General features: G+C 33.0%; 8 protein-coding genes across 17 annotated transcripts in view; 6 read left to right on the top strand and 2 right to left on the bottom strand.

Moving 5' to 3' along the window:
• The window catches only part of LOC109620632 (chitin synthase chs-2), a 5249-nt gene extending 3084 nt beyond the window's left edge, over positions 1-2165 (top strand). Inside the window, exons 4-9 of the mRNA XM_066071903.1 lie at positions 209-353; positions 555-744; positions 824-1024; positions 1140-1537; positions 1629-1793; positions 1914-2165. Of these exons, the coding sequence (XP_065927975.1) occupies positions 209-353; positions 555-744; positions 824-1024; positions 1140-1537; positions 1629-1793; positions 1914-2165 (1351 nt within the window). The remainder of the gene's footprint in view (positions 1-208; positions 354-554; positions 745-823; positions 1025-1139; positions 1538-1628; positions 1794-1913) is intronic.
• Positions 2166-2420: 255 nt separating this feature from the next.
• Positions 2421-5764, top strand: LOC136271589 (chitin synthase chs-1-like). The gene is made up of 3 exons (XM_066071907.1): positions 2421-2559; positions 2644-2831; positions 4472-5764. The coding sequence occupies exons 1-3, from the start codon at positions 2421-2423 to the stop codon at positions 5510-5512; spliced, it is 1368 nt and encodes a 455-aa protein (XP_065927979.1). The 3' UTR covers positions 5513-5764.
• A 3657-nt stretch (positions 5765-9421) lies between these two features.
• LOC105343573 (chitin synthase chs-2) lies at positions 9422-17765 on the top strand. The gene is made up of 17 exons (XM_034445405.2): positions 9422-9534; positions 9847-10060; positions 10159-10540; positions 10648-11681; positions 11762-11858; positions 11942-12105; positions 12195-12274; positions 12398-12506; positions 12984-13137; positions 13568-13781; positions 13867-14067; positions 14159-14556; positions 14642-14806; positions 14933-15183; positions 15331-15509; positions 15592-15773; positions 16412-17765. The coding sequence occupies exons 1-17, from the start codon at positions 9471-9473 to the stop codon at positions 17624-17626; spliced, it is 5103 nt and encodes a 1700-aa protein (XP_034301296.2). The 5' UTR covers positions 9422-9470; the 3' UTR covers positions 17627-17765.
• Positions 17766-22920: 5155 nt separating this feature from the next.
• On the bottom strand, positions 22921-33485 carry LOC105343574 (dnaJ homolog subfamily C member 10). 3 transcript variants are annotated; one of them, XM_011450984.4, is made up of 21 exons: positions 33355-33485; positions 30631-30812; positions 30283-30451; positions 30011-30061; positions 29731-29816; positions 29033-29158; positions 28586-28745; positions 28226-28269; positions 27989-28111; positions 27739-27828; positions 26561-26680; positions 26230-26341; positions 25945-26087; positions 25671-25787; positions 25442-25543; positions 24947-25102; positions 24576-24715; positions 23910-24117; positions 23664-23795; positions 23393-23479; positions 22921-23151 (listed from the first exon to the last, which is right to left on the bottom strand). In XM_011450984.4, exons 2-21 carry the CDS (start codon positions 30793-30795, stop codon positions 23110-23112), a joined length of 2373 nt encoding a protein of 790 aa, XP_011449286.3. In that variant the 5' UTR covers positions 30796-30812; positions 33355-33485; the 3' UTR covers positions 22921-23109. The 3 variants fall into 3 exon arrangements, with proteins under 3 accessions (XP_011449286.3, XP_011449285.3, XP_065928616.1); XM_011450983.4 differs by having other exon boundaries at positions 22921-23154; positions 33355-33484; XM_066072544.1 differs by having other exon boundaries at positions 22921-23154; positions 33368-33464.
• Positions 33477-36821, top strand: LOC105343578 (dynactin subunit 5). The gene is made up of 7 exons (XM_034445415.2): positions 33477-33672; positions 33817-33885; positions 34347-34465; positions 34874-34985; positions 35468-35570; positions 36350-36468; positions 36601-36821. Exons 1-6 carry the CDS (start codon positions 33625-33627, stop codon positions 36466-36468), a joined length of 570 nt encoding a protein of 189 aa, XP_034301306.1. The 5' UTR covers positions 33477-33624; the 3' UTR covers positions 36601-36821.
• A 2520-nt stretch (positions 36822-39341) lies between these two features.
• On the bottom strand, positions 39342-54061 carry LOC105337420 (putative neutral sphingomyelinase). The gene is made up of 9 exons (XM_034445417.2): positions 53919-54061; positions 50496-50683; positions 48877-48979; positions 48406-48482; positions 46636-46819; positions 46074-46277; positions 43007-43130; positions 40524-40640; positions 39342-40057 (listed from the first exon to the last, which is right to left on the bottom strand). Exons 2-9 carry the CDS (start codon positions 50546-50548, stop codon positions 39696-39698), a joined length of 1224 nt encoding a protein of 407 aa, XP_034301308.2. The 5' UTR covers positions 50549-50683; positions 53919-54061; the 3' UTR covers positions 39342-39695.
• A 121-nt stretch (positions 54062-54182) lies between these two features.
• Positions 54183-95346, top strand: LOC105343990 (potassium voltage-gated channel subfamily H member 8). 3 transcript variants are annotated; one of them, XM_011451532.4, is made up of 16 exons: positions 54184-54584; positions 66500-66986; positions 82257-82487; positions 85287-85421; positions 86286-86366; positions 87340-87512; positions 87675-87912; positions 88765-88934; positions 89125-89332; positions 90048-90236; positions 90581-90780; positions 91160-91409; positions 92422-92639; positions 92814-93046; positions 93300-93394; positions 94144-95346. In XM_011451532.4, the coding sequence occupies exons 2-16, from the start codon at positions 66911-66913 to the stop codon at positions 94848-94850; spliced, it is 3204 nt and encodes a 1067-aa protein (XP_011449834.3). In that variant the 5' UTR covers positions 54184-54584; positions 66500-66910; the 3' UTR covers positions 94851-95346. The 3 variants fall into 3 exon arrangements, with proteins under 3 accessions (XP_011449835.3, XP_011449834.3, XP_065928548.1); XM_066072476.1 differs by lacking the exon at positions 54184-54584 and adding an exon at positions 62426-62546; XM_011451533.4 differs by lacking the exon at positions 86286-86366 and having other exon boundaries at positions 54183-54584.
• A 1220-nt stretch (positions 95347-96566) lies between these two features.
• Positions 96567-118253, top strand: LOC105343992 (chitin synthase chs-2). Of its 6 annotated transcripts, none has more exons than XM_066072408.1 (17): positions 96567-96694; positions 105194-105474; positions 106122-106194; positions 110347-110460; positions 110722-110978; positions 111129-111579; positions 111676-112625; positions 112712-112817; positions 112906-113078; positions 113224-113412; positions 113594-113747; positions 113859-114069; positions 114163-114363; positions 114485-114879; positions 114989-115480; positions 115585-115726; positions 115816-118252. In XM_066072408.1, the coding sequence occupies exons 2-17, from the start codon at positions 105413-105415 to the stop codon at positions 117258-117260; spliced, it is 5415 nt and encodes a 1804-aa protein (XP_065928480.1). In that variant the 5' UTR covers positions 96567-96694; positions 105194-105412; the 3' UTR covers positions 117261-118252. The 6 variants fall into 6 exon arrangements, with proteins under 6 accessions (XP_065928480.1, XP_034301309.2, XP_065928479.1 ...); XM_034445418.2 differs by having other exon boundaries at positions 96581-96849; XM_066072407.1 differs by lacking the exon at positions 96567-96694 and adding an exon at positions 101381-101534.
• The last annotated feature ends 3369 nt before the right edge of the window (positions 118254-121622 follow it).

The raw sequence follows: 121622 nt of genomic DNA on the forward strand, positions 1-121622 counted from the left end.
TATATATATATATATATATATATATATATATATATATTTGCAAACATTTTTAAACAAACCAAATAAGGATCCTGCCATGCAGAAAAAACATCTTTCAGCAATGCTAATTTATATTACAATACTTTCATAATTTTGTATTGAACTTTATTTTCATCACAGACACGTCAAGTACACAATAAAAACAATTTTTTTGTTGGATTTGATCTAGATCTGTAGCAGGAATATCAAAAGCAATTGTTCGAACAAACACGCCTTATGGAGGTAGATTAGAATGGCGACTTCCGGGTGAAAACAAACTGATTGCCCATCTCAAAGACAAAACTAAAATCAGACATCGTAAAAGATGGAGTCAGGTAATAGCTTTACATAATATGCACGTTCAAATAATTTCCAAAAGTAGAGGTTACATTTATAAACAAGTAACTTACATTTCAACAAAATATTATGCTCCAGCTTTAAAATTTTTAAAAGTGAAGTATTTATTCACTAGTATGGAGCATAAAAATATAATAAGTAAATAAAATGGCATACATTGTGTTCCAAATTGATTGTAGGTTATGTATATGTATTATTTCTTGGCACACAAGCTGGCTAAAAAGAGAAAAGTTGCTGAAAACACATTTTTGCTTGCTTTGGACGGCGACGTCGATTTTCAGCCCAAAGCTGTCCAACTGTTGGTGGACAGGATGCGAAAGAACCCAAATCTCGGTGCCGCGTGTGGTCGAATCCATCCAATCGGAACGGGTAAATTTGGCATTTTACTGTTTTCAAGACGGTTCAAGATTTTTATATATGTCATATTATGTTTTTTTTATTTTACAAGGTCCAATGGTTTGGTACCAACAGTTTGAATATGCTGTGAGTCACTGGCTGCAGAAAGCAGCGGAAAACATAATGGGATGTGTGCTTTGTAGTCCGGGATGTTTTAGTTTGTTCAGAGGTTCTGCGCTTATGGATGACAACGTCATGGCCAAGTATACTACACTTCCAACTGAACCCCGTCATTATGTCCAGTACGACCAAGGTCTATACTTAAAAACATCAGCCGTTCGTTTTTATTATAACATTATTTTTGAAATTCCCATTTCTTATTTTGTGAAATATTTAAAGAAGCAATGGATATTTGTCGAATTTTGCAGGTGAAGATCGATGGCTTTGCACGTTACTGCTACAACAAGGCTACAAAGTCGAGTATGTGGCTGCCAGCGATGCCCTGACCTATGCTCCTGAAGGTTTCTATGAATTCTACAATCAGCGAAGGAGGTGGTCTCCATCAACCATGGCTAATATCATAGATCTCTTAATGGACTGGAGGAATGTTACCCAAAAAAACGAAGACATAACTAAGATTTACATCCTGTATCAAATGTTTTTGATGATTTGCTCCATTCTGACTCCGGGCACAATTTTTCTAATGATTCTTGGTGCAATAAGTATGGCTTTTCCGACTATTCCTCCATTCGCAGGGATGTTAGTCAATCTTATACCTGTGAGTGGAATGATTATATTGTGTTTCGTTGCCAAACCAAATATACAGGTAAAACTGCTGTAGTGCTATATTTTAGGATATATAATTTAAATTTCTATATGTTTATTTATTTGGATTCAATTTTACTCCAAATTTACAGTTAGCGTATGCTGCTGTTGTCTCCATTTTCTACTCTCTGCTTATGATGGTTGTTCTCGTGGGTATACTACTGGAAGCGGTTACAGCCGGATTGTGTTCAGTCACAACACTGTTTCTTTTGTTTGTCGTCGGAGTTTTCTTCATTTCGGCAGTACTCCATCCTCAGGTTACGAATGATCTATCTATCTATCTATCTATCTATCTATCTATCTATCTATCTATCTATCTATCTATCTATCTATCTATCTATCTATCTATCTATCTATCTATCTTTTTTATTCATCAGGAATTTTATTGTGTTTTGCATGGGTTTCTGTATTTCCTTTCCATTCCATCGATGTCCATGCTGTTAATGATTTATTCCCTTGGAAACCTACACGTAATATCCTGGGGAACACGAGACACAAAAAAGACTGCGCCACAACTAGAAACCAATGATAGAATGCCTTCCAGATCTCCGAGTTTCTTAAAATCATTTGGTTTTAATGGTGATGAGGAATCTGAATATTTGTTTACGTGTGGAAAGTTTATAAGGTAATGTTCATTTATACTTAAGTTGTATTTTACGTTTCCAAATAAAAACATTGACATAATAAATTGAAAGGATAAATACGCATATAAATAGTAAATAAGCTAACTGCATAACTGGTCACTAACTTCTGTTTAGTTTTTAAGAACAATTATTTTTTTATGAACGTATAACTGATATATTGTGGGACATAATCTTTAATGCTAATATTGACTGTTTGCTTCTGTTAATTTTTTTAGATGTTGTCCTATAAGACCGATAAGAATGATTCTAGAAAGACTCGATAACCTAGGAGCGCAGAGAATAAAAACAACAGTAGAATCTGAACCCAGTGAGATAAAACTGGACGAAAATGCTTATATCTCAACTCTAAATGTCCAAATTGATGACACCGCAGAGAAAAGTATGTTTAATAGTCAATGATATTGCAACTAGTCGTCAAAATCAGGTTTTTGTTTGTCAAATAAGATTATTAAATGTGCTACAGGTAATCCTTTATTCAAAGAAGACAACGAATTCGAACACGAACAAATGAGTTCTCAGTCATGGATGGACGACAGCGATCTAAAACAGGGATCTGTTGCTGTACTGGACAATGATGAAACACTATTTTGGGAAGAATTTATTTCGAAGTACTTGAAGCCACTTTACACCGATAAAGAACACGAAGAACAGGTACTTGGTTTGTTGACGATTTTGTTAGCTCACCTGAAAAAATATCTTTAAGAACTTTAACCGAAATGTCCGTCCATCTTGTACATATGTGAACCAAAAATGTTAACATTTTTAAATTGGCTTGTTAAAGAGGCTGAGTGGTGAACAAATTAACTATCAAATCTATTTAACTTTGAAATATGATGTTTAGGACCATAACCTATCATTTAATAAAGAAAAAATCCAAATAGTTTAGCTTTAAGATTTTAACATTTTCCTATATCTTTCTACAGAGCTCTTTGTATAATGGGGGAAACATAGCCTAAAAATGGCCACGACCAGCCAGCTCTCTTAATGCCAAAAACTTAACAAAACTCTTTTTATATATATAAAAAGCAACAGATATAAGGTTTTACATTATGTTGTGTTGTACAGTACGGCGCATCTTATCCAAAAAACCGACTTTAAAAAAATTTCCGATCGGAATCGGTATTTTTGTACTACTCATGAATGTATAAACTTTCAGAAAATTACTAATTTCTCAATAAAATAAATCTAATTATTTCATTAAAATGATTAATTACCTATAACCCATAGATATTTACATCACAACGTGTTACGGTGTTCAGCCTTCTATACTATTATGCATGCGTATTTACTGTAAACAAAATACATGCAGGGCTCGCGAAGATTTTCCTGGACATGTTTGTTGATAGAAATATGTACTTCTCCCAGGTAATAAATGTTTAAAGTTTTTAAATAACCACAATTATTATTTTGTAAGCATGTATTTTGCGTGATAATCACAAGGTTTGCTAAAACCTAAATTCATTTTTGTAAGTGAGGCCCCCTGAGGGGTTGTTTGACATATTTATGACATATGTAGGTTCATTTTAAAATGAACCGAAATGAGTAAACCATTAATAAATTATCGAGAAAGTGATGATGTGTTCCGTTTAGAGAGTCCCTTTTACCTCGTATACCATGATTACTGTAGTCAAACGAAGATCTTAAAGTTTTCAGTACGTGTCAATTCACGTGGTACAAAAAAACGATATAAGATTATTCCGTTTTGTACGACCTTTAAATTTCCGGAAACTCATAATTACGTTACTTAGGTGTGTGAAAGGGATTTTTATGTATTTCAACAATTATAATCAACGTTATTTCTAATTTCCTAATGATACAATAGGTAAATCTGAATTTATTCACACATGTGTTTTCAGCTGTATTGTCTCTTAAAAGAATATGACACCCTATTTTGAGACAAAGCTAGAACCAAAATGTGCAATTTTTCCCTCAACATGGTTGTAGAGTGGACACCAAAGAATATCTTTTATATTTTTCAAGATTTTTAGATATAATGTTTAAGTCTGTCACTGTGCAGTTCTTAGTGATTAAAAAGGCATTATCTTGTACTTGTGTGCACGACAAGACATAGTTAACATCATGTAAAACCTCCTAGTTTGTTTCTTTATCTTTTAGAAACAATTTTGGTTAGTGTTTGGCTTTAACAAGCCAGTTTAAGAAATTTTTACAATTATGGTCCTAATATGTACAAGATAAACCGAAATCTCACTTAAACACTAATTTGTATTTTGTTAAAGTCTTGTTCTTTTTTCTGATTTGTTTTCAATATTAATATTATTCTTCATTTACAGATGCGCCAAGGTCTAAAAGAACTTAGAAACAAAGTGTGCCTCGCTTTTCTGTTAATGAATGCACTCTTCGTTACCATTGTTTACGTCTTAACAGAGGTTAACGCAAGTTTTAACCATGCACTTTCCATAAAACTTCCGTGTACTGTCTCAGAAGGACCACCTGGTCGAGGATATATAGAACCAATATCAATCGCCTTTACAGCAATATTTGGAATCATGTTATTTTTGCAATTTATATGTATGCTTATGCATCGAATGTCGACATTAGTCCACATTGTTGCTTCAGTTAAGTTGGATTGGAAAAGGAAATTAGTTGCTGTTAATAATAAAGACCAGCCAGACAATGTCGAAGTCGAAGTCGAAGATGGCTTGGAACTTGTTAAGGGACTTCAAGCCGTAAAGGAAGATGATACAATATCTATTGCCTCAACGGATACAACGTACAGTGTTGAGTCTTATGTGCGCCCTAAACAGAAGAGCAAAATTATGTGGAAAAAATACCAAAAGCGATTGAAAAAACAAACACAACAACAACATGACTACTGTTTACAATTTACAAACAACTTAAACAAATTCACCGAAGCATTAGAAAAAAATGATAACAAAAGCGTTAAAAAATTGTTAGAAAATAAAGTGAAGGGAAAAACGATAGCAGCAGTTAGTTCAATGCTAAAAAATGAAACAAAAATGAACGAAATCAAAATACGAGCAACGGCTCTTAATAAAAAGGAAGTTGTTAAAAGACGTTGGCAAGATTTTGGAGCAAAACTTGGGCTAAATAAAGAAGATGAAAATGATAAAAATCCCGGTAAGTTTTTCAAGGATGTCACCAAAGCTGCTTTAGCCCAAGACAGAAGGAAACGTTTAGAAGAGGGCGAGATTTCCTTAGGCGAAACAAATGTGAATAAGATAAAAAGAGAAACATCTGAGAGTAGGAGGGACATTCCGCTTGATATTATGAAGAGGGGGACTGACGAAAAAAACTCGATTCCAAATGTTCAAAAGGAGCAAATTACATCTGTTAAAACAACCGAGTTTTAATTTTCACATATATTTAGCTTGAATAAAAAGTTTTGGCATTATTAAAGAAATCAATCAATCACTCAAACGTTACTTATGAAAGTTTTGAAAACATTTTGAAAAATGTATAAACATTTCATATTGGTATATTAATCACTTATTATTATGTGACATTATAAATTATCAATGTTAAATGATAAAACATGATTTTGTACGGAAAGATACATTTGTATACATATTTATGCGATGGTATTTAATCAGCTGTTACGCTTAAAAATCCTTTGGAAAATAATCTCTTCACCCCTCCAAAATCCTCTGGTATCTAACAAGTTTTCTTTTTCGTTCATGGTTGTTGTTTTGTTTTTTGTTTTTTTTACAGAATAATGAAAATCAACATTTTACTGCAACATGTTTGCCATATATCTCCATTACGAGTTTTCTGTAAGCACAACCAGCTCATCGTCACAAAATTAAAACTAAACAAAATTTTATTATGAAAATTTTGTGAAAATAAAACATTGAATGTATTCATACAGTCAACAGATGTTCTAGATTTGATCTTGGTTACATTAGCGTTAATTATTTAAATAAAGGTCCAATACATATTTATCTTAATCTCATCAATCGTCTTTTGTGCATCTGTAGAAGTTTTAATAAATGTCATTGATTTAATTATTTTTCCTTAATTTGAAGAAAAATTGCATAGTATAAAATGTATTGGTCATCTTCTTATGTTACTTAGTTTATTTGAAACTTGTCTATCTCTTAAATCTATCGCATTACTAAGATTGGAATGTAATAAAGCTTTAAAATCTCAAAAAAAATATTTTATCTTTACTCTGATGGCAATGGATTTTTTCAAATAGATTTAAATAAACTTCTATGACGTCACCCATTGTATTTAGTCAACGTTTATTTTCACTATTCAACCAGCAGGTGTTGGATATATAATTAAAAAACTTCTATGACGTCACCCATTGTATTTCGTCAACGTTTATTTTTACTATTCAACCAACAGTCGTTGGATATATAAATATCCTACTGATGGGCAGTTGGATATTTTTAATATCCAACCGTTCAAAATATTCAAAATATCCAACAGTGCATAAAACAAATAAAAATGACAAAATGTTGAAACGTGTATTTCCAATATAAATCCAACATACACAGAATTCTGTCATCCATAAATGTAAATCCGATAAGCCAGGAATGAAATTTCAGCAGAAATATATCCTTTTCTTAATTTTGATAGATTTGGGATCACATATAAATCACTTCTATAAACACTTGTAGACTTCCTTTTTGAACCTTGAACCATATCACTCCTTTTCCCTAGTTTGAACAATTTAAGGAATATTGTCGCACTACGACTTCATAAGACTCCTATCAAAATTTTTAACGAATAATCGTCTGTTGATTTTCGTCAAATTTCTGATTCATGTGATTTGTCCTTTCTCCTTGCAAGTCTAAAATATAATTCAAATGGTAGTGTAGACCTCTATATACATTGAATGTACGTTAAAAAAAATCATCATCTAAATTTAAGTCTGCTCAGTACAGCGGAATGGTTTATTTTAACATGCGCACCTGTTCACTCGTCCATGAATAAAGGGTGTGTTTGGTTAGGCTATTGTGTATGGTACTATTTGAATCATAAATGAGCTAGATCCTTTTGTATTACAGCACAGTTGGATATATGAATGGGTCAATGCTTCTTTGAGGCTCAATGGGAGAATTTTTTTAAGTAAGATAAATAACTCGATAGTGTTGAATAGTTTAGAGAAAACATCCCCTCCTCGGGCCTTCGGCCCTCGGAGGGAATGTTTTCTCTAAACTATTCAACACTACCTCGTTATTTATCCATTACATAATTCCTGCAATTCTATCAGATGTATTTAATTTGTTTACTTGACTTTTATACTTTATTATATAATTTAACAAAGGCTTAAACAATGGCTGACTAATAATACATGTTTGAGTGATGAACTTCTGTTTGTTTGGTTGTTTGTTATTTTCTTGTCCTCAAAATTGCTCTTAAAGCGAAATACCGTCATAAACCCTTCGACTTCGTTACATCCGATTGCAAACATGTATCCAACGTGTAGAATTCTTTTCGTGGTCTTTTAGATTTTATACATTTATTTAATATTGATTTTAATTTGTATGTGCATATTCTGTTTGTAAATAATGCATTGATCTGTTTATTTGATGATAGTATTATTCTGGTTTTAAAACAGTACGTAAAATTTGATAATTTTATCGCGACCGAGAAACACAGTGAGGCAAGATGTACGTCGACACAGGTGGAAATACTTTTTATTAACTCTTTAAAATAAAATGTTAGTGTAGTGAAATTGCCTTTTACTTTTTTAATATATGCATATACTCACTTTAAATCTTCTGTTCATTTCGTCATTGATATTGTTTAACTTAGTAAATCATTTGCAATTCGTACAAAAGGTTAATTTAAATTTTTTAAAATACTGTTAGGATATCGTCACTTCCTTTGACAACCAGCAACAATCCGAAACCTCTTGATCGAAACAAAACCAAACTGAAAGTGTTTAAAATATATCAAGCAAAGGTCTAATTCTCGGGTCGCAACCAGATGTCAGGATCGCCCTATTATTCTTAACATCTTGAGATTAAGGTGGAAATTAGCCACCCCGAGGGCAAAACAAGTGAATGTGCTTATTATATAAAATAGATACATTGTAGAACTTTGGTTCAGTGTATTGTAACGGCGTAACTCATTTGATGAAAATATCAGCTGGTCATGACATATGTATACAAGTCATGAGTTGGCTAAGCTCAATTGGGGCTTTTAAATCTTTTAAATATTTTGGAATTCTTTGAGTATAATTTTGGTCCAACAATTTTCTTAACAAGTTTATAATAGCTCTGCGGATACACACGGCTACTACATATCTTAAAACCGACCGCCTTTGACGGCCAGTAATTAATATTTTTTAATCATAAGATACAAAGCTATGCAAAGAATAACTCGAATAAATGTAAATTGATAATTTTAACCATATATATCTTGATTTTCCCTTTTTTTAATTTGGAAGTATTTTTACGTCCAAAAATATCCAAAAAAAACTTTCCATTTTTTACCCGTGGTCGGAAACTATTAGAAAAACTGTTTGTCATTGATCTGGTCTGAAAAGTTTACTGGTAACAGTGACCCGAGTCTTGTTTACTCGAAACAAAAACTATATGACACTGATATCATTAAATAAGCAGTCTCAAGTATCCTTATATTTTAATTGACCAAACAGATAGCAGAGATATATAGTTGATCTATTTATCTTTGATTTGACTTATCAAAAATTTACAAATTGAATAAATATACACGTATATCACGCTGATTTTAAAATCACTGTGCACATAAACCAATAGAGGAAAGATCACCTTGCATGTATATATACTTAAGTGTTATCTGAAAAATTTGTAAACAGGAGTGGGTACAGTGTACACGGAAGAGGGCACTCTGTATCAACCTGTTTTGATTTATCAGTATCAAAAGCATTTATCGTAAAAACTCAACCTAGTTACTTGGACTTCATGCATTGTAGAGCAGGCTTTCTGTGACTCAAGGTAAGGGTGATTTTTGAAAATAAAACTAACGACATGACACTTATTTTTCAACAAGCAAATATACATTTATATATTAAGTGTAAGTTTTCACTTTATCTAGTTAAATTTTCACTAGCGTCATGACTTACTTTATGTTAAAGTTTATATAAAGATATTTATCGAATCATAAGACATAATTGATGATTATATCAATCGAAGAATAAAAATTATTATGTTTACAAACATCACATATAGTTTACATAATTGGAAAACATCTTGTATAATGAATTTTATAATGTATCAAAATAAGAAATTCTCGAAAAATACGTAAACAAAAAACAGTATATTAGTTAGAAATTTACTTATATATGCAAATGTCTAATTTTTGGTATTCAGTAAGATGGAAATGGCATCATACCCTGGAGGATCAGTGCTTAGAACGAAAGAAACAGAAATGATGCAAGGTTAGCTCATTTTTCTCATTTAAAAAACCTTTTTATGTGAACGGTTACAATTTGATACTGTCTCATATACAGATTACTTCTGATCCGTATATATCCAAATGTTAAATTACGTTTATAATCGTATATAACATGTTAAAAAATGAAACGTTTAACATGCAATTGACATTTATTGATACATTTATTTGTAAAAATGTCCATACATGTGCTTAGAAACGAAAAGGGTATCAATGAAGGTTACAAAATGATACTAGTCACCTTAAAATTAATCGTAAAAAAACAAATGTTTAACATGCAATTGCCATTTATTGATAGGGGTGAAAATGTCCATAAATTCAATTAGCAACGAAATGGACATTGGCGGACAGAGGAACCAAGCTTATGAGGAAGATTCCTGCGACTCGATTGATTCTGCAAGTGACGATACAGACACAGAATCATCCGCTGCAGATGGTTATAGTATAGAGGAAACAAAAGAAGTCCAGTACCGCCAAACAGAACCTTCATTTAAATCACCAAATCAAGAAAGGTCTGCACTAAAGCTTATATTAGTTTCTTTAAAAATTATATTTTTAAATATGTTTACACACATAACACATATTGTACTTCATTAAATTTATGTTTCAGGTCTGAAGCCAAGTCCTGGGATGTTTTCCGAGTAACTTCAGAAGATAATGTGTCGAGCTCTTCTATTGCATGTTGGAACGCTTGTTTTCTAATCAGCAGAATAATGTTCTCTTCTCTTCTCTTTATGTTGGTGTTTTCAACGTCAATTATATCGAAAATGACATTTCTGTTTATGACGGCCAATATATTTCCTTCTACAACCGAAAAAAATCTGAAGACTTTAAACGGAACTTTGTCGTATACTTTAAACGCTACTGATGTGAGATGGATTTGGGGAATTCTTATTACCATTACAGCTCCCTATATGTTTACCATACTCAAATATTTGTGGGTGCTGATGTTACAGAGAACCTGGCCTATGCAGTGGAATACCTTTATAGTGGTATATTTTTTTTACAACTGAAAACGGACTGAGTTTTAAAATATAATTTCTATTTTTCAACACAGTTTCATATTTGGAATACAATTTAAGTTTTCTCTTTTTTTCAGGCACTTATCCTTGAATCACTTCATTCTGTAGGATTGTGCGTTTTTGTTCTAGTAGTGCTACCAAGTTTTGATCCGTTGACAGCGTGTGCCGTTTCTTTCTGTATATGCCCAATACCTGGGATACTAAAGATTGTATTTCCTTTAAGAGAACACGACGACAAAAGCAAGTTGCCAACACGTATCCATGTTGCTCGCGTTTTGAATATACTGGCTTTTGCTGGTCAGATAGCATCAATTTGTCTCTGGGCCTACTATATTTATTGCTCCAAAACCAGCAACTCTCTCGTTCTCATATCACTAGTGATTTTATCTCCATTTTTAATATCAATTTCATGGTGGGAAAACTTCATTCCGCAGTCTAGTACAGAGAGGCTTAAAACTTCTTTAAGATACACTAAAACTGAAAGTAATGTTCCATGGGTTTTTCGCTTCAAAAAGAAAATGAGGAGGGAGAAAGTGAGAATTGGTATCATAACCAACTTATGGAAGATAATATTGACACTTCTTGTCATGCCTGCTCTCTTATTTGGTGCAAGTTGCAAGGACGGGGATGCTTGCATTAAAACCATTTTCTTCGAGTCAACCGAGAAAGCTGAATTGAACATTGTTTATACAAATCTCACATTTGAAACTCCTCAAAAAGATAGCTGCTATTCTTACCTTCCATTTGTTGTAGCAATCATTAACGTAATGTCCAGCGTGATTTGCTATAAATGTGCCAAATCAGCCAGCAAAATCCTTGCACAAAAATTGTCGTATGCGGTTCCGGTTGTGTTATCTACGCCGGTTGTTATTGGTTTATTTTGGGGAATATATTCAGAGTTTATAACTCTGAAAATCGCAACAGATGCTCAAACTTGTGCCATTCCTTTGCCAGTTTGGGCAAGTAAAAACTATGATCCATCTTCAATGTTCAAGAATATCCAGTTCTCTTGGTCTGCTGTTTTAGCTGGGCTCTTTGGATTCTTCTCCTTTTTGATGATTTCTAATCATATATGGTCACCAGACAAGGAACGATTAATTGCTACTGACCGGTAAGTCTGACATATTGAGATAAACTATTACAGTAAGTATTCTATAATTGTGAGAATAATGTAAATGTTTTTTCTTACAGTCTTTTTGTCCGCTCATTGTATGATGGAGTGTTCCCGGATCAGTCTCTGTTTTTGAATAGAAGGAGGATTGTTAAGGAAACAAAAACAGAAAAACATGTGAGTTAAACACCGCATAAGAACATTTCAAGCTTCAAAAATTTTTCACTTTTTAAATGCATATATGTGCATTGCTTTTACAGAAAGAAATCAAAGAGCTTCCAATACCTAATGATACTGACGAAAATTCACAAAATAAAGAGTGGTCCGAACTTAGGGAGGATGATACACCGATGATATATATGTGTGCAACAATGTGGCATGAATCAGAGGTTGAAATGGTGCAGATACTCAAGTCTATATTCAGGTAAAACATCCATTGAAATGATTGATATTTTAGTTATATGTGATTTACAAAACAGAATACTCATAGCAACTATTTTCAATGTTTTACAGACAAGATTATGACCAATGCGCTAGGAGAAATTTGCAATTAGGTCTTGGGGTTAAAGATCCTGATTACTATGAATTCGAAGGTATTGTTGATATAACAACTTTGTTAAATAGGCTTTCAGTTAAGAAAAAACGAGTAGTAGGTTCCGACACCTTCTTAAATTAATACGAAAAAAAGATTTCAAAGATTTAAATGTCCTTTTTAGCACATATTTTCTTTGATGACGCCTTTGAATCCCGACAAGACAGCAATGGAATATACAAAGTCAACAGCTATGTTAAACAACTTATCACATCAGTAGAAACTGCAGCAAGGTATTTGTTTTATATTTATTTCTTATCACAATGGCATTAGACTCATCATTATTTGTTGACAACCAATTTTAGACGGTTAAACCATGAAATACGAAAAGTATTGTCAAAATAAGAACAAAACATATAAATCCTCAAAACTTTTCTGTTAAAGTTTAAAAATTAATGCCCAAATATATTGTCAACTGATATTATTAAAACCACAGTTTAATGCAACATTTGTAGATAGATTGTTTTAAAATAAAGTTTTTAGGTTAATCCCTTTCTAGTGTAGCACACATCAACTGAATATTCAGAATCGTTACGTAATTAGGGGACATGGTAATAATTGGCGTTGACCAAAAAACGCTATATTTTACTTTTTTAAGCTACGGTAACACCTTACATATTTTACTGATGACAAATCCAAAAAGATAATTTAGGAATAGAACATTGCTTTACATGTATATATTACATTTAATCTCCTTTGTTCTTGTGTAGATCTGTACCAGGAATATCAAAGACAATTGATTCACCTGTTCGAACAAACACGCCTTATGGAGGTAGATTAGAATGGCGACTTCCGGGTGAAAACAAACTGATTGCCCATCTCAAAGACAAAACTAAAATCAGACATCGTAAAAGATGGAGTCAGGTAAAACATAGCAATATACTAGTACTAGCACAAGTTCTGCTGTAACAACTTTAACATGCAATTGGATTAAAATTGATAATTAGTGAAAATATTTTGAAGAGTTTTGTCGCTTCATTTATAGTGATTTAAAAATTTTAGTATTCATAGAGTGACAGTGAGAAACAAAGAAAAGTCAAACAAAAAGAGAGCAGCTGGATGGTCGGGGTTAATTTAAGACCGAATTGATCTTCTTTAGGAGAAGATTTCTGTTTAAAGATAAAGGAAAATTCTTCAATTCAAACGCTTGAATTTATGGGATTTTTCTTCACTAAATAATAAGTTATAGGCTCCCATCATATCTTAAACTTTAGGATTTATCTAATGGGCAATTTGTTTACCAACCAGCCTCCTTAAATCTTATTTAGATAATTTCGCGTTTACAATTTTGTAGGTGATGTACATGTATTATTTTTTGGCGCATAAACTGGCAAAACTTCCTGGAAAGTCGCGGCGTCAAAAGCGAACAATTGCTGAAAACACATTCTTACTGGCACTGGACGGCGACGTCGATTTTCAACCTAATGCTGTTCAACTGTTGGTCGACAGGATGCGAAAGAACCCTAACGTCGGTGCCGCGTGTGGCCGAATCCATCCTATCGGATCGGGTAATATTCCTTTTCTATCACTTAACAATATACCACATAGAAGTGTGAATCGTTAGTAATATTCTGTTGTTATAAATTTAAAAAGGTCCAATGGTTTGGTACCAACAATTCGAATATGCTGTTAGTCACTGGCTGCAGAAAGCAGCGGAGAACATAATGGGATGTGTGCTTTGTAGTCCGGGGTGTTTTAGTTTGTTCAGAGGTTCTGCGCTTATGGATGACAACGTCATGGCCAAGTATACAAAAGTTCCAACTGAGCCGCATCATTATGTCCAGTACGATCAAGGTATAAATTAAAAACTTGTATTTTAAGGAATTGTTGTACCAATAATTGACTTAGTTTAGGACATTTTTGCTCATATATTTTACTTTCTCAGGAGAAGACCGATGGCTTTGCACATTGATGTTACAACAAGGTTACAAAGTCGAGTATGTGGCTGCCAGTGATGCACTGACCTATGCTCCGGAAACTTTCAATGAATTCTACAATCAGCGAAGGAGGTGGTCTCCGTCAACCATGGCTAATATCATAGATCTCTTAATGGACTGGAGGAATGTTACCCGAAAAAACGAAGACATAACTAAGATTTACATCTTGTATCAAATGTTTTTGATGATTTGTTCGATTCTGACTCCGGGTACAATTTTCCTAATGGTTCTTGGTGCAATAAGCATGGCTTTTCCGGCTATTCCTCCATTCGCAGGGATGATAGTAAATCTTATACCGGTGATTGGAATGATTATATTGTGTTTTGTTGCCAAATCAAGCACACAGGTAAAAATACATTGTAATACTATGGTGCTGATTTTTAATAACAGATGTACATTTGTTCACTAATGGTTGTTTTATTTCCTTAAAGTTGGCTTATGCCGCTGTTGTGTCCACCTTCTACTCTCTTCTGATGATGGTTGTTCTTGTTGGTATACTACTGGAGGCTGTTACAGCCGGAGTATGTTCCGTCACAACACTGTTTCTTTTGTTTGTCGTTGGAGTTTTCTTCGTTTCGGCAGTTATCCATCCACAGGTAACAATTATCTATTTATCCATCTACTACCTACCTATCTATCTATCTATCTATCTATCTATCTATCTATCTATCTATCTATCTATCTATCTATCTATCATTTCATATTTGTCTTCTTTTGTACAGGAGTTTTATTGTGTTTTGCATGGGTTTTTGTATTTCCTTTCCATTCCGTCCATGTCCATGCTGTTAATGATTTATTCCCTTGGAAATTTGCATGTGGTATCCTGGGGAACACGGGAAACTAAAGAAACACCGACACAACAAACAAACCAAGCTACAACTACAAAATCAGCCAGATCATCGACGTTATTAGACTCGTTTGGTCTTGGTGAAGAGAAATCTGAATATTTGTTATCATGTGGAAAATTTATTAGGTATGGTTGAATTGGATTAATTTATAATCATAATACAGCTTACTGATACAGTGTGTTTGTTCTTTATTTTTTTTTAGAAAGCGGCTTTGATTTCATATTGATTATCACATATTTGATAAATTGTAAGTGTTATTTGAAACCTTAAAGATGTTGTCCAGTAAAGAGAACAGACGACAGACCATTCAGAATTATACTGGAGAGACTTGACGGCATAGAAGCTCAAATAATGAAAGATACAGAGGAGTATAAACCAGAGGAACAGAAAGAGGAAGAAAATGTTCATTTTTCAAGTCTAAGCGACATGATTGATGGACATATAGAACGAAGTATGCATCATTTATAGACATAATTATTGAGAATAGTTTCTATAGCAACTGAACTTGTTTAACACATTTTAATGTGTTTCAGGCAATCCATTATTTAACGACGAAGAGCACAAGCACATGATGAATTCTCAGACATGGATGGACGACAACGATCTAAAAAGGGGATCTGTTGCTGTACTGGACAATGAAGAAAAACTCTTTTGGGAAGAATTCATACCAAAGTATTTGAAGCCACTAGATACCGATAAAGAACATGAAAAACAGGTATTTGTTTTTGTTGACGCTTTTGTTAGCTTACCTGAGTATGACATTCTCGGGTGAATTTCGGCGTTCATCAGCATAGGTTAGGAAAAGAGGAAAATAAAGAAAATACCTCTAAAGATGTTATTTCTAAAATTGGATTGGAAGAACAGAGGTAGGGATGGGGATCGGTGAAAAAGAAAAATTAATTTGAGGAAAAAATATGAAGAGAAAGTAGTATGAAACATTTTTTCTTTAAAAAAGATGTAATCCTGAGAGTCATAAAGAGGTCATACGTGGGGAAGTCCCATTTCACATTAGAAAAACCTAGAAAAAAATCATAGAGGCAGATATCTGTTAAATTTAACGGATTGCATTCTACTTCTGGAAATGAATTCAAATATAAACAAATGGAATCAGAAAGAACTACTTTTGATCGGAAGGGACATCTTCAACGTAGAATCACATATTAAAAAAGTCACAAAAAGTTAATAAATGCTCTAATCAAAGAATCTATATTAAAAATTGCTAAAAAAAAAAAACCAGGCTTCAATTTTCTTCATACTAAAATCTTTTAAGGTCAGAGATAGGCAACTATTTACAAGAATATAATCGTACTAATTTGATTTTCAGTGTTCTTCACATTTTTTGTCTATTTTCAGATGCACCAAGGTTTGATTGAACTTAGGAACAAAGTTTGTCTCGCTTTCCTGTTGATGAACGCACTCTTTGTTACAATTGTTTACGTCTTAACAGAAGTGAATGCAAATACTAAACATGCACTTTCCGTTAAACTGCCCTGCACTGTCTCAGAGGGGCCACCTGGTCGAGGATATATAGAACCAATATCATTCGCTTTTACGGCAATATTTGGAATCATGTTATTCTTGCAATTCATTTGCATGCTTATGCATCGAATGTCGACATTTGTTCACATTGTTGCTTCAAACAAGTTGGACTGGAAAAGGAAACTAATTGCTGGGATAACTGCTCAGACTGAAGTTCCAACTGACATTGGAGTCGAAGATGGGTTGGAAATTGTTAAAGGACTTCAAGCCGTGAAGGAAGACGATACAATATCTATTGCTTCAGTGGATACCACCTTCAGTGAAGATTCCTATAAACGTACGGAAAACAAGAGCAGAGACATGTGGAAAAGATACACTAAGCGACTGAGGGAACAAACACAACAACAAACACAACCACAAGAATTACGTGTACAATTTGCAAAGAATTTGTCTAAATTTACCAAAGCTTTAGAAGAAGGGGATGACGCGAGCACACGGGGAATGCAAGAGGAAAATAATGCTGTTCTTTATGAACAGAAAATATCTGGGGTTAAACGGCTTCTAAAAGATAGATTTAATAGAAAAACACTTGCCGCGGTCAGAACGATTGCTGAAAATCAACAAAGAACTAGTGAGATAAAAAGAAGAGCAACAGCTCTGAATAGAAAGAGAATTGTTCAAAGTCGTTGGCAAGCCATTGAAGAGAAAATAAGACTAACCCAAGAAATTGATAAAGGTGTTACTAGTTATCCCGATAGGCCTACTAAAGTTGGTTTCGCGGCAGTGACCAAAGCTGCTTTGGCCCAGGAGAAAAGGAGACGCCTTGAGGAGGGAGAAGAAGTCCAAGAAACAAGCATCAGTGAAACCACATTCAAGAAACCGTACAAAAAATTAGACCATGATGAGAAAGATAATAATGAACAAAGTGAGGACAACACGCAACGTCAACCTGATCCTGAAAATCAAAGAGAAATTTTGTTAGACATTGAAGAGAAGGGGACTGATGAAGAAGACTCAATTTCAAATTCCCAGAAGAAAGAAGAAAGTAAGGATGAGCAAGATGCATCCGTCGAAGTAACTAATTTTTAACGTTCATCGGGTTTAAATATCATTATGAAATATTGACAACACATCAGCATCATTAAAATTTTTAGAACATCAAAAAACTTGTAACTGGTAATAGTTATTTTTATTATGTAAATATTTTGTTATAAAATAAAGATTAAAGATGTAAGATGTATTAAGTTTGAGAATTTGAAAACAAAAAATAACATGTTACTCATAACTTGAAAAATAGCTAATATGAAATAAAAATCATCAAGATATGCATTAAAACTTTTTTTTAAAATTCGGTATTGAATTATATTGACATGAATAACGAAAAAAAATGTATTCAAACAATTTTCGACTTTGTACTTGGAACAAACAAAAAATCCAGATATGATTTGCAAATACATATATAGATTAACAAGAAAATGTTCCAGTCATGTTGACATATCATATGTATATAAATATCACGTGTCTGTAACGTCAACAGAAATGACAGATAAGATTATATAAAATGATATGGCTTGATATAATAATTTGGGGAAATACCACAAGCTGCAACGAAGGAAAGAAAATATCATAAAACAAAGGTTAGGTGATGACATATATTTTCTCGATTATCAGTATTTTATAAAACGAGATAAACCAAAATAAATCAAGATAAAGTCGTAAAAAATGATAACCTTTCAGTGTATGATATATTTGTATGATTAAATTACAGGCATGAAGCACATATATACATTGATCTATATTGGGATTTTTAGAACAGCTTATTGAAGCCCTGAGGACCGGGGTATTTTTAAATAAGAATTTAATGTGTTTTAGTGATATTGAGATTTTAAAATCCTATTAAAAGTGCTCCGTTTTCGTCTTTTATCATCTTTATAAGAAGAATAGTTCTATATCAAGATTATGAGAAAAAAATTAAATTTTAAAACACACACACATATTTTATATATATATATATATATATATATATATATATATATATATATATATATATATATATATATATATATATATATATATATAATTTTCTTTACAAAATGAAAGTTCATAGCTTAAAACATCTGATGGTCAATTTATTGACCTCCAACCTTGTTGAACTAAATCATTATCGCTTGATAAATGTCAAGAAAGCGATTGTCGACTCAATAAAAAAAAATAAAAGTGATAAAAAATGTTAAATCAAAGAAGTCAATATTTTGAATGATTTACTGAATGCAATTACAAAACACAATAAGATTAATATGATACATGTATATTATGCTTCTGATTATGGACATGTAGATTTTACCGCTTATTTGAAAGAGTTTACACTGAACATGAAACAAGCATATTGGCGAATTCAATGCTTTCTGTTTGCCAAGCTTGAAACCAGACTTTATATGCATGTGAAGTCAAAATAAAAGTGACATTAGATCAAACTCCCAGTAAACAAAGTAAGATGGTTTGAACATAATTTGTACATCTGTTGGTGTGTTTACTTGCTTGAATGGATTGTCAAGGACTTGAAAAGAGCAAATTTAAAACATATTTTAGGCTATTATTGATCATATATGGGTAAAGAAAGATTAAAAATTTACGTCATGAGGATTTTTTTTGTTTATTATCTCTTATTTTAAGCAAATATGATTAAAACTTATTGCATTGGTAATATATATATATATATATATATATATATATATATATATATATATATATATATATATATATATATATACCGCCTTAAATAACATTTTCTGAATCAAAACTATAAGAATTCTTTTGTAATCAATTACCCGAAGGCCTTGAACTTTTCTTTTAAAAATATGATAATATTATTAGTTTAAAGTGAAATGATGTTTCAGACAAGATTAAACTAACGTTGCTACATGTACAATACAAGTAAGGGAAATCTACGCGAACAATACCTCTCCTTGATTATCAGAAAATTATTAAAATGAATGAATTTTTTTTAAAATGCTATATATTGCTATATTTAAGTAGATGTACCTGTAATAATGTACCCCCCCCCTTTTTCGGGGGGGGGGGGGCTATCTTTTTTTATTTCCAGAAAACGTCAAATGAAAATATCAGGAGCGGGCTACATGTAAATACGTTACTGCAGCTATTATATATGGTTTTACAATAATTCAATATCAAAACTTATAAACGAACATATCCATTCAGCTTTGTCATAATTTAAAGAAGATAATGAGCCTAGTATAATAAGACATGTTACCTGATAATAAACCAAAAGTATTCCCATAAACTGCAGACTTGTGCTAGCTACTGTTTTGTCTTTGGTTCGTCCTTTTAAAAAGTCCTGCTCATCGGAACTCGACATTAAAAAAAAATTGTTTTCACATACCTCTGCAAGCTGGCTTCGTTCGGATGTGATGTCGAAATGAGATTTAAAACTGAATTCTACAATCTCTGTTAAAAAATAAAATAACTGTCAAAAACTTCAATCATTCATAATTTTATTTTCATTGACCTTTCTATTTACAGGTATAAGAAAATAAATATGGTGTTGAAGACAACAGTGTGCATTCATCAATCGTACAATATCTTTTCACACGTGGTTTAAAAAATATTACTGTAATAACAATAAATTGAAGTTAAAAATATGCTTAAGATCCTTTAAACAAACATATATAGTATTTCTTTATTCGGAAGCATTAACACTTGTTTGGCACATATCAGTTACAATCTTTCACATCAATTTGTTTTACTGTGTCAAAGCAGAACAGAAACAATATTGCTATCACCATGGATAAAACAGTTGTATAAATGTCTAGGAAATCAAACATTGTAGGCATTAGCTGTCTATTGAAAAACTGTCTATATTCTGAAGTATACCTATGATGTTTTAACTAAGTTACAAATAATAGCTGAACATCATCAAATAATGAATTGAAATGAAGCTAAAGGATTTTTATTTTTCTTATAAAAATCTTCATTTATTTAGAAAGCTGGACAAAACATATGTAAGACACATGAGCCACGTACCATTTAATTGTAACATTTGAATTGTCAAATCAATTCAAAGAGAATCTAATATCAATCAAATTGTAGAAAATTTATATGACCGAAAGGGTTTTTTCACAAATATAATTAATGTAAGGTACAATTCATTGGGATATGCAGAATACAGGTTTTGAAATTTTTCTGATATATGGCATAAATATTTCAGCTTCATATTCCTATGAATACGCATTTACATGTAGTTACTGTTTTCCCTAATTACCGGTAGATGATATATTAGTACATCTATAAGTATTGACTGTTTTGTTATCAGTATTACTAATACATAGGTTAATATGACGAAATGAATTTTCCACATGTACAGATTATATTTTGTTAAGAATCCAACATACATTTCAAATTTGCAAAGCCAATGAAAAGGTGTGTACGTTGCCAATTCTAATACTCGTGAAAAATATTTCATAGTTTCACATGAATATTACACAAAATGATTAAAACAAAAAACATAAACGAGATTGAGACAAACGGTGCACCATGATATGATGTATATACTATATAGATCTATTACATGTATATACACACATGAGATTTTGAACACAATATTCTTCACAAAAAGATACTTTTATCACAATTTATATGTCACTTGTTTCCAATTGAAGGCACTTAATCAAAGGACAAGGAATGTTTGTTGAATTTTTTTTTTTTCACAATGTGATGTAATAATGGAGACTGTATTCAATGTAAATTAAATTCAATTGAAGGCATGTGAATACAAGTTGTAAATTCATCAAGATACATTTTATAAATTATGTCACATTTTTTGAAAATAAAAATGTATAGCAGGTTATGTCAGAAGCATATATATTTTGAGATTTTATACCAAATCAACAAAATTTCGCTTGTGAATATTTGAATAGCGAGAAAAAATTTTAAATTCGCAAAACTTCAAGTGACAAAATAAATTATACACTCTAATTACATCATTACTTCAAAAATATGTTTGAGAAAAAGCTTTTAACTTCTGGTATTTTTTGCCTAAAAATAAAATGTATATTTTATTTCTACTAATACATGTATCTGATTTATGATTCTGTAAAATTTTACAGGATTCTTTTCCATTTAATAACCTCCATTGTCACATTTATAGATTGAGACTTTTAAAAAGAGGCAAAAGTGTATTTCATTGATAAACAAATGCATCATTTGATATAACATTAGAGTTTGAAAAAAGTCAATATTATAAATATCGGTCTTTTTAGAAAATAAAATACAACCATATATTGCAGTAAAAGACAACAAATATTAATAAATTACGTTAAAATATTTAGCAAGAAATAGGTACACACAAAAAAAACCATGGATGATTATCATGAGCATCGATACCACCATTCACAGGCAAGACTAAATAGCCAACAGCACATAAAACACGAGTACCTCCATACCAGTACAATGGAAACAAAGGATCTTTCTAGGATTTTAAACAAGATTAAATCTTAGGTTTACATATAAGTTTAAATTCATCACACAAGGTTTTTTCATCACCAGATCTTGAAACTAAGGTGGAAAAGACCCCTCATTTTTTTGGATCAAGAATTATTCATCCCTACATGTATGTACATGAAATGGGATATTCTTTATATTCTATCACATGCTATTAACCTTAACTTATCCTCAGAATTTTCACAATACATGTAACTATTTAGAAAATCAAGATTTTTATCCTTGTGTCAGAATAGCTATAGGAACCTCCATATATTCTTAATTTTTTTTATATTTTCATCTTGTTGGAGTAGAGACTCACATGCAGTTTGATGTACAAAACTTTGTACTGGCCTTATTTAACTGGATATTAAAATTAACAGTCATTTGATAAAAAGTATTTTCAAACTTGAATTAATTAAAATATACTGTATAACATTCGACTGACTAGATAGGTAGATTCTATATGTTCAGTGACTAAGTCCTACTTCAATTATTGCTACAAATAATATTGTTATACTTTCATGTTAAATACTGAAATCTGATTGGTTAAGACGCAGTTAATAATATTTACTATTACCCTCAGCGTTAGCAACGCCTTTGGCAACGGGTAACATTAAAAAATGTTACATGCGCGAAAATTATGCGCGTACGGTTCGCTGTAGAATTCACGTTATTCCTATATAAAAGCAGTAAAATTTTCTTAAAAATTTTAAAAAAGACATTCAGTACAACAAAATAAATAGTGCCTGTTTGGGAGGATAACAGTTGAAATTGACACCCCTCGAAAACCATTGTCAACCTCCGCTTCGCGTCGGTTGACAATGGTTTTCTCGGGGTGTCAATTTCAACTGTTACCCTCCCAAACAGGCACTATTTATATACTGTGCATTGTTTGATATATACATGTACATAATAATATTACATGACATTGTTTAAAAATAAGCATCATCAGATCATCAACACATAGAAAGTACCCAAATCTAAAAAAATATATCAATGTTAAAATTTGTCACATCACCCTTGTAGAACATAAAAAAAATGAACTCTTTGTTAAAACCTAATCTTGGGTTTCATCAGAGTTCGTCATGGTCTAATGGATTTCTATCAGCTTCAGGCTGCTGAAACATAAGAATACAACACATTTCAGGAATTGCCAAAATCTGATACATTTTACTAGCACTTTGTCTACACTGGGTAAAAATTTAGTCACATTTGAAAAAATCAGAAATTTGATTAAATATTGCATGCTACATTTACTATGAAGTTGTAGTTTTGATATTTCCCCTACATGTACTGAGTGGAAAGGGAAAGGGATATATATGTTTAAATTACAAGCACGTTCAGATGTTTTTGTACCTGCTCTGAAACTTCTGGAAGGATTTCATGAAGATAATCTAAAAGTTCCTGTGCTTCATATATCTCTATGTCTTCACCAAAAGGATGCTACAATCAAACAGTTCACAAAATCATCTAACAAATTTTTATTTGAATGACAAAAAAGTTTTAGACATTTCTCTAACTCTATACCTGTGTATCTTGGGACATCAAATCAAACATTTAAAAAATCATCAACGAAGTAAAATTTTATTTGAAGGACCAAAAATTTCAGACAATTTTATAACTATACCTGAGCATCCTGGCCAGGATAGATTCCCCTATAAAGTCTGATGGAGGGAAAGCCAGATAGACCAACTTGCTGGCAAAGTCCCTGGTCCCTATCACAGTTCACTTTCCCAATATTTACACGTCCTTTTAATTTCTGCAATGATCAAAACAAAAATAGAAAATACAACGTACAAGTAAATGTGGTCAATATTTTTGCAGTAACAGCGAAAAAGGTCAAATAATCACAGGAAAAAAAAAAGAGACTTACTTTGGCTACTACCTCAATCTTAGGCCTGAACATATGACAATGGTTGCACCATGGAGCATAAAAGTCAATCAGCCATGGTTTTGAACTTCTTAACACATTCCAGTAAAAGTTATTGTTATTAATGTCTTGGAGGTTAGAAGGCACTAAATTTGATTCAAACATCCAGGCCATAATAGCTGTGGCATCTCTAGCCCAATTGTTGTAAGGACTGCAAAATACAGTTTAAATAGCTATGATCATTTCAATTCATTTCAAACACAACCAACTAAGGTTAAGAGATAAGCAGGGAACAACATATTGTTAAAATAAACTTGTATTAATGTAATAACTACATGACAAAAATACGCAATAAAAAGTCAATATACATATAGTTGTAAACTATACAATACTTTGTACTTCAACTACTGTAGATTCCTTATTTTATGCGAGTATTAATTCCGCGATTCAACGGTTTTCCATCAAATTGCAAGAACATAAAATCGCGAATACCGAAATTTTATCATAGTTTCATGTAGTTGACATATGTTAGAAAATTAAAAGCGAGATTTAAAAATTTGCGAGACAGGCTTCTTGTGATTTTACACGGATATTAATTCCTCGCATTTAATTAGGAATTTACAGTAACTAACTTTATGTGACAATTAATTAAATACATGGGTTACATACTGGAACTGAGAAAAGCCCTGTTCACTTTTGCTGTACAATCTTATGGTGGGGTAAGAGTTGACATTCTCAGAGCCACACAGGTCTCCATGGGCCTGACAATCCACCTGGCCAACTTTAACTCCATCAAAGTCTCGTAACATCTAAAAGTTAAAAAATATCAAATGTACATGTTCATGTTTTTATTACCCTTAAGTTAGTTTTTCTTGAATATTTGTTAAATTAATATCATGCAGTAGATCATAATCATAATAGAAGCAGTCTTATCTACTGGAAATATAATTATGTACATGTATTATCACGTGAATGTATAATTTTTTTGGTTTTGAATCAAGTGCAACATAAAATATCAGTGGTTTGCTTGACAATTGTACCTTGGCCAGTTTCCTCCACTGTGGGGCTAGCTGCTGGCAGGGACCACACCACGGAGCAAAGAAGTCCACAAACCAGCGAGTGTCCTTGTCTGCTCCATGTACAAGCTGTGTGAACTTCTCTCTGTCCAGAACTACCACTGGAGGACTCAGTGTGTCCTACAATGTACAAGAGCCCATTCAGTCATCAAAAGGCCTTGTATCACTTCTTTCTTAGCATGAATATATGCATGAACTTTACTCTTACAAATTCTATTTTTTAAGATAACATATAACAGTATTTTTTCAGTGTTGTATTATGTTTTGCTTATAGCTTTGTGGTATTAACTCAAAGGAAAAACATAAATCACAAAAAATGTATTTAAAATTATTCATATATTTCCTCTAATTTACAACATAAAAAATATAAAATTACAAATTTACCTATTTTTAAATCAAAATGCAATAAATTGCACCACAGAAAGACAACCCAGTCCTGTATGTGGTATATATATTTACCTGTATGAATTCCAGAATATGGTAGGAGTCATGGTGGCCATGGTATTGATGAGGAATAGACTGGTTGTAGAAAATGGTGGTGGGGTACGACCGAATATTATACTGAAAAATTTGTAAAAATGTAGAATAGTGAAAGCAACAATAAACATGATTATTTGGATCAAAATTAATCATTTATAGTACATGTAAATGAAATGAAGATAATTGTGGGATTTTTTTTTTCACTCACCACTTGACATAGATCTCCATGAATGGTACAGTCCACTGTTCCAAAGTTGACTCCACCATTGTAATCCCGTGCAGCCTTTCTGAACTCTGGTAACAGTCTCATGCAGGGGGGACACCACTGCAAAAGTAGTATTTCAATAATTGGAATGTAATGCATGCACATGCATACACATTGTTCATAAAAGCTACTATGTTTTGAAATTCAAAACAAATCTTCCTCTCTTTTGTAACCATCCTTCCTTTAAAATTGACCTGTACCTAGAGAAAGAACTTACAGGTGCAAAGAAATCCACAAACCAGGGTTCCCTGCTATCAGGCCCGACTTTGCTGGGGTTGAAATCATCAGGACCCAGGGAGACCAGCTTAGTTCCAGCACTGTCTCTGGCAAAAGCAGACACATCATGTGCTGTTGCTCTTCCTTAAATAAAAAAACAGAATCATCAATTTGATTTTGCTTTCTTCACTATCATACAGTGAAACATGCTTACAGCAAGATCAAAGAATACAAGTCATTTAATTAAATACAGGTCAATTAACAAGCATTAAGAAGCAAATGGTACCATAATAAATCTCATATCCTCCACTTCTTTTGAAGACATAAAATGCTGGGAATTTGTTGACATGAAGCTTTCTGCAGATTTCCCAAAGTTTCCTGCAATTGACTCTTCCTACCTAGTGCATAAATTAAATAATTAATGACTTGATGAATTTAAATCTGGGCAAATTCTAATGTCTCAAATTATCTTTCTTCATGCACAATTGTGTCTGTGCATATTTAATACGGGGCGAAACTGTTTGACAATGTTTTAGGGCAAAAATTATATGAGGTGAAAATAGCACTGTTTACAGTAGTTATTATGCTATAAATTATCACTGAATGAATGAACTGACCCTGAACTCTGGCAGCATGGCGGGTAGTTTCCTGAACTCGATATCCTGATGTTCCTCATCATCCACAAAATGGATCAACCAGTTCTTCTCCTGTCCCTTTGACATCCTCCTTATTATGTTCTTAATTAAAATAACAAATGATATTATTTTAATACTTACATGGTAAATATTGATATCTGAATGGTTTAGATGCAGTTTATAATCTGTTCTATTACCCTTAGCATTAGCAACACACTTGGCAACGGGTAACACTATATAAATAGTGCCTGTTTGGGAGGGTAACAGTTGAAATTGACAACCCGAGAAAACCATTGTCAACCGACGCTTCGCGTCCGGTTCGGTTGACAATGCATGGTTTTCTCGGGTTGTCAATTTCAACTGTTACCCAAACAGGCACTATTTATATATTATTATACATGTACTTTCATGTTAAATACTGAAATCTGATTGGATTAGACGCAGTTGGTAATCCTTTCTATTACCCTCAGCGTTAGCAACCCACTTGGCAACGGGTAACACAACGAATTGTTACATGCGTGTAAATTATGTGTGCACGGTTCACCGTAGAATTCACTTCATTTCTATATAAAAGCAGTAAAATTTCTTTAAAATTAAGACATTCAGTATAATAAATAGTGCCTGTTTGGGAGGGTAACTGTTGAAATTGACACCCCTCGAAAACCATTGTCAACATCCGCTTCGCGTCGGTTGACAATGGTTTTCTCGGGGTGTCAATTTCAACAGTTACCCTCTCAAACAGGCACTATTTATATAATGTTACCCGTTGCCAAATGTGTTGCTAACGCTGAGAGTAATAGAACGGATTACCAACTGCATCTAAACCGATCAGATTTCAGCCCTCCCAAACCGGCACTATTTATATATTGCTAACTTCACCAAAGTTTCATAATAATATGATTTGATTCATGAAATTTTGATATTTCAAAAATTTAGATTCATTTACAGAGTGAACTACATGCAGGTCAGATGTAGGAGTAAAAGTGCAAAATATGTGGTCATGCAAGCATTGAATTGTGGGCAAAGAGAAAAGAAAGTCAGTCGAAACAGACATGACAAAAAAATTCATATTTTTATATCACAAACATGCAACTATGCTATTCAATAATAACAAAATTCAAGTATTAACCTGTATTCATTGGACATAAAACATTTCTCACCTCAAATATATCCTTGTTGAGATTTTGAACATCAGGGAGCTGAGACATCACCTGGAAAGCTATTTCTTGAGGATCTGCTCCAGAGATTTCCTTTTCGAACAGAAATATACACATCTTATTTATTTCAATGATAGATATTTATCAATTTTCTTGATTGTCCAATGTGTGTTTGATTTTAAAAGAAAAGGGAGACAACAAGTGAAACAAAGATACAGACAGAAACTAAAACAGAATACTGTGGCTAACTTACAATGCCTTTATCTTTCTCCACACCCTCTGTTCCATAGTAGATAATCCCATGCTCCCTGCCTAGTTTGTCACACAGGTTTTCATTGTGTTTACATCTCAGTGTTCCAAAGTTCACCACATCTGACTAAAGAATTAAGAAGTACACATTATTTAAACGTTGTGACATTTCAAAACTTTCTCACAATATCATCAATATCCATATTTTACAGTTCCTGGGCAATGACAGTGTTATACTTACCAGAATGGCCGCCAGCTTTAGTCTGTTAGTTTTTGATAAACATGCTTTAAAAAAAAACAACAACAAAAATTATGATTACCTGTATAAGTACTTAACAATGCATATAAAAACAATATTTGAATATCTAGTGAATGATTTTTTAGCATTAGAGGATAATTTTTTCCTAACTTTCTAGCTATATCTTTAAATCTATTTGCTTTGATAAAATTGCATACAACCAATTACTGCTAAAGCACAATTTTTCCTTGAGGCACTTGTTGGTTAATTAGCATGAAATCAAATAAATAAATTTTTCTTCCATCACAACACAATGTTTTTTAATCTGATATTGAAATAAAATACTTAAAGAACTTTACCTACCTTCTTCTCCACAGAATGCAATCATCCATGGTTTCTCTAATCGCTCATCCAAAGACTTCTGAAAATTTCCATCCCACAATTCAACCACCTCTGCCTTGACAAACTTCAAGGCATGCTTGACAAGATCACGGTTTTCTCTGCTGCCATGGTATTTCTCTCTCTATTAAATTGAAACAGAAAAAGTTTCAGAAATAAGATGATTCATTTGTTACATGTATATGTACTTCAAGACAGAATTTTTAAAAAATTGGAGAGTTGCACCTAAACTGATCTTGATCTATTTAGATTCAATGTGGCAGAGGGTGAATTTTATGTTGCAAATAATATCTCTGTTACCACAACTTTTTCTGGGTGAATTCAAGACAGGGCGAAACTGTTTGCAAATGTAATAGGGCGAAAATTACACGGAGCGAAAATAACCCTGTATACAGTAACATGAATACTTACAGCTGGGAACATGACGAGTGACGGGAAGGAGTGGATGCCGTTTTGTCGACAGAGCATGAAATCGTCCTCACAGTTGACAGCTCCGATACGTATAACCCCCTCCAATTCCTTAGCAACCTCTCTCCACTATCAAAAAGAACATTTTTAAAAATTAAGCACCATTTTGCCTCTCTTTCACCTCATTAAACAAAAGTTTATATATTGAGATTTTATTTCAAATTCATAGTTTGCTGCAGCTTACAGACACAGGAAGTTTTCTCTATGTGTCTTGTGTGAGATAAGTGTCAAATAAGCATACCCATTAGTTTCTATGGGCAGATTAAAAATTCAATCTTGGACATTTTGAAATCAAATTCCATAATCTTAAGATGATCATAACAGTTCATGCTGCTTTAAGATGAAAGCTTTGTCTTATTGTTATGAATTATAGAATTGATAATATAAACCCTCGTTAACACCAAGCACCATTTTAATTAAAGTAAAAAATATAAACCTGCTTGCTAAAAAATCTACAAATACATGTATACAGCATGTCATGTGTTTAATAATTTTCTCAATTTCAATTTGAATTTCGCAATGTACAAATTTATCAAAGGCTTTCTAAGAATTGCTTGTGATTAGCAAACTTTCTAGGTATTTCAGAATATGTACAAAATACATTAGTTATATATTGTTACAAGGGTGAACAGATTACTTACAGTTGGAGCCAGTTCGTGACAGTGTGAACAGTGAGGCGAGTAGAAGTTGATAAACCAAATGTCCTCTGTACCATCCACTGACTGCTCTGCATAACAATGATATACATGCATGTTGAATATATAATACAGATCTAAAAAATTAATAATGTACACTTACAGTATATGTTTCTTAATTTTAATTCACCTTTTCATCTTCAATTTGTAGCATGAATAGCTTTGTATCTAAATATTTAAACTCTTCTGTCATAAACTGATCTTGTTCATCAAGATATCAACATACCAAAATCTGAACGACTTAGAGTGATTATTTCTTGGTCATCATCATATATTCCTGAAATGAGAGGAAAAATTTGTTTTCAGTAGAATAAAATATGAAAACAACTGATCATACAATGTTTTGAAAAATCTCATTCTTATGAATTATAGGAATAAGTCATCTCTGACATAAATACAAATGCTCCTTAATTTCTTTTAGAATGAACAATGTTTAACAATTTGCTAATTCGATGACAGAGTTTGAAATTGAAAGCATAAAAAGATAAGATTTTCTACCAAATTCCTCATTGTAAAAGTGCCAGCTCTCATATTGCCCTCCTCCGTGGAAGTCCTCCTTAAGCCCCTCCTCTCCATGCATGTCATATTTCTTCCGTAAATCCTCATCCTTCAGGACCTCATAGGCACGTGTTATTTTTAGGAAGTTGTCATGGGCTTTGGAATCTTCCTACAAACAGAGGAGATAAAACAAAATTCTATCAAATATTACAAATTAAGGTTTAAAGTACTCTAACTAACTTTTAATCACAATGACTTTATTTGGTTGCTAAATAGTAATACATGTACATCTATTGAATAATTTTACATGCACCTATAAAAGACAAAAATTTTTAATTGAGTCCTCACCGGGTTCTTATCTGGGTGTTTGGTTATAGCAAGCTTCTTAAAGGCTTTCCGGATTTCTTTGGTTGTTGCAGATCTCTCTACCCCCAACAGCAGATAGAAATCCTCCCCGGCCAGTACCCCCAACAAAGCCACCAGACACCAGACCAAGATCCTCATACAGTGCATTGTTCTGATCTCTGTGTCTACAATGAGAAAATTAAGATATAGATACATTTCAGTTTTATATTAAGTGAATAAATTAACTGTCAGTTTTATATTAAGTAAATAAACTGCCTGTACCAGACAATGTCATGCAATGACTGTGAAGGTAACTTTTATAACTAAAATACATTTGCATATTTTGTGAAATAAAAGTAGATTAAATCACAATCAAATGTAAGCAGTAGTTATTCAAGTATAAGAGCAGATATTCAAGTATGCTGAGTATAATCAAATTTACAATATCAAAATAAACTACATGTACATACATGGATTGATCATGATAAATTTGAATTATGATATATTTGTAATTTAAAAAAATTAAATAAATCTTATATTAACTAACTATTTGGCGGTTATTAAGGTCGTTTTTTTTTTAAACAAAATTATAACCCACAAAATCAATTAAACCTTGACTATAAGTTGAGAAATATAATGCTTACCCATGGGTATGTTGATGTTGAAGAAAAAATATTATAACTTTACAAACATGTAAGCATAAAAAACTTTCAGGGTATCTTTGCTTCTACAGAAATATCAAGGGTACCAATCAAATTTATTCAGACTCAATCTTAGAATTGAACTATTGGCAGTGTGTTTTCAGTGTCAGATTATGAAATCATTTGTAAAATCATTAGATGATATATAGTTATGGATCTTGGAGGGGGGGGGGGGTCAATAAAACATCAATTTTTCACACAATAAGCACTCGATCTCCTTTCAAAAAATACATATTCGCTTTATATACATACAAAAAAATATTTAAGGAAGTTTTTGCTGAGATTGGGATCATTTCCATTATGCAATGCCTGTAAATATTTGATCCATCCTAATTAAGGTTAATTATAAAATGTTTTGATCCATGCTTAATCCTATATTCCCTGTCTCAAAATAATCCTCAAATACATGTACATGTATTACGAAGCGGCATTCCTAAAGTTGATTAAAAAAAATAAATACTAATTTATAGGGCACATTACATTAGTTTTAAAACATTCCACGGATTTATTACCTCTGGGCCAGTATATGTTAATGGATAACAGGTCTGTTAAATGTTAATCCAGGAAGTGGATATAACGTATTTTTTTTTAGCAATTTCATGAGTTGCTGCATGCGTGTTTTATTCTTTCAACAATGTGTCTGAAGCCAGTCACCTTAGTCATACATTTAGTACCAGTAGTTTCTTCTGAAAAAATATCGACCGAGCCCTCATATGTTTCAGATAGTCATATGTTCCCCAGAGTCAATTTTCATCACGTTAGTTTAATTTATACCCAAAAATGACATCATTTTTATTCTTTACAACACTGGATATACAGAATCTCCCTGTGTCCTTATATACATCTTCACCGCACAAGTTATTGTATTGTATTGCAAAGGTTTAAATCACACAATTGCTCAAGAGACTGATAAAAAAAGTATTTTTCAATATTATTTAAAGTCATTTAAATTGCCTAAAATCCTAACTATATATATTAAGTAAACACATTATCTAAACTGTAGTTTTTTGTCTGGTAATATATGTACTTCTGATTGCGTTTGTTCATGCTAAAATTATCAAATAACTATGCAAATATTTTTTTAGTATCAAAGCCATGAAACACTATTAATTAAGCGCTTTCTGAAATATAAATGTACTGTAACTAATATAATCATACAAATTATGGAATTGTATTGTGATTAAGTGATGATATGTATACATATATAATGTAATAGTTGAATGGTATAAGTTGAATGAAAGCTTTAAAAACCATTGAAAATATTGTAATTTATATTCATATGGTTATGTCACTTTTATTTTAACTACCGGTATTTTGAATAAATTTGATGATGAATTATACTACATGTATTGAAAACATGTGACTCGATCTCATCTTCATTGGTCAAATATGTGGCATCAAGTCAATTTAGTATACAGTATTTACACCTAGAAACTGCATATGATGATGACTTTTCTTAGTATCGTCGATTTTCTATGCTATGTCTGAGGTTAAAAATATTGTGATCTATAAACATGCTAAATATATTTAAGTGACAAACAATAGGGGTATTATAGTGTTTAGTGCATGAATGTGATTGTTAGACTATCCATGCAAAACCCATGACACCAGGAATGAGGATGCAACTGTTCATTTTGATCTCTCACTTGTACATGCATCCTAGGCAGATTTTTAACACCAAGCTTCAAAGTTTTATAAAAGGAAAAAAGGCAAGATAATATCAAAGAGTTTGAAAGTGAAATTAGAATATAACTACGTATACAGTGTATGATTGCTTCTTACTGAAAAGCCATTAGTCCAATCTCAAGACATTATTAGTGTTGCACTTTATATCATTTTTGAAACATTATCCAATATCCTGAGTTAACATTTACCCGTTTAACTTAAGAAGTTTATGCAGATTGCGTTTTTAGTGAAAGTTTAATCAGATACCTCTGGTTTAATGAAATTCGTTTCATTCTCACGTAGGGAAGTACATCTGCAGTTGTATAAGATGCGCTATAAAACATTCAATTCCTTTACCTACCCTTTTCATTCACCTTTCACTCCGTGACGTTTCTCCAACTTGCCATTGATTAGATAAAGTTACATGTGGGTGACAGCTGTAGTAAATGTCAACACGTGTAACTACGCATGCGCAAATGGTAATCGTACTCCAAGCATTTTACGTTCAAGTTGTCTTTTTATAAATCGCGAATCGTTTTTGGATCAAATTGATTTCATAACATTAGGTAGATTTTTATAATTTTGTCATTTATGGTGATATTTAGAAGCGAAGTATTTGGTTAAACAAGTAATGGAGCTGCAGGACGAGTTTTATAGCAATGCTGAGTATATTGAAACGGTATGTGTGGTTAAATATTATGTGAAAAACACAGTTCAAATTATCTCGTCTTTACAGATTTACTGGGGGGAAAAAACCAAAAAAGAAACTGACAGTTAATGTCAGACAACTTCCATTTTTTCACTGGCTGAATTTTTATTACAGGCATCTGGAAATAAAGTGAGCAGACAGTCCGTCCTCTGTGGAAGTCAGAATATAGTAATAAATGGAAAAGTAAGATACAGCTGGGTTGTTGAATTCACAAGCCTACTGCAGTATACATGCTGAATCACAGAGACTTCTTATCCCACACTACTAAATTTCAAATGTTAATTAAAGTACATGTTGAAATAGAATAGTACTACGGAATTAACGCATATTGTATAAATTGAAGAGAGATGTGTCGGATAAGATGCCCCCTTGTCATGGTTGTTGAAATGTGTTTTTACAGCACATATCAATATTATATCATCATTTATAATCTCTGACACCTGAGAAACTGAATTTGCTATGCTTACTGTACATGAAAATTCCAGGGAATAAGAAGTATTTAGCTTCCTTTATATCTTTACATATACATGATATAATATTAGGTATTTACTTAAATTATCTGTCAGATGACATGATGATTGACATTAATGATAATCTAGTTGTTGTTTTTTTTATTCCAAATCTTTCTATAATTTTCATTACAGACCATTATTATGACAGATTGTGTAATTCGGGGAGATTTAGCCAATGTTAGAATTGGAAGACACTGTGTTGTCAGTAAAAGGGCTGTGATAAGGCCACCATTTAAGAAGTTTAGTAAAGGGTAAGTTCAATGATAAATCAAACAAAAAATGTTGAATTGTATCTTTTTTTGTATAATTATACTATTATACCTTCAGTATCATACTCGTTTTTTTTTACAGTATACATACTGTATGTTTACTGTAAAAAAAAACTTTCAATTGTATATCAGAGAATTTTGAAATGGAAGTTTGCAAGAATGTCCTAAGTAGCAAATATTTCTCATTTCAAATGTGTACTAGCTAGTCGTTAAATGGAGTGCATGTACTTATATGTATTTAAGTTTATGGGCAGTTAATGGGCTTTTTTATGATGGTCATTTGTCGTGAACTATATGATTAAAATGCTGGTTAATCAAGAATTAAAGTCGATCACCATGTTGTAGTCTTAATTACCAAGAACAAAGATACATTATATTATTGTTCTACAGTGTTGCTTTCTTTCCCCTTCATATTGGAGATCATGTTTTCATTGGAGAGGACTCCATTGTAAATGCAGCACAAGTTGGAAATTATGTTCACATTGGGAAAAATTGTGTTATAGTGAGTAATTTACAGAATATTTATATTAAAGACTCTTAAAATCTCATTTGTATCTCCACTATTTTTGAATACTTCTAATGGAAATTGTGCTAGATTGCCCTCAGTATAATGAAATTTATTATATTTAAAAATGTTCAACCATTAAATATATAAGTATTCTGACATAGTATATTGTAACACTTCATTTATCAATTTTGAACATTGATATCGTCAATCTTCTCTAACATTAATCTGAACAAACTCTTCAGTATAAAATCAGTCTCAACTACGGTACCAACTAAAGAAGTGATCAGCAACAAAATACTAACCACAATTTTTTTTAAAAATCTGTAAGAACAAGTACATTCTGTTTGTACACGTACATACAAAAAAGACTATTTCTTTGCTAGTGGAAAAACATGTATGTATAGCATAGTACATGTACAATGTTGGATAACTGCAGATAATTATAACCCCTCTGCACAACATGCTTTATATTTCAGGGTAGGCGATGTGTGCTGAAGGATTGCTGTGCTATCGCTGATGACACTGTGCTTCCACCTGAGACGGTGGTGCCACCCTTCACAGTGTTCTCAGGCTCTCCAGGTTTGTCAATTCTGATTAGAGATAAAACTTTCACCATATTAAGAGGGCTGGATGGTGATGGGAATTTTTAGGATATATTTACCTCTTTTAGACAAAGAGTTTTGTAAAAAGATATAGAAAAATGTTCAACTTTTAAAGCTAAAATATATACATTACTAAAATGTTTTCTTTATTAAATGAAGATTTATATATAATTATGGCCCAATTTTAATATCATGTTTTAAAGCTTACAGCAGATCTGATGGTTAATTGTTGACCACCCAGCCTCCTTAAAGTATAATTACTGCTGAATCCATTGAATTCAAGCACGGTGACTTCATTTTCATGGATTTTTTGGGCACCTCAAGCCCTCCAGGTCAATCTCTTTTAAGTCTCTCTGTGGTATGGTAGATAATTCCTTCTGCATGAAATTATTATGTCAGAATGCAGAATCATTAGAATATATGGTGGCATAATTGCCTTGAATTTTGTTGGTATATATCCTAATCACCCAATTGACCCAAATCATAAATGAATATGAAACATTATATTCATTTATAAATGATGTATGATAGTCCATGAAATTACACCTTCATAAACTGTGAAATAACAGACATTCCACAAAAATTTGCACTTTAATTTTTTTAATGATTCCACAGTAAGTTCTTAAAATTACATTGTACATGTATTTGTTTTCATAAAAGCAAAACACTCTATTTTGTTTAGGGAGATGTTGCATCTGAAATGCAAGACATTATGCATTTATCCTAATTTCTTATCTTTAATGTTTGTTTTTATAGGGCAGTTTACTGAAGAGCTGCCAGAATGTACCCAAGATCTGATGGTTGATGTTACCATGAGCTATTACCAGCATTTTAAAGCCACACCTTCCAGTAAGACAAAAGAGAGGAATAAATAGGTAAGCTCTGAAAAATTACCAGTACTCTTACATGGATAATGTAATGCATTAGATGGATGTACTTTTAATTTAATTTGTATTAAGCTGTATATTTTGCTCAGTTGTTTGAAAAAAAAAATCATTTTATTTCAGATTTGGAGACTATGAACAAGGGGCCATGATCTAGTGCAATATAATTATGTGGATTAATTTATGAAGTGGAGGAAAAGCCGTCAAATATATCACGTATATCTTATGAACTCTATAAGTGCATCATTATCGTGGACACACAAGTGCTTATATATTATGTTTTGTTTTTTGTCTGCCATTATGTATGACTTACATGTATCCTATAAAACGAAAAACAACAGCAACTCAAAGTGTTTCTTTTCAATTTGAAATGAAAAAAAAACCATTTTATTAAATACTAGTATGAAAAGTGTAAAATTGTCATCGTTATTTGAGTTTTGCTCAAATTACTGCAAGGTACATGTATGTAAGCACCTTTGCTTGAAGAGGGTAATTTCATAAGATACATGTACATGTACTATCAGAAATCTTGAGCAACTCAAAATGTGAAACAGTACCTGAAAAAAGTGCTATTGAAAAAGATGGATTATTTGTAATACTGAAAATTCACAAAATTCAAGAGTAATGTCTCTTTCCTAAGTAGATCTCTTCAGTGTTTTCCCCAGACCGCCATGCATTAAAGATTCCCCGCCATGCATCACAAAGTGCCGCCATGCTTCCCACTATGCATGTTTATTTCAAAGCAAAATTCGAAGATCATCTGACACAATTTTGCAAAACTTAAATGCAACCAATATTCTGTCACCTATTAGATCAGTTCAATGTATGCGAGAAAAGTCTATAGGTCTTAATTATTTTCTTGAGGACCGATATATTAAAACCCAGCTTTAAAAAGGTCAATTTTTGCACCTGCAAGTCCTCAAATCCATACACTTGAGACATGTTCAGTGACTTTAACACAGCAATGATATGAACATTTGTAAATCAATGAGTACATGACCACCTATTTAATTTTCACAGTTTTTACAGTCACACTTTCGTACATTGCAAAAAATATGGGTAATAATATTCAATGAATAAGTCTTTCTTACTTATATTTACATAATATTCAGTAATTGTACAATTAAATATTGAAATAGTCATTGATTATATTTATGAAACTATGCTCATAGTTTTATCTCGACGACACTGGAAAATGTAAATATAAGGGGTTATCCCCCTTTTTGTCATTCAAACTCCACTCTAAATATTTGGATGTACATGTAATTAGTGGGTCATTTGAAGAAAAAAAATATACGTGTAATTTTTATGTATAATAATGTGACTTAATAAATATGTGTTTGGTCTTCAATGGTGCAGGGATAAATGGTAGGAAGAGGGTTTCTTGGATCGAGAGAATGGGTGGATGTGTATTGTGAGACATAACAATTTTTTAGTCATTTTTTAGAGATGAGTTGGTGGGGTTGGTTAATGGGTATGGCCTCGCAGACATTTGAATAAAAATTTTGTTATAGGTAAGATGTAAACATTGTAAATTGTTACAATAAATTTTGCATTTTGCATTTTACATGCCAGAAGAGGGTAATGTTTAGATCCTTTATATGGTTGTATTATACATTATTACAATAACGTTATCAAGGCTCTTAATTTGCCTTACTTATATGTTATCCTATCCTACTCATGTGTACCCTGTATCTTAGCCATGAAAGGCTTGAGGATGTAAAACCTCCAAATGTTATATCAAATTATTTTCCATCACAAATCACATAAAATTTATTTTATGAATACACGAACATGGCCAAAAAGCATTTTAAGGTTCACTTAGTTTAACTTGGCACCAGATGAAAACTTGATGAATTTCTCTGGGGAAACCCATTCCATCATAAATCATATATCTTTTTTTTATTATTTAAATCCATTTTATATACATGCATTTCATTTCCTGTGAAATTTGCTTCAGGCAAAGAAGATAATTATGAAAAAATGAATTTGCAATAAACCTCATGGATTTAATCTTGCTGTTGTTGCTGAATATTGCATATTTTTTCAATATAGCTTATTCAATAAAATGTTGAGATTGATATCTGTACTGTAGCAATACATTTACCACAACAGAACTAATCTCGGCTCATGTAGCAAATAATTGTTTTTCGTCAATTCAAAATATTCCCTCCCAATCTCAAGTCTTATATATCTGATAAAAACCTTCAATAATATCTCTATAAGAGTGCAAAGATTTAAAATAACAATTAAATTTGCACTGATATATGTCAATACCTGTTGAAATATATACCTGTTATACAACTCCTCCAACACTGATCAACAATTAATATTATGTACGTTTCCTGTTGACTGGGTTCACTTTATCATTACTATAGTCTCGAAAGTTTAAGGAAAGAAATGGAACATTGCAGAGCATTCCTCTCTACCACAGGCAATTGATTCATAACATATAGACTTATTTACTATAAACAATAGCACAATAAGCATACTTTATGAAATAAGTGCCTGCATGAGGATAGATCTGCATATGAGCAAGATTTTAACTTATTAAAAAGTAAGCACTTTTTTTATAAACAATTGCTTCCTTAAACCGAAAAACTTTCATTTCAAGTTCTTTATAATTTCATGATTTACTATCTGACAATAAACTAACATATTTTATGGCAACTATAATTTTAGCTATAACATGATTTGCGACAAGAAATACACACATAGATGATGATATTGCAAACCTAGCTTATTTTTTCTTGCACAGAAACTTAAGTTCAAAACCTAGGTAACATTGACATTTAAATGAATTTATAACTTTATGCAAGTCAATCTTAATAATTTAGAAATTGACTATTGAATAAAGCACTGAATAAATTATACATGTAATCATTTATTGAACATCATTGGTCATTGAGAATCTGCAAAAGCAACACTTGACTATGCAAAATATATGTTACTGTTATCAAAGGATTTCAAAGACTTTATTCTCAGCCATCAAATGGTGAATAGAAGAAAGTTATGATAAAATTATCACAGGAGGAATGTAGAAAGTTCCTTCAAAACAATTAGGAATAAATATGATAAGAAATAGAAGTAACTTGGACCCAGATTTACAACACATACATGTATGACTTTAGTTGTGAAACAAGTCATTTCACTACCTTAGTTTAAAAAATACAGTTGTTTTATGCCTTTGTAAAGATTGGAATGTTCGACATCAGAGGTTAATTGTGTTTGATTCTTTTTTTGACACTCGAACATAAATTACTTATATCCTCCTCAGCACCTGTCAGTCCCTTGAATTCGATCTTATTGATAATCAACTTGTAAAACAGGAAGAACGCCACTAACAAGGTCAAGGTCACAAAAATGACGGCCCTCCCAACGACCACCAGATGACTGGTCTCTCGCTCCATCTCGGTGCACCAGAACCCGTAGAGAGCGATGGTGCAGACAATGCACAGAATCGTGTAAAACAGGTTGTCAGACCTCGCCTTGGTCAGGCCCTTCTGTACGATCGTCTTGGACTCCAGTAGTAGATCGTATAGCTTATTCTCGTCAGTGGAATCTGGAGATTTTTCCAAATCTGGAATGCACCAAAATAAATTTGATTTCCAGAAATTTTAATGACAGCTCTAAAATCTGATTCTGAAATCCATTTACTTAGTGTGAATATGTTCCATGCAAAAGTTAACTACATATAAACAATTTAACTTTTGATTTTATTTTGGACAGGGTTGAGGGGGTTTGCAGTTGTAGTGCATTTATATTATAATCTAAAAATGCACTACAGCTGCATGCCCCCTCCCCCCTATCATTTTTTATTTCATCACAATTGCCATTTTTGTTAGTGTGCAAATTTAGCATGAGACAATTAAACCTACATGTTATACAGTATGATTGGTGAAAAAGCATAGAGAAAAAAGCACCATATATACTAAGTGTTTTTCATGTTTTGTTCATTTGGTCTTCAATTATTTTGATACATTTAAGTCAATACTATCATCAAAACTCCTAGTTTTTGATCAGGAAGATCATTTGTGGCTGGGCACCTTTTTTCCTTTGTACAAGCAGGCGAGCAGCCACTCCTTCATGATCCGAGTAGTTGTAGGGCTTGTCCGGGATTTTACCAAAGTCCAGCTTACAACTGCCCACCTCTACATCCACACCTGAGAAAATAAAACCCAGAATACTGATGGAATAAAACAAGTCTAATTAATTACCTGGAGGTGATAAATCAGCCAATATCAGGTTACCGTATAAGATATAATGAAAACAAGCTGGGTTTGTTGGGTCATTGACCAAAGAATGAGCAACCAAATGAAATATTTGACACATTATATCTCCAATAGCTAACATTAATTATTATAATAAGATGAATGACAATTAATCAAACAGGGCACATTAAATAATAAGGTGAATATACATGTATAATGATGCTTGAATGTATATATATATATTAAGCTTATTAACGAAAATTATTAATTTAAATGTAAAATACCGTCTGAAATAATTAAATGCACTCAAACTTTGGAAAGGATATATATCATTTGTTGGATATACCAATTATTATGCATTTCATTCATGTTAAAATCAATCAAAGGTTTCAATGTACGTGCATGTAGATATCAGTATTTGAACACTGCTAGCTGACGTGATATAAATGTTATTCATAAATTCATATAAATGTTGTACACAGTCTGAAAAAACTTCCTTTGGTAGTCATTATACTTCAGTTTGCTTAATTAGCTTAAGTATATAGTCTGATAATACAGATAATATAAATGTTATTCCCTTGTACACAGTCTGAAAAACCTAACTTTGGTAGTCATTATATATACTCCAGTCTGCTTAATTAGCTTATTTAAGTATATAGTCTGATATATTACAGTTAAAACAAGATGGTTGCAGCTTAACTGAAATACATGTACATGTACTTCAGTCCTGAACTGTCTCTAGGCTAGTAAATTAACAAAACAAATAAAGATATCTTAAGGAATTTTTTAAATTATCATATATGCCGGATATATTTTTGTATGTAAAAATAGGCCCCAAACTCTTTGATACATTTTTTCATACACATCTAGAGCTTTATTTGGCATATATCCAACACAAAGCATACGTCACAGTCTATTTATTTGTATCTGGTATATGTATACATGTATCTATGGCAACACCAACTGACCTATATGTACCAGTACATTACTGGACAGGTATATTCATTTATCAATACTCCGAAAATTAAGGAGCTAGGCTGGATGGTCAACAAATTGGTCATCATCCTACCTCAAATTTTAAGGTATGATTTGTTTAGCTATATATATAACTATATAGTAAAGAAAAATCCTATGTTGAACCTTTTAAAATTGGGTATATTTTTTTTTTATATTTCTATATAGATTCTTCTTCTGCAGAACGATAGTCTAAAAATGGCCAAGGCCATATCGTACCCTCCTTTACAAACAATTTCATGGAACCCAAATTCTGCCATTATACACACGATACAAATGACTAATCATAGTTTTGATTTTTATCTTAATTAATATGCAGCTGTGTACCTGGGTAGAATTGTCTTTTTAATGTTACCGAATATCAGTGGCCAAGCAAACCCGATATGGAATGTAATTAGTGTTACGCAGTTTTCCTAGGAAAAATTGTTGACATGCATTTTTTGTATACCATAATCCATTTTCTTGATAACTGACCTATTACATAATCATATCAATGATGTTAAAGGCAAGGTGAACGATATATCACCACAAAGTATTATAAAAGAAGAAATTTTTATTGTCTTAAAGTGGAAAACCTCCATATTGTGACATACTTGCTATCAAAATAAACAATAAAATCAAGTATAACATTAAACAACTGTTTACCCTCAAATTCATAACCTAACAGCTTAGCGCAATAGGTTTTAGCATTAGCTACGTATCTGTAAGTCAAAAGTTTGAACCCTGCTGAGCCTTTATTATTTTTCCCATTTCAAAATTTTTTAAAAACATTTTTTGGGGTCAAATATTGTAAATTTTGAAAATTCAAAAAAGATGAAAGTAGTTTGATTACAATGTACTTTTATCCACATCAATATCAATATCAACAGGTGTCCCATACCACCTTAATGCATACACTGTGCACACATGCATAGACGGACAGACAACCAAACGAAATCAATGCCTTTTTATTATGCTCTCCGAAGAAAGCCAACTTCAAATTTGTTTATGTAAGCTATTTTCAAGTGTATTAATTACAGCTTAAAGCTAAAAGATAATGTTCTACTCAATTTCATTGAAAATTCTGCTGAAATTACCCCATGAAACCTTCAAACCAAACACAATGAAATAGCATTGATCTAAAGCGATATTCTCTTTTACATGGTAGCTAGTACATGATGTAGGAAATCAAGTGATGTGAAAATTTTTATTGTCTGAGAGCAATTTTCGTTACCCAACGTAAAATGACACAGAGTAATGTGTGTTACAGCAGTAGTAAATCGTACTTCACCTTGGTCTTTCCTGCGTTTAATTGCTTCACTCACCTTCATTGGCCTTGTATAGGAGGTAATCCAGCCTTCGCCCCACGGGTTCTAACCGCTGGACATTGTGCGTGCTGAAACTGTTGTCTTTCCTCTCATTAGTGTGTCCTGATTCATTCTCCTCATTCTGTGGACAAAGTAATGGAAATAAAGAAGTGAATTGATTCACATTGTCAATTTAGATATTACCAGTATCTGTATTCCCTAGTCTTTTCATTAAATTCAAGGCATATTCTAAATGCTGGCCTGGACTGATTGGCCTGGTCTTGCCTCATATTTGGTCCTACCTCACTTTCGGTCTCAATTTTATAGCTTACTCGCAAAATTTGACCTGACGTAAAAAAAAAAATTGGCATCATCTCAAATTTGTCCTCTTCAGACATTAATGGCATCATTTCTTTATCATCAATTTAATTGTCTTACTTTTTCCTCCTTTTTATTAATTTTTTATTGATTTCTGTCTAGGAAACATGAAACAGCACACTTCCTGGTTTTCCCTATCTTTATATTTATGTTTATTGTTAAGAACAAAAATATAACAAAATATGTTTGAATTGTATATATACCAGGGTTGTTAGATTATTTCACAGACATGGTGATTTGCGGAAAAATTACTGTGTACTTTGTTGGATGACGTATATCTTATTAAATGAGTGACTGCGCTCGTGTCGATTGAAAATAGGCAGTTACGTAGCATCGGGGGGGGGGGGGGGGGGGGGGGGGGGGGGGGGCAGGGGGGCCCACTTTTTCTTGCAGCAACTAATTTTTTAGTATATACATACAAAAAATTAAATTATCATGGAGTTGGCCCCCCACCTATTTGGTAGCATGTAAAAAATTGATATGAAGATAAGGAAATTAGGATTGAAATTGAAGTTATATACTACGCGTACAAAATATAAAAATATCAAAAGCTGACATGCTCTATGAAGCATATCTTATCAATAAGCTGTACATTTTTTATGATGCATTTTAAAATAAAAAATCTTTACATATTTATCAGAATTTAAATTACTAGTACGTCAAGTTTAAAATGAAAAGTTTCGCTGGTATCGTGCAAATAGTCTGCTCACAATTAAAACTTCTAAGTTTTAAGTCCAAGATAAGAAAGAATATTAAATATAAGGATCATTGGGAAGAGTTGAGGTCAGAAAATCATGAAAAACATGCGAATGTGTATTTAAATTGCTCTCCCAAATTACTGATCTTCTAAGTACATGTGTATGATCGAGGGTTAACTTTATGAAAATACAGTTGAAGTTTGGAATCTCGCACACTGATATCTCGAATACAATGGATATGTCAAAGTGATTTGTAAGTCTAAACTACTTATTTTTTAAGTATTTTACTCTCGATATCACGTATATCTCGAAGTTTTTAAACAGTTCCATCTAGATAACAAAGTTTGACTGTAATTTAAATTTTATAAAATTATCACAAAGATATTAAAGAGTTTAACTATTTTTAATGATGAAAACATTATAATTTAAAAAGATCTGCTAATTAAACCATCCTTGGTATATACAAATACAGTAGTAATTCAACTTCAAGATTATCCACTTACACAATTCAAAACCTAAAGTTACTTAATTCTAGTTTGGATGACATTTTATATGGAAAATATAATTACATTGTATTTATATTTATTTCAATATGTCAAGGTAATCTGCAGCAAATTATTTCTGGTACACGCTCTAGTTTAAGGAGAACAATGCAAGGTTATAACATAGTTTCAATAATTATCAAGGATACATGTACTAGCTGACTTGGTACACCCATTAAAATTGAACTCTCCCTTGCAGCCAAATGGTGTAAAATTATCTCCATTTATTGAAATTTCTTTGCAAGATATGGTAGTAGCATACAATTTTTTTCTTCATTTTTTTAACAAACAAATGAATTATATAGATTTGTAGGTTCTGCCTTTAATCTTATGATACCTAAAGGGATTAGCAACACAAGGCCTGTTTATCATCAAAAGAAAAGAGATTAACTTATCTTTGATGACTTATGCATGCTATCAAATTACTTCCTGTATCATATTAATCCATTCTGGTACTTTTGTCATGTAGATTCTCTGATTTTGAACATATTGATCAATGCAACTATTGTGGAAAAAACTTACAGAAAATGTAAAGGCACTAAGTATTGAATTAAAACATTTCATTTTATTGAAAGACAGTTCTTCATACTTTTAGCTTTCAATTTTATAAAAATAAATTGGTTTTCATATTATCAAATGTGAATGATAAATGGTACACATATGCATGTACTTGCTTCCAACTTAACTCTGTGGGAGAAATTTTAGACAAATGAGATTGTTTTTATCTGCCAACAATCCATAAAGCACCTCTCTTCAATGCTAGCATACACAAATCTCTAGCTATTGTTTTTGTCGATAAGAACATTGCATAATAAACCCCTCAGCCTATGAGTCCAAGGGTCACTATTTTAACAATTAAGAATCTATGTTAAAAGAGGATGCTTGCAAAGTAATATCACAAATTGTAGCTTTGTAGTTCTTGAGAAATTTTTTTAGACTTTTACCCTATATATTTTTATGATAAATCTGAACCCCTCTTGGGTCCCCAGTATAAGTCCAGGGGTCACAATTTTAACAGTTTATAATCTTAACTATATGTTCAAGCTTTGGTGTAAGTATTGGCATTTCTAGTAAAGTGGTTCTTGATCTTTAAAGACATGCACCCTATTTTCACTGTTTCGCAATTATCTCCCCTTTAAAAAGGGTTGTGCCCTTTATTTTTACAATTTAAAATCCTCTTCCCACAAGGATGCTTTGTCCCAAGTTTAGTTACATTTGACCCATTGGTTTTAGAGAAGAAGTAAGCAGAAAAGTTTATAGATGGACAGACGGAAAGACAACAGATGTTCAGAAAAGCTAACTTGAACCTTGGTGTCAAATTAATTAAAAAACTATTCAATGAATCTGCTCTATCTGCAGTCTTGATATCGTCAAAGTAATTCATTTCTTAACCACATCTAGTGATGCAGGTCAAGAAAACAGGGCCAATTTCAACTTCTTTTATTTTCAGTCAAATGTTCAACTTACTTTTGCGAGCCAACAGTCATGTAAGTTTCCATTGGTGACAATCATCTTGTATCCTAGGTCAGTGGGTCGAAGGTTAAAGTCACCCCCAACAATGGCCAAGTCACATGACCCTGATGTATACTTGATGAACTGGCTCATGTCAAATGCCTGCGCCACACGATGGGCAATGTATTCATCCGATTCCATATCATATTCAGCATGCAGCTGAAAGCCAACAAATTAATATGTATGATAAATGAGTGATGAAAATATGAAAAATAATGGGTTTTTTCTGAATTTCTTTTCCTCTGGTTTGTTCTACACAGTCTTATCGACTAGCTACATTACATGCATTAAGATTCAATGCCATCAATTATTTTAAGTACAATTCTGAAAGGTCTCATGCTATCTCTGTTATCTGTTATCCTTACAGGGCAACATCTGTAAGGTAATAAAGGGTAGCATACAGGTTATCAAGCACTTGTACAAAATTCGACAATAAGTCCATTTGTAAAAATAGAACAGCTTCCCTAAAAACAAGGACATATTATTGAATCAAATTTATCAGCATACCCACACTTACATGGGTACAGTATATGTTGATGCTGATTCCCTGGATGGAGACTCTACACATACCCAGGCCCTTCCCACCAAACCAGTCCCCATGCTGAACCTTGTGGAAGTAGCCGTTCAGTGGAAACAGGTGGTAGAACGAGTCCTCTATAGCAAGCTTGGAGAAAACACAGACACCGCTCCCTATGGTCCCACTGCAACGGGATCAAACATCACGAATAACATTTAAATATTAGAATCAAGCAATAACTTTCTATAAACCATTTATTATTGAAATATATGAAGGAATTTGAATTCCACTTATGTGCTTGACAGAACTTCTAGCTTTCTGAGGAGATTTAGCATAACAACCACCTAAAGAGCATTCAGTTAACCATTTTTCCATTTTCATTCATATTACATTATTACATTACATCCTAGAATGGCATGCAAAAACGAAGTATTAACAGAAGGTGGAAATTTTACTAAACATTTCTTCAAAAGGTGAGATATGTTTTAATATCAAGAAGCCAATGGGCCTCATCAGTCACCTGAGTAACTGAATTGTGGTTTTTGCAATGAATATTTGTGTGCAATATAATAACAGGGCCAATCATTTTTAGTATTCCAGAATTTTTTAATCCAATAAACTTTCTAAATCCTAAAAAAAAAAAAATTAAAAGATTGTAGCATAACATACAGTGGAATAATTGAAAACATCAATTGAAATTACACTACCCTGCCCTATATAATAATTAGAGCCCTGCCCTAACAACCAGAACCCCTGACCAAGGGCCATGAAATTCACAATTTTGGAAGAGACACTCTTTCACATCATAACTATATATTTATAGTTTATCTGCTTATCAATATACAGGATCAAAGGAGAAAATTTCCAAAGAATCAACACATTTTCACTATATAATCATTAGAGCCCTGTCCTTATACCAGAACCCCGGACCCAAGGGTCCATGAACTTTACAATTTTGGAAGAGGCATTTTTCCTCATCATTATTATGTACTTAGTTTATCTGCTCAATACACAGGAGCAGAGGCGGAGATTTTTGAAGAATTCATACATTTTCACTATATAATCATTTGAGCTCCACCCTAACACAACAACCCCTGACCCAGGGGCCTTGAATTTCACAATTTTGGAAGAAGCATTCTTCCTTATCAGTACTACCAGTATGTACTTAGATACTCTGCTGAATATTCAGGAGCAGAGAAGATTTTTGAAGAATTAATGCATTTTCCCTGTAAAATCATTAGAGCCCTGCCCTAACACCAGAATCCCTGACACAGAAGCCATGAGATACCAATCAATTTTGGAAAGGCAAGCTTCCTCATCATAACTATGTACTTAGTAGCTTTATACCCAGGAGCAGAGAAGAAGATGTTCAAAGAATTAATGTGTTTTCACTATATAATCATAGAGACCCATCCTAACACCAAGACCCCTGACCCAGGGGCCCGGATGATGAACTTAACATTTATTGGAAGAGACACTCTTCTAGTTACTCTTTGAGTTACTCAGGTGACCTAATAAATGCAGAACAATCTTCCTGGCTCAAACCTTTGATTATCTGAGTTGAAGAACCTTAATTTTTTATTATTTATGAATGATTTCCTTATACAGGTACATGTAAATATTTAAGAGTTTTGGCCCATTGCATCGTGGGGTCACTATTTTTCCCAAATTTAAAAGATCAATGAACTCTAAATCAGAACAAGCTTGGTCAAAGAACTATGTTGATTAAGATTTACTGCAAGACAAAACAGAGTGAAATGCTTCCGTTACCTTTGAAAGTAATGACAATATGGCATCGTCTTCAGTATGTGTTGCTGCAGAAGTTTATAGTCACTTTCAGCCCATACCTGTTTCAGAGAATCCACAAAAAAAGATAAGAGGTTAAAAACAATAACAATAAAAGTTACCACTTCATATCAAATGATTTTAAGGCAATCATATCTGATACAAAATACTCGTCTTGTAAAAATGCAGCTTAAATTGTACATTTCAAAATTAACTTTTTAATAGTTACATGAATATAATATTTTGTGCTTCAGTATTTGCAATGAACATATCATCTTTACATTTCAGTGCGAGTGCATGGCTACATCAAATGGGCTCTAGCTAATTAAAGCATTGTCTGAACTTGCAGGGTTTTTTGTAAGCAAAGATTTTCTTCCACAAAAATTATTACCTACTCTATAGCTGTATTAGCTTTGTTTTTACATAAGAACCAGAGAAAAAAACTATTATTTTAACCTCTTGCAAGATAACAATGTCAAAATTCCTCTTGGAAATCTCTTCAGCAATAGATAGGAATCGCTCTTTCCTATATTTGCATGCAAATGGCACAGGAACACCCCTGAAAATTTAAAAATAAAATTAATTTAGAAGTTTCATTTCTGCATGTCTGAAGAAGCATGAATTTGTAGCAAAGAAAAATACATGAACATTATAACCTCATCATCAAGTAGATATTGTGACTGAGTAAGTAACATTACCGTATTTAGAGTAAATACATAAATTTTAATATTAGCCCAAAGTCATTTAACCAAATTTACCCTTACTTTCAAACAACTCCCTTAGATTAAGTTTTCTCCCATTTTGATGTGTTGTTTTCTTTGTTGCTTAACTGGTGCATAAAAAACATGATATCAGATCATATATTCATACTACCATTTTTACTAATGTGTCTGACCAGTTAGTTCATTTGGGCCAGAAACATGTAGCTCAATTGGTGGTGCACTAGAGAGAAAAATTTTACCGTGACCAGGCTGCGCTCAGGTCACAGTAAGAATTCATCCCATATACTTGCAATGTAGCAGCCGCATCAATATTAAGTCTGTTAAAAATAATCTGCAGGGAAAAAACGCATTTTTATGCAGTACAAACCTTTTTGAACATGCATAAGTAGCTAGTTAAGTCCACATAAAATACCAATTTAATGGGCCGTACCAAGGCATTTTTGTTAATTTTCACATTTGAATTTGCCTGCCTTTGTTGGAAATCGCACTCGGAATTTCTCGGATTTTATCATGAACATGGTGACTGTAAACAGCGAATTTTCAAACATGATGTTAAATGTGACAGTGATTTTGTTGCAAAAAAGTTAATGTGGTAAAATGGGATTATAAAAGAGCAACATTGTAGGTATTTGAGACCAATCATATGAATATTTAGGCGACATACAATGCAATATTTTTTTTTCATTTGCTACGAAGCAAGTATAGGGGACGAATTCTATTGTTAAACCAGGTCCGTAGGACATCAAAGAGTCTAATGGTGCACCAGACTAGAGATTCAGGAGGCCCACATTTGGATTTGACATTATTACTCCCATCCTGTTATATTTGGTGCCCCAACCATTGGCGACCCATCCTTGGAACAGATAGGTTACCTCCTGCCAGGGTAATGAACTTTGGATGCATATATACAAAGGTCATTTAAAGCTCAACACTACTCGTAAAAGGCATAGTACGCCTATTTTCCTATCATTGCAGCTATTTCTACAACCCTTATTATGTTATATAAGCTGCACACCTTATAACAGTCCAAAGTATTTCGCTGTAGGGTTCTAACCTGTAACCTACATCTTCCGATCTTACATCGCTGTGTTACTCGGTCGCTACGAAATTATTATTCTATGCACTTCCTCTAGGCCAGGAGTATACTGCCATTATATATACAGGTGCACCGTCAACAAACAGAAAAAATGTCCATAAAACAAAGCAGCTGGTAAAGATTTGAGTGTAAAGATTTTTTTAAATCAATTCTTAAATATCAAGCACATGTTCAGATGGGACTTTTTATGCTATATCTAGCTTTTATTAAAACGATTCATAAAGTTTCCATTTAACAAATATATATATATACCGTACCAACAATTCAACGTTAACACTTCCAAAGAAAACTGCTTTTCCTCCGCCGACATCTTCAACACTCAGACTGATCACGAGAAGGTCGTCGACGACAAATTCGATACCGGATGTTTATTGCTTTTGTATAAAATCTGGCACTGTGGACGCTTGAAATCCGGAAAACTAATTGTGTGCTCGCGCAGATTTTCCTGGCATGTAAAATATAAAAAAAAACGTTATTAAAAATCTAGGAAAACGATAGATATTTTGGACTAAGAAACATTAGCTAGTCATATAAAAAGTTATATGCTTTCCACTTTTCAGTATTTTTGCTCTTTATGACCAAAGTACCCCCCTCTCTCTCTCTCTCTCTCTCTCTCTCTCTCTCTCTCTCTCTCTCTCTCTCTCTCTCTCTCTCTCTCTCTCTGGATTTGCAATCAAAGAATGAATAAACCATATAAATTCAAGACTGCAGGGTTTCTCTTAGACCGTGATTTACATGTTAATATGCTATTTGCGGCGTATAGGCTCTATCACAGTGGACCATTATGACTGGAACTTGGAACTAAAGCGACAAGACTTATTCCGATCATGCACAAAACCTGAACATTTATCAAAGTGTCAGCTTACCGATGGTCTTTCAAAACACGGAATTGTTATTCGTCGCATTCAAATATATGGAATCTTACATTGAGACTTCGTGGCGACAAGTTCAGAATACAAAACATTAATTTACACGATTCCTGACAACTATATATCGATCTTTGAGTTAATTTTACATCGTATCATTCAATGCAAAAGTGATTGCATTTTTTTCCATGTTGAAATATGTTTTTTTTTCATTTAACATCTCTATATTATTACAACATAAGCTGCAACTTTTGTAGCAAATGTTAAAATTTCTTACTAATATTCATATATATTTTCTTCATGCACAAAAAGACACCTATACGTACTATTGAAGCTGTGGTTAAATCAAATTATTGCCACCATGTACCAAAATTGTTTTGCATATATTTCATTGAACTACAGAAATATTTCTTCTAAAACGACTTCACTATTTGATTTATTTTTGCTCATTAAATTACCTGTAGAATTAATCACAACACCACTTTTATGCACCAGAATAAAATTTTGAAAATATACAGACAACTTATATTTCAAAGGTAACTTTCTGCGCGCTTAAAATGCCACCTTGCAATTTAGAGGAATACAGCAGTAGTGTTTTCTTTTACAATGTCAGTACATGTGAAAATTGATAAAATGATTCTTTGATCTTTGCTATTTTCATTGGTATTGATCAAAATACTTCTTTACACGAATTTTGTTTATTAGAAGAATATATTTTTGGGGGGAAATGTCATACATGCACTGCACGTGGCGATTTTTTTTCTTTCAGTTAAATGTCATCATGCAATGTAAAAAATAAATGTTTACTTGAAAGTAAAATGTCAAATTTTGAACATACATTAACCGAGAAAAAAAGATAGTGAGTACGAGTAATTTCAATATTTTTCATATCATTTGTTTCTTAACTCAAATCGTCTACCTTTGAAGTGTCACCACGCATGCAATATGAATGATATGTACCACTTATAAACATGAGCTAGTTCGTGCTAAGAATATTTTTGTCGGACTTGCAAACTTCTAAGAAAAGTATAGATCCATCTTTATATCGACAACCAGAGTTCTTGAAGCAAATTCTTTCTAGTTCTGTCGTTTACTGAAATTCAGTTACATGTTATTTCAGAACCATTTTAACAAGAGCTTGGACTTTGAGTAACAATGTGACGTATGCTTGTCTATTCCAATGTCGGCCATGGCTCGCTGAAATCAACAAGATTTTTCTGGCTTTTGAGCTAAGACTACCCAATCGGTGCACATTTCGCTTGAAACTGCGTCATTTTTAGTTTGTTTTGACTTAAGAATTAGATAGCTACGTCCTACTAAAAGTCCAAGGTCTTGTTTAAATCGTTTTAGTTTAGTCAGGAACAGTTCTAATTAGTCTGAGTTTATAAATACATGTACATCTACATGTACCTGCTATATAATTTATGTTGTACAATGGAAACCGAATCTTGACGTTGATTTAGTTTGCCTCATCAATAAAAGCATAAAAATGTGATTAAGTTGTCTATTAAAACTAGCATTCGATAACAAGAATTTAATTTGTACAGATTTTGTCGATTATTTAGTAGCTGCAATAATGTAGCCCTCTCCCGATTTTTTCCCAGTAGACATTAGATTTAAAAATCGTAGATGGCTATATTATTGCAGCTAATCATTTAGATATGCAGCCTCGAATCAGTTCATTGCAGTAAATTTCGCTCAAAAATCATGCAATGGCACAAGAGGTATACATGTGGAACTTTTGTAAAGGTACACCATGGTAATGATCATACAGAGACTGTGAGGAGAAAAGACACAATTACATGTATCACTCTTCAAATAACCACATAAGTCTCGTAAAGACGAAGATTAACTAGCCAGACATAATTTCAAATTCCCTAATTTATTTGTCGACAATGGAAATAAAATGAAAGGCGTTGAATTCAAGCTACATACAGTACTAGCGTACATGTACATCTCTATAAGTCAAGCGAAAGGAAAACCTGTATGGACGAGGGTCCTGGAATAGTCAGGTAAGTCGGAATTGTACTTCGTCACTTTCATTTCATATCATACACATGGAATTCAAAATGTCGTTGACTATATATATTTTGAGAGTAAACCTTTTTATTGAAAAAAAATCATATCCTGACTTTGCTTTTAATGGTGTCACTTGCAAGCGTTTATTAACAGTCTATTCAGAAAAAAGCACCGTTGGGCTGTTCTTCTGGACATCTTACAGGACTATGACTATAATGAGAATATCACACCTTTGTTCGTTAAGAGCTCTTGTCTTTATTCTTTATTAATCTGAATAGAGTATACAAACAAGGGGGGTGTAGAAAAGGACGAATTTCGCCCTCTTAACCTTGAGAGACTGAAGTGCCTGAAAATCAATCCGAGTGAACATGGAATGCTAATACTTTTATTCTGATTCATGATATTTTACGTTTGGTGCAGATTTCTATGGGTTCAAGCCTCGGTAAAGAGAGCGGTTATCATTAAGGAATCAATGCCGATTCTTGATACACGTGCGGACTTTCTGCAAAAGGATACAATATTGGCGACGCAATTATCAAGAAAAAAACGACGCCGACGCGTGATAGAAAACTGAATTGGCTTTTCATAAGGAGAAAGAAAATATTAAATATAATAAGCATATCTGAAGGACAGGTACATATATAGATGGACGAAATACGAAAGCGTGGGTTTAGCTGTTGTTCGTTCGATTTCTCAATTTAAATTGAACGCAAAAACAGTGCCATATATGTTTCTGAATCGTTCAAACAGGCAAAGAAAGAGAGAAAAAAAAACTAGGTTAATCAACAAGTATACCTGTTTGACGTCATCCTATTATCCAACAAATGTTATTATTAAAAAGAAACAGGTACCATAGTGCAGTACTAGAACGCAGGGTTCTGATGTAGAATTTTAGATCACCGTCGCTTTGGTGTTCTCTACACAGGGGAAGTCCAACAGTTTTGTTCTTTAAGCTACACAGGTTTTCTTGCGTATTTATTACAGAATAAATAATGATATACGTTGTTGACAGGGAACCAGTGGATTGATTTGGACTGAACGACATACGGAAATGGAGCCCGCAACACGCGGAAGGTCTGCAGAATCAATTGAGGGCATCTCCAATATCTAATCGAAAAGAAAATTGCACACTTAATCGTTTATCATTTGTTATTTTCCAGAAAAACAAATGCCAAATGGCCAAAAAACGTATCTCATAAATAAAGCCAAAAACTGTTCGTATTTTGAAAGCAAGTAGCCTCTAATTGAGAATAATTATTCCTTCGAATTGCCTGCAATATCAAAGTGTGTTATGCTGTGACTGAAATATTAAACGGTTGACAAATGAATGGAGTGCACATAAAAGAATATATCGATCCATGCAGTATCAGGATAGACACAGGGAGAGTTCCTTTCTAATCCTCACTCCTCCCCTAGCCAGTGTAGATGCAGCTTCAGCAACTCCAATAACACCGGACCCAGGTGAGTCGGGGAGGGGTGTGAAGGGGATCTTTAAAAAAAAACATTTTGCCTTTTACTTCTGATAAGCCCATTGCATACCGACTGTTATACTATGCTACACTCATATAAATTTGTCGTCAGGTCGGTTTTTATAACAGATGTCGCATTTTAATCTGTTTATCTAGTTATATTTTACTCCTACGACCTTCGTTGTTATTTTTTAATGTTGAGACAACAAACATCGTTATTACGAACTAATTTTATGATCGGTCTGCAGCAAACCCCTTTGGAAATATGTCTCCAGTATAATGGCGTCTCCGCTACCGTCGAAATTTGTTTCCTTCAATTTGCACAAGACATGTCTGTAAACTAAACGGTATTTATATAGTCTCAAAGCTGCGCCACGAGAGTATATTAAAGCCGAATATAGGAATATACCTAGACGACTTCTATTTCTTTCAAGAATCAAAGTACTGAAGAACTGACGGGAGTTGATTTTATCGATTATCATTTATTTTAAAATCAATTTATCTTGCATGGCAATTAGTTTCTAGTCTGTATTTGAATTAAGCACTTTTTCATACTATGAATTTTTAGACTTTTCCGGCAAGAATTTCAAGAAACTTCATATGGCTCATGTTGTTTAAAATATAAAGATAGATCTCAAACTATGTATTAGTAATTGAAACAATTCTAAAAATTGTATGGATCCAAACACTATTGACATCGAACTCTAGTATCGTTCAAACAGACGCTCGGCTGTCTCCGTTAATCTCCGACAAGCAAGAGAGCCTCTCTGCTTGTCGGAGATTTACGGAGACAGCCGAGCGTTTGGTTAAACGAGACTTTATTAAATTCTGGCGTAGGAATACATGAGACTACAAAAAACTCTATATTGTTCGTATTATATAAAATCTGACTATTTTCAAAGTGTTTATAGATAAGTTACCTTGAAAAACAATGCTTCAGCATACATAACATCGAATTTTTCTATCATTTTCAAAACTAAGTATTGTCAGCGGTGATGATTTGTGCTTAGGTCCAAACACTGTTTCACTTTCGGTTTGCCAGAGTAACTGCATAGGAGAGTTGATTAAAATCAACTCCCAAAAATGATGTTAGAAAAAAAATATACTGAAGTAAAAGAAAGGTTAAAGATTTGTAAATATTTGTTACATTTTCACCACGTTGAAAATTGCAGGACACTGGATACTTATGACTGTTTCCACAACCACATATGCATGATCTGTTCACTTTCAAGTGTCTCTCCAGCTTTCCTTGATGGACAGATAGTAAAACAGACAGATACATGTACTACACCTTTAAAAAAATCAATTATTGAGCCATTGTGGGATGGTTTTAAAAGCTCTTCTTGTAATCTATAGATCAAGTTGGCTCTCATTATGTGGCTGTATGCCGTAATGCTGCATATGTTACTGATAGTCTCTGCATAGTTCAAAGCTGCAAAATTGTCATGCCTTAGTTATTTTCATGATATCTAAAATGTATTTTTAAAAATGAAAGATAGTTTTCTTTTGAAAAAGTACAAGGTATTTATTTCATTTTGTGATCAAATTTGGCACTATGTTACTACATTCACATACATGTAGTATTCTAGACTTAATGAAGTATTCATTTGCTGTTGGTTTCAAATGAAAAGTACACTAATCTATAAAATCTGGAAATTAAATGCTATTCAATGAATTCAGGATACCTTCATTTGCATAAATGTCAAATTGTTACAACATACTTCAATTAGTTGGGCTCACAACGTATTTCAAGGAGTTGTATTGGAGACTTAACAATGGAACACCTTAATATACTACGAGTAATTACAATTGTTTTGTTTATTGAATTGCCTCACGAATTCCCTTTGAAACAAGCCTTGAATGTTAGTATGGAAATATTATAATAATCTTTTGATCTTTTAGTATGTTGTTTGTTAGACAAAGTTGAATGGACACAAATGCCTACAGCAGAATCATCATCATGTCTTTGGAACTGTCAATCAATATTATCATCATTATCATTAACGAAGATAATCTAAATGCGGTGAACATTCGTTGTTATAAAACATGTAATGGCAACCTTTGACGGCATTATCTATTAGTGTTAATTTTAGTCAGTTGTTTTCACCAGGAGGAAAAACTATACGTCGTGGAAGAGAAAGGGGAAACCAAAGAAAAGTGTATGGCATTACAAAACATTGGTAATTGGTTACAAAATGAAATGCTCCCTTTGTTTTAGTACTCTGTGCCATCTTTGACCTCGTTTTCGATATCCTCCCACTCCGCAACGTAAAACGGAAAGTGTACAAAAAATATATTGGCCAGTAAACTTGACAATCATCTGTGGAAGCCCCGATTGCAATGGGTTCCCTTTAGAACAATTGAAACTGCAAACAAGTGCACGAAATAAAATTAATGTGTAAATGGCTGCAATAAAAAAATATCGATTTGTAGAGGGACTGCAGCGGGGGAAATGTCAGTGGAACAGTGTCATTTAATGGCGGGAGCGCTCTGTTTCCTGCGTTTGATTTACCATTCTCTTAGATCTCGCGGCTTTAAACTGAACATTCGAGGTGTTTGTCCTGGCGCTGGAAGGCAGCTTCTCGTTCCCGCCAGAACTACTGTCGTCTGCTGAAGCTATTAACAACAGGACATATATCTTGACAAGCTGTATTAAAATGATGTACAATTGATAATGTAATCTTTGCATTCTATATGGCTAATGGATTGAGACCTCTTGACAACAATAAGGTTCCCCTCAACTACACAAAATCATTTCCTTTCCCCCTAGAAATAGTTGACAAACTCTTGGGAAAATATATATGTAAGCCATGGAATCAACATGAGCATAGGTACATTATTCCATGGGTCCTTGTCAGCGTTTCTATCATCGATTTGGAAATCCTTAAATTAAGATGACCAAACATGTCCAAATGAATAAAAAACATATTTTTTGTTATTGTTGCTCCCCAATAGATTTCAAATGCGCCGTCTTTCAGATGAAAACTTAACACGGAGGTTCCGTGTCATGTCAGGCCAAAATTAAAATGGCGATATAGAGCTTGATTAATGAATGGCTGCAAATATCAAAGAAAGTATATCCAAGGCCGTTCTATGGTATCAAAGTTTCCTGGATAGGACTGCCAATAACAATATCAACATCAATCAAATAAATTCATAAAACTCCCCAAGTAAGAAGGAAGGGTAGATAATTGTACACTTGTCTAGGTGACAGTGAAATTTTACAGATACTGATTGAAACAATTTACCAGTGGTATAATAAGTTGATGTGAAACAGATAGATAATTGTTTGTATACTTTCTTTGTTTTTGTTTAGTGGTTGGTTGGTTTTTTGTTCTGTTCGATTGGTGCGAAAGTTTTAATAATAGCTCCCACAATACCTTGATACTTTCAACCGGATTTACCATTCTAACGAACCATTCAGAAAATATAATATTACTGTGGCACACCTGTATTGTATATCACCCATCCTTCACCCTCGTCCATTTGTCATATGATGAGTCGAGGGATACGCTATAGCACTTTGTTTAGAGTAACAATGCCAGTCTGTATAAATTATGGAAAACAAAGCGTAACCCGACACAGAAGCATTGTGAGTCCCAGGAATTATCTCTCCATCTCTGAACAAGCCATTATTTCCATTTAAGGCATTGTGCTATCAATTGCTTAAGTGTAATCGCTCGATATATTCAAAGTACAAAAATCACTTCGTATTTTCAATTTTATTCATTCAAATGAAAAAAAATTATTCTAGTGTTTTTGAATGTTTAAAAAGGAAAAGATAAGAAATGTAACTTTTGAAAACTGAATATGTAAATATTTTTTTTCCAATTTATGCTTCGTCATTCAGAGCGATTCAAAAATCAATTTGAGTAATTTGTGGGTGGGTTTCGAATTCATTTTCTCTTGGGCTTCGTGTCTCATATACACATACCACAGATCCATGATGAAAAAGTAATAATCATTAAAAACACATGATTTCTGCAATTTAACAACACATGCATCGAGGGAGAGAGATTTATGCGCAGCATTTAGCCACAAAAGTTACCAATTCACAAAGAAGCTTGTGACCCAATCTTTATCAGAGGAATTCATTGACTCTCTCTCTCTCTCTCTCTCTCTCTCTCTCTCTCTCTCTCTCTCTCTCTCTCTCTCTCTCTCCAAACAGCACGCTAGACACTGCCGCTGGTGAGCGCATTTGTCCTTGTGATGTGTTTTATTATTCCCTGAGATTTTCCCTTACTGGGATAATGAAGCTAGTTACCGAGATAATGAGCGCTCTCTTCTCGCTGTTGTCTCCAACCTAGAATGCTTTCACATGTATCACGCGCCTTAAGGCCCCTAAATCTAGCCCAATCTATCTCGTAATGAATACATTCTCTATATCGAATAGTAGAATAATTAGAGGAATAGTTGACACTTTATTTTGACGTAGAACCAAAGCATTTTTCACGACGCCTTTTGAAACAAGGTTTTTGGAGTTGATTGCGTTGCAAAAGGATATTTTTAGGTTGGTTTTTGGGAGTTGATTTTAATCAACTCTCCTATGCAGTTACTCAGACAGACCGAAAGTGAAACAGTGTTTGGACCTCATCACAAATCATCGCTGCTGACAAGACTTAGTTCTTGAACATAATTGATAAATTCGATGTAATGTATGCTAAAGCATTGTTTTTCAAGGAAACGTATTTATAAATACCTTGAAAATGGTCAGATTTTAAATGGTACGAACAATTTAGATATTTTTGTAGTCATATTTATTCCTACGCCAGAGTTCAATATAGTCTCGTTCAACTCGGCGCTCTGCTGTCTCCGTAAATCTCCGACAAGCAGAGAGTCTCCCTTGCTTGTCGGAGATTTACGGTGTCAGCCGAGCGTTTGGTTGAACGAGACTATAGAGTTCAATATTGCTTGGATCCATACAATTTTCGAGAAATATTTCTATTACTGATACATAGTTTGATTGAATTAATTTTATCTTTAAATATCATTTAAGATGATTCATATGGGGGTTTCTCGACATTCTTGTCGAAAAAGTCCAAAAATTCATATCAAATACAAATTAGAAACTACATGTACTTGTCATGCAAAATAACATATCATTGATTTTAAAATAAATAAACATCGACAAAATCAACTCCCGTCAGTTCTTCAGTACTTTGATTTGTTGTTGTACTAACCTTATATAAAGAAGATGGGGGAATAAGATGGCGCAACTGCCCATTTGGTTTAGTCGTAAAATACAATTTCAAATTTAACATTTTTTTTCAATTAAATATATTTGATATGTTATAATACAAGTTTACAAAAAGGTAATTTCTAACTATATTTAGTTTGAAATATTTCAAAAAACGATAAGAAAGAAATAATAAATCCTAAAGTTTTGGTGGTATTGAACCCACAACCTAAAAACCTATGATCTATAAAGTTACCTAATGTCTGGTGCTCTAACCACTGAGTCATTTCATTCACAACAAAATGCGTTGTTTAAATGCTTAATGAGACGTTTGCAACGAATTTACGGACTTGTATTATTTTTCTAAAACGTTCAATTGTTGGGCTACAAAATGACATTTTAAAAGTTTTTGTTGATTAAAATCGGTTTTAATTCCATTAAACCGCATTTAGACTATGACAAAAATATGGAGCTCAGACCCACTCTATAAAAGAAAAGGCATTGAAGTTCTAAAAATGACACTATTTGACGCCAGTTTGAGTCAACCTATTTCAAGTATATGAAATATTTAAGGGTTACAAACCGATGTAACTTTATATATACATTGTTTTTAATTATCTTTAAAAAAATTATTAGATTTAATGATCTTTAATTTTGCAGTCTCTAATTTTTCCTCATAAGGGCATTTTACACGCCTTATTCACCCATCTTCTTTTTTAAAAAGGTACTTATAGTACAGTATTTAAAAAAAAACAGTATTATAAAAAAAAAAGTGAAAATTGCACAAATGTAAAAGACCCTATTTACACCATTGTCATCGTCGTCGTCGAAGTCGTCGTTTTATACAAAAAATATCTTTCAAACATTTTAAGCAATTCTCTATTTGTGAGGAAAAAAATTAATTGAAGTTCAAAATAGAATAGACAACGGCTTGGTTCCTTTTCATAAACTATTTTTTAAAACATGCATACGACTATAAGGACTATACAAATATGTATAGCTGAAACAGAGAATGCATTTACCGTACTACACCATTCGTCATCATGGTAAAACAGGAAATCAGGTTTAGCACCTCACTTCCCCTTGAGTTATTATATACCTAGATGATTAATTAACAGGTTATTACAGACCTGTCCAATTAATTAAGCAGGGAAGGGGGTAAAACAATAAAGATTAAGGGGATGTGTCCTGCGTGTTCACTAAATGAATGCTTCGGACTTCGCAGGTCGATCGCGTCATTACAAGGGTACCAGAGAGGCCGTTCAGTTAAGCTTTTAATTATTAATGACGCAATCCTGTAGAACTAGGGTAGAAGGATTTTCGATCAGGTTGGATACTGAAGCGACCGCTGAGAGAGAGAGAGAGAGAGAGAGAGAGAGAGAGAGAGAGAGAGAGAGAGAGAGAGAGAGAGAGAGAGAGAGATGCAGTCACTCCTCACTGCTTTTCGACGTACTGTAGTTTGTCATCCTGCCATTACTGCAAGCTAGAGAGAAAATGACATATAACAAAGAAAAGATGTCTGAAAAACAAAGGAATTCATCACAATCAACAATGCATTTTTCCTTTTGTAGATACAACTGTAAATTTATTAGAAATCAAGATATAGAGCTAGAAGGTATTTTGAAGATCCATTGCCAATAGTAAACAAGCTGATAGCGCTATTAAACGTTGGGTGATGTGCAACATGTTGTATGACATAAAAAATGAAGATAGTGGGTTTCAAACAATTATAGACGTGCGGAAAACCTGTTGTGTGTGATTTTTGACCTCGCTTTAATTGGTTCTTAATGAAACTCTACCCGTTTGTCCCTGATTAGTGACACAGCGATAATTGTCTTTCATTTCTTTGTCCTATCATGAAGTGACCGATTTCATGTGTTTTTTACGACATGAATCAATGTTAAATTTGGTTTGTAAAAGAAACCAGACGAAAAATCGATGTAGTTTTGATGAGTAAATAATTCAAAACACAGGAAATGTAGAGTTTAAAACAGGGTGAGGAGGCCATGACCACGTGACTTTTAAAACGCGACTACAAAAAAGTTAATTATGCTGTAACGACACTCACAATCGAATCGATTAAAACTTGTCATTTGTTCTCTTTGTTGTTTTTATTTGCATATTCTATATTTGGTTACATTTTGTGTTAATATAAATATAAAAGAAGTCTACATCCGCATTGCGTCAAATTTTACAGCGCGTTTAATTGCGCCTTAGATATTTGTTGTTTACATTATTAAAAACACTCCAGAATTTTGATTGTTAACAGTAACATTCAGTTTAATTACATTTTTTCCATTAGTATAATTAACATATATTCAAAAAAGAAATATTATGATATTAAAATTCATGGAAGAGCTCAATACAATAAAATATTGATGTGGTTCAAAATTCATTTATTATCTTCTAACTTTCTATAAACGATCCCGTGTTAATAATAACAAATCTTACACTGTACATAATTCGTAAAATCACAAAACTTTCTTGTCGTGAGGTAAATCGATATTATCAGCATATACTACTCCGTAGTAAAGACGTTCCCACCACTGACAGAGATTCCCTTATTCATTTCTTGCTCCATTTCTCCACAGTTTCCTGAAACGGATACTACTATGTCAGTAAGCGCATCATCGCTGGACAAAACGTTTCTCTTCTTTTTGACCTCCGCGGAAAGGTTAAGAAATGATCAAGCAAGGATCATATGACGCGATTGGAGTAGTCCTGTTGTAACGTCATATTTCTTCTCAAGCTTATATATGTAGATCAAAGGACCACCAGGTAACACTCTTCTAACAAAATTTTCAGCTACGGACTACTTTTTTCCATATTTATTATGAACATGTAGTTTTTCTACACAGTGGAATTGATTGGAAAATGAAAAAAAAAGTCGAGGCCGTCTTCGGTCAATTTTAAAATGTACTAATATTTTGACGTTATGAGCTCTTCAATCAGTTTAAACTTAATATTTTCTGATACATTTAATTCAGGCAAATAAAATTTTCTTTTTATCATCGAACCGTAAATATAATCAAAATGCATGTATATATTGAACAATTATAAGTACTCTAAACTTAAATCAATTCAGACATATTTTCTTGTGTTTGTATAAATATTTGCTTAGAATTAATGTGAATATTTTAAACAAAAAGAGACTTTTGCAGATATTCTTCATAACAACGAAGATCTATTACATTAAAGCTTTACTGTTTTGCAAACGTTATAGGGCCATGAATTAAAAAATACTGAATATTTTTTTTAATTTACATAAAGCCATTCTCCCTTATATTATAGATACATTGTACGTCAGTCAATCTAGCCGTTCTCGATTCGGAGCAAAGTTTCCAATATACTCCTATATTTCCCGAGTGTCACTTGTAGGGTCAAAATCATATCAATTATGTATCTAAACTCTCGTGTTTATAGACAGATGATACAAGGTTTAACAGCGTATTGCTCTCTATATATCATCAATTATAGATAAATCCGCCGATTTGTTTGTAATCTCTCAGTAACCCCGTATTAGTCCCCGATGCACAAAACTCCCACTAATTCTCCTTATTTCAATAGAAAAAAACCCCAAAATATAACCCACCCACCCCCCCCCAAAAAAAAATATTTTTAAAATTTGAAATATGTTATTTCATCGTGTAAACTCCTGTATAATTTTCAAAATAATACTGTGATGATAACTTAAAAACCAATAAAAGCTTGTAATTTTTAAGGTAAAATAAGTGAGTTTTAAGATGACTTCATCAACAGAATTTCATTGAAATCAGAAAGGTCGTATTGCTTTATCATTATTAAAGGACAAAATAGGACACGTAGAGGTGTCAATCTGAAAAGTACTGTACATAATTTTAGATATACAATTGACGTATTTAAAATTTCAAAATAATACAGTATATAGACATTTAAAAACTTTACTTATAAATGTAAAAAAAAAATTGCAAAACCCTAGCTGGTTTCAAACTAATTACTTGCAAATCAATAGCTAACGCTTTAACCTATTGTGCAATACTGTTGAATATCAGAAATCGGAGGAAAATATGTACATGTAGGCCCTTATTTAATTTCATTAGTTATTTCGAAAGAAAATACGTCACGATATGCAGATGTCACACGCCGCCTTGACGAACTGTTTCGCAATATTTCCTCTTTTAATGATATACGTTCATATGGGTTTTTGGTTTTTTTTAAATATTTCTTTGTATCAATTATTAGCGTTTGCTTGATTTTGAGGATATGAAGTACCACAAAAGGCATTGAAATATTATACCGGTAAATTACGTATGTTTATTTAAAATCATTCTTTGAATATATCATGAGGTGATCAAATACGGATGGGTTGATCAAATCTATCAGAAAGCCCGAAAGATTCCGTATTACTTGTATAATTTTCAGCAATATAATTGTGCTATGAAATATTGAAATAGTCAATGATGAATTGTATTGAATTATTTGTTACAAAATCGATTCGAAGTGTTATCACAGACAAAGACACCGGAAACTGTAAATATAGTACATGTATTATGCTTTGAAAGAATTATATCGTTAGTTGTTTTGAAAACGTAATAACAAATGCAACAGCAAGTGCTCCCCAGAATAACAATTTAATTTATTGAATTGAAGTATTATCTTGAATGTTTTGGTCAAATATCATTGCAAGGAGGTAGAACTATTTTAACAAGAGCTTGGACTTTGGGTAGTTGTGTCATACAGCAATGTGACGTAGACCTGTCTATTTCATTGCTGGTCACTCAGCCATTGCTCTTTGAAATCAACAAGATTTGTCTGACTACGCAATCGGTGGGTGCATATTCCGCTTGAAATCGCGTCATTTTCAACTTGTTTTGACGCAAGAAATAGGTAGCTTCGTCCAACCGAAAGTCCAAGGTCTTGTTAAAATGGTTCTAAATATACTTCGAATTTAGACCTCAACACAATATGCCCTTGTCATTAAAGTGGATTACAAGTCGGTAATTCAGTGGCATGTGCCTTCGCACGGATATGGATGGATACGTTTCCGAAATGTTTAGCGTATTTTTTGCTTCTGTCTTTGAAATATCTTAATTATCTTGGTTCGTAGTTTTACAACAACGAATAAATATCGGTTTTGTTGTTGTTTTTAAGTGATTGGCAATAATGGGTACTCGTACGTTAGCATATTCAATTCAGAGAAAAGCAAAATCATTGTGTTCTGTTGCGTTCCATTGTTACTTAAAATCTTGCAAAATAACTGTCTTCCCGTTGACTTTTCCATTTGAGAGAGTCAGTGAAGGCATAAACTAGCAATTAACGAGATATCTAAAAATACATACAAATTCTCTAATTTTAAACCTTCTACCATAAATAGCATCACTGAGGGTTAAAAATGGACGAGGAGATTATTTTTGTATGTTATCAACGGATCTGTAGCTAATTAGAAGAATCCTTGTTATCAGAGACTCTTGATGACTTCTAAACATCAATGGGTTACTGAGTCGTCGAGGTGGTGGTATTAAGGAATCTTTGTGAATATATAGAACCAATACAGAACAAAAGGGCTGTAATGGCGAATTCAACTCATCAATCGCTGAAGACGTGGCTAAACAGCCTTTGATGTTCTCGACTTATTAACTATAGGTACATTAGTACATGTCTGAATGAAATATTCATACTTTTTGTCTGACATTGGCGGTGATAATTGCTTAGGTCAAATGCCGGACACTATTTTGTAGACGATTCAATTAATGATGTTCTACGGTAAAGTTTTTATCATTTTGACCACGATGTATGCGCATGTATCTTATACATGTTCAGTTAGTGGTCATTGCGTTGTTTCCTACATGTATGTACAGTATTCATCGTGATCGTCTAATCATAAGTTGAAATACCTGCATCACCAGAAACTAATCTTGGATATGGACACAGATATTTGATTTCTATTTCTCATATCAATGTTCTCTAGTAGAAAATCTAACCAACTATTATATATTGCGTTTGAAAAGAAAAAAAATTAATCAGGTTCATGTCTACGCTGTTAGTGAAATTTAATACAGTTAGCTGCTGTAAAAGAACAAGGAAAACCTCGGAAGTGAAACTCCGTGATAGAGTAAAGAAAATGGCTATCTCTCTTCAGCGGCAGTCATAATGACGTCACGGGACAATGAGATAACTAGGACCGACATCAAATAAAATAAAGATTTGAGAGAAAGAAAGCTAATTGAAAAATCCATACTGCTCCAACTAGTCTTGTATGATTTGTATTATTTATTACAGAGCTCTTTAGATCAACAACCAAAAATATTAATATTGCATGCTATTTAGATACTGCTTGTGGAGACTGAAGGAGATAACGGGATTGTGTTACAAGCATGAGTATAGTAACGTTACCTCCCCCACCTTGCGTTGAGAGATAATTATAAATGTATCATGCCGATGATGGAGCCGCCATCGATCCATAGATATCGATCGCGGGGCAGATGTCCTTGATTTGTGATCGGTTTCACGTCTAATCAGGGATCACCTGGAATTTCTGAGTCCATCGATGACTTTCGTTATCTACCATTCTAGCTTAAAGAGAACTGTAGCCATGTTATTACAGGTTTTCTTCCTCTAAGACCTTATTGTTTTTATTCAATACCCCCCCCCCCAAAAAAAAAAAAAGACAAATCGGGTACAAAATCAACACTGCTTATTGGTGTATTGTAGACGCTAGTAATGATAGATCGTCTTCTTTTTTTATTATTTAGAAGACAAAACTCCAGCGAGATGTTGTCACCAAGCGGAAAGAAAACATCGATAGCACAGGATTGCAGATGCTGTCGTTAAACGGATAGCGAGTGCCAAATAGCTGCAGGTCGCCGTTGTACTGGCATCGAAAATGTGATTTACTGATTTGGGGTGTCAATCACTGGATATAGACTCCTCTTCATCTTCCTAGGTGATTAGCTTTACAACACGTTGACAAAAGCGCTGGGTCTCTCCACATTCATTCCCGCAGTGATGAGGAAGTCGTCGGGGCACGCGTGGTTTATCACTGAATAATGACTGAATACAGCGGCAGGTTTTAATCGTAGTGTATACAATTCCGGTTTTCACTTTGTCCATGTGCTTGTGATTTTTTATTAAATTTTTTTGGTATCGTTGCGACATTTGGGAATATGACGAATAGAAAAGGATTTATGGTTCAGCAAAATACGTTTTTGGATACGATTGCAACCCGATTTGACGGCACACGTAAGTTTCACTTTTTTTTTTCATGCTGTGAATGTTAAAAAAGATTAGAAATTTTACTTACAATGTTCATATTGTTTTATCAGCAATGACAAACGTTTTGTTCTCCTACATTCTATATTTAAAATGATGGTGTTAAAGTTTCTTCGCAAATTGGAGGAAAATTGTCGCCTTGGACTAACACATTAACATTGTCTTTAGTAATGCTTTTCATTTCGATTTCCCGACGGATTCCCAGCAATAAACTAAATGTGCTATATTGGAGGCAGAGCTAGATTTCCCAATGTGAAGATACACCCTAGGCAATCAAAGCTGTCGATACACATTATTGTACATTAAGGGCCACTTTGTTGCATATTGCATGAGAAACAGTGAGCATATATGACCTGTATATGTAATGATAAACGTATGCAATTTTCTCGAAATAGTTCCTCGCGCTGGTCAGGGGCTTTATCGTGATAGGACATGCAAATGAAGTGATTACGAGATTTTTTCTTGGACACGAATTTAGCCAGATGGTCACGCTGTTCTGTATTGTGTTGAGAGTGTCCTACAGAGATAATAGTTGGGGGGGGGGGGGGGGGGTAGTTAGTCAATAACGACTTATGTAATTGAGGTCTAGCAGGTTGGTCGTCGATAACCTTTTCTCAAATTATCTGCAGACCGATTAACAGTCACTTGAATGATTCCATTAAAAGTGTATTGGATTTATTTAGTGACACAATATGTGGACATACCATGATTCAGATCAAATATTTAACGAGCTTAATGTAGAACACGGGTGTTGTTTTTTATGATCACATTACTTGTTTGCTAATGTTCGCAAGGATTTATCTTTATGTCAGTAATAGATGTCATTATTGGAATATTCAATTAGTAGTCAGTTGATAATTCATACCTTTATTTTTAATGGGTAAAGATGCTTGCAGTGTTTACTTAAACCTGGTCTGATTAAATTTATTAGTACGATCAAAATTTCTTAAACCCCAACCATACTTGAGTATGAAAAAAAGCTTGTTTAGTTTTTGCGGTAGAAACTCAAATCTAAGAAAAGTTTGCTTTTAAATTGCAATGAAACCGAACCTTCCATTAAGTGCTGACAACAAGCCACAAGTTTGGTTAATTTCCGCGTTATGGAATAATTGACTTTTTGTGCCACATGTTAATCATATCATAAATAACTTTGGAGTTCTAAGCAAACAACTGCTAAAAGGTTTGCAATGCTTAGCATGCCCAAAACCAAGTAAATCGGGCGATCCGTGGTGATGGCTATCGGAAATCAAATCAACTTGCAATCTCATTGCATAACGGTGATTAATTCGTTTAATTTACTGCATCACGGGAAGTAGTGTAACCATATGACCAATTAATTTGTATTTCTTACACAGTAAGGATGCAAAGTATGCAGTTTTTAAGAATTAATAATGCATATATAAAATATAGATCTTATTAAATTTATCATTAAAAAAAACCTCCTCCCCAAATACCACCCCTGAACCTCCTCGCCCGAAACAAAACAAAACAAAAACGAAGGAAAGCGAAAGAAAAAGTTTATAAGCACAAATAATAAATAGAAAGTTTCAAATCGAAGAAAACATATAACATTGTAAATCAATTTTAAAAATGCCAAATGTAATTTGTTAGGCTAGTCAAAGTCTTTTAGCAAACTGCTATTTCTGGGCATAGCAACTGCAATATATAACGCAATTTTCACTATAAAAAACATAGTAAGCTTCCCATACAGATGTATTTTTCCATTATTATTTGGGTGGGGGTGGGGGGTGTGGGTGGGTGGAGGTACTTTTATCAGTTAAATTTGAGGCGTTTACATATGCACGCAACTGGTGCTTGTATAAAAGAGGTATTTATCAAACAATAAGATTTTTTTCATTAAAGACAGGCGTTGAAAATATGCGAAATAGAGCGAGTTTCATTTCAATATTGTTTTGTATATATTATAGTTTACACGTCGCAAATAATCATAGAAATGAATAAATGATTCAATATCTCATATAATCTTTAATACAAAATGTATAACTAGCCTGAGCCGGTGGCTTAAATGTCATTGAGCTTTTTCGATAACAGTTTGTTGGTCCTATGTTGTCGTTCGTTAGGTCCATTTCAACCAAACGTATTCCAGAGGACATGTATCTTTCAAGTTTGTTTGATATGCTTAAATAAAACCTTTAATGGAAAATTCTTCTACATGGAATGAAGGCTACAACACTAAAATTGATTATGAAGTAAGCTAATATGAAGTGTTTGGGTTTTTTTTTCTTCTTAAAAAATCTCACTTTTTCATTTTTTTTGGTGTCCAACTATGATAATATGTCTGTTAAATATATATATTGATTCAAACATGCTTTCCGTATTGGGTTATACTTTAAAGCTCTGTAGTTACTTAGTATCTAGTAATCGCTAGTAATCGCTGGTTTGGTCACAATAAGACATTGTTTTTAGGCTATCGGTTTGGCCTTTTGGTAACTTAACCCGTTCGATTGTTGAAGTAAATGTACATTGTAGTAGTTTGCTTCTCCGTTTAGTTTTGTTGAAATAGTATAAACTGTTGCTTTGTAGACATATAAATCTTTGTGAAAAACTGTCTTCTTCAGACTTCTAGGTTAATTTTATATAATCATCTCAAAATGAATGCTGTTCAAAGAATATCATTCAGTGTGTGGTATGTGTAGCATTATGTTTCAAAATTAAATCTTCCTTCTTGAAAGTTGTTTGTCTTTCTAGACGTGGAATTAGATACTGGGGAGGCAAGCAATTTAAATATCCCGGTTATTTATTGGTCTACAGTTTCGATAGAAGCTAGCTATAAGGCTACTGTTGTATGATAATCAAAGCGCCCCTATATTAAAAACCTCTACCATTTACATAGTCCAAGGCCAGTTTTAACAAATAAACTTTTCCCAATGGGCTGGAGAAAATGAATTGAAGTACATTGCTCCTCCTTTTCAAACACATCAAAATATCCAACATCTGATGTAAATGTAGTAAATAAAACATTGTAAATATAAACTAAAGTGTACTTCTGTGGTTTTCAATGCTAATAGAATATATTCAATTAAACAGGTCTCATTTACAGGGCGTGTATTCTAAATTGGCAAAAACAATTTGCTTCCAGACTCAACACCCATCAACTCATCAACCAGTTCGTGTTTTTTCGTCTCGTCTTTTTTTTGACTGTTTTGACAACAGTCAAAAAGACGAAAACACGAACTCACATCTGATGCGTTAAAAGGTTCAATGTATGATTCTAATAATTATCCAAATAAAAGATGAATACTTTCATCCAAATCATTTTGGCTACGTGTGTTGTCATAATATTATGTTCGTAAGGTCAAATTTTCCTTGAGAAGTCAATTTAATTTAATTTGCTCCTTTAAACCACCATACAACGGCAATTGTGGAACATACGTCAAAACTGTATTTACACAATATTTCCATCGTTTTAAGTATGCAAGTATTACATGCACACAATATAATATTTCTAGCAACATACAGAGGATATTGAAATTTTGAGAAATTGGGAATCGGAAATTACTACACTTGTTGACAGATTAACGATTGAATGTTTTTAGCTACAAAAATATATAGTAACACAGTCACACACATTATATAAGTAATGTACTTTCTGAAATATTCTTTACCATCTATGCTATGTTAAAATTAGCAGTAGTTTCTTTAGAGATAAAAGTATGTCCAACCTACGCAGTAAAACAGTTAAGCTTCTGATAAGAGGAATTAAAATAGATAATTGCTCCGAAAATGTAAACGCCAAACTTTAACAACAAAAACTAAAGTTTATTGTAGGAATATTTCTTATTTGAAGCATATCATAACACCTCCATATAATTCACTCCTTTTGAAGGGTTCATGCAAAAAGATGACTTTCTGCTAATACCAGAAAAAAGAAATAAAAACATGCTGTTTTATAAACAATATAATTCCCAATGCGAATGATACTAATCCTCCATACGGTTTTCGATATTCAGTAGGAATTTGGACAAAAGTCAGTTTGTCATCTGTTATCCTCGGACTACGCCCTCGGGAATATGATATACCCAAGGGCTGACAAATAACTACTGTCAGGTAAACCCATTTAACTATGATAGTTACAAACTTACTATAGTCGATGCACCGTGGACATTTAGTGGTTTAATATTAATAGTTTCTTTTTTAGAAGGGCAAGTACACTTGTGATAGTCAACCCAGATAGGAGTAAAAAATGACCAGTTGTCCTCTTTACATATGATCTGATTGCCTGAACATTATTTTTTAACGTGTTTGCATGTTGAATTCATTAAGTCAAAAACTGCGGGAGTTTTGTTGTTAGGCACACAATTCTATTTACCGCCCTTTAGTGCAGTATTCCTGCGTTGTACAATAAATAAATAGGACAAACTGATTCAATAATGCAAGTGCTCGTTTATAACTGGTTGTCAAAACTTTTGTTCTTTTATTCATTTTACTTTTTTTTCTTACTTTTTGGTTATAAAAACAAAGCGTAAAGGTCGAAATTAAAAAATTAAAAAAATTCTTATTTGATAAAACCAGTCATTAAATTCCTATGATACATGTACCTGTGTACGGTTTCAGAAACGACAGCTATGCTATATATAGGTAATTTTGCATCATTTAGGATTAAATCACATTTACAAGAATTTAAGGTCAATTTACTCAATGTTTATCTATTTCTAGATACTTTAAGAATAGTGCAATATTAAAGAAAATGCTAGTAAGAACACGTAGTTACATGTACCGATTAAACCGATCTATGTTAATTTTATCACCCTTTAATCGAGTTTTAAATTTCAACATTGAGCAATTGTATTGGGATTACAAATATCTAATTTCCAGAGGAGTTTTTTTTCTGTTTTACGAGCACTGGGTTGTTTGATTAATGTTTTACAAGAATAATGGTTTTGATAGTGTGATATTATCTGATACTTCGTGCAGACTTGTATTAAATTTCCTCGAAATGTCCAAAGACAGAAAAATGACCATAAATCTTTGCAAATGCTTTTGGATAACATAAAGCAAAATAAAAAAAAATTAAAAAAATGGATGAAAATAATTGAAATAAATTACATACACAATAAAAAAGGTCAGATATTCAATATTAGCTTCCAGCTGTTTCCTTTGTTGAATCTGTTTAGATGCAACTGTTACACTTACAAAACAGATGAAGTAAAAGCTAGATTTTTATATTTTCCTTGTCTGTGATAACAATACGAATCGATTTTGTAATGCATTTACAATGCAATACATTTCAACAATGACTATTTTGATATCTTAATCCTTCAATTGATGAAAATATATATATATATATATATATATATATATATATATATATATATATATATATATATATATATATATATATATATATATATATATATATATATATATATATATATATATATAAAAGCACTAAAAATAACCAACGCACGAACAATAAAGTAAAATATTGACAAATTTTCGGGACAACCCGTCCCTTCTTCAGGACAACAAAATAAAAACTACATAAGAAAGAAGAAAAACATCTACAAAACTAGCACTAAACTAAACTAAATAATATATAAAAACTAGATAATGTTTAAACACCGGATCAAAACGTGGCAGCTACATCTTTATATTTAAGAATTCGAGCCCGAGAAAGAAAAATCCCGTCCGACGCAGCGGACGGGATTCCTACGTATGCTTCTTATATATATATATATATATATATATATATATATATATATATATATATATATATATATATATATATATATATATATATATATATATAAAAGTTATGAGTAAATATTCCTTTAATATTATAAGATGGTCAAATACAGTCGGCCGTAATCAAATCTATCATAAAGCCCTTTCGTGCTTTATTGGGTTTGGTCATCCTGACCGTATTTGATCACCCCATGATACTAAAGATATGATTACTTATTCTTTAAATTATAACATAAATGGTCAATTTTATATCTCTAAATATATTCTATTTCTGGGTTGGTTTGCTTGTGTTTCGATTTTCTCTACTACAATCAAATCTCTTGGAGGTTTTTTTTTTCAAAATGTACAGCTTCATAAACTACAGCATTGGTTGCATTACAATTTTGTTCGCTTTATTCATTTAAAAAAAAAGAAAAAGCATTATTTGTCTTGGTCAAACTTTATTATGGATATAGAAAATTTTGTTAAGGCTATGTAAAACATCAGACATGACGGACGCAATCAGGAGTGTGTGTGTGTGTGTGGGGGGGGGGGGGGGGGTTGGTTGTAAGTTCTCAGACGGGTAAAGGTGACAGGCGTTGATGTCCAACCAACATGCCCCCCCCCCCTCCGGCAAATACACACGCAAACCAAATTGAAATCCATCGAGTCCATGGATTTTGCCTGCGGCGTGTTAACATATAATTATAGCTATAATCTTTGCTATTACGATTAAAATATCATTATTAATGATCTAAAGATCTATCTGTATTTTCCGCCACTTTTCTTCGCCTGTGTCACAAGTCGATTTACTATTTCTGTACGTTGCAAAAACTTTACAACCGTTACTATTTAAGCATTCTCAGAACTCATTCATTTGTTTGTACGCCTTCAAAATCATGACTTCCTTTATCCCTTTTCACACAGTTTTTAGAACATTTATTCATTTTTATGTCTAAAAGCCTGAACTGAAACAGGAAGCTATTTTTGTTGTCGGGTTGGGTTAAACTGCGTGATTTCAAGTTCCTGCTGAATGTAAACATTGTAATCAAAGCCACAATAAAGCTATTTCTGTTTTAGATATTGATTAATTTACGGGGTGATAATTTGAATCCCGATTAATCAAAATTGCTTATTAGATATTGGACTTGCAACCTAAATCATTCTTCTTTAATGTTAGAGTACTACTACGATTAAAGTTATGTTTACTACACTTATGTTTTTATAAACGTTGATATAAAGCAATGTTTTCGTTTCCTTATCATAGAAAAGAAAAACATATGGCAACAAATAAACAAAATTTGTATATGACATTGTATGACAACAAATAAACACAATTTGTATACGACATTGTTTTCCCAATGTGCTACGTATAAGACATAAAAGGTGTAAAAAATGCTATTAAGCATTATCTGTTTTAGGAATAATGTTGTCTTTAATCCTGCTTGAAAGTTGTTTGAGATCCTATGTACAAAATTATCTCCAGTAATATTATCTTGTCTTGTAAAGCAAAAAGTTAACATAGTGTAATGGTCCTGTTACATCCGATAGCATACGTAATTTCACTATTGATAAATAGGCTTTAACATGAAAGGATCATCTATCGCTTATTTGTAATTGAAGTTTGCCATGTTTCCTTTAGGGTACAGCATTTTAAGCAATGGCTGCGATGGAAAACTTGTTTGGTTTAATTATGCAAAATTGATGGTACATTCATCGCTGCATTTATTGCCTTTTTAAGATCTAGCGCAATTGTGTTATGGAATTGAAAAAAAAAATCAATTCCATTTATTATGGAATGCAATGCTTGTTTGATAAAAGATAAGCTTGTGTCCCAGAACCCAATGGAAATCATACTTTTACCACAAAAGTCATGAATTAGACCAAAACAAATCTTAACGCTTAAAGAGATTCGGACAGAATTGCAGATTAATCGGAATGAGCAATGAAGGCGTCCATTCTCCGATCCCTACCAACTTCCTCGTTTCTGTATGTCAGGCCGTTTCCAGCGTTTGCTTGAATTCTTCTGGCCAACAAGACCACATAACAGCACTTTCCTACACATAATGATTTTTCGGGTCCTTTCAAATCAACTTTGTATTGTCTGTCTTTGGAACCACGAAGCTGTTTTGGACTTTATTCAAAATTGCAATTGCTATCAAAATAAATAATTATCCGAAACCAAATATTTGTAATTAATAATCTGATAAGAAAACATTTTAATACATTTTCAAGTTTTTATGTGATTTAATGATAAAAGATCAGACAATAATAAAATTTTGACATGTCTAAATGTGAAGTTTTTTTATGTACAACTGCCATTGGTGAAATTGCAAACAATCGTAACCTTTTAAGTTTGAACTCCCGTTGCAAAGTAATGATTCTCCTTCCAAATAACGGTGAAAAGTTTTTTACAGTAAATTGTTACTGAAAACCCCCCCAGAAAACCTAATAAAAATACTCTCATTTGTAAAACATATTCAAGCCTCAGAATATATCAGGCTTAACAGAATTTGCAAGGACTTGGAGCATTAAAAACAGTAAGGTATACAGTAAGAAAAGGTAAAATGCCGTCAGCCATATTTTCGTTTGGTTTTGAGAAAACAATTAATATTCCATAAAGAGATACCTCATGGGACCGCTGCCCCGATTATATCTAGAAACAAATGCATCTTTGATATAACCATGGGGTTCCTTGTGACATAGTTGTACTTACTCAACTGACATTTAGCCTGTATAAAGTCTTCTAAAAATGGGTTAATCACTGTGTGTAGGAGACATTAAAGATTAAAGATTAAATTGTTATGTAATCGTAAGTGGGATGCGGCCATACAAGTATCTAACAGGCTCCCGTGAAAGTGGTAAATTGAATCAATGGCTCAAGAAACCATATATCTATACAAAACGCACATCCCCCCACAGATGATACAAGATTTAACTAAAAAGTGCGGTCAGTTTATTTAAAAAAGAGACAAGGGACTATACACACACACACACACATATACAAATATACCAAAAAAATAAATATATATATATTCACACACACACACACACACACACACACCCACACACACACTCCCACCCTCACCTCCCCCCCTCCTCCCCCCCCCCCACAATATTTGATATTGCAAAATATTTGATATTGCAAAATTTATCTGATTAAAATTGCAATAGTATACTGATTCTATTCCCAACAGGGTACTAATATTTAAACAATAATGATGAAAATAAGGATAAGAAAGGTTTTCAGTATGAATTCATGTACGTACATAGAGGAGTTTCTGTGCGGTTGACTAATTATTGAAAGCCACTAATACCGTCCATTGTATTCCCATCGCATATTCCCGTGGCCCTTCTTCACCTCTCTATTCAGGTTTCACATTCTAATTGATGGACATGTCCTGGTGTTAACGGAAATGAAAGAACCTGATAATTCACCTGCAAAGAAGCCGTGAGAGACATATTATCGTGTGTTCTTTTGATTACCTGAAAATGCTGGCACATACATGCACATCTAGTAATCAGTTACTCTTTATATCTTTGTCGACTGAAAAATGGATCGAAATCTTCAAAATTTTGCTATTAGATGGTATGTACGAGTAATTGTTTTAATAGGTTGTACCGTAATAACACCCAAATACTTCATGGCAACACAATGAAATATACATGTTCCTCAAATCCAAATATCGTCTGCTTGAATGACGAGGTGCTCAGCGAGACCCTAGTAATATTATATTCATATCGCCCAGTAACAGAAAAAGACTGGAATTAACGTTTTAAGGCATTTAAATAAAATATCTTTGAACAATTATCAGGATTTTTTTTATCAAGAATAATTTGCTTTTAATATTTAATTACTAAAAATAACAAACATTAACAGCACCGACATTATATAAAAATGAAACATCAATTCATTTACTTAAATGATTAAAAAATACAAACAAAACTTGTCTCGTATGAATTTCAGAACTTCTCAAATGATGAATATATCATTTCTCAAGTTATTTGGCTGCCTAGATAAAAAATTTGAAATAGCCAACAATTTGCAATATATATGTAATTTCAAATTCAACATCTGTTCTTGGTAAGTAACAGTTTGGTTAATGTTTAATTAGATTCTATTGTGTATTTTCGAAGTTAAATAGTTTACAATATACATGTAGTTATATGCAGTTTGGATATTGAAGGACCTCAATGATCTACATGTCAGCTCATAACTTTACGTGGATTCTTATTGTTCCTTTCCATTACGTTTACATGAAGAAGAATTCATTATATTATGTCTTTCTTCAAATAAATGGACCGTTTTGCTATTGATTTTTTTAAATGACAGCAAATAATAAAATCTTGAACAGAACAAACACAAACTGCATTTTAACGGCATTGAATTCCGTTTCCTCTAATTGTAAATGGTTGTAAAATGTCCGATAAGATATTGATATTAAATGTCAATGCTCAGCTCTTTCAGTGGAATGGAAATGCAAACATAAAAAAATCAAATTTGTATAATGTTGTTAATCTGCTGTAAGCGGACATTAAAATGTTGTTTTCCTTGTTATTCCAATGTTATACTTGGATTAACAGTTTGTTACAAATATTTCTTTAATCATAAGACATACCCGGTGTGAGGTTTTCCGATAAAACCACATTACTATGAAATGATTCCTTACTTAAACTTGGTATTAAAACACATCGAATAATTCGTTTATAACCAAAGAACAATCGTGTGTCCTCCATGCTTTTGAGAAAGTTAACGTTCCGCATACAATCCAAAAGTTATAAATTATTTAGAGATATTGCATTCTACCTTACATTCAACTTGAAAATGACAGAAACAATTATAATTTGGGGGAGAAAATCAACTTTTGAAAATAAAAAGCAATTTATAAAACAAAACAAAAAAAACAACAAAAAAAACCAAAAAAAAAAGCAAAACAAAAAAACAAAAAACCCTTCTATTCGAAGTCGTGACCATTGGGTCAGTTGACAGAAGCTAATGACTTACTCTACAGGAAGAGCCGACTCAAACTTTCGATACGACAGATTCACAGTCAGTTAAAGTAGCCATTTTGTGACTTGTAATTGCTGTCAAAAAGGTAATTATCACGGGGTGTCAAGGACCCTTAATTACAAGTAGCCTTTTTGCCATCTCATTGCTGAGCAGTTTTGTATAAGGTGAAACCTATTCTGGTGCAACACCCTTCTATTGTATTAAACGCCGACTCAACTTATTCACTTTTAAGGACGAAATCTTATCATGCAATTGAATGTTTTCATTTTAAATGAAAAAAACCCCCCATCAATTTCATCTTACAACATTTATCCAAATCATCGTTGCAAAATTGAAATACACTTGAAAAGGTGTCACAAATTACTTTTTTTATTGCCAGATTGTAAAACAAATACATATCGATTGTTCTTACAAGCGTTTTCCCATTGTGACCTTTACCGTTGGACAAGTTTCGTTAATTGGTCACATTAAGCCGAAAACAGCATGAAGTTTTGACGCCAAATGTTTGTCTCTGGTGCCCAATGATGCATCTGAAATGAAAAGCAATTGAGATAATGCGTTAGCGTTGACAAATTTGGAACATGCTGCGACGTCACATCACTATCCTCTGTATCTCCTGCATCAAACCATCGCTGTCCTTTAAATGGCAGTCAGCAAAGCCTCCATCAAACAGCGATGAAACACGCAAAAAGTGGAAGTCTTTTGGGTTTATGTTCTTGACAGAACTCGTTAGTTTTCAGATGCATCAATTGCTCCCAGTGGGGCTATTTCATATATTTGCTTAAAGGGGGACACTTCCTTCTACTGCTATCAACGGTACTATCGTGGATTAACGAAGTACAGTTCTCAGTAGTCCCCTCCTGGTGAGACCGGAGGAAACTATAGTCTTTTTGCTGTTTGTCTGTTATTACTCATTATGTCCCAACTTCGTTTTCGAGACTTATGTCATTATCGTTTGGATTTTTTTTAAAAACAATTTGTTAAATCTAATCAACAGATGACAAAAAAATTAATATTTAATCCACGTTTTTTTCTGAACGGGATCGTACTTTTAAAAAATTTTACCAAATGTTTCCGAAGCACGTAAAACGGAACCTTATACAATTGGGGGTGCCGTTAAGGAACATGAATTGCTTATGCAATAATTTCAGATTTGTTTATCATCAGTTTTATTAAATGATGAGCAGATGATGAGAGGATAATTCATGTTTCTAATAAATTTAAACAAAAAACATAACTTACTATTGCGTGATTTCCAATGTCCTTTTTCGTAGGACAATATCACATTCCATTGAGAAAATTCCGTATAAGGGAATGTTTTCTTGGAGGTTTGTATTGAGTTCGGTTTATTTAGTTTGTTATGAGGTAATTTCAAAAGTGTCTTACTTACCCATCTAACAATAACATATTTACTTTCAAATAAATAATATATGAATACTCCGAATTGTTGGTAAAGTAATAAAAACTAAATGATATTCTACTACAGTTATTGCCGAGATCAAAGAGATGCCGCGGACATTATTCTCCTATATACCACGAACGTCATCAGTAAATTATCAGATCAGAAATACCTATTTGTCTCGCACTGATCATGAAAATACAACTTCAAACCGTAGAAAGTTTTAAAACTATGTCAATTTCACGTTTTAGTTCCAGTCAAAACGATGTGTATTACCTCGAATGTTTATTTTTAAGAGATCAATGCGGCTGTTTCTAGGACCTCCCTAGCACATTTTCACTGCGTGTTTTTACATAAAATATATAACATGTAATAGTAATAGTAATAATCGTATTAAATTGCCCTTAAAATATTAGGAATATGATTCAAAGATATTTTATGAATAAGTGAAGAGTATTAAAAATCCAAAGAAAAATTATGTCGTCTGCAAGTGATTCCTTTAATCGATATACATGTAAACATTACTAACAAAACCGTTGGGGTTTCACGGAACAGCTGTCAAAAAGACCTAGATCATCTCTCTATAGGAGAAACGATCTGTAGAAATACTGGGCTGTTAGTAGAATAGAAATAAAGTTCTTGTTATCGTGAATGTTGCAGGATAACCTCCTCAGTCTCGAAATGTTGTTTGAAATATAAAAGCCTCGGCGTTACAAAAACTCGTACTTTATTTCTTAAATACACAATACCATTGAAATAAGTTGTTAATTGTAATATCATATTTTCCAGTTGAAAAAATTAATTGGAAAGCCTCTCAACATATGTTGTTATCGTCTTCAATAATTCTATGTAAAATAGCAACATATATTAATCTTTTAAATGTTCCACAAAGCATTCCGGGCTTTTCCCCCGTTACACACGGAATGATGTGATGTCATCAGCAGTCATATATTAAAAGAAAATCAAGGTGACATTGTTCACTCAAAAAAGCCCGTCTTCTAGAATCTTTGAATCAGTCGTTTTTAACCAGTTCCTGTGTAAATTGCAATATTACACAATCACAATTTGTTTTTAAAAAATCGGAAGCAAAACAACAATACTATTCCTGTAGGAAATATTGCCATGCATGGTAATTTCTGGATTTTTTAGAGTTCGTGACTTTCTTAATTCCCATTGGGTTGTTGATTTGTCTGCAATATAACCAAATCTTTTCTCTTCGTGGGTTTATTCAAGAGAGAATGCAAAGTGAATAGTATACATACACTGTGTAAAATATGTCCTTTCCACAATAAACATATACATTTGTACCGTATTTCTATATTTTAGTTTAAAATTGACATTCAGAGTTGTACTATAAGTTCAAAAAACAAGAATGAAAAATTGTAATTATTCAGAGTAAATCTTTAGGAGAATCCATTACATTGACTTGGAACAAACAACAATGTCCGGAAAGTTAAAAAATATTTTCTTTAAATTCACAACAGTAACTTCTTAATTCAACTGAGATTTAATAAATTGCTACATATTTGATATTCATTTTTTTTTCATAGATAAAATTTAAAAAAAAAACCCAAAAACTAGCTAATGGATGCCATTGTTCATACAACATCCTTATTTTGCAAAACACGTTTTTCCAGTCTTTGTTAATTGTGAAAAATAAGTTCAATGATAGCTTTTATTTATTTTTTATCTTAAAAATATATTTGTTTTTTAGCCATTGACGTCATTCACCAACAGCTTTTTGTGACAATTCACTGTCGGATCTACTGTGTACTTTTATCAAGAGCATTACCCTATGGCTAACGGGCAAAATCTGCGAAACAGAGGAAGACAATTTTAGAATTGTTCTTAACGACCATTAATTGTATGAAATTATAAATTATTAAGATTTTATCATCGATTGTAATTGGGCATTTTGCGGTCGTTGTTATGATAAAATTAACAGCCTGTTCTGATTTCTGGGTTCTTTATCAAAGACACAACAATCCACTTAGCTCAAACGCAGTTTTTCCGCATATTGATATCATTGAACAAATGTTTAACTAGCTCTTGTGCTATTTTCTTTTCCACTGAGTGTGGAATTAATGCGGATATTACATAACCTCTTCTGCAAGATTTAAGGATCTTGTTTTATATACTTAAGTCTCAATGTATCCGTTTGGTTTTTTCCAGTAAGCAATAATCGATACATCATATGATCTAGAGTTATTCTGGCCATTTCCCTGCCTGTACTGTTGAATTAACCCCTTTGTTACAACTCGCTTCTCTAACTATGTTGTAAACCCCACTCTTTCTAAACCAACACAATGCTTTTTGTTTGATTCGTTGATTCGTATTCTCCATAATTTTGAGTTTCGAATGACAAAATCTCAAATCCATATTACCCGCACACAAATTGGTGTCTTTAATCTATTGATATCAAGAAAATAATATATTTCTATCGGATGCATGATTAATGGGAAACAGGGATTTCTTTTTTATTTGTAGACGATTTCATATCAGCCTGTTATAAGATTCTTTCTAAAGGTAATGAGATTAATTTTCGTCCCTGCGTGACTCCATGGAAACGAACGAGGTTGTCAGCATAGCCAGTACAATGGCGTTGCTTGGTTGGCGTGTGCGTTTTTGTTTGATGACAAATGATCGACTTTTTATCTACAAATGATTTATTACAGTTTTTAAGAGTGTGCACTAATAATTGGTTTCTCTCCTTACATGTTTTTTGTGATTTACTGCAGACTAACGTTATAACAACTATAAAGAGTAAATATGTCTCTATCTCTCAAAATATGTCTTGTTGCTTGAATAATGACCAGATGGAAAATGCTTCATATAACAATCTTATAATTGAATGATAAACAGGTGCAAAATCCACAAGTGCATGGTTAAACAAGATTTGTGCTGTGACTTGGGAATTAATATAAACTTCATTTTCAATTTCCATCAATTTAAATGTTTGATTCTATTGAAAACATAATAATATTATCATAGGCTCACCATGTAAATGCACAGATTGTGTAAACACCTTAAATTCAGTTTAACTCTTAGGATTCCAAAGTTTTTTTTTTCTCTCTAAATAATTATGAAAATGCCCTGAATCATTTGATGGAGCTCTTATTGTTGGTACTTCTTTTTTTCTTTTCAGACAGCAACTTTGTCCTTGGGAACGCGCTATCTAACAGTTTTCCTATCGTCTATTGCTCCGATGGATTCTGCGAGCTCACCGGACACTCACGGGCCCACGTCATGGGTAAAAGCTGTGCCTGTAAGTTCCTGTACGGAGAGAACACCGAAAATGAAGGCAAAGCCAAAATCGAGGAAGCACTGGAACAAAAGGAAGAGATAAAGACAGAAATCCTGCTCTACAGAAAAGATGGTAGTTATGACGTCACGATACGATGACATCGTCATAGTTCTAGTTTCTTAGATCCCTATTTCAATTCTTAGATCCCTATTTCAATTGAAGTTTCTTTTCAATGTATAATGCAATATCGATGGTTCAATAATCAAGAAATTTTGTTTGTAAAGTCCACAAAATAAATTTGATTGTAAACTTATCAGTTCTGACATACACTACGAAAATGTGCCCGCTCTCGTAATGGAAATCATTGTGCTTACAATACTGTTTGGTTAGGCATGGAACAGGGTACGTAAGTTTTCTATTGACTATGTTGACGTTTTGGATAAAATTGATAAGTATAGAAGAATATAATTATATAATGGAAGTTCCAGGCATTGCCAAAATAGGCCGGAACAAATACATATGATATAAAAATTATTTTTGGATAAACAAACTTTCGTTAAAAGCTAGTATAAGTTGGTCTAATAGTTTTACTATTTAATTGTAATAAACAAGTTTGACTGAGATGACAACAGTTGCTAAGTCACCAAAGAATGCAAAGCCTCATCATTCCCATCAGACTAATCTACTACTGAGAGGATTTGTTGGTTTCAAAAGGCCAATGAACGGCATAAATGTGAACTTAATGACAAAAGCGTATTACAGCACGAAAACAATAGGTTGTATGCCATCTTAAATTTTTCTACCTGTAATAGTATGGCAATCTTCCAGGTTTTAATAAAAAGTATTCTACTAGTATTCTTCTCCTACGATAAATAATATTTTTACTACTTAATCTTAGAAAGTTTTAGGGGGAAATGGCCAATTTCTAAAAAATAATGACAAAATTTATCCGATGCAAGACTTCTACTTTTCCCCCAGTTCATACCAGACACAAGCAAGAAAGCCGTAGAGGAATTTTGAGCAAATATTATTGGGCAAACTAGAAATGCAGTTGATTAGTTTCGTGAAATCTAACATAAAAATGTTTCAAAAAAAGTTCACAAGTAATTGACACCTTAATTGAAGATATATTTGGCAATTAACTTATATTTACTGAAGAAAAAATCCAAATATTTTAGCTTGAAAACTTTTAATTAGCATTTTTATACAGAGCTCTTCATATCAAGGAGGTAGATATAGCCTACAAATAAGCACGACATTCCAGCCCTTCCGGTAAAATATGTTCAGATGATTCAAGACAAAACGTTTCCATCAGACATCTGCCATTTCTGTTATTCCCTTCGCATTACTGCCTTTAATTCTCTGAACTTAGAGTGAACTTTGCATAAGGATCAATAATCTTATTTTCTTCCAGAATAATTGTCATTAAGGTCCTATTCTTGGTAATCTGAATTAACATCTGATAGATAACGTTAAATGATTCAAAAGAAAATGAAACGACAGCAGCATTTGCAAGCCACTTGATTTCAAAACAACATATAAGATTTAATAAATTAATATTATTAACGACAGCATTTGCAAGCCATCCTCTCTCTCTCTCTCTCTCTCTCTCTCTCTCTCTCTCTCTCTCTCTCTCTCTCTCTCTCTCTATATATATTATACACAATGAATTAGATAAAAAACAATCAAAGGTTGAAAATTCAATCTTTTAGACCAACGCGATTTCCCATAAAACACAAAACAATTATATTTACTATGATATCAATGCCACCGCAACAATCCATTTTGTAAAGAGATTTATTGTAAAACTTGTTTTTCATTGTTTTCATCCCTTTCCAAAGAAATATTACAAAGGAAATTCAATTTTTTATATGTTCAACATAAACACTGGATAAAAGACGCATGCATTTAGCCAAAACATGGTATGAGCACTGCTCTTATACAGTGCAGGAACTAGCAAACCATATTCATCAAAATCGTCATATATTTTTTTTTCAAATCACAAAATACAACATTTTTATGAACACTTTACCATCAAGCAAAAAAAAAATAGATTTTAAAACAAGTTCTAATGAATATGAAGTTTTTGTTTTCAAATCTTTAAAATTATAGAACACAAAGTCCTTTAGTTGCCAGCACTATGTATTTTACCAGGTGACTATCGATAGGATGATAGTTGCCGTTACAAGGAAGCAAAATAATATTTTAACAATTTATACATATTGTGGTTTTGCTTGTTATGAAGGAAAAATCAATGTACATTTGCAAGAAACGAAATGCTTTTATTAAACTCAAGTAGAAATATAATTAAATATTCATTGAGATTCTAGATAGTGAGGCTATCGTGGTAAACTTCAATAGGGTATACCTTTTTATACAAAAAATTGACTTCCTAGAGGTAACCAAAAAAAATCAAGGTTATCAATTTGAGCAACGTTTTCTTTGTTCCATGATGGGAATGACTGTAATTTAATCATTAAATTAGATATCCATTCTTGCGCAACTTTTAGGTTGAAATACAGAGTTATGCATATAGAGCAATTCTTTTCATTGGCTCTATATTACTAATAAACAATTCATAAATCGCGACAATGCCATTTCCCTATGAGCATAGCTCGTACAGAATAACTGGGACAACTTTTAACATTGGGATTCGTTAGAATTCTAAAAGAATTTTAGTTTAAATGGACGCATCTAATTGTTTATGCGCTTGGCAATATGGAATATACCGCTCTAAACCGTCGCATATTGATTAAAAGCAAATTAGGAAAAGTGTTTGTATGAAATTTAATTCATGACAATTCACAAGAGACATTTTTGTTGATAAATATTTTATTAGACTCGCAATTTTTAGCAGTTCATGAACCCATTCGAATTAGCTTGTCTGCCAATACGTTTGTTTTCACCTGCAAATTTTTCTTACCTTTTCAGGTAATTCCTTTACGTGCCTTTTGGATATTGTTCCAATTAAAAACGAAAAAAGCCAGGTAGTCTTGTTCTTAGTTTCGCACAAAGACGTTACACATGGAGATGGGACCAAAGAAAACAGTGATTCCGGAACGGACGGTATTGCTTCTTTTCTTTTTTAAATTACTGTCTCGGAACAGATTCTTTTCAAACTATTTTTTTTTTAGAAATTGTATTGTTTTATGTATTTTACAATAGGAAATGCACTGAAGTAGTTTTCCATTTCATTATTAGTTAATATGTATTCTACCTTTGTACAACAAGTATAGGAGTAGCTTTTTATTTACTTTTTGAATTATATTTTTTTAGTTTTTTTTTTATATTTTGTTATACCAGTTTGACATAAACGCTCGCAAATATGAAGGTTATCAATATAACTTCAACCAAACAAACTTGAAAAAAAATACTTGGTTAACTTATTTATAACATTTTATATTCAATAACAACGTCAAAGTTTACTATATAGTATTTGACCGATATCAAGTTTTTATCTGTCAGATTAAACCTTTTAGCTTTGTTAAATATAATTATTTTTATGGTCTTTTTTTCTTTATTTGTTTTAACGATCAACTTTTTTTTTTTGGTTTTTTGGGGTTTTTTTTTTTTACATAAAAAGAATGTATTGACAGAATTTAGAATTTATTCGAACTAGGTGTATTGTGACACAAATCAAACGGAACAAGATAAAGTAACATGTGAACAAAACGAAACACAATTCAGGCATTTCAATCAAAAGTTCTTAATTGGAATCATTATATGTTCTTGATATAACTGTCTAAAATTTACAACAGTAAAATACTATGCATTATTTTTTAAGATTATGTTGAAATTAACCATCTTTGCAAAAGGGTCCGATTTTTGGGGACTTTTTTTCTGAGACGGAGATTGGTTACTTAAGATGGTTAACGAAAGGAAATAGATATAAGAGTGATTCCATTTGGTGACCAACATGTTTCTTTCTAGAGCCCCTCTTAAGCTGTAAGCGTTCCCCCGTTATGGCAGGCTTGGCCGGAACAATTCAAACAGCCTTGATGTTTAGCGGTAGTAAGTGAGCTGCGACAAAGTGTTGTCCTGCGCTGCTTAAAAAAACAAAAAGAGAAAAAACGAAAAACCGTCGTGTGGTCGTCTGACCGATCAGAACATTGCTCTGTGTCGACACCAAAACACCCTGGATGCATAAAAGAAGCAAATGTGGCTTCATTAAACATTGATAACAACAGATTATTTTTTTCTATAATTCACAGTATAAAAGATGAACTCGAGGTTTCAACTTTTACTAGATTAAGACTGAAAGTCATTTCCTTCTACAGAAGGTGATTCTGTTTTAATTGCATCCGGTGTTTTCCCGCCGTCTTCATCAGAGTCGGTGTTCCGATTGATTTTGGGCTTTACTTGTTGGTGTTGTACGCGTGATAGGAAATCGCTGGTGTATTTCTTTGGCTTCTCTATCGATACTGTTATAATTCATTTTTGCCTGAGCTTTCTCTGCCCGCTCTCTCTCTATTTTTTAAAGTCAACTATTTGATCTGATATTGCCTTACAACTACAAGCTTTTGCATATCGTCAAATAATGATACCTTTTACATTTCAACGCGAATGAATACCTTGATTTGGTATTTTGTATTGTGTTTTGCTAATTTATTTACCCTTCCATATCTATACGTGCATGTAAATATGTTTTGGTGTCTCTTTTAAAAACGGTCAATGTATTTTAATTTAATTTTGATTTGATAAAGGAAAATAATGTATATCGTTCTTGATTATGCATAATTTTTCTTAAAAATATATACATGTATATTAACTATCAAGTATTTTCATTCAATTTCAATTTTTAAAAAATGCGTATCAGTTAATCAATAAATTTTTAAATAAAAATAAGTTGCTTCTGCTGGTTCAATACTTTGTATTCTATATTGAACTACATTCAAGAAAAACTTAAATTACAAGGACACTCATGTTTGAAAAAAGAAAAATCACTAAATATGTCAATACAAAGACCTGTATTTTTTTTTTAAAGATGACCTTGACGAAAATTCCAAGAACCTGGCACGGACAAAATGTCGACCAGGAGTAGAACTTCCTACTAACTGTAACTACCAGCGACGCAGAAGCCGGGCAGTTTTGTACCACCTCTCTGGCCAGTTCGACAAGCACAATAGGGCAAAGAGCAAACTACAACAGTTAAACAAGGTACATTGTACACGTCAGACCCCAAATAGGAAAGGGCGTTATCTTTTTCTAAAGGTTCAACTGAACGTGCCGTGTTTCAAATTCAGGTCTTACAATGCATATTATGATGAGATTAAGGTTCTTGAAATGTTGTTTTGATTTTATATTTTTTTTCATCTCCAGCTGACAGGATCCATATCCGGTAAAATGCCTGAATATAAAGTACAGGAAGTAAAGAAGTCAAAATATGTCATAGCGCATTATGGGATATTCAAGATTGGCTGGGATTGGCTAATTCTTCTCTGTACTTTCTACACTGCCATAATGGTTCCCTACAACGCTGCCTTCACAGATATGGAGAGTGATAACAGCAAAAGTTCTCTGTATTCCGATATTGTTGTCGAAATAATGTTTATTATAGGTAGGTTCAACTTGAGTCAATTTTCCCTGAAGTATGGTAAGGTATTATAGAATGTGTATCATAAAGTAAGCCTAATTCTTTTATGCGACATACCTCGTTAATTGCTTTATGGTGAGGCCGAATAGCTTAAGGAGACTTGATTGTCAACAATTAACCATCAGATGTACCTAACATTGTAAGATATGGTTTGTTTAGCTATAAGATATTATTTAGTAAAAAAAAACCCCGTAAAGGTTTCCTTTTCAATTTGGGTATTTTATTGTAACTTAAATTGTCAATGAGCTCTTCTTGCAGAAGAGATCAATACAGTCTAAAAATGGTCACAACCATCGAACTCTCATAAAACCACATTCAATATATTCAATATACCAATTTGAAACTATGCAATCAATAAATTATTGTGTCATTTGATAGGATTTTGAAAAGTAATACTTCATTCCATTGTAAGAGATGTCTTAATGCTTTTTCATTCGACGAACGTACTAAAACACATTCAAAAGATTCAATGTCATAGCAGACGTTTTGCGTACTGGGCAATTTGAGGTGTATTTTTTAATATTAAAATGACCCCCGCGCGCTAACATCCGTGACAACAATATATATATTAATAAAAACTTGTTTATTAATCAGAAGTTCAGTTTCAGTTTCATATTTATTTACATACATATGTTGTGACTCCTTTAGAAAAACAATAAATCACAAATGAGTTGTCATGTATGATGTTTTGAATGATCGAGTCATTTTTTAGAAAAATATATTAGCTATTTTTTTTCCATAACACTAAGTTTTACATGTATGAATTATATTTTTAAGATCACAATTTGAAAAACTATTTCTATATCTTTATTTCAGATATTGCTTTAAACTTCCGTACGTCTTTCATTGATAAAAGTGGTCACGTGGTATACGATGGACGACTTATTGTCAAGCATTATGTCAAGGGCTGGTTCCTTTTGGATCTTCTGGCCGCCATTCCATTTGATTTAATGTTTTTATTTAATAGATTTTCCAAGCTAAATACGGTGAGTTCACTTTATGCAAACAAATATTAAAAGATTTTATGAGAACACAAAAAATAGAATAAAAACACATGCTAAAAAACCCGAATATTGTCATCTTTTGAAGGAAAAACTTTCAGATACATGTATGTGTTAAAAAACACAGATGGTATATGCCTTTTAAAAATAAAATTTTATTCATTTTCTTTTTTAGGATGTTTTACGACATTTGCTCACGTTAAAATTAACGCGCCTTCTGCGTTTGGCACGCCTCCTCCAGAAGATTGACAGATACTCACAGTACAGTGGAATGGTCCTAGCTCTGTTTATGTCGATGTTTGCGTTACTTGCTCATTGGCTGGCATGTGCATGGTACTTCATTGGTGAAACAGAACTGCAGAAAAATGGAAATTGGACTGTCGGTAAAAATGAAAATTAATTATTAAATCCTCGAAATTTAATATATCTTTTGAGCCATTCCTCTGATATATTTTTATTTTTGGAATTAAAAAATCGTGATTATAAGTGATGATTTTTTTTTCAAATAAGAGGTCGGAAGCACTCATTAATGATGTAGCAAGGTATTTTGATGAATGTAATTTTCGTGCATGAAAAACGTGCTTTATTCTCATTGGTTATTTTAATTGACAAAGGACCATCAGGGACATAAAGTACAATGTAATTATAAAAAATATATACTTTAAAAGAAAAGAGATTGATGATTCGTGACTATATAGTAAAATTCATATTAAATATGTCTCCATGAAATATTGACAACTGTTTTATTTCCCTTACATAGAATAGTAAACTTCCTATCACGCGTATGATGAACAAAAACTTTTCTTCAATTTTATAATGTTTATAGCCCAAAGGTGTAATATACCTCTTGAATATTTTATGTTATTCAGGTTATAATACATCTTTACACGTCAAATAAAGCAGATTCACAGAGGCTGGTAAAAGGCAACTGTTATGTAATACCCCAATAGATTAACATACCATTTTTTTTTTAAATAATGGTCTTCCTTCTTTAAACCAGATAATATCTCAAAGGTGTTCATTTATCTCTATTCTGTAAGTTAGTAAGAAGCTAATATAAAAATATCTATCCATAAGTCTGACGTTTCTTTATCATAGGCTGGCTGTATGAGCTCGGAGAAAGAATTGAACAACCCGTGAGCATATCCAATCCGCCGGATACATTCACGGCGTACGTCACGGCTTTGTATTTTACATGTAGCAGCTTAACCAGTGTTGGCTTCGGCAATGTGTCGGCCAACACAAACCCTGAGAAAATATTCTCTGTGTGTGCGATGCTTATTGGTGGTAAGTTTTGGATGAATTTTTCTATGAAATATATATCAACTTTAAACACGTTTCCTCTTTTTCTTTGACGTATAAACCTCCTCATGGGGAGAATTTATCTTCAGCTCAAACGTTTCGATAAGCAATGAAGTATTTCTCAGAATCGTGAGAATAAGCTAAACATACATGTATCAATTGATAAATCAAAAGGTCATAGTGAATTATTTTTCAATCTTTCTAGTCTGTTGTGCAGTTGTGCATTTAATCTTTTTTAATTTAAAATTTATTAAGTTCCACAAATATAAATTGTCCATAAAATATTATGGCCTTATTCAATTTCAATGCACTCCCGTGCCATTTAACAGCTATGATGCATGCCGTGGTCTTCGGTAACGTCACGGCCATTATACAGCGAATGTACGCCCGGCGTGCTAACTACCACTCCAAGAACAAGGACCTGAAGGACTTCTTCAGGATACACCATGTTCCTAAACCACTCAAGCAGAAGATGCAGGAGTACCACCAGACCATGTGGTCCATGAATAACGGGATCGATACACTGGATGTAAGGCAGCAATCGTAATGCTCATTTCATTAATAAACTTGATTCCATTCGGATTAAAGATCATCTCTCTCTCTCTCTCTCTCTCTCTCTCTCTCTCTCTCTCTCTCTCTCTCTCTTAAACAGGGGAAGGTCCAGTTTTAATTTTAAAAAACTGCTGTTTTGTAAATGTTGGCAAAAGATTCTCAAGAATATGGATTAAAAAATCTAAAACTGACCAATTTAGATTGATATTTCCATCTTAAATACAAATCCAGGTTTTGCAAGAACGCTACAGACAACGCAAAATATTCGCGGAAGTACTTTTCCTGTGTCAGCAACTTATAATTGCTTTTTGAATTTCACATTAAATTTACTGTCATTTATGTCATTTCGTTTTTAGATTTTAAAAGATTTTCCCGAGGAAATGCGAGGGGAAATTGGCCTTCATTTGCATAAAGATATCCTCACTTTACCAATATTTGAGAATGCAACGCAAGGTTGTCTCAAATCCATTTCTCTTCACACAAAAAGGGCTTTCTCAGCGCCCGGGGAATTTCTGGCACACAAAGGCGACGCCATTAACTACGTCTATCTTCTGTGTGCTGGGTCCATGGAGGTCCTTAAACAAGACATGGTTGTTGCCATATTAGGTCGGTATCTAAAAGAGATTGATCTCGTTTCTTATCAGTAAAGTGTGAAATATTCTTGTGATGTTTAAATCTTTAATTCCATTTATATACCTTTTGCGCAAGCAGTTAATTCAATTTTCAAAGACAACGGTTTTCAGTTGCTGTTTTAAAGTATTTCCCAAGACTTTCGTCAATAATCGTTATTCATTTACCAGACATTAACCCATGCACTTGCGTATTGAGGAAGATAAATGTGTTTATACTAATATAATTATACTTCAAGTTGTATATATTTTTAGAAAAGGAGGAATATTGGATTTTGGAGATATAAAAGTATATATGTTATTAAATAATCAATTAAAAATTACCCCAAAAATATAAGACTTACATTTATTAGTAAAAGTTTAGTCAAAATATGTCTGTCCTAAAAAAAAGAATACTGTAAACGTATTTTATTTGACGTGTACGACGTTTGGCGCAAATTAGTGTTAGTTAGTGGATTTTAAATAGCGTATTTCTGAATGTGACAATTCTTGTACATATTTGCATAGCATTAGCGAAGTACTTGAATTTGCGGAAGCCGCATTCCGCCAAATGCGCGAAATAGAATACACAGCCAAATGTAGTACGTTTACAATTTGATACAAAGTAAAAAAGAACCGCAAGGGTTTAGTTTCACAAGTGGGCTTAGGGATTAGTCCTGTCAACAAAGCACCTTTGGATCAGCTCACCAACGCCATTTAAGATTAGAGAGATTGGAGTTGAAATTATTTTAATTTAAGTGAGGAAATTTTAAGGAGTTACTTCGCTGATAATTTGTAATTAATTGTCAACATGGATAGAAAATAGAAAACCTTCTGATTTTAAATCTTTATTGAAATGCAGGGTCTAAGATATATAAAATAAAAGATATCTTTGCTGATTCACTGGTTGTTCAGTCAATGACTCAATAAGTATGAATCACGTTTTAGTAAAAGGAAGAATGAAAAAATATAAGTACAAATTTCTTTAGGCATTAGACATTTATTTACAGGCAAAGGTGATCTATTTGGTACCGATATAAACTTTGAGGACCCGGTCGGGATATCCAGCTGTGACGTCAGATCTCTGACGTATTGTGACCTACAAGCCATCAATATGAAAGGTTTGACGGACGTGCTGGCTCTCTACCCGGACTTTGCAGAGCAATTTCAGAACGATATACGCCATGATCTGACGTACAATCTGAAAGAGGGGTTCGAGGAAAGCGAGGTACGGGTTCAATATTATAACCTTCCGAGAAAATTCGGGTTGACATATTCAAAATTTCTCCGTAGACCTTAAGTTACAGCTAGAAAGCATCGTGCATGTGTTTTTGGATGCTTTAGATGCTACCATATATTGCATTTTTATAATTCACAATGTTTAATTGAAATCTGCCAACAGACTGATACTGAGTACAAAGGAATTGGGAGAGATACCAAACTGCCATCTATATCCGAGGACGAGGAAGAAACAGACAGTGACACTGTTTTCACCAGTAAAATCACAAAGAACAACAATACCTACAGCGTTGTTAAAACAATACACAGCAGTGAAAACGAATCGGCGACGCCATTGCTGTGTACTGAGAGAACGGAAGTTCCCAAAGTCACGAATGGAGAAGTACATCATCCAAGGTAGACCTAATAAAAAAAAAAGTTTGAAATACACTTTCAAGAAAAGACATTTTATGGGGTGCAACACTGTTGTTGCATTATTTTATTTATTTATTTTTTTGAGAAACTAAACGATGAAACCGATTTTAAAATCTTAATTTGTAATGAACAAAATAAACGGTATAGTTGTCTACTTAATTGTCGTGTTACGATTTTTTTCTTTATATTTAAAAAAACATTACATCGAAATGAAACTAGGTTTTTTACATTTTAGAGAGGTGGTCAGTCCTCCTACCAAAAGAAATGTCACAGCTTCCCGCCGAATTTTGAACAGAGCAGCAAACAGGAGACGCCATCGGAATACCAATTGTAATTATGATAGTGTATTGTTGTTGTTTTTTATTTATTTTATCACTTATTTTGTATCATTTTAAAGAGGCATGGTCACGATTTTGGTCAAATTCTATTTTAATGTTTCTATTATTTACAATGCTTTGAAAATGCATTTCTGATGGTCAAATAAAATTTGAGAGTCATTTGTAGAGTTATAATAAAGATACAGGGCTCACAATTCTTTGTATGTAAACAAGGCTCGTGTCCTTTTTTTTGTTAACATAGGTTAAATATAACAGTAAAAAAAATCTTGTTCCAGCTTGTTTGTCTATCTTTTTATTTATTTTAAGCATAGATAAACAGTTTCTAACGTTTAACACATTCGTTTTAGGTTTAAAACTGAAATTTTTACTTCAACGTTCAAAATGTAAACAAACGCTTTGTTTACATAGCGAAGAATTTCAAGCTCTGTAGCTCGCTTATAATTCAACAAATGACACTCAAATTTCGGTTGCCTATTAAAAATGCCTTTTTGAAGTATTGTAAATATTAAAATCGGAAAAATAATTTTTGACCAAAATCGTGACCATGCCCCTTTAAATTCAGAATTGGGAAGCATGTTTTGACAGTACATATTATCAGTCGAGGGAAGATTATGTTTTATTTTGGATTTTTTTTTCTATGAGGGAGGTCTCAAAAGTAGTTTGATTCTTAATAAATTCCATAAAAGTCCAATGTTGCTATGGAAATCACATTCATTTTACCAATGCAATTTTTCATTACAGCATCAGAGCAGCTGCATGGGATGGAGAGTTTATCGAACTCTATTCAGAACCTTCACACCGAGATGGAGGGGACCAAGACAAACATCTGTCTTATCGAACAGAACATGAATCGAATATCTCACGAGGTCTCCCACATCGACACCAGTCTGAAAACCGTCATACGGTTATTGTCCAACAGTTGTACGTCGGAGTCATCATATGTTCCTGATACACCTCTTTCGCCGATGGGCAGGCCGCATTTTTCCATTAGCTCTCATAATAGTGATGATGTTCAAATATCTGATATAGACGTAACCGCAAGTAAATTGGAAGTCCCTAGTATCTTGCACACCAAGTTCAACGCACAAAATAGACTTGGAAATCGTAGATATATTCCGGCTCACGATTTAGGGGGGAGTCATCCGGCAATGGAGTCGATTGGGGCTCCTCTGTGTGAAAGACGGAACAAGTATTCTTGTGAAAGTGTTCTAAACGTACCAAATTCTCAATCTACGAACAAAAGGAGTGTTCTTGGGAAAAGCTCCAAGGTGTACCGAAGGGCCGCTTCGGAACCAAGAACGTTTAACAATTTGAGTGATGCTCAACGACAGATTTTGATTAAGGATGCTTCAGTGGAGGATGTGTCTCGGCGCCATAATGCTTACAAGTCGTGCTACTCCAGCCAAAGACCCAAATCCAGCTGTCTACTAGAGACAAATAACCTTTGAACCCACAGCGCCATCTTTGCTGCTGTTTTGTTACGATGTTTTATATCATAATTGTTACTTGTTATTTTTTTTAACTCAATGAAGTATTGGTTTTATGGCTCTACGTGTATTAGACGCTTCTGAGTACGAACTTTTATCCCTCAAACCGTACATATATACTTAAAAAATTGAGAAAAACATAAAGAATTAAATATCACTTAACTTACAGTATTTGTCAATTAAAATTTTAATTCTTCACTATTTGACCAAGAATATTCTTTATCCCGGCAAACTTTTTTCAATCTTTTCACGATTTAACTTTTTAAGAAGTTGAAATTGTTAAAATACGATAACTATATTTTAATGCAGTTTGCTTTGAAAACACGCGTCGTATCTTTGTAATTGTCCTTTTATAAATATTTTTTGTATAAGAAGTTATACTCTGCAGAGCTGTTTTTACATGCATACGAATAATTGTTGTTATATATGTTGACACACCATTTTTGAAAGAAAAATACTTTTAAAAAGATTTTTTTCTGGCTTGTATTCTTTAATAAAGAATATTGCTAGGTGTTTTTGAGTTCGTAGAATTTGTTTATACATTCTAATAGACTATTAACTGGCTTATTTTAATAGGCATAAGCTGTACACATAGCTAATGTACATAATACATGAAACAACTTTGATTGCCAATGTAAACGATATGATACATGTAACACAGTCAATAAGCATGCTTCCTTGGTATCTTTCTGGTAAGTTGTACACTTAATGTTAGATTATTTTAGATGAAGAATTGAAGATTATTTTATGTAGAATTAATTGTTAAATGATTTTGCAAAGGAGGCAAATACAAGCAAACAAAATAATACCCGATATACTAGTACTATTTTAAAAAGTTAAGATTTTTTACAAGCAGTTTTCTATGACATCCTATAAACCCCAAACTGTCTTACGTACTTATCACTAAGGCCTACGAATAAAATAAACTGCTGTGATAAAAGGGAACATTCTGATTATAAAAATCAATTATATTTATCTTTTTTTTTCTTGATAGCAAGATATAATATTTAGATTTACTAGTTTAGAAATATCTACGGGCTATAATGACTGAATTCTCCGAAAGTACAATACCAAATCGGCGCCTGCTAGAAGCAATATTCTATTTATCATGAAAATTAATCAAACAATTACATATTACACAGAAAAATTATGATAAAATGTTTAAAATACTATTTTACAGATAATGGGGTCTTTGTTTCAAGCTACAGTAGAGTGCAATACTTCACATCAGATTGAATATTTATTAAAATTATAGCTTATTAACACCAACACAATCTTAATTAACCATTAAAAGAATTATTGCGTAACTGAAAGTACAACTGAACTAAATAGTTTTGTTTCTATCTAAACGATTTTGTTTCTCTTTTGATTTTTCTATTGTTTTTATTTTCTATGGGGTTTTCCGCTGTTAGAAGAGACAGGTTGGGCACAAAACAACATGTAAATAGGGTTTAAAACAAGGTTTACCTTTCCTAAAAAGTTAATGCTTCAATTTACAATTTTCTGCTATCAGTGAAGAAAAACATAGAAGCTGGGGCCAAGTATAATCGGAGCAACTGGCATGTAGCTAAAACACAGGGCTTAAAGAGTAACGAATTCACTTTCCTAGCGACATCCCTGTACTCGGGGTATGTTTCTATGTGGATTCAATACATCAGAGATGCCCCGAGTCGCCAGATTCCCTTATCACCGACCAATGGACAGGATATGTAAGGCCTGGTGAGGATAATACTGCCAGGGCCCGATGTTTAACTTAACAGTTATATGCCAACTAATTAAACATTGACGCAGGGCCATATCTACCAGTAAGATTTAGACTATATTATTGCTGAATTAATCTCCCTGGTCAACTGCAATTCATTTCAACTTTAGGACCAAACACGGATATACACCTGTGATCTTACGTAATGCCAGAACCATTATAATTGACGATTTGATTTAAAACAATTTCGTTCTTCAGGTAAGTTTGCACCAGTTCAAGAAAGGTTAAAATTAAAAACTTCCGTGTCTATCTAAATGGCAAGAAACAGCTAATTATTTTTTCCCCCGAAACTGAAACGAATAAGAAAGGACTTTTATAAGAATAGTGAAAGCAATGGTTTGAGAAAAATATGATCTTGTACATACTCTATATTTTTTTTATTCCATGGTTCAATCACGTGAACAATTTTGCTTCAAAATAAAAAGCAAGGAAAGAGTGTTAAATATTGTTTTAGCTATAGATAAACCTATCAGTGACAGATATATATATCTATCACATTTAAATACGCTGAGACAATTACTTCTGGTCCGGTTTTAAAATTTAGACAATACAGCATGCATCTACGAATATTGAATATGCAGATTTTAATTCGTAATTCATCATGGCTTTAAGTTCTATTTGATACTATATGCTAGTTTTTGAACAGATTATGGACAGTTTTGTGTTCGGATTTTATTTATGTATTCGTGCTTTCAGAAATAGCACTCTTTATTTGTTTTCTATACCCCAGACGTCACAAAAAAGGTTAATTAATGAACATGTTCAAAATAAGATAAAATTGTTTTGAGGTGGAGCGAATATAACGACCCCATTGTAATTTGCTAAGAGTATACATGACGGCCAATTTATGAACTGATATGAATATTTTCCTCATCGCATTCCTTCCTCCAAAAAATACAAACACATATTCTATTCAAAATACCGTTTTGACGGAAGAATTTGCCCTGTTTTAGGCATAATTTAACTTAATCTTTCGAAGTGTACAATTTTACAGGAAACATTTAACAAAACATCGATATACAGTTTCAAAATTTTATTTTTTGCACCTGCCGATATTGATGGAAACGCTAACAGTGCGTGAGAAATGACATTCTTATCACATTCAAACACCATGTTGGCAAATCGTGATTTTGCATTGACCATGTCTTTCATTTTCGCTCAATTTTCTTCTGAAATGATTACAACCCAACATTTGACTGGTGCTGCCTGGTGTTGCGTGCTTTTCAATCAAGCTTGTTCGTTTTTAACCTAAGATCAGTCCCAATGCGCAATGTATGGCAAAATATACCATTAGATTTTACTTCCTGTTTACAGCTACTGAAGCGGCTTTTGTCGATTTTTGCATCACTTTAGAATCATCACTTGGTCGTAAAGAAATCTTGCATTGTTGCTAAGCGTGCGGTTTGACTGAATGTTAGGAAGTTATTCATAGTCACTGGTGACATTACGTTGTCAATAAAAATTCTCGACGTGAAATTAATCAACATATACACAAAAGCACTTTGTCGAATAATAATGCCGGTAGCAATGGCAATTTTTGTACTCATCTGTTCAAAATGAAGGGCTCAAAACAGTTCTATATTTCATTTGATTGACCTTAAATATATACGATTTAACAGTGTCTCAACTTACAGGTGAGACATACATCTGAAATTATAAAAAAAAATTAATAAAGAGTAAAATAACTTTTAATTACTTAAGAGCAAATAGAAAATCCCGTACGATGTTCCAAAAACCCTATAGTAGCAAAGAATTTCCCAGAGGGATTTGTTCGGACTTGTGGCTCTCCTTTATCAGAAAACTTAGTTTCCCTTACGGGTTTAAAAACCATATAATTTTTTTTATTCAAATCCTTTCTGAATTTGAATTTCCATAAGTAAATGTTTTTCTTACGGTAGAAAATATTATAATTCCAATAGAAAAAGTATTGGTTCTATTGAAATTATCATTTTCACTTGTAATAAAAGTTAATTATCTCACTTTACAGGTGAGATGCATCAGTAATAAATTAAAGGTGGTTATGATAATCTCTTTGAGAAGTGGTTTATCCAAAGACATTTTAAAAACAAAATTCTTTTAAAAAATACATCTGTGACGGAAGCAAAAATAACCACCAGGCACTAACAAAAGTTTAAAAATACATTTGTTGTTAATTTTCTCTATAGACGTATGTAAATGTCCTTTGCCAAACAAATGAAATTCATGCTTTTTGATTCCAGATGAAATCTTTAAAAAAAATACCAGGTACGGTAGGCATCAGCACGATAAGACCCTGAACAATAGCATCGAGCATCTCTTGTGACGTGTCAACACGATTAAAAAACAGCTTGATAGGACGTAAAACAGCAAACAAACAATTACAAATGTAATCATTAAAGGGACATATCAGTTCAACTTATAGCATGTTTATGTCTTACAAGTATAGGATGATCAGTAAAGACAACAAGTGACTCAATGTTTCCTTGTCAAAATGTTGTTGTCAAAGACACAACAATTATCTCAAAACAAGAGTCTCTATGACCCCGTTGTATCAGTTACCCGGTACATGTTTCATTAGGTACAAAGTCATCTTGTACATCATTATCTCCTCTTGAGGCACCGTTTACCCGGAACCTAAGCCGATTGTATACCATTACAGATATCAGGGATGTTGATTGGTAAATAATTTATACGCACCTATGTCTTGACATTAATCAGCCATTTTGTCAAATTATATACCTAACGGGTAAAACAGGAATTCTCGGTCGTGTGATGAGAATGAATATTTTACATAATTTAAAGTACAATGAAGCTGACAATTTAATGTTCTAAAATTGTCTTATAATACATGTTCGGGTATTCATATACAGTACAAATTTTATCTAAGTTATTTGATAAGCAAGTACTTCTTTAAATATTAAGTCAAATTGAATCAATTTGATATAAGTTTAATAGAGGCGGCATGTAAGAAATTTTGTACGATCGGGACAAATAATTTATTCGTGTGAAACTTTTTAAAAAATTCAAGTAAGAATTTGAAAATACTATAGCCTAATCTAAGAAAACGGTCTATCATACGTCATATCATACGTCATATAAAAAAGATGGTGTATTCAAAAGTCTATTAAATTGTATAAATTAATTCAATCAGTGAATAATAACATTGCCTGAAAATTTTAGTAAAAATTCTGGCTTTTAAATACGTATCGAAAGTTAATTTATATGTAGGCCTTTAAATGTACTGTCCCATATAACAAATCATTGCGTAATACTGCATGTAACGTCATAATTGCGAGTGCATCGTTCTTTTTATTAAAAGCTTCTAATATAATATTTATAACACTGTGCCGGATAATTATGCCAAGGCCAAGGTGGCATTTCTGCATCTGTTTAAACCATTGCTGAAGGAGTTTCCAAGAACCTTCGCTATTAAATTATCTCACCTGTAAAGGTGAGATATTTACCTTTAAAACTTTATTTCCTTCAGGAAAATATTTTTTCCTTTAACATTTTCCTATAGAATTTTTGGAATTTCCTATGATAATAAAATTTCCTACAGGAATTTAAATTCCGATAGGATTTGAACAAAACTCCTATAGTACATGTATTTCAAAATTCGACAGGAAATCTGAATTTCTTATAGGAAAATTAAAATACCTGCATGGCTAAACATATTTCTAAAGGAAATATTATTTCCTATAGGAAATATATTTCCTAAAGGATATTTAGAAAATTCTATTGGATTTTCAATATTTCCTGTAGTAAAATAATTTCTCCCATGGGAATCATTATTTTAATAATGATATTAATTTTAAAAGGCAAATATCTCACCTGTCAGGTGAGGCAAACTAAAAACAAAAGTGATTATATACTCTCTAGATAATGGTCTACGATTTGGTATATATGGATTTTTACGAAACTGCATCTTAAAAGGGTGCAAAAATGCCACCTTGGCACTGGCATAATTATCCGGCACAGTGTTATATAGTAATGACATATGCGCTATTATTCACAATTGCGATTATTACATTACTGATTTTCTCAATGTTTTCTCACAAAACAAAGGAGTATCAGTGGTACAAAATGCCGACTCTAACAATTTTCTACAAATGATCTTTAACATATTTCGGCAACTTCCTATACTTCTTTCAATGTAATACAGGTTTACATGGGGAAAAAGCCCCTAATGACAGGATGTATAAAGCTCAGTTACTAAATCTATAAGGATCTGTTTCTTTATTATCCTTTCCTGAGATAGAGTTATCTCCCGTATCTCTTCCGATTTCCATTGTTTTGCCAGTGTTTCTACCAACACTACAACTTTCACTTCCCACCCGTCCTTATCTTCTGCCTGCCTAGATATCCGAGCACGCTAATGTGTGTACACCTCATTAAAACCACATCACAGATTTAAACACTGCGCTTTATTTTCTGTCGGTAGACACTTTACCCCAGAGGACTTCATCACTTTACTTTTCTACCAAACCTTCCAAAGATTAAGATCTCTCGGGCAATGGGAACTATGCCTTTTTAGCACATCTGAAGATTATAAATAAAAATTTTATAGATAAGAATCTGCGACAGAACATCAGTTTCAAGCACCAAAAAGGGGCGGTAGCAAATTTATTATTGATAGTCCTTATCATAGTAAAATATTGGATTGGACACACAACGCCACCATTTCATGATATTTGAACTGTTCGGTCCAAAGTAATTTGTTTTGGAATGCCCTGTTGACACATTTTATCCACTGGAAGAGGGACACACCCACATCTTTTATTGATTCTTACTTTTGTCTTTACCCCCTCTGACATCGAAAAAGACATTTTTTATGATAAAGAGGCAAATGTCCTGAATAAGCAAGCAGATGGACTATTGTTTTTTTTTGCAATTCAGGCAAAATGGTGAGTATTTTTTTTCAAATGAAACGAATACATTTAACACCCACTGTTTTTATTGTCGGTTAAACAAAGAAATCGGTACTAAATTAATGATATCGCTGGACAAAATTTAAAGTGATGAGTTTACGGATTTTATTTCATGTTTTTTATTATTTTCGTTTAAAGATTCAATCGAAGAGAATTTTTGCAGTAGATATGCTGAATTTGCTTAAGTGTATTTTTTGTTTGGTTTTTTGTTTGTTTGTTTGTTTGTTTGCTTGTTGTTTTTTTTCTTTACTTCATCGGATTTAAACTGGTACAGTCTTTCCGTGCTTTTTATTTATCAACGGTGGTTGATGGGACAATGACAGTAAAAATCTTGAAAATTTTTATAATGCATGAATTTGTACGCAAAACGTGTAAATACTAGTACTCCTTTTCATTCCAATCCAGTTATAAATTTATGAATTAATTTTGCAAACCGAAGTACATGAAAGATAAGATACTCCTGTTTTTTCAGTATTCTTAAATTTTGTGATAACACTCAAAACTGTTAAAACACACTTTGAACACTAAATGGGCTACAAAAGCAAATTAGCAACACGGGTATATTGTATAAATTGGCTATTGATAAAGAAATAGAAAGGTACTTAAAATTATATTCTAGGATATTTTTAATTCAATATCTTTTGAAAAGTACGGTAAATGCAAAGGAGTTTGAATTAGTGTAGACTACTGTATTTTAATTTTAAATGAATTTAATTTTAAATATTTCATTGACAACACTCATCTTTAATTTTAGAAAGTATTATCCTGACACGCCCTCTCTTTTGCAAAGTCACAGAAACAAACTTTCGATTAACCATTTAACCATTAGGAAATAAGCCATAAGCCATACAAAGGACAAAGAAGTTGCGATGTGTTCGGTTTTATCCTTTGTTTTTGGATTTGTTTTGGGTTTGAGATTTGTCTATTTGGCTTCACGGTTTAACTGTATTTCTAAACATTTAGCATATTGCATAAGAACATAAACATCAGTGTACCATTCTTATTTCAAACAGCCAAGAATGTTTGCAAAGTAAATTAATATCTAAATAGAAAAAAAATATTTACGTGTATCAGATGTGTTACATAATTGTGATAAACAAGTTAGCAACCTCATTGGACGATATTAAAGTTACATTTATAAATACATGTACGTCGTACTTTTTGGAGACGATCCGTGTTTTAAAAATAAATAAATAAATAAATGAATAAATAAATAAATAAATAAATAAAAAAGATGTAAGTGCATGTAATTTAAGCGGCACATGAGGCTGTCAAAATCCTAAATTCCCAAAATTCCATGATGTTATCAAACTTTGAAGGAGGTAGATTGAAATAAATATGAGGGTGTGACTACTATGAAGAAAAATCAAAGTACTGAAAGTACTGAAAAGCGCTAACCTAGCTTGGTTCTAAGAAAATTTACTGTGTGCAAGCGTAGGCGGAAATGAGCCTTATTGAAATTTTGGTTTATGTTTAATGAATATCAGTTTAAAGTATCGAAGGCCAGATTTCTTTAAATATATGTTACTTTCTTAAGATGATGTGTATTAAAGCTGAACACGACTTGTATATGGATACTTGCCTGAAAAAAGATATGTTAAAATCACAAACTATACCTTTTGAACAGTTATTTATCACAGTTTTTGACATTTTCTTGCAAAGAATCGATTTTATTTTTCTATATTTTAGCTTCTGAATGCGCACTATATTTATTCATCACTGCGTAGCATCCCGTGATGATGTACGTAAGCCCCGCAAACCAATCGTATCTACTCGGCCATTTCCGTCACCCAGATAACTGGTTCCCTATACCTCTTACCAGTTTAAATGATGTATATTTCTGCTCATAGAGGGCAGTTATTCCTTGCACCGGAAATAGAAGTCTAACGACAATAAAGCGCTGAGCTATGCTTAGCGCTTTAAAAACCACACAGGTCAGTGTCTGGCATATCGAATATATTTCTATTAATTAAAATCAAAATAATAAATAAAACACCGGATTTACGCAAAAGACATAAGCAAGACAAAAATATATTTAGCTTTGATTCTGTATTTTTTTTAAAACTTATGTTGGAATATGGGCCTGTTAGCCCGTCAGTTTACAGATCTCCAAGCTTGACATTCAAACATTTTGTCCAAATTCATTTCCTTTATTTAATAAATAAAACAAAATACATAGTAGGCGTAACTGTTAACAAGCAAGATCAACATTTAAAGGGGCATGGTCACGATTTTGGTCAATTTCAATTTTTCTATTTTTATTATTTGCAATGCTTTAATGGGATCCATTTCTAATAATCAAATGAAATTTGAGAGTCAGCTGTAGAATTATGATAAGCAAGTTACAGAGCTCACACTTCTTTGTTCATGTAAACAAGGCTCGTGCCCTGTTTTTGTTTATAAAGGTTTGATATACCAATAAAAAATCTTTTTTTCTATCGTCTTATTCATTTTCGGCATAAATAAACAGTTTCAAACGTTTAACACATTCATTTTAAGTCTAAAACTTGAATTAGTACTTCAACACTCAAAACGTAAACAAAAGCTTTTTTTTTTTGCATAGCTCGCTTATAACTCGACGAAAGACACTCAAATTTTGGTTGACTATTAAAAATGACCTACTGAAGCATTGTTAACATTATATCGGAAAAAATAATTGTTGACCAAAATCGTGGTCATGTCCCTTTAAAATTTGTAAAATATAACTTATGAAACTGGATTGCATCGTATACTTTCTTCAGTTCTTTACAATAATTCTCCAAAACCGGATTAAATTAGGTTTACCACATTCGATTTTGATAACATGCAATAAGCGAGACAACAAATTTCGATTACTAGTAATAATTCTGGATATTAATCTTGTGGGGGACAGGTAAATCGCTTAACGTGTTTGAGAGAGCAAACATTAAAAGCGTATTTTGCTTCAAAGTTATTTCACCTGTATATTAAATAACCATTTGCAATACATCGATTGAATAAAGGTGCAAGTGTTTTGAGTGTCACTTGGACTAGAATGTTTGAATGTATAGAGCTGTTCGTATAGAATGATAGCAAAGGGCGTCAAAAGAGGAGATGAAAACCAAAGTAATTATGACCATTTAAACGAATATTGAAACAAAGCATTTATCATTCACTGTTGCTCAACTTCTGACGATCAGTGAATCGAAGGCATTACTGGACAAACAGTCTGTCAGACCCCAAATATTCTTATCGCGAAATTTGAAAATAAGTGGATTATTTTCTTTAAACAAACTTTACTAACATGAAACGTACTCTGATGCTCGCGGGATAATTTGGACAGAATAAGTTCTACAGATAAAGCTATAACCAAATTGTTTTATCTGTCTCAGATTACCCCCCTTTTTCTTGGGACCCGTCAGGGTACCAATGGTATTGCTATTATCACATCTGAATCTATAATCTCTAAAGAATGCCATTACCCTAGTTTCAACAATTCGATCGGCTAGACTAAAAAAGAATGCATTCAACATCTTTCGTCCAAGAATAAAAAAAAAAGATATACCCATAAACCCGGCTTTCATGTCTGGAATGTCTTTTTACCTTAATTAAACTGCCCCTGACTAAACACTGTCACAGCGTAGAGCGTAACTGTATGTTTCTTTTTATACTTGCAGACGGGATATTTCAGTAGCCTTACCAGACGACATTTTTCACACCACGTGATTCCGGACCAGTAGCATCTTCCTGGCAGGTGAAATGGAATGTCGCAGCTTTTGTGACTAATTAGACTGACGTGTATAGGATTGGAATAGATACAGCATTCTTATAACACTAACAAACACTGCGCCCAAAAACTGTTACTATCTTCCCCGCCTGCCTGACGCCATATAAGGATGACATCAAATAACCTGAATATCCACCCTCCAGAGGGTTCGCCTCGAAAATTTTATAAAGGGTACGAAATTTCTGTAAATGCTTTATTTCTAATCAAATTATCTACAAATCAAAGGTATTTTTCTTCTTTTGTAAATCAGTTGTGTACACGCATACATGTACAGAAACACGACATAGGGTACATGTAGATCCACCTTAATATGCTGTTCTTCCGTATGTCTGTACCGAATTGCCAGTGGTTGTAGAAAAAAAAATTGTATTTTCATTTGTAAATATTTTTGATTGTTTATTGTATTTCATGAATGCTTGTCAAATGAAATGCGTGGGAGTATTTAAACACATACTGAAAAGAAGTACCTGTAACTCAGAAAGACTTATACATACGTGATATCTAACAGAGGGCGTACATAGCCACTTCCGTAGCACAACAGAAATTTACATTCGTACATTAATCATCAGGGTTGAACCCACTGGTATATTAAGATTACTGAAACATTAAGCAACATGTTCAAAACAAATAAAGTAAACGACGAGTGAAAGTGAAATCATTCAAGCTTCTAACTTTCGACTCAATCATTTTAATCCCAGTGCTCATTTTAAATTTTACCTTAACGTTACCTGTGAAACAATGAGTGATGACTGTTCGTCCATTGCGACAGATATAACAGCTTTTTCTGATGAAGATGACTTCTCTAACTCTTCTTCTAGCTTTGGCAAATACAAGATGGTTTACAAAGTCAATGGCATGAATCAAGAAGACATGGAATGTAAAATTGAAAACGTAAGTATGCTTACTTGTACATGTATCAATTCTGATTATTTTTATATAAAAATACTTTTTTATCATAAGTTTCCGTGTACAATAATATTGTTGTACTTTTGACGTTTTACTTTTGAAAATACTGATTGAAAATAAAACTTATTGGTCTTTTTTTTTCTTCATTTGCAAATATCAAAGCTACTATATCTAAAAGAAAATGACTCGGAAAAGAAAGGAATTTGGTCTAAAGTGAGGGAATATTGGTGTATCACTTAAAATTTATACATTGATTTAATAAGAAACATAAGGGTATTAAAATTGGTAAAAAACTTTATAAATTTTCAGATGCGTATACAATACCTTCTTACAATCGTATTATGAAAATGATAGCAATTAAATCTATGGTGGTTTAATAACTTTGCTCTTAATTTCAAAAATAATTGCAATCTTGATTGTGTTGTTTATCAAAGACATGATTCTGACTGTGTATATATATAAAACACAGTGTTTTCTATCTAACTAAGTCCAGACACACCAAATGTAATTTGTCAGGGCCTAAACTGAAAACTATGTTCTAATGGAATCCGCGAGTTTGTCTTCGGAAGGAAATAAACTCAGCCCTAATGAGTTCGTGAACGTACGCCCGGGCATTGGAATGTTATTAAGATACATTATATGAAATATTTGGTCTGCATTCCAAACATTTGTCGAAAAAATATATATGAGATTTACTATTTAATTCAAATCTTTTCAACTTTGTCAATAAAAAGATAACAAACTTAGTCATCGCGGACTGGATTTAATGAATGACTTTTTAAACTGAAGCTGGTGAGAGAATTTACAATGTTTGTAATTAAGAATTCTTCTTAACAATTGTGAAACATTCCTAGATTTTTATATCCTTTAATTTCAAATTATACTAAATTATATTCTTTGGTCATCAAAAAGGTTAGGCCTAACACAGCTGTCTTTCGGCGAACGCAGCTGTATAAATCAACCTTTAAACTGGAAAAGTTAAGCTTAGATACTTGACATGCATGTTGGACTGTCCACATGAACGGTCATTTAAACTTTGATCCCACTTGTATAACTATTTCGATAAAGTAACAACTTTAGAAAAGTTTTCCGATAAATGCAATTCTCTATTTTAAAGAAAACTTATGTAAATCAAAATAAAATTTCTTTAGAATAGAACTTTTTATTTTAGATTTTTATTCATCTGTAGCTATAGAACTTTTTATATTTAATTTCTATTCATCTGTAGCAACACTTTAATCAATTTTCACAAAATTTCGGAGAAACGGCATTTTATATTGATTGAAAAACGTAGAAGATATATTTCCGCTTTTTTATTTTATTTAATTTTATTTTTTGTAAATGCATTACACACTGAATGGTTATTTCATTACGAGTCAACTTTGACCTAAGAATTTTTCTGCATTTTCTACTTGTGTGTTATAACAATATGTGCATAAAAAAATTTCAATTTGCAGAATATTTTTCATTCAAATTTGAATTGCTCTTTTGGGAAAAGACATCGCACACAATTTTTATTTTATTTATAAAATTCAAATTGTCCTTTTGGCAAGGACGTCGCAGATATTTTTATTCTATTATTTAAATTAAAATTTCCACCTTTGCGCAATGGTAAGACGGATTATAGTACTTCCGGTCCAGAGTTGCGGGGAATGGGGTGACCCTAATCATTGACTATGAGGTATCGCGTGGAAGTGGGTGTAAATACCGACAAAGATGCCCCACCTACTGTGGAAAGTCATCAATCGGACGTTCAACAACAAATATATAACAAAAGGATTCCTATTATCAGTCTCCTTAGCCGTTTACATTTTACATTATTTTTAAAAAAATGCTCAAAATATTTGTCGTATTTTTTTTTTCTGAAATAAGTAAACAAATTGCAATCTATCAATACAACATAAGATTTTATAAATCTTACAGGTAAAAATATATTTTGAAACATAAATAACTAATACATATATCTATTTATTTAAATTGTAGATCTTTAAAACTGTATATTGTTTCATCTTTTGAATGACTAGTAATTTATATCATAAACGTAAGGTCGGTACGGTATTTGGCTTTGATTTTTTTTTTATGATTTAAGACGAGTCGATGGCCGTGGCCAGAAGAACTCTATATAAAAATATAAGAAAATACCAACATTTAAAAGTCAAGATTTGCGCTTCTTTTTCTGTAATTAAGAATAGTTTATAGTTAAATAGAAAATGTCTTAAAATTTTGAGTAGATCTGATGGTAATTTGTTGACACCTGGCCTCCTTAAGAAAACAGATTAATCTCAGATTTACCAGGTTTAATTATTAGAATGATATACTGATGGATTAATAAATATTTCTGAAACTTTTTTTGAAGATCAGATAGCTAACTTCTGTAAGGAGTAAAGTAATTTGCGTACATGTATAATTTTACGTGGATGAATTTAACATTCTTTTGTTCTTAAAAAAAAAAAGATATATCTATATTATTAATATATTTTTTACAAATAATGAAACATCCACATGTGTTATTTTACAAATTAAAAAATTCCAGTATGCCTGCTTAGGGTCTTATTAAATCGTCCTCAATTTACTTTAGCATATTCTAAAAACTAATTATTGTTCCTCAGACCAGAACATCAGTTGCACAAGATTAATATCACTAAATATTTCCTTAATGAATAAACGTGATCTTGGTCACGTATTACGTAACCAGTGCAAATGCTACTGTATCTATCTAGTGCCAGAGCTTAGAAAGTGAAACCTACATCGTAAAGCAATTAGTTGTAGACATTTCCCCGATCATAGCAAACAGCGTGCTGGCTTATCAAGACGCTTTCCGCTTGATCTGGGAACTATCAAAGTAAACGTCATTACCCGTATATTGGCCAGTAAACAAAGGGACTGATGCCACCCCTGGATACGGCGAAATGTCCCTGTATCCTCCATAAGACAACATTAGTGACCCCCATGTTTGCATCACTTTTTGACTTCGACATCCTTTCCACTTTCACTGGGATAATGTATTTGTTGTGCTGTCCTTTGCCTAATTTAGTCACTTGATCGATTAGAGACCATGTTAATTAGTGGTGCACTCTTTATGAAAAATGATATCCCTGGGGGCCTGTTAGGACGATGGACCCCGATAGGCTGGTAACTCCTAAGCTATGGACTCCTGACCGTCTCAGAAAAGTGTACAAAGATTTTGTGAGTAACTGATGGAGAGAAAAAATGTGACATCTGGCTGGTCTTTTAAAATTGCTATAATCCAACGAGGGCTTTTTTTTTTGAATTTTGAAAATTTCGTTATTGTTTTGTTCATTTATCAGATTACTATAATACAGCTAAATTTATTTCGTTTTTTATCGGCATTTTTAAAAATATATTCTTAATTATCGTAAATGAAAATAGAAAACAGATTGATAAAGTATTTTTTTTTATTCGTATATGAACATTTTTTAATGCTAGATATGCAAAAATGAAAAGAGCGCAAAACGGACGCAATGGAATTAACAGTTCTTAACTCGCCGCAGTGTTGAATACTAACTTACTCATTCATATTTACTCAAGGATTGTTTTGTGTGGTTGTAAAAAGGTGAGAAGGATAACAGCATATTAATGGATTTTAAAAAATATCCACTAACTTTATACACCTACGGAAAATCAATTGAGCATTGATACTTAGCCCGCTGTCCTGAAGTGGCCTGTTTGATTTGTGCGGGAGTTATATCAACAGGATTAGATATCTTTTTAAAAAAATGTCCGTTGATCAATTTTGCGTTTACGCATTTCTGTAAGTGGGCAGTAGAAGAAATTGTGGTTTTGGTGATAATCAAATTCCAATAGGGACAGAACTCAAACTTCTATGAGGGGTAGAACTCCAAATTTGTAAAATTCCAGATTGAAAAATTCTCCAAACATGAATGACAAATTTATTTGAAATTATTAGGTACAGGTATGTTATTACGTATATATATATGCTTGGACACAAGAACTTTTTCTGTCATCGATTACATTATCAATTGTAAATTGAAAATTCAACAGAGATATAAATCAAGATTAAAAATGTAATTATTTTTAATACAATGTAGCTTCTAAAGATAAAAGATTTTGATGAATCAGTAAATTACATTCATAACTATGTTTATTTCATTTCAGGATGGTGAACCACAAAAATCGCCCGAGGGTCCATACTTAAACAGAATTATACCTTTGCCAATGGAAAGTAACTTCACAAGTACAGAGAATCTCATACCCAAAGAAGGGATAAATGTAATTACGAATTTTTAATATTACATGTAATCACAGATGTAGTTTGTTATGGATACTATATAATTTCTGCCTCAGAAATATTACTTGTAATTACAATATACTTTGTAACAGGTAATTTTATTTATCATAAATACTACATGAAATAACAAAATTTGGTATCATTTGTAACAAGTAATATGATTTCTTTATCAGAAGTGTTACATGTAATCTCAAATATAATTTGTAACCGATAATATAATTCCTTTGTCAATACTTTCACAGATACCCCCGAACGGAATAGTTAATCCTTTAATGTCGGGTGTCAATATCGATGTGCCGTCTTGGAGTGATACCAGTAGTGACAATATGAAAGGGTCCTCCAGCTCGAGGGCCTCAACTCTACCCAGGGAAACCAAGTCTGATGACCCAGTTTCCTTTGAAAAATCTGTCAATATCAAGGAAGACAAAGAGAAAAGCAACTCTTTCCCCAGATATACTAGTCTTTCATCCCACAACGAGCCTCTCAAAGACCCTGCCCCGTACGTATCTATATTAATATTCTTCTATCTGTTTTGAAGAAGACAAAAATTATTGACCTAACAAACAAACATTACAAGAATAATTTTATAGTAAGTGTGCCTCTATCTTAATACACGTTACTAAATTTTTGTTTAATTTTTCTTTTTCAGAAGCGTAACTTTGCCTTCTAAACCTTCGTCTTTGAAACCTTGGGACGTGTTTCGAGTAGGAGCACGTGAATTTTCGAAAACAATAGATGGAAACTATGTAAGCCTATTTCGAAAAAGTGCAAAAGTGTTCGTGAGCATTGTACTTACAATATTAATTTTAGTGATGACGATGATCAGCAAAAGTACTCTGCTGCTAATTGCATCCAACGTGTATTCAAACGTGACCTTAAAGTGCACAAAAGGCAAGCATAATGGCCACGTGGCCTCTTGCACTCGGGTTGCACCGGATGTGAAGGGAGCCGACTTTCAGCCATCACAGACCGTTGAGGTCACGTGGCTTTGGGCATTATTTTTGGTGACGACCACACCCTATGTTTTCACATTTGCAAAATGTGTCTGGAGAATATTTTTCAAGAATACGAGAAATCCAACATTTTCAGTCTTGATAATCGTAAGTGTTTTTTTTAAACAATTGAAATTTTAATAAAATAAAAACCTGTTTCTAGATAGTATGTAATACTTATGAACGCTATTCACATTTTTATAGACTCTGGCAATAGAAACTCTTCACTCAATTGGAATCTGCATATTCATCTTTTACGTTCTACCAAACGTGGATCCAATACGCGGACTGATGCTGACTTTTGGAGTCGCCTTCATTCCTTCCTTCTTGAAGATGTTCGACAGTCAGAAGGAAACAGGTCGGCAGTTCTACGTGGTTGTCGCAGACGTTCTAGCTATGCTGATTCAAGCTTCTGTTTTACTCTTGTGGCCACTTCTGAATATACTCAGAGGCATTGACTTTGAGCAATCCTGGGGAATTTTCGTGTCTTTGCTTCTGATTTCTTTGGGATGGTGGGAGAACTATGTGAACAAGTTTACGCATTTGGGTAAATTTGGATTATCCTTATTGGAATTAAAGAGAAACATTCGTCGGAGTAGAACAAAGCTGTATGCTGCAGTAAGTGTATGGAAAGTTGTCCTCACACTGTGTATGATGATGGCTCTGATGAGCAACCTTAAGCTTTCTTGTGTTAAAGCATTGTTTTATGAAGGACACAATCGAGCAGAAGGGTGTCCACATTTAGCCTACCCAGAAGACGCTTATAACGTGGAAAGCTCCGCTTACAAACAGGATGCTTTCTGGGTGGCAGTCGTTCAGATAATCTGCTGCCTGTTCTGCTATACGCTCGCAAAGTCAGCCTGCAAGATCATGCTCCAAGTGGTCAGTTTCTCCCTTCCTCTGATGCTGGCAGCCCCAATCATGGCTGGTCTTTTCATAGAAAACTGTGAATCGTGGAAAACGTTACAGGGTGGTAACTTGATGCCGGATTATCTGTACTGGACGTGTGATATTCATGGAGTTTCCAAAGATTTCTTACGGACACTGGTGTCGGATTACTTTCTTCCAGTTACTTTAATATGGTGGTTATCTTTCATGTGGGTTACATTCCACATATGGATTCCAAGAGTGGAGCGTTTAGTACAGACAGAGAGGTAAATTATTTGTAAAATAAAGCTTTTGTTTTTTTGTTTCTTGTATTTTATTTCGATGATATGATCTCCTCTTCGTTCTTTAACAGGTTGTTTGTTCAGCCTCTGTACTGCGGAGTGTTACTGGAGCAGTCACTCATGCTAAACAGAAGAAGAGACGACAAGGATAGAGATGGCCGCTTAGGCTCAGAAAAGGTAACTAGAATTTGCTTTTGTATTTTGCGAATTCAAAACGAGTACCCTTTGTCTTTGCTTTCTTATTTGGTTTTGATATTTTTTGCAGCAGAAACGGTTTGGATTCGAATCGCCCGAGATGAATATGAAAAATGTGGATCGTGGAATACTGCCAGGTCGGAGGTCCATCAAGACCGACCACACCCCGATGATCTACGTGTGTGCAACCATGTGGCACGAGACGACGAAAGAAATGATTCAGATATTGACGTCATTATTCAGGTACACCTCAAAGTCTCCATCGTATACGCTCTTCCCAAACTTATAAAATTAATTTTTTTTTTCCGAAAAAAAGATTGTTTTAATAATTTTAAACAAAATGTTGTCTGTGTTGGTCCTTTTAACGATGTTCTGTCCCTATTTTTAGACTTGACAATGACCAGTGCGCAAGGAAAAATGCGCAGAAGTTCTTTGATGTCGTGGATCCCGATTACTATGAGTTTGAGACGCATGTGTTTTTTGACGACGCATTTGAGCCCCATGATGAAGATGAATACCTTTATCGCGTCAACAGTTTTGTGAAACAGTTACTGCTAGTCATGGATGCGGCCGCAAGGTGCGATGTTTATCAATTTATCAACAATTATATAAACACCTTATTAACGTATTTGTATTCAATTATGATTATAATGGTTCATCAACTATTATCAATAAATGTATGTAGATTTTGATTGTTTTATCTAATTTGTATTTTAAAAGAAAGAATGTAAGATAGTTGTTAATTTTGCCAATTTCAGTAAGGTACATAAGGTACCAGTCAAAATACCCCCACCCACCAAGTATCCGACGCCCTATGGCGGTCGACTTGAATGGACACTTCCTGGTGGTAATAAACTGTATGTCCATATGAAGGACAAAGTCAAGATCCGCCACAAGAAACGATGGAGCCAGGTAAAATAAAACTTAATCAATGGATTGAAGAATTTTTTCGATGTCATCTTTAATCTGAGATCTTAGTATTGTTAATTTTTGGAATTACCTTTATCACCTTTTCATTTTCAGGTCATGTACATGTATTACCTTCTGGGTTATAAGCTTGTTGCACAGCCCCTCGACGCCAGGAGAAAGCAAACGATCGCAGACAACACCTTTATTCTTGCTTTGGATGGAGACGTGGACTTCAAACCGTCAGCTGTCCAGCTCCTTGTTGACCGAATGAGAAAGAATGAAAAAGTGGGGGCTGCTTGCGGGCGAATCCACCCTATCGGAACTGGTAAAAACCTTTTTTGATTGCTGATAAAAGACAACTCTTGTGTTATTCATTTTTAATGCAACACATTATCCTCTGTTTTCATCGTTCTTACAGGTCCAATGATTTGGTATCAGAAGTTTGAGTATGCTGTGAGTCATTGGCTGCAAAAAGCTACAGAACATTTAATTGGTTGCGTCCTCTGCAGTCCCGGTTGTTTTTCTTTGTTCCGTGCATCCGCCTTAATGGACGATAATGTTATGAGAAAATATGCTACGACATCATCAAATGCCCGCCACTACATTCAGTTTGATCAAGGTATTATTGACATATATACATGTATGAATGCATTCGGAAACAAAAAATGAAACATAGGGTTTCTTAAGTGTTTACTATTTATTTAACGAAACTTATTAATCCTTCAACCTTTCTTTGCCAGGCGAGGATCGATGGCTCTGTACATTACTTCTACAGCAAGGTTACAGGGTGGAGTACTCGGCGGCTGCTGACGCCCTGACCTATGCCCCGGAAGGATTCGGAGAGTTCTACAACCAAAGACGTCGCTGGTCGCCGTCCACAATGGCAAACATCATGGATCTACTAATGGACTGGAGAAACGTCATCAGCATCAACGAAAACATATCATTTCTGTACATCTTGTACCAGGGACTCCTGTTTCTGTCTTCATTAGTGACACCCGGAACTATTTTCCTGCTGATAGTTGGCGCATTAAACAGCGCGTTCCGCATTGACCTGATCACTTCATTCATGATCAACATTGTTCCATTGTTATTTTTCCTGTTGAGCTGTTTTCTTTTTGAGTCAAAGTGGCAGGTGAGATTATAAATCGTTATGTATATACATATAACAACGATCATTAAGCATTTCTTGTCCGTTTTTTACCTGTAGTAAGTAAGGAATTATTCTACCCTATTTTCCTTAGATTCTGCTTGCCCAGCTGCTGTCCCTGATCTATTCACTCCTGATGATGGTAGTAGTCGTAGGAATCGGCCTGGAGATGAAAAGGGAAGGACTGTGTTCTCCGACCACGATCTTCATGATCTTTGTCGTTGGGACGTTTGTGATTGCGGCCATTCTTCATCCCCAGGAGTTTTACTGTATTCTTCATGGTGCCCTGTACTTCCTCTCGATTCCCAGTATGTCTATGCTTCTGATGATTTACTCCATATGTAATTTACATGTGGTATCTTGGGGAACAAGAGAAAACGCCATTGCAGCCCAACCTAATGCCAAACCACAGAAAAAGAAGGATGGCAAAATCGCTTCCATTTTGAACAAGTTTTCCAGTTCTAGCAACACAGAAGTTAGTGAATATGCCTTCTCATTTGGAAACTTGTTCAAGTGTCTCTGTTGCCCTCGACAAAAACCTGATGATGCCGATAAACGTTTCGAGGAAGTTTTAACTAAACTGGAGGTAAGAAATGATGTCTTGTCATTCCAGTTTACAGTAAGACAACGATAAATCTTAAACATGTTAATTAATGTTATTCTATTATTTTTTTACTTTTTGGCGAATAGAGTTTAGAGAGGATAATGGCTCTTCCAAAAGACGTGCAAGAGAAAGTTATGATTGACGCGGAGACCAATGTTTCGGAAAGCGACATGAAGCAAAAGAGCGACGGCCTACTGAGGAATTCTCTTGATAACGGAGACGTTAGATGTAAGTTGATGCATGTTTTCTCTTGATATTGTTGCATGATAGATTCTTTTGAAATTAATGATGTAACTTTTTTCAATTAATATTTACAGACAATCCAATATACCAATCAAAAATGAGCCCGCATGAAGACGATACGCCATTCTGGATTCACGACGATGACATTGGTCATGGACGAGTCCGATTCCTAAGCAAAGAAGAGAAAACCTTTTGGACCGAGCTTATTTCTAAGTACTTGTATCCTCTGCAGCACAACGAAGAGCACAAGAAAAAGATGGAGACGGATCTTCTGGAGATGAGAAACAAGATGAGCTTGATGTTTTTTATGATGAACGCCCTGTTCATTATCATTATTTTTAGTTTGCAGTATTCTAATGCCATGAACGGAGCCGGTCTTTCCATTCCTTTGCCATGTCACGATTTAATCAGTAACAAACCTTTATCGTTAGAGCCGATTTCAATGCTTTTTATGGCCATTTTTGGTATTGCCCTCTTGATTCAGTTTATATCCATGTTCTTCCACCGACTGGCAACATTTATGCATATTATGTCAACAACCGAAGTCAACTGCATGAAGCCAAATCAGAATGAAGTTAACCAAATGGACCTTGCCTCCAAAATTGCTCTCGTAAAAGAATTCCAGAAATTCGAAGATGACGATGATAACAGGAGTATTTCAACGATTGGAAGCGATCTAGACGAGGACAGTAGCATCACTCAGGATGACTCGCCAAAGATGAAGCGTAAGAAAACGGTGCTCAAAATCATTCGAAGAAAGAAAACCCAGGCGCCTCATTCGGGAAATCTTAGCGGCAAATTCTTGAAAAATTACATGGAATTTGCCAAAGACCTCGAAAATGGAGGGAATGGGACCAAAAATGAAAAAGGAAGTAGTAAAAAGCGAAGAAGCAAAAAAGCAAAGAAAGCTATGGCTTCTCTGGAACAAAACAGGGATATGGTTTTGAATAAGGCCCACGTCATCAAATCCAGGTGGCATCGTCTTGCAAAAGCGACCAAATTTGATTCTACAGGAGACAAATGGGGTTCATTGTTGCGACTTGCTGCACAGTCTAGAACAAGTCTTAACACTATTACCGAAGACGATAAAAGGAATTCTTGGATCAGAGGAATTTCAAAAATGACAAGATCGAACAGTGAGTTTTCTGTGAACACTTTACCCGATTTAGGTTCTCTATCACAAAGAAACAGTTATGCGGAACCTATTTTGAATATCATAACGAGCGAGTTGGAAAATCTGGGCAGCGAGCAGGCAGGAAGACGGGTCACCACAGCAGAAATCAACGCTCTCCAGAAATCCAGATTTTCGGCCGAAAATCTCTACGACGCAGTTGAGGAGGTGGATTCGGACAGCGAGGACTCCGACTACGAGGAGGCGGATCTAAAATCTTCCAAAGAGTCCTCGCCCAACAGTTCATCTGAGAAAAGACCGAAAAGTGTGGAAATGAACACGATAAGCGTGGATGTGATTGAAAATAAACGAGAAAGTGAAAATGGAAACGGAGATACTCATCTGTAGCGAAAAAAAACGTTGATATGTAAGACGAAATGTGCCAATTTTGAATTCTAAGTACAATTTATATGTTTTATTTTAGCTGTGTTCATTGTAAATAGGGACCGTACGCCGGTGGAGGAATGTTTGTCTACCATGTTACTCTGTGACCCATTAACGTCTAAATATCTTTGGGAGTACCTCTTGAATTCTAACATAGCATAGCAACGACCCAGTAGCAAGTTTTTATCTACCAAAGTTAAAAGACATCTTCTTTATATTCATCACAGCTAATTTATTTGAACACGTATTCTTCCTGCAAGAGAACCCCGTATCTTTCATTTGACGCCTATTTCGTTTTTATCTATTTGCTCTGGTATATTATTTTTTTGACGCCAATAATTTGCTGTACCTAATTGCTTATTTATTCTTTTAACCCTCGGCTAATGAAAAGCCGTCTTGGGATTCACCTTGATATTATGTATATACATCAATGCTATGAATGTGACATCGTCATTAATGATTAAAAATCACGTATTTCTGCAATAGTGGTTTGCAAAAGAATGTATACATTTTTGAGTTTGAAATAAAATTATAAATTACGTACATGTGTATTTAATTTTGCGTGCAAAGAGAATCAAATTTACGCAACGCTATTATAATACTTGTCAGATAAATTTATTTTTAGTACTTCACGTAGAACATTTACTAACATTGAGAAACTCTCAAACAGATATAGAATTTTTTGCTTTTACAAAAATAATTTATAGTAAAAACATGAGGCTTAATTCAAAATAGATCTTGTTGAAATTTTGTTAACATAAGGCCCGATTTTCTTATATTAATTATATGCTGGACCATTTCGTAAGATATTTTGTTGTTTTCACCATCAAAGACAAGTTTAGACTGCATGTGAAAATTTCCGTGACGGTTTAAGATATTTTTGAATGAAAAAGGAATACTTTTGGCTAACGTAGTCACAATTTTCGAACATATTTTGAGACGTATTTTGTATGCGTGATTTTAAGACTTATTTCATATTGTTCCATATTGTTGAAACATATGAAGCATTGGAATTTGAATAGAAATATATACATGCATTGGAGTACGTATAAGTGAATATATTTATTGGGAACTTATTTAGGGTATGGATAAAAATTGAGATTTGACAAATGTTGAATAAATAAAATGAGCCAATTCGTTTATTGAAAGCGCAATTTGAGTTTTGATGGATAGAACTTTGCAGAACGGGGTAACTAGGAACGTGGTTTGACTAATCAACGTCATGGCAGAAAGTGTAGTTAATTTTAGTTAGTTAAGTGAGTTAATTTTCGGGCAGTTACATTTTACCTTGGGTATGATAAATTTGGTTAAAGATGTGCAAATGAATATGCATAAACTAGTACTAGCCTTTATAAATTATATATTTTTTTCATACCTCTACAGATTGGAGGTGAACCTTAAACATTGAATTGCGACCTATGAATAGATTGTGCTAAAACACTACGTCATTATGAATAAATGATGATGGCATAAAACGGGGAGGTTGAATGGGAGAAGGGAAACTTCTTTTATCTTTTAAAATTCTTATTTGGCACAATGATTATGGAATTTGTTTACTTGAATATTAATTTGTTTATTTTGTACGTAAATAAGTGTTATGTATGTTATCATATAAAAGATACTCGACGGCACTATTTAGGGAGAGACACTATACGATCCTCCATACGATCTGTACCAAGTAAACTTTTGGAAAAGACGTTTTATTTCTCTTATTGGCTTACAAGTGGTAAAAATTATCCTTCGGATACGTCTTAATTTTTTTAATACGATATGATAAATCATAAGCTGTTATTAAGTGAAGAAAATAATTAGATATGTTTGTTTTCAAACTTTAAAATGTTTTCCTATGTCTTTTTATATAACTCGGATTAATATAGTCTAAATATGTCGAAGACCATTGAGGCCTTAGAGGATCTTAACTAAGTTTTAAAAGGAAAGGTCAGACGAGTAAGCTAAGACAGGTACATGTGCAGTCGGCATCTCACCAGCAGAAACTGTACGAAACACTGTTTATATCTAACTGTTCGGTAAATCAAACACCTGATCAGGTCGGCAGGAATCGCAAACTGTTGTATATGGGTTGTTTTTTACACCCAACAGCAAAAAGGTAGATTCGTATCAATCTTTTCAATTCAGCGATTAGATCTATGTAACATTTCAGTTCACGTTTCAATTATTTGTTGAATGGCTACAACACCGTTCAACAGTCTCTTAAAACGAATAGCTGCTAATACTCGTGAAGCAACATGATACCATCATTTAATATGAGAATCTGGTTACGGAAAATGCCCTTATTATTTTTTAGATGCATGTCGACTTGTTTTTGCTTAAAGACAACAGCTACAAAACTAGACATTTTCTTGTACAGCTTTTACTAAATTTCAAAAAGCCGAATAGCTGATCCATATTTTAACGAACGTCAGTCTGAGTTTAGATATGATATTAGGCGTAATTGCTTGCTATTTCATCTTCTCCAGAACCATTAGGCCACTTTAAACCAAACAGGCACAAAGCATTCTTTTCTCTTTGACATGACCTGTAAGTTTGTTCTTATGGAGGGCAAATTTCCCTTCAAAAAAGGCAAATACATGTAAGTTGGAAAGAGGAAAAATATGGATTAGTATTTTAAAATCTCTTTCTCCATAACCACTCGGCCAATTTGAAAAAAAACTTCGGTAGATAATTAAGAAAGAGTGAAAATAACGTTGAATAATTTAAAGTTTTCTTCAGGGCAGTCAAACCAATTTTAACCAAACTTGGCAGTAAGCATCCTTGAAGGTAAGGCTTTCAAGTTTGTTCCAAATGAGGGCTAGTTTACCTTTCATGTTGGGTATAACTGGGAAAAGGTGAATATGTGCTTTAAAAATCGTTTTCTCAAGAAACAAAAAATCTGATAGGTACAATTAAAACCTTAACATTAGCTTTCTGATAAATGGTAGGAAAATCCTAACGCAGGTTCAAAGTTCATAAAATGAATAAGTGGAAGAAAACACATAAATAATTTATCTGAAGAATAAAGCGACTTTAATTTGTAATTATCGATAAGGAGGTCGCTTTTACATGACTGTTTAATACCAAATTCTAAGTTCAGCAGTGGGTTTACCACTGTCAGTCAAAATGAGGTGGGGAGATTGAATTAATAGGTTTTATATAGAAGTTCTTACAAAGCAATCATCTAAAAGATATTCATGTGTACTATTATTTGAGGTTGAAGCTAGCATATATATATATATATATATATATATATATATATATATATATATATATATATATATATATATATAGTGTGTGTGTACGTACATATATATATATATATATATAGTGTGTACGTACATCTTAAATTTAATGAAACCTCGCATCTATGTCAGAGAGTTGATTTAGATTGGATAGCCAGTCCTTGATTCCAAACGCTGTTGCTAGTTGATAAGAGTTATGGCAAGTTACTTAGGTGAGCGATGTGCCCGCTTTTGACTCTTTATCTGGACAAGAAGTCGAGAACAGTGCATAATATGAAAACCTTTGCATTGGATTTTTTTTCCAGATTAACTGAGAAGATGCTTTGTGAAAACATCGGACGCTAAGAGGAAGCCAAAGTTACTTGTATTTAACTTTGGCTCTGCTAAGCAATAAAAGACTAAAATGTATTATGATATACATTTTTGATAACAAAAGTAAATATATATATATCGATATTTTGGAAAATTTGTTCAAATATTAACCAATTCACGAAAAAAAATCTATTATAAGAACCACGTGTTTCAACAGAAAAATATAAACAATCTGTTTCTTTCCCAGTTTTTAATAATAAGATTGTTAAAATTTGCGAATTATTGATTGACATGGTGGATATAAAAGTAGGATACTGTTTCCCTTAACCCAACGATTCGTATGCAGTGTGCAGGGCGCTGTAGCTTTCCTGTTAATTTTATCATGCGTTACGACAAAAAATTCGTGTTCTTTGTTTCATATGCGAACAAAAGAATAAAATGTAATTAAATTGATGTCAAATTTTCTTCCTTACTTCTTTTTATCTTTCGATGGTCCTCCAAAGACAAAAAAAACCGCGTATATTTTCAGCAAGATTTTGTAATTTTATATATTTTGCCGATGTTCAGCGGAGGATGGACATATAGGGTCCTCCACACATATGGGAAAGGTTTTTAATACGAGCCCATTCTTCTACGTACATTACTTAACAACATGGATTTTTATCATGTGTTCGACTTGAAAATGACCAAAAAATATTTCAATTGGAGAGGGAGTGTCAACTTTTAAAATTTTATCACTTTTCATGAAAATTTAAGTTCCTTCCGTGATCGATTTCGG

This window comes from Magallana gigas, chromosome 2 (genome assembly GCF_963853765.1).
Source record: "Magallana gigas chromosome 2, xbMagGiga1.1, whole genome shotgun sequence".
NCBI classification, from domain to species: Eukaryota; Metazoa; Mollusca; class Bivalvia; order Ostreida; family Ostreidae; genus Magallana; species Magallana gigas.

Excerpts from the sequence above, each read along its gene's own strand:
- LOC136271589 (XM_066071907.1), top strand. The coding sequence starts at position 2,421 with ATGATTCTAGAAAGACTCGATAACCTAGGAGCGCAGAGAATAAAAACA. Across the intron at positions 2,560-2,643 it reads TGATGACACCGCAGAGAAAA|GTAATCCTTTATTCAAAGAA; the intron begins GTATGTTTAATA and ends AATGTGCTACAG. Across the intron at positions 2,832-4,471 it reads ATAAAGAACACGAAGAACAG|ATGCGCCAAGGTCTAAAAGA; the intron begins GTACTTGGTTTG and ends CTTCATTTACAG.
- LOC105343573 (XM_034445405.2), top strand. The coding sequence starts at position 9,471 with ATGGAAATGGCATCATACCCTGGAGGATCAGTGCTTAGAACGAAAGAA. Across the intron at positions 10,541-10,647 it reads AGTGGAATACCTTTATAGTG|GCACTTATCCTTGAATCACT; the intron begins GTATATTTTTTT and ends TCTTTTTTTCAG. Across the intron at positions 12,106-12,194 it reads ATACTCAAGTCTATATTCAG|ACAAGATTATGACCAATGCG; the intron begins GTAAAACATCCA and ends AATGTTTTACAG.
- LOC105343574 (XM_011450983.4), bottom strand. The coding sequence starts at position 30,795 with ATGCACTGTATGAGGATCTTGGTCTGGTGTCTGGTGGCTTTGTTGGGG. Across the intron at positions 29,817-30,010 it reads TCTAAGTCGTTCAGATTTTG|AGCAGTCAGTGGATGGTACA; the intron begins GTATGTTGATAT and ends ATTGTTATGCAG. Across the intron at positions 23,155-23,392 it reads TTCCAGAAGTTTCAGAGCAG|CAGCCTGAAGCTGATAGAAA; the intron begins GTACAAAAACAT and ends CTTATGTTTCAG.
- LOC105343578 (XM_034445415.2), top strand. The coding sequence starts at position 33,625 with ATGGAGCTGCAGGACGAGTTTTATAGCAATGCTGAGTATATTGAAACG. Across the intron at positions 33,673-33,816 it reads ATGCTGAGTATATTGAAACG|GCATCTGGAAATAAAGTGAG; the intron begins GTATGTGTGGTT and ends TTTTTATTACAG. Across the intron at positions 34,466-34,873 it reads TTTAAGAAGTTTAGTAAAGG|TGTTGCTTTCTTTCCCCTTC; the intron begins GTAAGTTCAATG and ends ATTGTTCTACAG.
- LOC105337420 (XM_034445417.2), bottom strand. The coding sequence starts at position 50,548 with ATGTCGGCGGAGGAAAAGCAGTTTTCTTTGGAAGTGTTAACGTTGAAT. Across the intron at positions 48,980-50,495 it reads GTGTTAACGTTGAATTGTTG|GGGTGTTCCTGTGCCATTTG; the intron begins GTACGGTATATA and ends TTAAATTTTCAG. Across the intron at positions 40,058-40,523 it reads GCTTGTACAAAGGAAAAAAG|ATTTGGAAAAATCTCCAGAT; the intron begins GTGCCCAGCCAC and ends GGTGCATTCCAG.
- LOC105343990 (XM_011451532.4), top strand. The coding sequence starts at position 66,911 with ATGACGAATAGAAAAGGATTTATGGTTCAGCAAAATACGTTTTTGGAT. Across the intron at positions 90,237-90,580 it reads GTGTGCGATGCTTATTGGTG|CTATGATGCATGCCGTGGTC; the intron begins GTAAGTTTTGGA and ends GCCATTTAACAG. Across the intron at positions 92,640-92,813 it reads AGGGGTTCGAGGAAAGCGAG|ACTGATACTGAGTACAAAGG; the intron begins GTACGGGTTCAA and ends ATCTGCCAACAG.
- LOC105343992 (XM_020073600.3), top strand. The coding sequence starts at position 106,042 with ATGAGTGATGACTGTTCGTCCATTGCGACAGATATAACAGCTTTTTCT. Across the intron at positions 106,195-110,346 it reads TGGAATGTAAAATTGAAAAC|GATGGTGAACCACAAAAATC; the intron begins GTAAGTATGCTT and ends ATTTCATTTCAG. Across the intron at positions 115,727-115,815 it reads TGATAACGGAGACGTTAGAT|ACAATCCAATATACCAATCA; the intron begins GTAAGTTGATGC and ends TAATATTTACAG.